Source organism: Pristiophorus japonicus, chromosome 19 (assembly GCF_044704955.1).
Source record: "Pristiophorus japonicus isolate sPriJap1 chromosome 19, sPriJap1.hap1, whole genome shotgun sequence".
In the NCBI taxonomy this organism is placed as follows: domain Eukaryota; kingdom Metazoa; phylum Chordata; class Chondrichthyes; family Pristiophoridae; genus Pristiophorus; species Pristiophorus japonicus.
The window spans coordinates 4,557,273-4,699,580 of record NC_091995.1 but is presented as its reverse complement, the minus strand read 5'-3'; the positions used below and the strand labels follow the sequence as shown (position 1 = coordinate 4,699,580).

General features: G+C 47.4%; 4 protein-coding genes and 1 long non-coding RNA gene across 10 annotated transcripts; 3 read left to right on the top strand and 2 right to left on the bottom strand.

Annotated features, from left to right (window-relative positions):
* Nucleotides 1-4,086: 4,086 nt before the first annotated feature.
* Nucleotides 4,087-17,252, bottom strand: LOC139229649 (protein Hook homolog). 2 transcript variants are annotated; one of them, XR_011587770.1, is made up of 4 exons: nt 16,964-17,252; nt 16,431-16,578; nt 8,865-9,052; nt 4,087-4,472 (listed from the first exon to the last, which is right to left on the bottom strand). XR_011587770.1 is itself a non-coding variant. In XM_070861170.1 (4 exons), the coding sequence occupies exons 1-3, from the start codon at nt 16,909-16,911 to the stop codon at nt 8,956-8,958; spliced, it is 441 nt and encodes a 146-aa protein (XP_070717271.1). In that variant the 5' UTR covers nt 16,912-17,252; the 3' UTR covers nt 4,087-4,472; nt 8,865-8,955. The 2 variants fall into 2 exon arrangements, 1 of the variants encoding a protein (XP_070717271.1); XM_070861170.1 differs by having other exon boundaries at nt 16,716-17,252.
* Nucleotides 17,253-18,788: 1,536 nt separating this feature from the next.
* On the top strand, nt 18,789-42,441 carry LOC139229641 (zinc-binding protein A33-like). Of its 3 annotated transcripts, none has more exons than XM_070861158.1 (7): nt 18,789-20,829; nt 25,168-25,282; nt 37,667-37,762; nt 37,856-38,089; nt 39,776-39,795; nt 39,898-40,013; nt 41,512-42,441. In XM_070861158.1, the coding sequence occupies exons 1-7, from the start codon at nt 20,588-20,590 to the stop codon at nt 42,060-42,062; spliced, it is 1,374 nt and encodes a 457-aa protein (XP_070717259.1). In that variant the 5' UTR covers nt 18,789-20,587; the 3' UTR covers nt 42,063-42,441. The 3 variants fall into 3 exon arrangements, with proteins under 3 accessions (XP_070717259.1, XP_070717258.1, XP_070717260.1); XM_070861157.1 differs by having other exon boundaries at nt 39,776-39,798; XM_070861159.1 differs by lacking the exons at nt 18,789-20,829; nt 25,168-25,282 and adding an exon at nt 36,195-37,594 and having other exon boundaries at nt 39,776-39,798.
* Nucleotides 42,442-49,131: 6,690 nt separating this feature from the next.
* LOC139229650 (nuclear factor 7, ovary-like) lies at nt 49,132-92,981 on the top strand. The gene is made up of 11 exons (XM_070861171.1): nt 49,132-49,477; nt 54,572-54,594; nt 61,214-61,324; nt 68,075-68,272; nt 74,325-74,347; nt 74,446-74,561; nt 80,047-80,194; nt 81,491-82,257; nt 87,216-87,309; nt 87,505-88,755; nt 90,216-92,981. The coding sequence occupies exons 1-3, from the start codon at nt 49,292-49,294 to the stop codon at nt 61,317-61,319; spliced, it is 315 nt and encodes a 104-aa protein (XP_070717272.1). The 5' UTR covers nt 49,132-49,291; the 3' UTR covers nt 61,320-61,324; nt 68,075-68,272; nt 74,325-74,347; nt 74,446-74,561; nt 80,047-80,194; nt 81,491-82,257; nt 87,216-87,309; nt 87,505-88,755; nt 90,216-92,981.
* On the top strand, nt 92,981-122,270 carry LOC139229651 (zinc-binding protein A33-like). Of its 2 annotated transcripts, XM_070861173.1 has the most exons (8): nt 92,981-95,239; nt 108,110-108,249; nt 116,037-116,607; nt 116,698-116,793; nt 116,887-117,120; nt 119,624-119,646; nt 119,733-119,848; nt 121,346-122,270. In XM_070861173.1, the coding sequence occupies exons 3-8, from the start codon at nt 116,197-116,199 to the stop codon at nt 121,891-121,893; spliced, it is 1,428 nt and encodes a 475-aa protein (XP_070717274.1). In that variant the 5' UTR covers nt 92,981-95,239; nt 108,110-108,249; nt 116,037-116,196; the 3' UTR covers nt 121,894-122,270. The 2 variants fall into 2 exon arrangements, 1 of the variants encoding a protein (XP_070717274.1); XR_011587771.1 differs by lacking the exons at nt 116,037-116,607; nt 116,698-116,793; nt 116,887-117,120; ... (1 more) ...; nt 119,733-119,848; nt 121,346-122,270 and adding an exon at nt 111,032-111,928.
* On the bottom strand, nt 99,496-104,086 carry LOC139229653 (uncharacterized). 2 transcript variants are annotated; one of them, XR_011587775.1, is made up of 3 exons: nt 104,027-104,086; nt 102,601-102,740; nt 99,496-99,957 (listed from the first exon to the last, which is right to left on the bottom strand). It is a non-coding gene; the product is annotated as an uncharacterized lncRNA (long non-coding RNA). The 2 variants fall into 2 exon arrangements; XR_011587776.1 differs by lacking the exon at nt 104,027-104,086 and adding an exon at nt 102,951-103,494.
* Nucleotides 122,271-142,308: the final 20,038 nt, after the last annotated feature.

Genomic DNA, 142,308 nt, shown 5'->3' with positions numbered 1-142,308 from the left:
TTAGTGCCCAAAAAAAAACAAAAAACAAAAAAAAAGAAAGAAAAAAAGGGCCTTATAAATGTCTGGTGTGTCATCCAGGTCGGGTGGCACGGATACATGTTTTATGTTTTGCAGGTAGACTCTAAAAGAGTTTCATGCACAAGGAAGCCATCAGCCGGTCCAGGCAGCGGGCGGTCGAGGGGGTCATTCAACCTGACTGCCTGCCTCTCTTCCGCTCTTACATCCGGTTCAGGGTGTCCTTGGAGATGGAGCACGCGGTGTCCACTGGTACGCTCGCGGCCTTCCGCGAGAGGTGGGCACCGGAGGGACTGGAGTGCATCATCACGCCCGGCAACCAAATTTTAATTTGATTTTACGTTTTAAAGTTTAATTTGTTTTAATTGCCGGTGCTTTTAGTGTCCCCCTCCCCTTTTATAGGGGGCACTGGAAAAAATTTGATTTTAGCGCCCCAAAAAAAAACCAAAAAAAGAAAAAAGAAAAGGGGCCTTGTAAATGTCTGCTGTGTCATCCAGGGCGGGTGGCACGGTTTAATGTCTTTTTATGTTCACAGATAAACTCAAAAAGAGTTTCATGCACAAGGAAGCCATCAGCCAGTCCAGGCAGCGGGCGGTCGAGGGGGTCGTTCAACCTGACTGCCTGCCTCTCTTCCACTCTTACATCCGGTCCAGGGTGTCCTTGGAGATGGAGCACGCGGTGTCCACTGGTACGCTCGCGGCCTTCCGCGAGAGGTGGGCACCGGAGGGACTGGAGTGCATCATCACGCCCGGCAACCAAATTTTAATTTGATTTTACGTTTTAAAGTTTAATTTGTTTTAATTGCCGGTGCTTTTAGTGTCCCCCTTCCCTTTTATAGGGGGCACTGGGGAAAAATTGTGATTTTAGTGCCCAAAAAAAAAACCAAAAAAAAGAAAAACACAAAAAAAAAGGAAGAAAAAAAAGGGCCTTGTAAATGTCTGGTGTGTCACCCAGGTCGGGTGGCACGGTTTAATGTTTTGTTTTACAGATAAACTCTAAAAGAGTTTCATGCACAAGGGTGCCATCAGCCGGTCCAGGCAGCGGGCGGTCGAGGGGGTCGTTCAACCTGACTTTCTGCCTCTCTTCCACTCTTACATCCGGTCCAGGGTGTCCTTGGAGATGGAGCACACGGTGTCCACCGGTACGCTTGTGGCCTTCCGCGAGAGGTGGGCACCGGAGGGACTGGAGTGCATCATCACGCCCGGCAACCAAATTTTAATTTGATTTTACGTTTTAAAGTTTAATTTGTTTTAATTGCCGGTGCTTTTAGTGTCCCCCTCCCCTTTTAGTGGGGGCACTTGGAAAAATGTGATTTAGCACCCAAAAAAAAAGAAAAACACAAAAAAAAAACCACAAAAAAGGAAAAAAAAGGGCCTTGAAAATGTCTGCTGTGTCATCCAGGGCGGGTGGCACGGTTTAATGTTTTTTTTTCAGGTAAACTCAAAAGAGTTTCATGCACAAGGAAGCAGTCAGGATGGCCGAGTGGTCCAAGGTGCTGTGTTCAGCTCACAGTCTTCTTTGCAGGCATGGGTTTGAATCCCACTCCGAACATTCATTGTGTTTAATTACAAAATCATTTGTTTACATTTTAAAGTTTAATTTGTTTTAATTGCCGGTGCTTTTAGTGTCCACCTCCCCTTTTATAGGGGGCACTTGGAGAAAAATTCAATTCTGTGCCAAAAAAAAAATGGCATTGTAAATGTTGGTGTTTCCCCCAGATCGGGGGGCACGGTTTAATGTTTTTTCCATTAACTCCCTAAAAGAGTTTCATGCGCAAGGACCCCCAGGTCCCTCTGCACCGCAGCACGTTGTAATTTCTCCCCATTCAAATAATATTCCCTTTTACTGTTTTTTTTCCCCAAGGTGGATGACCTCACACTTTCCGACATTGTATTCCATCTGCAAAACCTTAGCCCATTCGCTTAACCTATCTAAATCTCTTTGCAGCCTCTCTGTGTCCGCTACACAACCCGCTTTCCCACTAATCTTTGTGCCATCTGCAAATTTTGTTACACTACACTTTGTCCCCTCTTCCAGGTCATCTATGTATATTGTAAACAGTTGTTGTCCCAGCACCGATCCCTATGGCACACCACTAACCACCGATTTCCAACCCGAAAAGGACCCATTTATCCTGACTCTCTGCTTTCTGTTCGCCAGCCAATTCTCTATCCACGCTAGTACATTTCCTCTGACTCCGCGAACCTTTATCTTCTGCAGTAACCTTTTGTGTGGCACCTTATCGAATGCCTTTTGGAAATCTAAATACACCACATCCATCGGTACACCTCCATGCTCATTATATCCTCAAAGAATTCCAGAATTCCAATGCCAAGTCTGTTATTAAACTGCACAATAGAAGCGGCAGTTATTTTTTTTTAAACGATTCGAGGAATAATTACGTCCCAGAGTCATGGACTAAACGTATTTTTTAAAATTTGCACCTTGCTCTGGATCCTTATTTTATCCTTCCCTGGAATTTAGAAGTTTAAGACATGATTTGATCGAAGTTTTCAAGATATTAAGGGGAACTGAGAGCAAGTATTTCCACTGCTTGGGGAGTCTAGGACTAGGGTCATCGTCTAAAAATTATAGCCAGGCCTTTCAGGAGTGAAGTTATAAAATACTTCGACACACAAAGGGTGGGAGAAGTTTGGAATTTTCTTCCACAAACCGCAATTGATGCTGGATCAATTGTTAATTTTAAACCTGAGATTGACAGATTTTCATTAACCAAAGGTATTAAGAGATATAGGGCAAAGGCGGGTATATGGAGTTTGGACACAGCTCAGCCATGATCTCATTGAATGGCGGGACAGGCTCCAGGGGTTGAATGGCCTCCTGCTCCTATCCTGAACTAACGGGGCTGATTGTAAGAGCCCCCACCTGGTGTAACCGGAGCGATAGTCGCCTGGAAATGGCACTAAAGTTCACGCTGGCACTTGGGTGGGGTCCTGAGATGGACAGCGGGAACGCCCGCCTGTTTCAGAGGGGAAACCTCGTCAAACCAGGGTCCCGTGACATACAGAGGACCCTGATTGCAATTCTGAGGTACAAATGGGCGGAGTGAGGGAGCGTTGAGTGGCCGAACCAGCTGCTCTTCAAACACCCGCTGGAGGCCGCTCAGAAATCCGTCAGTTTCTTTTATTTTTTTTCTGTCTCTGCTTCTTTCTAAAATCTACAGATTTAAAAACACATTCCTGACATCACTCAACCATTATATTTCTGATTTACTTCATTTTCTTCACAAATATTTTCAAACTTCCCCGTGTTCCACTCCCTTCAAGGCCTTTTCTTAATCTTTTTTCATTGAAGTGCAAAAATTCCATGTTGAAAGTCTCTTCTGTATTTTGTTCATTCATTCCTGGGATGTGGTGGTGCAAGGCCAGCATTTATTGCCCATCCCTCATTGCCCTTGAGAAGGGGGTGGTGAGCCACCTTTTTGAACTGCTGCGGTCTGTGAGGTGAAGGTGCTCCCCCAGTGCTGTTAGGGAGTTCCAGGATTTTGACCCAGCGACAATGAAGGGACGGCTGATATATTTCCAAGTGAAGGTGGTATGTAACTTGGAGGGGAACTTGTAGGTGAGGGTGTTCCCCTGCATCTGCTGCCCTTGTCCCTCTAGGTGGTAGAGGTCATGGGTTTGGGAGTTGCTGCAGAGCAACGTGTAGATGGTACACACTGCAGCCACAGTGTGACGGTGGTGGAAGGAGTGAATGTTTAAGGTGGTGGGTCGGTGCCAATCAAGCGGCTGCTTTGTCCTGGATGGTGTCGAGCTTCTTGAACTTTGCTGGAACTGCACTCAACCAGGAAAGCCGAGAGTATTCCATCACACTTCTGACTTGTGCTTTTTATATGCTTTGGGGAGTCAGGAGGTGATTGAAAGTGATTTGACCAAATCAGTTGTGAATATACTCGTGCATTAATTCTCCAGTTTTAAACCATGAGAGAACCCACTGTAAGAGGTTAATGATTTAAATCACTGCTTGTTTACTAATGAATTAATTATAATGGCTGATTGCTTCTAAAATAGTTGTGATTAGTATTTGATTGTTGTATTATAAATCATGAATCAGACATCACATGCTGCTATTTCATTTATTTTCTTATTTGAAGTGGGTATGGATAATATTTACATTTTTGTACTTGTGTCTGGTATTCTTAAGATGTGCCCACTTATTGAGGATTTGACGGGTTAAGTAAGAAAACAGGAAAGGCCCTCCGTACCAGGGTTGAGAATGTCCATTACATGTCTCCACACTCTATACTGGGTAGCCCTTTAAATGCTCTCAGAGACAGGCTGCCTTCCGCTATGTTTGGCTGATGGTCGTCTTCACTAATGATGTAAATATGAAATATTAAACAGAAAATAAAACCAGCTCTTCAATATGCTACTTTATAATGTTGTTCAGTTATTTTTGGAGAGCGTCTTGAACCTCTGCTACTCTGGTGTACTCTCCTGAAATAGACAGAAACACAAAGGTTAACGCACAGCAGACCGCTGGCAGTGCTCAAACAGACTAAACAAGGCTCGACTTTGCAGCATGAAGGAGCTCGAGAGTCAATAGTAAAGTGCGGAGCAACTCGCTGATCTCAGCTGCCCAAAAACTGAAGGAAAAGGTTTGGGCCTTTGAGAGGAGCGGACGGGAACTAATGCAAGGAAACGATTGGAAAGCTAATTAGCAAAGGCCAGTGGATAGTATTGGACTAATTGAGTCAGAGTTTAGTGAAGTGGATGGGCTGGTACTCATAATTGAGGGCGAGTCACTGGGGAGCTGGGACAGGGATTTTTGCAACAGGTACAGGGTCAGCAAGAAACAGAAATAACTGCTGGAGGAAACCGAGCAAGCAAGAGAATAGAGAATACACTGACAGCAGGAGGAATGATTGTAAAGACACAATGTACAGATATAGGAACAGGAGTAAGCCAGTCAGCCTCTCGAGCCTGTTCCAGCATTCAACTAGATCAATCACTAACTCCTAATGCATTAGGCTAATTCATGAGGAAGAAGCAGTTCAGAAGGTAGAGAACATGGTTAGGACAAAGATGCAGTTGGTGGGATGCAGGGAGATTCTGGCTGTAGGGAGGTGGGTGATGATGAGTGTGGTAATGATGATGAGTTGGTTACCTAGAGATAGGTCTGTGCACGTTGAAGATAAATGACAAAAGGTACTGGAGGATCAGGAAAGGCTAAATGACAATGTAAGAAATCCTGTAAGTCAGGGTGGGCAATTATTTTAGCAAGTTTTGGTGAGCTGCTCCGCCCACCAACATTACACCAATCGCGCGGTCCTGCGCAGGTCGCTCCCCGCTCCTGCCGCTGGGAGATATTGCGCATGCGTGGCTGCATAGTGGCCGGACATGCAGCAAATTTAAAGGGACCGCGCGCAAAAAATAATTTGGGGGAAGATAGCATTCTCATAACCATTGCATAAACAGAAATTCAGAGAGTGGTCAGATACTATATTACATACACAACATGTATTCGACACTGCTTAGAAATGAATCAAAGATAAAAATTGAAAATGTTGTGGTATCTTCTGGTCTCTGTGAATCAGTGCTGTGAAATAGAAGTGTTCCCTCTTTGGAGCCTGTGTCAGCATCAATTTCCCAACTCAGTCATCCTTATGTCCCTCTGAAAAGATGACTAATGCAGTCCCAATTGGTGTCAGAGGAGAACTCCCCTGCCGTCGTACTCGATACCGGGAGAGGAAAGATGTAGCCCCGTCACTTTCTTCGGTAAAAGATTTGCGGAGATGAGCAGCCATGACTCCACTCTAAAATGTATAGGGCATATTCCAGTACGCAGTGCATTCTGGGTATGGACGTCTGCCACAGGGGCCCAAAATTACAGAAAGGAGCGTTTTATGATCGGGCCAGGGAGAATCGCTTTTGCGAATTATTAATTTGAATGAAGTATTAACATGGTTTTTTCTTGGCTGCAGTTCAGGTCTGTCTCTGACCCATGAGGAGTGAAAGTGGATACACGAATGTAGAGCTCGAGCTCCGGCTCGTGTTCTACTTCTGTCCCATCCAGCGGGCCGGATAGAATGACTTGCCGGGCTGGATATCCCCACCACTGCTATAAGGACTCTGAACCACCCCATGCAAGGATGGTCTAGAAAATCAAAGCAATTTCCTTTCTTATACTTCCTGTTTTTGGTGCAAAAGGTATTTGCAAAGGAAATCGCAAATATGAAAATAATTGCCTGTCAATGTGCAGCGAAAATAATACTGGAACTTTGAAAAGTAAATGGCATTTTTCTTGTGACAAAAAAAAAAGAGATGACCAAATAAAACAATGGAACTGGTCAGGAACATTGAAGTAGTTGCAAGAAGCATTGGATAGGAGGGAGAAGGCCAGGAGGAAAGGTGATCCACATGACATTGATTACAGAGTGGAATCTAGACAGCAGGTGGGTGATATACAAGAACCGGGTAACATTAACAAGGGTAAACTAGGGGCCAAAAGATGGGAACATCTACAGTAAGCTGTATAGGCGGGAATGCTGAATGCATTAGGAATCAGCAATTCCAAAACACGAGGCTACTGTAGCACTCGGGAACTACAGTGTTGTGGGAATATTATAAACATGGCTGACTGCAGAGGATGGTGCACAGGGATAGGAGGAGCCTGTTCCACCATTCAGTTAGATCATGACTGATCTGTACCTCAACTGCATTTACCCACTTTTGCTCCATATCCCTTGATGCCCTTAACCAACAAAAATCTACCCATCTCAGTCTTGAAAATGTTGAATTGTTTGATCCTCGCATTCAGTCTTTTGAGGGAGAGAGTTCCAGATTTCCACAACTGTGTGAATGAATTTAAAAATAAGAAACAAGAAAGTATTAAGACAAGCAGAGTTGACAGCAGGGATGTGATGTGGGCCTGGATGTCAGAAAGACATCGAGGAGATTAAAGCGGTGCATCTTGTGAAAGAGCTGTCCAATTTATTTCCACACTCAAGCCTTTCCCCATAACCCTGCAAATTAATCCTCTTCAAGTACATGTCCAATTGCCTTTTGAAAGTCCCTCTGGAATCTGCTTCCACCACCCTTTCAGGTCCCAAATCTTAATAACCCTTTGTGAAAAAATATCTCCACATTTCCCCTCTAGTTCTCTTGCCAATTATGTTAAATCTATGACCTCTGGCTACTGATCCACTTGCCAGAAGAAACAGTTTCTCCCCGTTTGCTCAATCAAAACACCTCAGAATTTTGAATACCTCTATTAGGTGTCCCCTTGACCTTTACTGCTCCAAGGAGAACAATCCCAGCTTCTGCAATCTCTCCACATAACTTAAGTTCCTCATTCCTACGATCATCTGAGTAAAGCTCCTTCTTACCCTCTCCAAGACCTTCACATCCGTCCTCAAGTGTGGTTCACAGAATTCTACACAATACTCCAGCTGAGGCCTAACCAGTGATTTGTAAATATTTAGCATGACTTCCTTGTTTTTGAATTCAATGCCCCTAGTTACAAAGCCAAGTCTCCCACAAGCTTTCTTGTCTGTCTTTATCAACTTGCCCTGCCATATTCAAAGATGTGAACCTGCACCCCAGTTCCTTTCATTCTTGCACAACCCTCAAAATAGTACCATTTCGATTACACTGCCTCTCCATGTTGTTTGCCCCACAGTGCATCACTTCACACCTATCTGCATTGAATTGCATCCACCATGTGTCAGCCCATTTCAGAATGGCAGGCAGTGATTAGTGAGGTACCGCAAGGTTTAGTGCTGGGACCCCAGCTATTTACAATATACATTAATGATTTGGACGAAGGAATTGAATGTAATATCTCGAAGTTTGCAGATGACACTAAGCTGGGTGGCAGTGTGAGCTGTGAGGAGGATGCTAAGAGGCTGCAGGGTGACTTGGACTTGGGCAAATGCATGGCAGATGCAGTATAATGTAGATAAATGTGAGGTTATCCACTTTAGTGGCAAAAACAGGAAGGCAGATTATCTGAATGGTGACAGATTAGGAAAAGGGGAGGTGCAACGAGACCTGGGTATCATGGTACATCAGTCATTGAAAGTTGGCATGCAGATTTTGCAGACAGTGAAGGCGGCAAATGGCATGTTGGCCTTCATAGTGAGAGGATTTGAGTATAGGAGCAGGGAGGTCTTACTGCAGTTGTGCAGGGCCTTGGTGAGGCCATACCTTGAATAATGTGTGCAGTTTTGGTCTCCTAATCTGAGGAAGGACATTCTTGCCATTGAGGGAGTGCAGCGAAGATTCACCAGACTGATTCCCAGGATGGCAGGACTGACATATGAAGAAAGACTGGATCGACTAGGCTTATATTGACTGGAATTTAGAAGAATGCGAGGGGATCTCAGAAACATATAAAATTCTGCGGGATTGGTAAGGTTGGATGCAGGAAGAATGTTCCCGATGTTGGGGAAGTCCAGAACGATGGGTCGCAGTCTAAGGATAAGGGGTAAGCCATTTAGGACCGAGATGAGGAGAAACTTATTCACTCAAGAGTTGTGAGCATGTGGAATTCTCTACCACAGAAAGTTGTTGAGGCCAGTTAGTTAGATATATTCAAAAGGGATTTAGACGTGGCTCTTATGGCTAAAGGGATCAAGGGGTATGAAGAGAAAGCAGGAATGGGGTACTGAAGTTGCATGATTAGCCATGATCATATTGAATGGTGGTGCAGGCTCGAAGGGCTGAATGGCCTACTCCTGCACCTATTTTCTATGTTTCTATATTTCACCAGTCTGTCTATGTCCTCCTGAACTCTGCTGCTATCCTCCTCACTATTCACTACGTTGCCAAGTTTTGTATCATCTACAAACTTCAAAATTGTACTTTCTATACCCAAGTGCAGCTTACTTATAAGCAACAAGGAAAGCTTATTGTGAATGGTCTCGGATTTCTCTCAGATTTGTCTCCATTCTCAATAAAATATCATCCTTTTCCTCATTCAGTTCTTCGACCAAGTTCCGTTCCTTTTCACCCAAAATATTGCGTAATTTAGAAAATTCAGAGTCGATGAGGTTCTGCGATTGATTCGACTGTTCCTATGAATATAAAAAGAGTTTGTTAAAGAAGGAAGCAAAACTATCGCAGGTCACCAGCACATTGATCACAATGCTTAATAAGCACCAAGCTATGCTGCTTAAAATACACAGGGATAGAGTCCTGTTAGCCAGGCATGGGGTGTATAACACACTACCCATACAGGCACAGCCCACATCGGCCCACTGAGAATTCATCTTCATTTTGGAGTTGCTCTCTTGATGCTCAAACTCAAAATATTGAAAAGAGGTTTTCTTGCCCCTCAGAGAAGGTAGGATTGTGTTCATTTTCTCCTGGGATTGAAACACTGAGGTCGGAAGATAATTAGCAAAAAAATTCTACGGAGGAAATGAAGGAAAACATTTTTACACAGCGAGTTATGGTGATCTGGAATGCACTGCCTGAAAGGGCGGTGGAAGATGATTCAATAGTAACTTTCAAAAGGGAATTGGATAAATAGTTGAATAGGAGACATTCACAGGGCTCTGGGGAAAGAGCAGGGAGTGTGAGCAGGGAGGGACAGCTCTTTCAAAGAGCCAGCACAGGTACGATGGGCCGAATGGCCCCCTCCTGTGCTCTGTGTGTCTATGATTCTAGGTGCTGACAACAGAGTCAGCGCTTTGCTAAAATTAGGATTAAATGTGATTTAAAAAAAAAAAATTCTTCACTGGACCAACTGTTTTAACGTCACTTCATAATGGTTGCAGCTGGTGCAAAGCTGAAGTGGAGTCAAACTCTCTCCTGGCCCATGGTCAATGAAAACTATTGATCTTCAGAGTTACTCTGCACATCTCCCCTTACCATCAATCTCAAACTGCTTTGCATCAACACACAGTAAGTGGCATGACTGTCCCAATCTCACTGAGCCGGGAGATACTGAGTTAAGACAAGCAGAATCAGCTGAACTATAAACAGAAGTACTGAGCTTTCTATACTTCAACAACATTCCAGATTCACAGTAAGATTCCCGCCCTCCTCCAGCTCACAAGATATCCTGAAATTTAAATAAAATGCAAAGTTAGGCAACACCAAGTTTCCTATTGGGAAGGAGAGCAGGGGAGTTCGTCCCAGTGTCCTGGGTCAATATTTATCCCTCAACCAACATCACTAAAACAGATCAGCTGGTCATTGCCACATTGCTGTTCGTGGGATCTTACTGTGTGCGAATTGGCTGCTGCGTTTCCTACTTTACATCACCGACTACACTTCAAAAATACTTCATTGGCTGTAAAGCACTTTGGGGCGTCTTGAGCTCATGAAAGGCACGATATAAATGCAAGTCTTTCTTTCTACGGGATTAACACACACCATTATTGCAGCATGACCGGCCCTCTGCTAGAAACGGTCAGACCCAAGTCAGCGACAGTGTGTGACTGAGATAGTCCTGATACAGCATCATTTCCTGCCGTTACTGATTCCATCATTTCTTACCCATACTCCGGCTATGAGCAGATTCTTTATACACATCTAATTTAAGCACATACATACACACCTTACAATAGGTGATAACCCCCTCACACAAAACTGAAGATCCCATACACAGATTGTCTTTAACCCATGACTAAGATTATCCACCATTATATTATGGGGATTATCATCCCACCTCCTCCTCACTCCATCCTCCTTCCTCTCCCCCCCCCCCCCTCCCTAATGTACATTGGGCACATAGTTTCTGGAATTAAGAAGAAAGAGAGGTGTTCTCATTGAAACACAGGATTCTGAGGGGGACTGACAGGGTAGATGCTGAGAGGTTGTTTCCCTTGTCTGGAGAGTCTAGAACTAGGGGACATAGTCTCAGGATAAGCGGTCGGCCATTTAAGACTGAGATGAGGAGGGATGTGAATTTTTGGAGTTCTCTATCCCAAAGGGCTGTGGATACTGAGTCTCTGAGTAAATTTAAGGCTGAGATCGATAGATTTTTGGACTCTGGGGGAAATCAAGGGATATGGTGATCAGGCAGGAAAGTGGAGTTAAGGTCAAAGATCAGCCATGATCTTATTGAATGGCGGAGCAGGCTCAAATGGTGAAAGGGAGGGGGGGGGGCGCGGGGGGCCCTAATAACAAAGGATAATAAATAATTGTTTACCTAATTTCCCCTTAATTGCATCTGTGCGATTCGCCTCGACCACTGCATGTGGTAGTGACTTCCACATTCTCAACACTCTCTGGGTAAAGAAGTAATCCTCATAAAACTGTGTCTTCATATAGTGACAGGAAGGAGATAATTGCACCGAGAACTGCCCTCAACTCCTCCTGTCTATTTTTCTGTATTACCAATTTGTTTTTTTTTTTAAAAAGACTCAATAGTTATGGGTTTAAGTTCTGCTCCAGAACCTTGAGCACAAAATCTAGGCTGACACTCCAATGCAGTGCTGAGGGAGCACTGCACTGTCGGAGATGCCTTCTTTCAGATGAGATCTTAAACCAAGCCCCCTCTACCCTCTCAGGTGGATGTAAAAGATCTCATGACATTATTTTGAAGAACAGCGGAAGTTATCCACAATGCCCTGGCCAATATTTAGCCCTCAGAAAAACATATTATTTAATCGCTAACACATTGCTGCTTGTGGGAGCTTGCCGTTCGTAGAGTGACGGCTACGTTTCCTACATTACAACCACAAATACACTTCAAAAGTACTTCCAGATCACAACAACTCGCTGTGTTTAAAAAATAAAGTAGTGGGGAAAATGTTGTAATCAATCATTAAGGATGAAATAGCAGGGCAGTTGGAAAGCAGTGATAGGATTGGACCAAGTCAGCATGGATTTATGAAAGGGAAATCATGTTTGACGAATCTTCTGGAATTTTTTTGAGGATGTAACTAGCAGAGTGGACAAGGAAGAGCCAGTGGATGTGGTGCATTTGGAATTTCAAAAGGCTTTTGACAAGGTCCCGCACAAGAGATTGGTGTGCAAAATCAAAGCACATGGTATTGGGGGTAATGTACTGACGTGGATAGAGAACTGGTTGGCAGACAAGAAGCAGAGCCAGGATAAACGGGTCCTTTTCAGAATGGCAGGCTGTGACTAGTGGAGTGCCGCAGGGCTCAGTGCTGGGACGCCAGCTCTTCACAATATACATTAACGATTTAGATGAAGGAATTGAGTGTAATATCTCCAAGTTAGCGGATGACACTAAACTGGGTGGCGGTGTGAGCTGTGAGGAGGATGCAAAGAGGCTGCAGGGTGACTTGGACAGGTTAGGTGAGTGGGCAAATGCATGGTAGATGCAGTATAATGTGGATAAATGCGAGGTTATCCACTTTGGGGGCAAAAACACAAAGTCAGAATATTATCTGGATTAGGAAAAGGGGAGGTGCAACGAGACCTGGGTGTCATGGTTCATCAGACACAAAGTGGGCATGCAGGTACAGCAGGCGGTGAAGGCGGCAAATGGTATGTTGGCCTTCATAGCTAGGGGATTTAAGTATAGGAGCAGGGAGGTCTTACTGCAGTTGTACAGGACCTTGGTGAGGCCTCACCTGGAATATTGTGTTCAGTTTTGGTCTCCTAATCTGAGGAAGGACGTTCTTGCTATTGAGGGAATGCAGTGAAGGTACACCAGATTGATTCCAGGGATGGCTGGGCTGTCATATGAGGAGAGACTGGATCAACTGGGCTTTTATTCACAGGAATTTAGAAGGATGAGAGGGGATCTCATAGAAACGTATAAGATTCTGATGGGACTGGACAGGTTAGATGCGGGAAGAATGTTCCCGATGTTGGGGAAGTCCAGAACTAGGGGACATAGTCTTAGGATAAGAGGTGGGTCATTTAGGACTGAGATGAGGAGAAACTTCTTCACTCTTATTGTTAACCTATGGAATTCCCTGCCGCAGAGAGTTGTTGATGCCAGTTCATTGGATATATTCAAGAGGGAGTTAGATATGGCCCTTACGGCTAAGTGGATCAAGGTGTATGAAGAGAAACAGGAAAGGGGTACTGAGGGAATGATCAGCCATGATCTTATTGAATGGCGGTGCAGGCTCGAAGGGCCGAATGGCCGACTCCTGCACCTATTTTCTATGTTTCATGTCGCCCCTGTTTCTTGATCGAATCACCTTAATTCGGTGTCAAACAAAATTTGATACCGAGCCACATGAGGAGATATTAAGACAGGTGACCAGGAGCTAGTCAAAGAAGTAGGCTTTAAGAAGCGGCTCAAAGGAGGAGAGAGGGTTAGAGAAGCTGTCGAGGTTTAGAGAGTGTTTGCTAGTGCTGTTGGGGAGGGTTTAAACTAATATGGCAGGGGGATGTGAATCTATCCAGGGAGGCAGTGGGAAGTAAAAAAGGGGACAGAAGCAAAAGGTAGAAAGGAGAAAAGAGAGAGTGGAAGGCAGAGAAATCAAGGGCAAAAATCAAAAAGGGCCACATTACAACATAATTCTAAAAGGACAAAGAGTGCTAAAAAAAAAACCTGAAGGCTCGGAGTCTCAATGCGAGGAGCATTCGTAATAAGGTGGATGAATTAACTGCGAGGTAGCTGTTAACGGATATGATGTAATTAGGATTATGGATACATGGCTCCAGGGTGACCAAAGCTGGGAACTCCATATCCAGGGGTATTCAATATTCACAAAGGATATACAGAAAGGAAAAGGAGGTGGGGTCGTGTTACTGGTTAAAGAGGAGATTAACGCAATAGTAAGGAAGGACATCAGAGTGACACAGTTAATTCAGAGACTAGGGTCCTGAACTTAAAGAAAGGTAACTTCGATGGTATGAGACATTAATTGGCTCGGATAGACTGGCGAATTATACTTAAAAGGGTTGATGGTGGATAGGCAATGGCAGACATTGAAAGATCACATGGATGAACTACAACAATTGTACATCTCTGTCTGGCGTAAAAAATAAAATGGCGACGGTGGCTCAACCGTGGCTAACAAGGGAAATTAGGGATAGTGTTAAATCCAAGGAAGAGGCATATAAATTGGCCAGAAAAAGCAGCAAACCTGAGGACAGGGAGAAATTTAGATTTCAGCAGAGGGGAAAAATAGAATATGAGTGTAAGCTTGCAGGGAACATAAAAACTGACTGCAAAAGCTTCTATAGATATGTGAAGACTAATGTCAGAATCAGATGAATTCATAATGGAGAACAAGGAAATAGCAGAGCAATTGAACAAATACTTTGGTTCTGTCTTCACTGAGGAAGACACAAATAAATACAATCCCGAAAATACAAGGGGACCGAGAGTTTAGCGAGAAGGAGGAACAGAGGGAACTCATTAGTCAGGAAATGGTGTTAGGGAAATTGATGGGATTGAAGGCCGATAAATCCCCAGGGCCCGATAGTCTGCATCCCAGAGTACTTAAGTGGCCCTAGAAGTAGTAGATGCATTGGTGGTCATTTTCCAACATTCCATGGATCCTGGATCAGTTCCTATGGATTTTTAGGGTAGCTAATATAACCCCACTTTATAAAAAAAGGAGGCAGAGAGAAAACAGGGAATTATAGACCGGTTAGCCTGAATCAGTAATGGGGAAAATGCTGTAATCAATTATTAAAGATTTAACAGCAGCACATTTGGAAAGCAGTGATAGGATCGGTCCAAGTCAGCATGGATTTATGAAAGGGAAGTCATGCTTGACAAATCTTCTAGAATTTTTTGAGGATGTAACTAGTAGAGTGGATAAGGGAGAACCAGTGGATGTGGTGTATTTGGACTTCAAAAGGCTTTTGACAAGGTCCCACACAAGAGATTAGTGTGTAAAATTAAGGCACATGGGATTGGGGATAATATATTGACGTGGATAGAGAACTGGTTGGCAGACAGGAAGCAAAGAGTGGGAAAAAACAGGTCCTTTTCAGAATGGCAGGCAGTGACTAGTGGGGTACCACAAGGTTCAGTTCTGGGACCCCAGCTATTTACACTATTATATTAATGATTTAGACAAAGGAATTGAATGTAATATCTCCAAGTTTGCAGATGACACTAAGCTGGGTGGATGCCAAGAGGCTGCAGGGTGACTTGGACAGGTTAGGTGAGTGGGCAAATGCATGGCAGATGCAGTATAATGTGGATAAATGTGAGGTTATCCACTTTGGTGACAAAAGCAGGAAGACAGAATATTATCTGAATGGTGACAGATTAGGAAAAGAGGAGGTGCAACGAGACCTGAGTGTCATGGTACATCAGTCATTGAAAGTAGGCATGCAGGTACAGCAGGCAGTTAAGAAAGCAAACAGCATGTTGGCCTTCATAGCGAGACGATTTGAGTATAGGAGCAGGGAGGTCTTATTGCAGTTGTACAGGGCCTTGGTGAGACCCACATCTTGAGTATTGTGTGCAGTTTTGGTCTCCTAATCTGAGGAAGGACATTCTTGCTATTGAGGGAGTGCAGCGAAGTCTCACCAGACTGATTACCAGGATGGCAGGACTGACATATTAAAAAAGACTGGATCGACTTGGCTTGTATTCATTGGAATGAATATAAGCCTAGACGCATATAAAATTATACGGGATTGGACAGGTTCGATGCAGGAAGAATGTTCCCAATGTTGGGGGAAGTCCAGAACCAGGGGTCGCAGTCTAAGGATAAGGGGTAAGCCATATAGGATCGCGATGAGGAGAAACTTTTTCACCCAGGGAATTGTGAACTTATGGAATTCTGTACCACAGAAAGTTGTTGAGTCTAGTTCGTTGGATATATTCAAAAGGGAGTTAGATGTGGCCCTTACAGCTAAAGGGATCAGGGGTTATGGAGAGAAGGCAGGAGTGGGGTACTGAAGTTGCATGATCAGCCATGATCATACTGAACGGTGGTGCAGGCTCAAAGCCTGCTCCTGCACCTATTTTCTATGTTCCTATGTTTCTAAGATCATAAGAAATAGGAACAGGAGTAGGCCATACGGCCCTCGAGCCTGCTCCGTCATTCAACAAGATCATGGCTGATCTGATCATGTTCTGAGACTAGAACCCCTAGTTCTGGATTCCTCAGCCACATGAAACATCCTCCCTGCATCACCTTGTCAAGCCCTGTAAGAATTTTGTATGTTTCAATGAGATCACCTCTCATTCTTCTAAATTCTGAAGAATATAGGCCTAGTCTACTCAATCTCTCCTCATAGGACAATCTTCCCCATCCCAGGAATCAGTCTGGTGAACTTTCATTGCACTCCCTCAATGGCAAGTATATCCTTCCTTCGGTGAGGAGACCAAAACTGTACACAAGACTCCAGGTGTGGTCTCACCAGGGCCCGATATAATTGCACTTTACTCATACTCAAAATCCTCTTGTAAATAAAGGCCAACATACCATTTGCTTTCTTAATTGCTTGCACATTGGTTACCTGGGTGAAAAAATACATGCTTCAACACTGAACTTCCCAAAATGTTCATGTGCTTTTGGCACATTTCCAACTCCCCCTGCTGACCTGTTTTCATTCTCCAGTTTGTGCGTGTTCCTGATGGCAGCGTCCAGCACGATCTGGAACTCGGTTAATCGGTCCTTGTGCATCTCCTCTTGCTGTACACGCAGCATCTTGTTCTCCTGCTGCAACCGAATGACCTTCTCCTGGAGCTCTGCAGGAAGAGAATCCAGAGCTTAGGGCCCAGGCAACTGAAGGCACGGCTGCGGTTTGTTCATTTAAAAATGATACGATATATCGTGCCCACTCCCAATAACTGAGATTTGGCAGGTAGGTAATTAGGTGCATTACCTTCCAATGGATTACACATTGGATCTGTACCATCTGCAGCACATCCTGTAGCCACCAGCCAGGACTGTGGCTCACTCACTGGGCAGCAGACCCCGTCATTGTAAACACTATTTAAATGTGTTTCCCCTCCCACAATCCACAACAAAATCCCACACATTATATATAGTACAGACTGGAGCAAACACCTCCCCCCCATCCCCACCGCTCAGCAGGTTCCCGGGGAAGAAGCGACTGTCCAGCTCGCTCACCAAACCCGTTGCCATGACGCCCTGGCTCCCCCCGAGTGAATAATAACAAGAAGAATCCAAAGTGTGAAATAAACCCCGCCCCGAGTATAAAAGCAGGCGGCGGCCGCCGTGAACCGCTCCCACCGGCTCCAACTCGCCGAGACAAGGGCCCACCGCGGCGTCACTAGCGCTCGACCCAAACACACTGCCCAAGTTCCGAGTCCGACTCCCACTGAGGCCCGGGTCTGCTCCGGAAACCCGCCTCCCTCACTCTGAGTGACAGGCGCTCCGGCCAGTCGGCTTCCCCCGGGAGAGCCCCGCCCCGGAAAGCCACCTCCTTCACTATGAGTGCCAGGCGCTCCGGCCAATCCGCTTCCCCACTGTTCTCCCACACCGCTCCGCCACTGGCCAATCAGCGCCGCCGGGAGGCGGGGTTTGCGGCCATGGTTTCGGTTGAAAGAGGCTCGCGCTCGGAACTTGCCGGTTGGGTTTAAATATTTAATGTTTAACGGTCGTCAGTCTTTGCCCCTGTGAGCGGGCGCGGGGTGTGTGCTGTGATTGGCCGGGAGGGGGACAACAACAACAACAACAACAACAACAACAACTTGTGTTTATATAGCACCTTTGACGCAGTAAAAGGTCCCAAGGTCCGTCACAGCAGTGTTATAAGACCAAACAGATAAATTTAACACCAGCCACATAGGAAGAAATTATCGCAAGGGAACGAGGTAGGTTTTAAGGAGCGGGTTGAAGGAGGAAAGTGAGGTGGAGAGGTGGAGAGGTTTAGGGAGGGAGTTCCAGAGCTTGGGGCCCAGGCAGCTGAAGGCACGGCCACCGATGGTGGAGCGACTATTATCAGGGATGGTCAGGAGGGCAGAATTAGAGGAGCGCAGACATCTCGGGGGTTGTGGGGCTGGAGGAGATTACAGAGATAGGGAGGGGCGAGGGCCATGGAGGGATTTGTAAACAAGGATGGGAATTTTGTTTAAACGGGAGCCAATGTCGGTCGGTCGGTGAGCGGGACTTGATGCGAGTTAGGACACGGGCTGCCGAGTTTTGGATCACCTCTAGTTTACGGAGGGTAGAATGTGGGAGGCCAGCCAGCAGTGCGTTAGAATAAACAAGTCTAGAGGCAACAAAGGCGTGGATGAGGGTTTCAGCAGCGGATGAGCTCAGGCAAGGGGTGGAGACGGGCAATGTTACAGAGGTGGTCATAATCTGTAAGTTGCTGGCTCTTTGAAAGAGCTGTCCCATTAGTCTCACTCCCTGCTCTTTCCCCAGAGCCCTATGAATGTCTCCTATTCAACTATTTATCCAATTCCCTTTTGAAAGCTACTATTGAATCTGCTTCCCCCGCCCTTCCGGGCAGTGCGTTCCAGATCACCATAACTCACTGTGCAAGAATGTTTTCTCTCATTTCCCCCTGGATTTTTTGCCAATTAACTTCAGACCTTATTTAATTTAAATTGCAGGTGAAAATAAACGCAATCCTACATTCTCTGAGGCAGAAGAAATCCTCTTTTGACAATTTTGAGTTTAAGCAGTAAGAGAGCATCTCCAAAATGAAGATGAATTCTCAGTGGGCCGTGCCTGTACGGAGAGCGTGTTATGCACCCCATGCCCAGCTAACAGAACTCTATCCCTGTGCATTTTCAGCAGCTTGGCTTGGTGTTTATTAAACACTGGGATTAATGTGCTGGTGACCTGCAATGGTTTTGCTTCCTTCTTTAACAAGCTCTTTTTGTCTTCACAGGAACAGTCGAATCAATCGCAGAACCTCATCGACTCCGAATTTTCTAAATTAGGGAACATTTTGGATGAAAAGGAACAGAGCTTGGTCGAAGAACTGAATGAAGAAAAGGATGATATTTTACTCAGAATGGAGACACATCTGTGATAAATCCGAGACCATTCACGATAAGCTTTCCTTGATGTAGATAAGTAACCTGAACTTGGGTATTGAAAGTACAATTTTGAAGTTTGCAGATGACACAAAACTTGGCAACATAGTGAGCAGGATAGTAGCAGACTTCAGGAGGACATAGACAGGCTGGAGAAATGGGCAGACACATGGCAGATACAATTTCATGTGGATGAGTGTGAGGTGATGCACTTTAGGAGGAACAACATGGAGAGGCAGTATAATCTAAATGGTTCTATTTTGAGGGTTGTGCAAGAACAGAAGTATGGTGTATGTAGCACACAAATCACTGACTCCACACGGTCTGGTGTAAGTCTAACTGCTGTGACCTTCGTCCTTTATTGTTCAGCTCCAGAGTGCCTCCCAGATGTGGTGGTCAGCCTTATATAGCCCTTGTTACAGGTACTACCAGGGTTTCCCACCGCAGCGCCCTCTGTGGTGTGGTATAGTACTTACAATACATTTAAGGTACTGGGACGATACACACATCATTACATAACATCACCTTCCCCCCCACCGCCCCCGGACCTGGACGCAGGACAACGATACACACATCATTACATAACATCACACTTGTCCAACGGAAGGCAGGTGGGCATAGACAGTGCGTTAGTATGGTACATTTTATCTGGTACATTAACTGGTTATTGACTGGTAGCGGAAACTTGATTTCCTTGTTAGCTGTTATCATTAATTGTACTTCATCCATTATTTTACACAAATATGCCATTCAGCATAAAAAAAGTAATTCTTATTATAAATTCACTATCTCACATTAACATAGCTCATTTTAGACTCGCTCTGCCAAACAGAAGTCCTTTGTGGGGACCACCTCTTTGTAAGGCCCTTTTAAGACTCCTGGGTGCATTTCCTCTTTAAGGCGCCATCTTTGATGCAGGAGGATTCCACGAGGCTTCTCCTTGGGCGCCGCCATCTTTGATGCTCTGCAGCTCCGACACGATGCCGCCGCCATTTTCTTCTCCGCCGCCGCTCCGAATGCCCTCCGCCGTCACAGCCTCCGCTCCCACCCGCTGCCACCTGACTTGCCGCCTCTCCTGCGGCCGCCGTGGCCTCTCCAGCGGCTGCACTTGTCACGTCCCCCGCGGCCTCCGTAGCGGCCTCCCCTGCGGCTGCCATGGCCGCCGACCCCCAGCTGCTGCCGCCGCCCGACGCTACCAGCTCCTCGGCGGGGCCCGCCAAACGGCCTCTTCCTCTGCGGGGCCCTTCCGAACCACCGGCCCCTGGATCCCTCAGCACCCCGCCCGCAGCGCCCCGCCAGCTCACTACCCCCCCCCCCCCACTAGGCCCCTCTGTTCAGGGCTGCTTGCCTGTGGGGGCTGGGGCTGCAGAGTCTCTGTGTGAGGTCCGGGCCTGGGACTTGCCTGTGGGGGCTGGGGCTGCAGGGTCTCTGTGTGAGATCCGGGCCTGGGACTTGCCTGTGGGGGGATTGAGGCTGCAGCTCCAGCTTGGTCGGCGCTGCTCTCTGAGGACCCGGGGCATGGCAGCACCCCGGGGAGCAGCAGCCTGTGGAGGAATGAAGTCTTCCCAGCTCCCACGGACCTTCCCTATCCACCTCCGGCCAAGGAGTGTCGGCCCATCGCCTGCAACGACCCACAAAGGTCTCGTGTCTCTCGTCCCCGTGTGTCTCGTCCCCGCGGGATACCTGCACCATCGCTCAGCCGAGAACAGGTATTAGTTCCCTGGTGTAGGTACGCAGCTTCGCCATGACCGGGACCAGCTTGGGTCGTGCAGCTGGGTTAATCCACAGTTTATCAAAAGTTCCCCGACTCATCAACGACGGACCCGAGCCCGTGTCCACTTCCATACTCACTGGGACTCCGTTGATTTTTACTTCACTTATCACTGGGGGCGAATCGTCGGTGCACGTATACAGTCCCAACACCTCATCTTCTTCTACCTGCTCCTCGCTGAACAGTGGATCATCCCCCATCTCCTCAGCCACATGGTGAGTCCGATTTCTTTTACACATACGCTGAAGGTGGCCTTTAACGTGGCAGGTATTGCACGTATACTCCGCAAACCTGCACCGGTGAGCCCCATGGCTTCCTCCACAGCGCCAGCATGGTGCTGCTTGATTGGCCCCCCTCGGCGGACTCTGAGCTCCAGGATCCCGAGGTCCGTGCTCTCTGCCCCGGGCAGAGTCACGTTCTGCAGTTTTGTCCGTGGTGGGCGCTATCCTGTGGACAGTGCCTGCTGGGTTCGAGACTGTGGATTATTTTCTTGGTGCTGCAAGTAGAGGTCATATATGCCCGGCTGATGGCGATGGTCTTTGTCAGAGTGACTGTGGGTTCCGTGGCCAGCAGCTTGTGAAGGAGGCCGTCGTGGCCAATCCCCATAATGAAAACGTCCCGCAAAGCCTCGTCAAGGTGTGCCCCAAAATCACACGGCGCCGCGAGTCTCCTGAGGTCCGCAGCATATTTGGTGATATCCTGGCCCTCGGGTCTGCAGTGATGGTAAAATTTGTATCTGGCCGTGAGGATGCTCTCCTTCGGTTTCAACTGGTCACGAATGAGTTCAGTCAGCTCCTCGTATGACTTGTCCCTGGCGCTCCCGGGTGCCAGCAAATTCCTGATGAGACAGTAAACCTCATCTCCACAACTGGAGAGTAATATCGCCTTGCGCTTCTCTCTCATTGCGTATGTGTCCTCCGTCAGGTCATTTGCTGACCTGAAGTAGTACTCGAGCCTTTCCGTAAAGGCCTCCCAATCATTGCCCACGGTAAAATCCTTTAGCGAGGCCAGAGTAGCCATGGTTGCGTGGAGTTCGTCCACTTCCTCGTTGCCAAAGTGGTGTATGTAGCACACAAATCACTGACTCCACACGGTCTGGTGTAAGTCTAGCTGCTGTGACCTTCGTCCTTTATTGTTCAGCTCGAGAGTGCCTCCCAGGTGTGGTGGTCAGCCTTATATAGCCCTTGTTACAGGTACTACCAGGGTTTCCCACCGCAGCGCCCTCTGTGGTGTGGCATAGTACTTACAATACATTTAAGGTACTGGGACGATACACACATCATTACATAACAAGAAGGAACTGGGGTAAATGTTTACAAATCTTTGAAGGTGGCAGGGCAAGTTGATAAGACAGTCAAGAAAACTTGTGGGATACTTGGCTTTGTAAATGGGGGCATTGAATTCAAAATCAAGCAAGTCATGGTAAACCTTTACAAATCACTGGTTAGGCCTCTGCTGGAGTATTGTGTAGAATTCTGTGAACCACACTTAAGGAAGGATATCAACGTTTTGGAGAGGGTAAGGGGGTTTACTTGGATGATAGTAGGAATGAGGAACTTCAGTTATGTGGAGAGATTGCAGAAGCTGGGATTGTTCTCCTTGGAGCAGAAAAGGTCAAGGGGATACCTAATAGAGGTATTCAAAATTCTGAGAGATTTGATTGAGCAAACGGGGAAAACCTTTCTTCTGGCAAGTGGATCGGTAGCTAGAGGTCACAAATTTAAAATAATTGGCAAGAGAACTAGAGGAGAAATGTGGAGATATTTTTTCACAAAGGGTTATTTAGATTTGGAACCTGAAAGGGTGGTGGAAGCAGATTCCAGAGGAACTTTCAAAAGGCAATTGGACATGTACTTGAAGAGGATTAATTTGCAGGGTTATGGGGAAAAGGCTTGAGTGTGTGAATAAATTGGACAGCTCTTTCACAGGATGAACAGCTTTAATCTCCTAAGTGTCTTTGGTACATCACATTCTTGCTGTCTGCTCTACCTCAATACTTTTTTTTTGTTAATTCATTCACAGGGTTGTGGAAATCTGGAAAATCCCCTCCATGCCTTTCAGTTCTGCGCAGAGGGGTTTCCTGTACGGGCTGCTCCTGCACACTCTCAACCTTGCCATCGTTGTCTGCCGTCCGGACACGCCATGGCGCACCATCTTGCCGTCCGGAGGAGGCGGGAGTCCTCCCACTGTTTATCGGGGACTTGGCCTGGAGGGTGGTGCATGGAGCAGTTCCAATGCAACAAATTTTTAAGTCGGTTCATGGGCTCCCAGGCCGCCTGCAATTTCTGCGGTTTGGAAGAGTCCGTGTTCCATGTTTTTACCGAATGTGCTAGGTTGCAGCCCCTCTTCAACTATTTAAAGGGGCTGCTCATGAAATTCTGGCTGTACTTCAGTCCCACACTCCTGATCTTTGGGCACCCTGTGCGGGGGGGAGCGGGTAGGTCTGAGGGCCTCCTCGTTGGACTGCTCCTGGGCACGGCCAAGGGTGCCATCAGCCGGTCCAGGCAGCGGGCGGTCGAGGGGGTCGTTCAGCCTGACTGCCTGCCTCTCTTCCGTGTGTACATCCGAGCCAGGGTGTTCTTGGAGATGGAGCACGCAGTGTCCACCGGTACGCTCGCGGCCTTCCATGAGAGGTGGGTGCTGGAGGGACTGGAGTGCATCATTACCCCCGGCAACCAAATTTTAATTTAATTTTATATGTTTTAAAGTTTAATTTGTTTTATTGCCGGTTGTAGTGTCCCCCTCCCCTTTTATAGGGGGCACTTGTATATATTCACGTTTTAACTGCCCAAAAAAACCCCACAAAAAAACCCACAAAAGAAGGGCATTGATAAGTGATTGGAGTGTCCCCTCAGATTAGGGGGCACTTGATTTAATGTTTAATTATGTTTTTCGACAAAAGAATTGTGGAAATCTGGAACTCTTTCCCTCAAAAGACTGAATACGAGGATCAAACAATTCAACATTTTCAAGACTGAGATGGGTAGATTTCTGTTGGTTCAGGGCATCAAGGGATATGGAGCAAAAACGGGCAAATGCAGTTGAGGTACAGATCAGCCATGATCTAACTGAACGGTGGAACAGGCTCCTCCTGTCCCTGTGCACAATCCTCTGCAGTCAGCCATGTTTATAATATTCCCACAACACTGTAGTTCCCGAGTGGTACAGTAGCCTCGTGTTTTGTAATTGCTGATTCCTAATGCATTCAGCGTTCACGTCTATACAGCTTACTGTAGATGTTCCCACCTTTTGGCCCCTAGTTTACCCTTGTTAATGTTACCTGGTTCTTGTATATCACACACCTCCTGTCTAGATTCCACTCTGTAATCAATGTCATGTGGATCACCTTTCCTCCTGGCCTTCTCCCTCCTATCCAATGTAAATGCTTCTTGCAGCTACTTCAATGTTCCTGACCAGTTCCATTGTTTTTATTTGGTCATCACTCTCCCATTTTGTGTCACAAGATCAACTCCATTTACTTTTCAAAGTCCTGGTATTATTTTAGCAGCAAGTTGACTGGCAGTTACTCATGTTTTACAAACCTCTTTCACCCAGAACAGGAAGTATGTCAAAGGAAATTGCCTTGATTTTCTTGGCCATCCTTGCATGGGAGGGTTCAGAGCCCTTACAGGATTTCTTACGTTGTCATTTAGCCCTTCCTGCTCCTCCAGTACCTTTTGTCATTTATCTTCAATGTGCACAGACCTATCTCTAGGTAACCAACTCATCATCATTACCACACTCATCACCACCCACCTCCCTACAGCCAGAATCTCTCTGCACCTCACCAACTGCATCTTTGCCCTAACCATGTTCTCTGACTTCTGAAATACTACTTCCGCCATGACTTGGTCTTCTCCATTAGGAGTTGGGGCTTGATCTAATTGAATGGTGGAACAGGCTTGTGGAGCTGAATGACCTATTCCTGTCTTCACAAAGTTGTGGCTTTCTCAGTGTTTTTACAAGCGTCCTTCCTACTGTCAGTACATCCTCTATAATCTTCTATGCTCGGTTTCCTCCAGCAGTTATTTCTGTTTCTTGCTGCCCCTGCACCTGTTGCAAAAATCCATGTCACAGCTCCCCAGTGACTTGCCCTCAATATTGAGTACCAGCCCATCCACTTCACTAAACTCTGACTCAATTAGTTCAAAATTGTCCACTCGCCTTTGCTAATTAGCTTTACAAACGTTTCCTTCCATTAGTTCTCGTCCGCTCCTCTCAAAGGCCCAAACCTTTTCCTTCAGGCTTTGGGCAGCTGAGATCAGCGAGTTGCTCCACACTTTACTATTGACTCTTGAGCTCTTTCATGCTGCAAAGTCGAGCCTTGTTTAGTCTGTTTGAGCACTGCCAGTGGTCTGCTGTGCGTTAACATGTCTACTTCAGGAGAGTCTGCCCGAGGAGCAGAGGTACGACACACTCACCAAAAATAACTGAACAACATTATAAAGTAGCATATTGAAGAGCTGGTTTTATTTTCTGTAATATTTCATATTTACATTGTTAGTGAAGACGACCATCTCTTTCTCATTTCTCCTGTACTTGCTCCTGTACAGCCTCCTCAATTCGATTCCAGGGACGGTGGTTTTTCAGGACGACATCCTCATTACGGGTTATGATACTGAAGAACACCTCCACAACCTGGAGGAGGTGCTACGCAGACTGGACCGGGTAGGTCTGCGACTGAAAAAGGCGAAGTGCGTCTTCCTAGCTCCAGGGGTAGAATTCCTGGGGATGAGGGTAGCAGCAGACGGGATCAGCCCTACTGCATCCAAGACGGAAGCGATTCAGAGAGCACCCAGACCCCGTAACACGACGGAGCTGCGTTCGTTCCTGGGGCTCCTGAACTATTTTGGTAACTTTCTTCCCAAATTGAGCACGCTACAGATGCTCCTACGCAAAGGTCGCGAAGGGGTCTGGGGGGACAGCCAGGAAAGGGCTTTTAATAGAGCACGCAATTTGTTATGTTCCAATAATCTGTTAACGCTATATAACCCACGTAAGAAACTTGTGTTAACGTGCGATGTGTCGTCCTATGGTGTCGGGTGTGTGTTGCAGCATGTCAATGCCAAGGGTCAGTTACAGCCGGTAGCTTATGCCTCCAGGAGTCTGTCCCAGGCAGAAAGGGGCTACGGGATGGTCGAAAAGGAGGCGCTCGCATGTGTATATGCTGTAAAGAAAATGCACCAGTACCTGTTTGGCAGGAAATTTGAGCTGGAGACAGATCACAAACCCCTAATGTCCCTTTTGGCCGACAAGAAGGCCATAAATGCAAACGCATCGGCCCGCATACAGAGGTGGGCACTCGCGTTAGCTGCCTATGACTACACAATTCGGCACCGACCGGGCACCGAAAACTGCGCCGATGCACTCAGCAGACTCCCACTAGCCACCACTGAGGGGGCTACCGAGCATGCTGCTGAGATGGTCATGGCTGTTGAAGCTTTCGGAAGCGAAGGCTCACCCGTGACAGCCCGTCAGATTAAAGTCTGGACAAATAGAGACCTGCTATTGTCTCTAGTCAAGAAATGTGTCCTGAATGGGGACTGGGCAGCCACGTACAGGGCATGCCCTGAGAAATTTAAACCATTTCACAGGCTCAAGGATGAACTCTCGATTCAGGCCGATTGCCGACTGTGGGGAAACCGTGTAGTCATGCCCCAGATGGGCAGAGAGGTGTTCATCAGAGAACTCCACAATGGGCACCCGGGCATTGTCACGATGAAGGCAATTGCCAGGTCACACGTTTGGTGGCCAGGGATAGACGCAGATCTGGAACTTTGTGTTCGCAGGTGCAACATGTGTGCCCAGCTGGGCAATGCGCCCAGGGAAGCCCCCCTTAGCCCCTGGCCATGGCCCGCCAACCTTGGTCACGCATCCATGTGGACTACGCAGGTCCTTTCATGGGGAAAATGTTTTTGGTTGTAGTAGACGCCTACTCCAAATGGATCGAGTGTGACATTTTAAATTCAAGCACATCCTCTGCCACGGTAGAAAGTCTATGGGCACTGTTCGCCGCCCACGGTCTACCGGACATCTTGATCAGCGACAATGGCCCGTGCTTCACAAGCCCTGAATTCCAGGACTTCATGGCAGGCAATGGAATTAACCATGTTAGAACGGCACCGTTCAAGCCGGCCTCAAACGGCCAGGCAGAACGAGCAGTGCAGATAATCAAACAGGGGATGCTCAGATTCCAAGGGGGTTCCCTACAAACCCGCTTATCACGCCTCCTGTTGGCCTATAGATCCCGACCACACTCGCTCACAGGGGTTCCACCCGCAGAGCTGCTAATGAAAAGGACGTTCAAAACACGATTATCCATTATACACCCCACCATGAAAGAAATTGTCGAGAGCAGGCGCCAGTCACAATATCACTACCATGACAGGAATGCGAGGGTGCGATGTATTGATGTAAATGATCCTGTTTTTGTCCTCAACTACGCTGCAGGGCCCAAATGGCTAGCAGGCACTGTGGTTGCCAAAGAGGGAAATAGGATTCTGGTAGTTAAACTTACCAATGGACAAATCTGCCGCAAACATGTGGATCAAACAAAAAGGAGGTTCAGCAACCCCATAGAAGAAGCAGAGGAAGAACACGATGTAGAGTTCACTCCACAACAGGTGACCGAACACCGGAACCAAAGGGAGGAGAGCCCAGTCACTGTGGTCAGTCCGGACAGGCCTGAGGCACCGCAAACTGCAGACACTCAGGCCAGCGCCCAACAACCGGAGCCCCAACTCAGGCGCTCTACAAGAGAGCGTAAACCACCAGAGAGACTCAACCTGTGATCCCAATAAGACTTTGGGGGGGGGGGGGGGGGAGGTGATGTCATGTATTCAACCAGCATTGTAACCCATGTATAAACTGACCTAATTTGTACACTGTGAGAACACTGACCACTAGGTGGGAGACACTCCTAACCTGGACCTTCAGGTATGAAAGGGGAAGCTCCACCCACCTTCATCACTTGAGTGCTAAGGAATAAAGGACAGGTCACAGACTGACCTCTCAAGCATGGGCCTCGTGTGCATTTATACTGTGTAGTAAGGACGTATCAGCACGCATCCCTAATTTCCTGTTTGATGCCATCCCCAACCTCACTACTACTGTTTGGTGGTCTGTACACAACTCCACTAACGTTTTCTGCTCTTTGGTGTTTTGCAGCTGTACCCATATAGATTCCACATCATCCAAGTTAATGTCCTTCCTTACTATTGCGTTAATCTCTTTAACCAGTAATGCTACCCCACCTCGTTTTCCTTTCTGTCTATCCTTCCTGAATATTGAATACCCCTGGATATTGAGTTCCCAGCTTTGGTCACCCTGGAGCCATGTCTCCGTAATCCTAATTACGTCATATCCATTAACAGCTATCTGTGCAGTTAATTCATCCACCTTATTACGAATGCTCTTTGCATTGAGACTCTGAGCCTTCAGGTTTGTTTTTTTAGCACTCTATCCTTTTAGAATTATGTAATAATGTGGCCCTTTTTGATTTTCGCCCTTGATTTCTCTGCCTTCCACTCTTTCTTTTCTCCTTCGTATCTTTTGCTTCTGTCCCCTTTTTTACTTCCCTCTGCCTCCCTGCATAGATTCCCATCCCCCTGCCATATTAGTTTAAACCCTCCCCAACAGCACTAGCAAACACTCCCTAAACCTCTACAGCCTCTCTACCCCTCTCTCCTCCTTTGAGCCGCTTCTTAAAACTTACCTCTTTGATGAGCTTTTGGTCACCTGTCTTAATATCTCCTCACGTGGCTCGGTGTCTTTGACACCGATTTAAGGTGATTCGATAAAGAACCAGGGGTGACATGAAACTTTTATTTTTTTAACAGTGAATTGTTGTGATCTGGAAGTACTTTTGACGTGCACTTGTGGTTGTAATGTAGGAAACGTGGCCATCAATCTGCGCACGGCAAGCTCCCACAAGCAGCAGTGTGTTAGTGACTAAATAATATTTTTCTCAGGGCAAGATATTGGCCAGGGCATTGTGGATAACTTCCGCTGCTCTTCAAAATAATGTCGAGAGATCTGTTACATCCATCTGAGAGGGTAGAGGGGGCTCGGTTTAAGATCTCAACTGAAAGAAGGCATCTTCGACAGTGCAGTGCTCCCTCAGCACTGCATTGGAGTGTCAGCCTAGATTTTGTGCTCAAGGTTCTGGAGCAGGACTTAAACCCATAACGATTGAGTCTAAAAAAAAACAAATTGGTAACACAGAAAAAATACACAGGAGGAGTTGAGGGCAGTTCTCAGTGCAATTATCTCCCTCCTGTCACTATATGAAGGCACAGTTTTAAGAGGATTACTTCTATATCCAGAGAGTGCTGAGAATGTGGAAGTCACTACTGCATGCAGTGGTTGTGGTGAATAGCACAGATGCAATTAAGGGGAAACTGGGTAAACATTCTTTATTATCAGGGACACCCCCCCCCCCCGCCCCTCCCTCCCACCCTTCACAATTTGAGCTTGCTCCGCCATTCAATAAGATCATGGCTGATCTTCGACCTTAACTCCACTTTCCTGTCTGATCACCATATCCCTTGATTCCCTCAGAGTCCAAAAATCTATCGATTGGAGCCTTAAATATACTCAGAGACTCAGCATCCACAGCCCTTCGGGATAGAGAATTCCAAAGATTCACATCCCTCCTCATCTCAGCCTTAAATGGCCGGCCACTTATCCTGAGGCTATGTTCCCTAGTTCTAGACTCTCCAGACAGGGGAAACAACCTCTCAGCATCTACCCTGTCCGTCCCCCTCAGAATCCTGTGTTTCAATGAGAACACCTCTCTTTCTTCTTAATTCCAGAAAGTATGGGCCCAATGTACATTGGGGAGGGGGTAGAGGAAGGGGGTGAGGAGGGGAATGGGGTGAGGAGGAGGATAGGGTGAGGGTGAGGAGGAGGTGGGATGCAAATAATCCCCATAATATAAGGGGTAATCCTAGTCATGGGTTAAAGACAATCTGTGCATGGGATCTTCTGTTTTGTGTGAGGGGGCTGTCATCTATTGTAAGGTGTGTATGTGTGTGCTTAAATTAGACTTGTGTAAAGAATTTGCTTATAGCCGGAGTATGGGTAAAAAATGATGGAATTAGCAAGGGCAGGAAATGATGCTGTATCAGGACTATCTCAGTCACATACTGTCACTGGCTTGTGTCTGACAGTTTCTAGCAGAGGGCATGTCATGCTGCAATAATGGTGTGTGTTAGTCCCGTAGAAAGAAAGACTTGCATTTATATCGTGCCTTTCACGAGCTCAAGACGTCCCAAAGTGCTTTACAGCCAATGAAGTACTTTTGAAGTGTAGTCAGTGATGTAAAGTAGGAAACGCAGCAGCCAATTTGCACACAAGTTCCCACAAACAGCAATGTGGCAATGACCAGCTCAACTGTTTTAGTGATGTTTATTGAGGGATAACTATTGGCCCAGGACACTGGGGAGAACTCCCCTGCTCTCCTTCCCAATAGGAAACTTGGTGTTGCCTGACTTTGCATTTTATTTAAATTTCAGGATATCTTGTGAGCTGGAGGAGGGCGGGAATCTTACTGTGAATCTGTAATGTTGTTGAAGTATAGAAAGCTCAGTACTTCTGCTTATAGTTCAGCTGATTCTATATGTCTTAACTCAGTATGTCCCAGCTCAGTGTGATTGGGACAGTCATGCCACTTACTGTGTTTGATGCAAAGCAGTTTGAGATTGATGGCGAGGGGAGATGTGCAGAGTAACTCTGAAGATCAATAGTTTTCATTGAGGGCCAGGAGAGAGTTTGACTCCACTTCAGCTTTGCACCAGATGCAACCATTTATGAAGTGAAGTTAAAACAGTTGGTCCAGCTAAGAATTAATCCTAATTTTAGCAAAGCGCTGACTCTGTTGTCAGCACCTAGAAACATAGACACACACAGCACAGAAGAAGCCATTCTGCCCATCGTGCCTGTGCTGGCTCTTTGAAAGAGCTGTCCCATTAGTCTCACTTCCTGCTCTTTCCCCAGAGCCTTGTGAATGTCTCCTACTCAACTATTTATCCAATTCCCATTTGAAAGTTACTATTGAATCTGCTTCCACCGCCCTTTCAGGCAGTGCGTTCCAGATCACCATAACTCGCTGTGTATAAATGTTTTCCCTCATTTCCTCCCTGGAATTTTTTTACCAATTATCTTCCGACCTCAGTGTTTCAATCCCAGGAGAAAATGAACACAATCCTACATTCTCTGAGGGAGAAGTAAACCTCTTTTCAATATCTTGAGTTTGAGCAGGAAGAGAGCATCTCCGAAATGAAGGTGAATTCTCAGTGGGCCGATGTGGGCTGTGCCTGTACAGGTAGTGTGTTATACACCCCATGTCTGGCTAACAGAACTCTATCCCTGTGCATTTCCAGCAGCATAGCTTGGCTTTTATTAAGCATTGTGATCAATGTGCTGGTGACCTGCGATAGTTTTGCTTCCTTCTTTAACAAACTCTTTTTATATTCATAGGAACAGTCGATTCAATCACAGAACCTCATCGACTCTGAATTTTCTAAATTGTGCAATATTTTGGGTGAAGAGGAAGGGAACTTGGTCGAAGAACTGAATGAGGAAAAGGATGATATTTTATTCAGAATGGAGACACATCTGTGAGAAATCTGAGACCATTCACGATAAGCTTTCCTTGTATATAAATAACCTGCACTTGGGTATAGAAAGTACAATTTTGAAGTTTGCAGATGATACAAAACTTGGCAAAGTAGTGAATAGTGAGGAGGATAGCAGCAGAATTCACGAGGACATTGACAGACTGGTGAAATATAGAAACATAGAAAATAGGTGCAGGAGTAGGCTATTCAGCCCTTTGAGCCTGCACCACCATTCAAAATGATCATGGCTGATCATGCAACTTCAGTACCCCATTCCTGCTTTCTCGCCATACCACTTGATCCCTTTAGCCGTAAAAGCCACATCTAATGAACTGGCCTCAACAACTTTGTGGTAGAGAATTCTACATGCTCACAACTCTGAGTGAATAAGTTTCTTCTCATCTCGGTCCTAAATGGCTTACCCTTATCCTCAGACTGTGACCCCTGGGTCTGGACTTCCCCAACGTCGGGAACATTCTTGCTGCATCCAACTAGTCCAAACCGTCAGAATGTTAAATGTTTCCATGAAATCCCCTCGCATTCTTCTAAGTTCCAGTGAATATAAGCCTAGTCGATCTAGTCTGTCTTCATGTCAGTCCTGCCATCCCAGGAATCAGTCTGGTGAACCTTCGCTGCACTCCCTCAATAACAAGAATATCCGTCCTCAGATTAGGAGACCAAAACTGTACACAGTATTCAAGGTGTGGCCTCACCAAGGCCCTGTACAAGGGCAGTAAGACCTATACTCAGATCCTCTCGCTATGAAGGCCAACATGCGAGTTGCCGCCTTCACTGCCTGCTGTACCTGCACACCAACTTTCAATGATTGATGTACTATGACACCCAGGTCTTGTTGTACCTCTCCTTTTCCTAATCTGTCACCATTCAGATAATATTCTGCCTCCCTGTTTTTGCCACCAAAGTGGATAACCTCACATTTATCTACATTATACTGCATCTGCCATGCATTTGCCCACTCAGCTAACCTGTCCCAGTCACCCTGCAGCCTCTTGGCATCCTCCTCACAGCTCTCACTGCCACCCAGCTTAGTGTCATCTGCAAACTTGGAGATATTGCATTCAATTCCTTCGTCCAAATCATTAATGTATATTGTAAATAGCTGAGCTCCCAGCACTGAACCATGCGGTACCCCACTAATCACTGCCTGTCATTCTGAAATGGGCTGACACATGGCAGATGCAATTCAATGCAAATAAGTGTCAAGTGATGCACTATGGGACAAACATGGAGAGGCAGTGTAATCTAAATGGTACTATTTTGAGGGTTGTGCAAGAATGAAAGGAACTGGGGTGCAGGTTCACATCTTTGAATATGGCAGGGCAAGTTGATAAAGACAGACAAGAAAGCTTGTGAGATACTTGGCTTTGTAACTGGGGGCATTGAATTCAAAAATAAGGAAGTCATGCTAAACGTTTACAAATCACTGGTTAGGCCTGAGCTGGAGTATTGTGTAGAATTCTGTGAACCACACTTGAGGACGGATGTCAAGTCTTGGAGAGGGTAAGAAGGAGGTTTATTAGGATGATAGTAGGAATGAAGGACTTCAGTTATGTGGCGAAATTGCAGAAGCTGGGATTGTTCTCCTTGGATAGTAAAGGTCAAGGGGACACCTAATAGAGGTATTCCAAATTCTGAGGTGTTTTGATTGAGCAAACGGGGAGAAACTCCTTCTTCTGGCAAGTGGATCAGCAGCCAGAGATCATAGATTTAAAATAATTGGCAAGAGAACTAGAGGGGAAATGTGGAGATATTTTTTCACAAAGGGTTATTTAGATTTGGGACCTGAAAGGGTGGTGGAATCAGATTCCAGAGGGACTTTCAAAAGGCAATTGGACATGTACTTGAAGAGGACTAATTTGCAGGGTTATGGGGAAAGGCTTGGGTGTGGGAATAAATTGGACAGCTCTTTCACAGGATGAACAGCTTTAATCTCCTCGGTGTCTTGGACATCCAGGCCCACATCACAACATTGCTGTCTACTCTGCTCTGCCTTAATACTTTCTTGTTTTTTAAAAAATTCATTCACAGGGTTGTGGAAATCTGGAACTCTCTCCCTCAAAAGACTGAATGCGAGATTCAAACAATTCAACATTTTCAAGACTGAGATGGGTAGATTTTTGTTGGTTAAGGGCATCAAGGGATATGGAGCAAAAACGGGTAAATGCAGTTGAGGTACAGATCAGCCATGATCTAACTGAATGGTGGAACAGGCTCCTCCTGTCCCTGTGCACCATCCTCTGCAGTCAGCCATGTTTATAATATTCCCACAACACTGTAGTTCCCGAGTGCTACAGTAGCCTCGTGTTTTGGAATTGTTGATCCTTAATGCATTCAGCATTCCCGTCTATACAGCTTACTGTAGATGTTCCCATCTTTTGGTCCCTAGTTTACCCTTGTTAATGTTACCCAGTTCTTGTATATCACCCACCTGCTGTCTAGATTCCACTTTGTAATCAATGTCATGTGGATCACCTTTCCTTCTGGCATCTCCCTCCTATCGAATGTAAATGCTTCTTGCAGCTGCTTCAATGTGCCTGACCAGTTCCATTGTTTTATTTGATCATCTCTCTCCTTTTTTTTTGTCACAAGAAAAATGCCAGTTACTTTTCAAAGTCCCAGTATTATTTTCGCTGCACATTGACAGGCAATTATTTTCATATTTGTGATTTTCTTTGCAAACACCTTTTGCACCAAAAACAGGAAGTATAAAAAAGGAAATTGCATTGATTTTCTAGATCTAGATCTAGGGTGAAATTATGGGATGGGCCTGTTGACCTTTAACCCCACAGATGGTCAGCGGAGTTTTTCCCGTCATTCTGTCCCGGGAAGAAGATGGGAAAGATTCTCTCAGTGAAAGTGTGGGTGAAAGTGTGGAGATGGGACATGTTGTCCGCATTGTAAAATGACACCTGTCCGCCCTCATCGTCCAGGTACACCCCGATCTTCCGGGGCTCCACACTCGGGGTGAGGGGGATCAGTGAGGGGGAGGTACGGCCAAAATAGACACTTTCGGGGGACAGCCCCACTATCCAGTATCCGGTCTCTGGGCTCAGGTGTGAATCTCCCTTTCCTCTCGGGCCACTCCCATAAACCACTCAGTCTTGTCCTCCACCTCCACCTCCCAGTAGTGTTTCCCTGATGTGTATCCCTCCGATCCCAGGACACAGGACCAGCGATCAAACCTCTCCGGGATGTCAGGGAGCGGCTGCAGTCTGTCTCCGAGTCTCACACTGGTCCGGTCCTCAGACAGGATGAGCCGGTGATTCGCTGTGTTCGGATCCAGAGTCAGAGAGGCTGGAGCTGGGGGAAAGTTAAAATAATACAGTCAGTTATTGCTGTGATTTATTCAAACTCTTTCCTGTTTAAAGAGCCCACTCGGGCTCTGGGTTGTGATCCTGGAATTTGCTGCCGCTCCAGGGTTTACGTCCCGGGGGTCGATTTACGTCGATTTCGGGCCCGACTCAGCGCAGTCAGTGCCCAGAGATAAAGACCCGAAAACCACTGGAGACAGCAGGGTGGGGGTGGGGAGAGAGAGCAGGGGATGGGGAGAGATGGTGGGGGGTGACTGGGGTTTAAGCAGCTGTTTCCAAAGGCCACAGGAAAGTAGTGCTGCGAATAAAATATTTCACAGGTAAGACAGAGTCCAGTATAAGGAATGCGATGGAAATAAACACACTGCAATTACATCTGGAGGAGCAACTTACATTTCTAATGTTCCTGAGAAATGCCTCAAAGCACTTCCCACAATGTATTACTTCCCATACCCTCCGCATAAAGTAGTTGGGAGTGATTTACGTCTCACAATCGCCCGGATTACACCGTAAACGGAGCAGTAACGAGACAAAAACCACCCGCAATGCTTCCCACCAAGGCCCGCCGGGAAAGTATGCCGCAGTCGCGAAATAGGAATCCAGCGCTCCCGCACTAAACATGGGGGAAGCCTCATTAGTTTATGCAAACCGGATCCCATAATGCACATGTGACCCCAATGCAATCTTGGTCTTCCATTGGACAGTGCGTGAGCTGTGCAAGTCCCACCCAGTGGAACAGTCTGTAGAATGGCCCAACCTGTGGTCCTTAAAGGGACCGCTGGAACCCCCACAGGGAATGATGCAAGGAGTTAGTTCCCTCCGGTGTCCTGGGCAATATTTATCCATCAACCAACATCATGAAAACAGGTTATCTGGTCATTATCACGTTGCTGTGCATAAACTGGTTGTGGCTTTTCCCACATTACAACAGTGACTACACTTTAAAAACTCTTCATTGGCTTTAAAGAGCTTTGGGACGTCCTGAGGTCGTGAAAGGTCGGATATAAAAACACGTTCTTTCTATTTATTCTCTGTGTAACAGTTTCTCTGTGGCCGGGAGGTGCATGAATTGTCCTGCCCGCTGCTGGCCGCTCCTCGGCTTTGCCCCTCCGCTCAACAAACCCCCACCATCCTACCTCCTCCCCCCGGATATATTTTTCTGCCATTCTCTGAGTTTGAGACTATCACTACTTTGTTGTAGACTCTGTGACTGTGTTAAACCTCTGGATGTTTATCTTCTCTCTGCAGTTTAGGATCTTGAATACTTCAGTAAGGTCACCCCAAGCCCCCCCTTATCCAGTGCAATGACTCCTGACTTCCAGACTAGACACGGACATCAGTGATCATTTAATCCAGGGTCTGGGAGCCGGTTTAGGCCCTTCTCATCTGGATTTAATAATCATGAAAAGGAATATAGGAGATTTACCGGGGTTAATGGCGTCTATCATGTCTCTCCACGTTGTGTACTGTAAAGGGCCGTTGAACTTTCCGATAGACAGGGTGCCATCTGCTACTGACTGCACGGGATAGTCCTCACTAAGCCTGTAAATATTACACAGTTAATGTTATAAATTGACCATAAACACTTCACCAAACTGTGCAGAGATTCTGTAAAGAGCATGTCCTACTTCCTCTTCCGACAAGCTTCCTCCTGAAATAAATAAAACACAAACAGTGAGGACAGTAAAAGACTTTCACAAATCTTGGAGAAGTGAGTGGGGATTTTATTATCAATGGCTTGTGATGATCTGGAATGCACTGACTGACAGGGTTGAGGAAGCAGATTTAACAGTAATTGTCAAAAGCGAATTGGAAATACACTTGATAGATCCAAGTATAAGAATACATAAGAATCAGAGTGTGATACAGCACAGAAGGAGGCCATTCGGCCCATCGTCCCTGTGAACCTTCAGAGACAGTCGCCACTTCTTGGGCCATTTTAATGGGGAAATCTTTCCTGCAGAACTGACATCCTGCCAGCAGGTGGCAGCGGTGCACCGTGTAACACTGAAAGACTTGCGATCAGACAGTGTCTCAGGGACTGGGAGGGCAGCACTTGCAGTGTTCAAGTACAACAGTGCCTACATTTCTTCAAAAGTACTTCGAGCATTTTAAAACGCTTTGGGACGTCCCGGGGTCTTCTGTGTACCTGTCACCGGATATCACTCCCTGACATTTAGGGCACTTTGTGTTTTAGGGTGAGCGGCTGCAATCATTAACACAATTCAGTTTATGAATCTCTATCTCACACCGTGTGTCACCAGAGGGTTTATGGTCGGCAGTGAGTTCCGTCTGGAGCAAAGTGCACTGGAATCTGGATCCCCGCCCATCCCCGCCTCCTCCCTCCCTCTCTCTCCCTCCTCCCAATGCCAACACCCTAGGGACCGTTACCCTCCCGGACAGGGCTCAATTATTCTCCTCGGCTCTCTAACCCTGTTTGTCCTTCAAACTGCTCTAGGTTTTGTCTCCCTGTGTAAAAGTCGACGGGACATACACTAGTGTATAATAATAATTCCCCGAATATTGCAGTGAATTCATCGGGAAATCGCTGAACTGAATTCAAGGCAACAACATCGAAACTGAAAGCGGATTGAACCAGGAAGTGCTGAAACTCAATCCTGGCTTCTAATCAGCGGGCCCAGAGTTTTGCTGAGGAATAAAATTGTCCCATTTGTCTGGATTTCTTCACCGATCCGGTTTCACTGGAGTGTGGGCACAACTTCTGCCGCTCCTGTATCACACAGTGTTGGGAAAAGAAGGAGACAAACTCCTGCCCGGAATGTAGAGAGGAGTTTCCGGAAATAAACCTCAGGATAAATCGGATGGCAGCGAATCTGGCCGAGAAAGCTCGAAAATTAAACCTAACTCCGAAAGAGAAGGAAAGTAAACTTCATTGTGAGGAACATCAGGAAGAACTGAAGCTGTTTTGTGAAACTGACAAGAAACTGATCTGTTACACTTGTAGAGATGCACGGGAACACAGAGAGCACCGCTTCATGCCCATTAAAGAAGCTGTTCGAATCTACAAGGTAAAAGGGAACAGATTGGATCACCTGATTATTGTATCACTTTAATTCTGTGATTTTCTCTTCCAATCCCAGGATCGGCTGAAATCTTCCTTAGATTCTCTCAAAGAGAAGAAATCGGCGGCTCGAGAAACGGAATTAAAACAGAAACAGCAGATTTCCGGAGTTAGGGTAAGGTCTCCCTGAGCTGATTTTCTGGGATCTCGGTTAATTTTGTTCCCTCTATCGCGGTACATTAATCATGTTTCACATTTCATTTGGTAGGAACAGTCGAGCAGTCTGCAGACCCGCATCACATCCGAGTTCGCTAAAATGCACCAGATTCTCACTAAGAAAGAGCAGCGTTTAATCCGAGATCTCAGGGAACAAGAGGGGAAGATTCTGGAAACAATGAAGAAAACCCTTCGAGAAATTCAAGAGAATTTAAATTCTATTCAGGAGGAGCTCTCAAAGTTGCAGAAACAGATGGAGCAAAAAGACGGACTGATATTTCTGAAGGTGAGGATTATATTGTGGGTCAGTTCAGTGAAACTTCACACAGTCACAAAACAACCGATCAGAACTGAAATAAATGCAGCATTTGCTGAATAATTCGAAACTGATTTAAACCGATTGTTTTGTCTATTCCGGGGCGGTTCTGTTGTTGTCACTGAAATAACCGGCTCCCACTGTGTCCGCACATTCCCGGGAATACCTGCAACCTCCCGGGAATGAGTTGTTGTGTGTGGGTGTGTGTGGCACTGTGGGTGTGACAGTCACTGTGTCTGTGAGTGACACTGATACGAACATACAAACAATGACGGACAGGTAAAGACCATCTGGGCCATCGAGCCTGTCCCAGGTTGCGATACCTTGTGTATCACAACATATACAAGTCCATCTTGTGATCTCCTGGGAGAGGCAAAAAAACAGATAAAAAACCCAGGCCAATTCAGGGGAAAAATCTGGGAAATTCCTCTCTGACCCATCTAGTCAATCGAAACGAGTCCAGATCATCACTCTGGCCATTAAACTCCCTGCAGTACCTACCTTCTGTTAGAGTTAATCTCCGCCACAGCCAGAAACAAATCCAGCTTTTGCTTGAAGGAATTCAGTGAATCTGCATCCACCACATGAGAGGGCAGCTTGTTCCAGAGGTCTACTATTCTCTGTGTAAAGAACCACCTCCTGACATCTAACCTCGATCTAGCCTTATACAACTTAACTTTGTCCCCCTGGTCCTGCCTAACCCATTGAAATAAACGGTCAGCTGGAACACTGTCGATTCCATTCATTATCATAAACCTCAATCATATCCCCCTTAAGTCTACGCTGCTCTAAGGTAAAGAGTCCTAACTCTTTTAACCTATCTTGATAAATAAGATGATGTAGATTGGAATTAGTCCAGTAGCCCTCTTCTGCACCCAGTCCAGAGCCTCAATATCACCCACCATATAAGGAGACCAAAACTGGACATAGTATTACAAGTACGGCCTGACTAAGGTCTTATACAAGGACAAAACAGTATGCCTCGTCTTATACTCAATTGTCCTATGGATACACCCCAACACCCCATTTTCTCTAACTATTCCTGCATGGCATTGTTCGTGTACCTTTAAGGATGTATGCACTAGAATGCCCAAATCTGTTTCTATCTCCACCATCTTTAATGCTGCTCCTGGAGGATGTATGAATATTGAGTTCCAGTATCTGACACACAAATCAGAATGTTCAACTACTTACAACCATAGAATCCTACACCACAAAAGGCCCATTGTGCCTGTGCTGTCTCTTTGAAAGAGATATCCCAATAGTCCCACTCTCCCTGCTCTTTCCCCATAGCCCTGCAATTTTTTTCCCTTTCAAGTGTATTTCCAATTCACTTTTGACAATTACTGTTAAATCTGCTTCCTGCACCCTGTCAGTCAGTGCATTCCAGATCATCACAAGTCATTGGTCAAAAAATCCCGACTCACTTCTCCAAGATTTGTGAATGTGATCCCCAGGTCTCTCTGTTCCTGCACCCCATTTAAAATTGTACCATTTAGTTTACAATGCCTTTCCTCATTCTTCCTTCCAAAATGCCTCACTTCACACTTCTCTGTGTTAAATTGTATCCGCCCTGTGTCTGCTCATTTCACCAGCCTGTCTGTGTCCTGCTGAAGTCTTCGACTGTCCTCACTGTTTGTGTTTTATTTATTTCAGGAGGAAGCTTGTCGGAAGAGGTGGTAGGACATGCTCTTTACTGAAACTCTGCACAGTTTGTTAAAATAACTCAGAAAATTGTTTATGGTCAATTTATAACATCAACTGTGTAATATTTACAGGCTTAGTGAGGACTATCCCGTGCTGTCAGTAGCAGATGGCGCCCTGTCTGTCGGAACGTTCAACGGCCCTTTACAGTACACAGCGTGGAGAGAAATGTTAGGCGCCATTAACCCCGGTAAATCACCTATATTCCTTTTCATGATTTATAACTTCAGATGAGAAGGGCCTAAACCGGCTCCCAGACCCTGGATTAAATGATCACCGATGTCAGTGTCTAGTCTGGAAGTCAGGAGTCTTTGCACTGGATAAGGGAGGGCTTGGGGTGATCTTACTGAAGTATTCAAGATCCTAAACCGCAGAGAGAAGATAAACATCCAGAGGTTTAACACAGTCACAGAGTCGGCAACAAAGTAGTGATAGTCTCAAACTCAGAGAATGACAGGAAAATATATCCGGGGGGAAGGGGGGGAGGAGGTAGGATGGTGGGGGTTGTGGGGCGGAGGGGCAAAGCCGAGGAGCAGCCAGCAGCGGGCAGGACAATTCATGCACCTCCCGGCCACAGAGAAACTGTTACACAGAGAATAAATAGAAAGAAGTGTTTTTATATCCGACCTTTCACGACCTCAGGACGTCCCAAAGCTCTTTACAGACAATGAAGAGTTTTTAATGTGTAGTCACTGTTGTAATGTAGGAAACGCCACAACCAGTTTATGCACAGCAAGCTCCCACAAGCAGCAACGTGATAATGACATAACCTGTTTTCATGATGTTGGTTGATGAATAAATATTGCCCAGGACACCTGACGGAGCTAACTCCTTGCATCAATCCCTGTGGGGGTTCCAGTGGTCCCTTTAAGGACCACAGGTTGGGCCATTCTACAGACTGTTGCACTGGGTGGGACTTGCACAGCTCACGCACTGTCCAATGGAAGACCAAGATTGAATTGGGGTCACATGTACATTATGGGATCCGGTTTGCATAAACTAATGAGGCTTCCCCCATGTTTAGTGCGGGAGCGCTGGATTCCTATTTCGCGGCTGCGGCATAATTTCCCGGCGGGCCTTGGTGGGAACCAGGTGGGAAGCACTGCGGGTGGTTTTTGTCTCGTTACTGCTCCGTTTACGGTGTAAATCCGGGCGATTGTGAGACGTAAATCACTCCCAAATACTTTATGCGGAGGGTATGGGAAGTAATACATTGTGGGAAGTGCTTTGAGGCATTTGTCAGGAACATTAGAAATGTAAGTTTCTCCTTCAGATGTAATTGCAGTGTGTTTATTTCCATCGCATTCCTTATACTGGACTCTGTCTTACCTGTGAAATATTTTATTCACAACACTACTTTCCTTGTGGTCTTTGGAAACAGCTGCTTTAACCCCAGTCACCCGCCTCCCCGCTCTCTTCCGCGCCCTCCACCACCTCTCTCTCTCTCCCCTCCCCGCTCTCTCTCTCCCCTCCCCCCGCTGTCTCCAGTGGTTTTCGGGTCTTTATCTCTGGGCGCTGACTCTGGCCCGAAATCGACGGAAATCGCCCCCGGGACGTAAACCCTGGAGCGGCAGCAGATTCCAGGATCACAACCCAGAGCCCGAGTGGGCTCTTTAAACAGGAAAGTGTTTGAATAAATCACAGCAAGAAACTAAATCACTGACTGTGTTACTTTAACTTTCCCCCAGCTCCAGCCTCTCTGACTCTGGATCCGAACACAGCCCATCCCCGGCTCATCCTGTCTGAGGACCGGACCCGTGTGAGACTCGGGGACAAACAGCAGCCGCTCCCTGACACCCCGAAGAGGTTTGATGTCTGGTCCTGTGTCCTGGGATCGGAGGGATTCACATCAGGGAGACACTACTGGGAGGTGGAGGTGGGGGACAGGACTCGGTGGGAGATCGGAGTGACCCGAGAGTCTGCCGGGAGGAAAGGGCCAATCACCCCGAGCCCAGAGACCGGATACTGGATTGTGTGGCTGTATCGCGGAAGTGTCTATTTTGCCCGCACCTCCCCCTCACTGACCCGCCTCACCCCGAGTGTGAAGCCCCGGAAGATCGGGGTGTACCTGGACTATGAGGGCGGACAGGTGTCATTTTACAATGCGGACAACATGTCCCATCTCCACACTTTCACCCACACTTTCACTGGGAGAATCTTTCCCTTCTTCTGTCCGCGATGGATCATCTACAGGAAAAACTCCGCCCCGCTGACAATCTGTGGGGTTAAATGTCACTAACAGGCCCATCCCATAACTCTTTTCGGAGGGGGGGGGGGGGAAATAAACATTAGATCGAGTGCCCCCCGATCTGGGGGACACTTCAGACACTTTTAACTGGCCTTTTTTTTAATTTTTGTTTTTTTCTGATTTTTTGGGGGGAGGCATTAAAACCATATAATTTACAAGTGCCCCCTATAAAAGGGGAGGGGGACACTAAAACCCGGCAATAAAAACAAATTAAACTTTAAAACATATAAAATCAAATTAAAATGTGGTTGCCGGGGGTGATGATGCTCTCCAGTCCCTCCGGCGCCCACCTCTCGCGGACCGGTGGAAGGCCCATCCCATAATTTCACCCTGCCTCCTGCAAACTGATGGGCGTCGGTCTCAGTCACAGCGGGGGGGGGGGGGGGGGGGGGGGGGAGAGAGAGCGAGGGGTGGGGTGGGGAGAAGAAACAAATGGATGGTGAATTGTGGAGGGGAACTCACTGGGTGGAATGAGCTGTGAACTGCAGGAACCCGGTGACCTTCCTGCCTGTAATGTTGCTCCACAGGCAGAAGGTGGCGCTACATGGCGGTGTTTGAGATCAATCAGCAACACCTCTGCTGCCAAGCCTGTTATTAAACTGTGCAGTAGAAGCTGCATTTATTTTTCTAGGCGGTTTGGGGAATAATTACGACTAAATGTTTTTTGTTTAATTTGCACCTTGCTCTGGATCCTTATTTGACCCATCCCTGGAATTTAGAAGTTTCAGACGTGATTTGATCGAAGTTTTCAAGAGATTAAGGGGAACTGAGAGCGTATTTCCACTGCTTGGGGAGTCGAGGACTCGGGACATGGTCTAAAAATTATAGCCAGGCCTTTCAGGAGTGAAGTTAGAAAATACTTCTACACACAAAGGGTGGGAGAAGTTTGGAATTTTCTTCTTCAAACCGCAATTGACGCTGGATCAATTGTTAATTTTAAACCTGAGATTGATAGATTTTCGTTAACCAAAGATATTAAGGGATATGGGCCAAAAGCGGGTATATGGAGTTAGGACACAGCTCAGCCATGATCTCACTGAATGGCGGGACAGGCTCCAGGGGCTGAATGGCCTCCTCCTGCTCCTATCCTGAACTAACGGGGCTGATTTTAAGAGCCCCCGCCTGGTGTAACTGGAGTGATAGTCACCTGGAAATGGCACTAAAGTTTACGCTGGCACTTCAGCCATCATCACCTTGGGTGGGGTCCTGAGATGGGCAGCGGGAACGCCCGCCTGTTTCAGGGGGGAAACCTCGTCAAACCAGGGTCCCGTGACATACAGAGGACCCTGATTGCAATCCTGAGGTACAAATGGGCGGAGTGAGGGCGCGTTGAGCGGCCGAACCAGCTGCTCTTCAAACACCCGCTGGAGGCCGCTCAGAAATCCGGCAAAGTTTCTTTTATTTTTTTCTGTCTCTTCTTTCTAAAATCTACAGATTTAAAAAAACATTCCTGACATCACTTAACCATTATATTTCAGATTTACTTAATTTCATTCTCAAATATTTTCAACCTTCCCCGTGTTCCACTCCCTTCAAGGTCGTTTCTTAATCTTTTTTCAGAGAAGTGCAAAAATTCCATGTTGAAAGTCACTTCTGTATTTTGTTCATTCATTCCTGGGATGTGGTGGTGCAAGGCCAGCATTTATTGCCCATCCCTCATTGCCCTTGAGAAGGGGGTGGTGAGCTGCCTTTTTGAACTGCTGCGGTCTGTGAGGTGAAGGTGCTCTCACAGTGCTGTTAGGGAGGGAGTTCCAGGATTTTCACCCAGCGACAATGAAGGAATGGCTGATATATTTCCAAGTGAGGATGGTGTGTAACTTGGAGGGGAACTTGTAGTTGAGGGTGTTCCCGTGCACCTGCTGCCCTTGTCCCTCCAGGTGGTAGAGTTCATGGGTTTGGGAGTTGCTGCAGTGCAACGTGTAGATGGTACACAGTGCGACGGTGGTGGAGGGAGTGAATGTTTAAGGTGGTGGGTGGGTGATAATCAAGCAGGCTGCTTTGTCCTGGATGGTGTCAATCTTCTTGAATTTTGTTGGAACTGCACTCACCCAGGAAAGTGGAGAGTATTCCATCACACTCCTGACTTGTGCTTTTTATATGCAGAACGGGTTTTGGGGAGTCAGGAGGTGATTGAAAGTAATTTGACCAAATCAGTTGTGAATATTCTCGTGCATTAATTCTTCACTTTTAAACATTGAAAGAACCTACTGTAACAGGTTAATGATTTAAATCACTGTTTTGGTTTGATAATGAATGAATTATAATGGCTGATTGCTTCAAAAATAGTCTGTTATTATTTGATTGTTGCATTATAAATCATGAATCACACATTACGTGCTGCCATTTCATTTATTTTCGTATTTGAAGTGGGTATGGATAATATTTCCATTCTTGTACTCGTGTCTGGTATTCTTAAGATGTGCCCCTTATTGAGGGTTTTACTGGTTAATTAAGAAAACAGGAAAGGCCCTCAGTACCAGGGTTGACACTGTCCATTACATGTCTCCACACTATACTGAGTGGGCCCTTAGTGTTGAGACAGGCTGCCTTCCGCTATGTTTGGCTGATGGTTGTCTTCACTAATAATGTAAATATGAAATATTAAACAGAAAATAAAACCAGCTCTTCAATATGCTACTGTATAATGTTGTTCAGTTACTTTTGGAGAGCGTGTCGCACCTCTGCTCCTCGGGTGGACTCTCCTGAAATAGACAGAAACACAAATGTTAACGCACAGCAGACCGCTGGCAGTGCTCAAACAGACAAAACAAGGCTCGACTTTGCAGCATGAAAGAGCTCGAGAGTCAATAGTACAGTGTGTAGCAACTCGCTGATCTCAGCTGCCCAAAACCTGAATGAAAATGTCTGGGTCTTTCAGAGGAGCGGAAGGGAACTAATCAAAGGAAACGATTGGAAAGCTAATTAGTAAAGACCAGGGGATAGTATTGGACTAATTGAGTCAGAGTTTAGTGAAGTGGATGGGCTCGTACTCAATATTGAGGGCGAGTCACTGGGAACCTGTGACAGGAATTTTTGCAACAGGTACAAGGGTAGCAAGAAACAGAAATAAGTGCTGGAGGAAACCGAGGACATAAGATAATAGATAATACACCAACGGCAGGAAGAATGCTTGTAAAGACACAATGTAGAGATATAGGAACATAGGAACAGGAGTAGGCCATTCAGCCCCTCTAGCCTGTTCCAGCATTCAATTAGATCAAGCACTAACTCGTAATGCAGAAGAACAAGTCATGGAGGAAGAAGCAGTTCAGAAGCCAGAGAACATTGTTAGGACAAAGATGCAGTTGGTGGGATGCAGGGAGATTCTGGCTGTAGGGAGGTGGTTGGTGATGAGTGTGGTAATGATGATGAGATAGGTCTGTGCACATTGAAGATAAACGACAAAAAGTACTGGAGGAGCAGGAAGGGCTAAATGACAATGTAAGAAATCCTGTAAGGCAGGGTGGGCAATTATTTTAGCTGGAGGGCCATTTAGCAAGTTTTGGTGAGCTAGTGAGGGCCGCCCACCAATGTTACACCAATCGCACGGACCTGTGCAGGCTGCTCCTGCTGCTGGAAGAGATATTGCGCATGTGTGGCTGCAAATTTAAAAGAACCGCGCGCAAAAAATAATTTTGGGTAAGATTGCTTGAACATAGAAACATAGAAAATAGGTGCAGGAGCAGGCCATTCAGCCCTTCGAGCCTGCACCGCCATTCAATGAGTTCATGGCTGAACATGAAACTTCAGTACCCCCTTCCTGCTTTCTCGCCATACCCCTTGATCCCCCGAGTAGCAAGGACTTCATCTAACTCCCTTTTGAATATATTTAGTGAATTGGCCTCAACTACTTTCTGTGGTAGAGAATTGCACAGGTTCACCACTCTCTGGGTGAAGAAGTTTCTCCTCATCTCGGTCCTAAATGGCTTACCCCTTATCCTCAGACTGTGACCCCTGGTTCTGGACTTCCCCAACATTGGGAACATTCTTCCTGCATCTAACCTGTCTAAACCCGTCAGAATTTTAAACGTTTGAGGTCCCCTCTCATTCTTCTGAACTCCAGTGAATACATAACCATTGCATAAACAGACATTCAGAGAGTAGTGACATGCTATCTTACATACACAATGTGTGTTCGACACTGCTTAGAAATTAATCTAAGATAAAATTTGAAAATCAGCAATTCCAAAACACGAGGCTACTGTAGCACTCGGGAACTACAGTGTTGTGGGAATATTATAAACATGGCTGACTGCAGAGGATGGTGCACAGGGACAGGAGGAGCCTGTTCCACGTTTCAGTTAGATCATGGCTGATTTGTACCTCAACTGCATTTACCCACTTTTGCTCCATATCCCTTGATGCCCTTAACTAACAACAATCTACCCATCCATCTCAGTCTGGAAAATGTTGAATTGTTTGATCCTCACATTCAGTCTTTTGAGGGAGTGTTCCAGATTTCCACAACCCTATGAATTAATAAACAAAAAGTAGTATTTAGTAGACAGAAAGGATGTGATGTGGGCCTGAATGTAAAGACAGAGGAGATTAAAGCTGTTCATCTCATGAAAGAGCTGTCCAATGTATTGCCACACACAAGCCTTTTCCCAATAACCCTGCAAATTAATCCTCTTCAAGTAAATGTCCAATTGCCTTTTGAAAGTCCCCATCGAATCTTCTTCCACCACCCTTTCCGGTTCCAAATATTAACAGCCCTTTGTGAAAAAAATATCTCCACATTTCCCCTCTAGTTCTCTTGCCAATTATTTTAAATCTATGACCGCTGGCTACCGATTCTCTTGCCAGAAGAAACAGTTTCTCCCCATTTGCTTAATCAAACCCCCTTAGAATGGTCAATACCTCTATTAGGTGTCCCCCTTGACCTTGTCTGCTCCAAGGAGAACAATCCCAGCTTCTCCAATCTCTCCACATATCTGAAGTTCCTCATTCCTACTACTTTCTATGATCCTAGTAAACCCCTTTCTTACCCTCTCCAAGACAACATCCTTCCGTAAGTGTGGTTTCCAGAATTCTACACAATACTTAGGCCTAACCAGTGATTTGTAAAGGTTCAGCATGACTTCCTTGTTTTTGAATTCAATGCCCCCATTTGCAAAGCCAAGTATCCTACAAGCTTTCTTAATCGTCTTATCAACTTGCCCTGCCACTTTCAAAGATTTGTGAACCTGCACCCCAGCTCCTTCGGTTTTTGCACAACCCTCAAAATAGAACCATTTAGATTATACTGCCTCTCCATGTTGTTCCCCCGCAAAGTGCATCACTTCACACTCATCCGCATTAAATTGCATCTGCCATGTGTCTGCCCATTTCACCTGTCTATGTCATCCTGAAGTCTGCTACTATCCTGCTCACTATTCACGAGGTTGCCAAGTTTTGTATCACCTACAAACTTCAAAATTGTACTTTCTATCCCCAAGTTCAGGACATTTATCTACAAGAAAAGCTTATCGTGAATTCTCTTGGATTTCTCACAGATGTGTCTCCTTTCTGAATAAAATATCATCCTTTTCCTCATTCAGTTCTTTGACCAAGTTCCGTTCCTTTCCATCCAAAATATTGCACAATTTAGAAAATTGAGAGTCGATGAGGTTCTGCGATTGATTCGACTGTTCCTCAGAAGACAAAAAGTTTGTTAAATAAGGAAACAAAACTATCGCAGGTCACAAGCACATCGATCACAATGCTGAATAAACACCAAGCCACGCTGCTGAAAATGCACAGGGATAGAGTTCTGTTCGCCAGACATGGGGTGTATAACACATCGGCCCGCTGAGAATTCACATTCATTTCAGAGATGCTCTCTTACTGCTTAAAATCAAAATATTGGAGAGGTTTTCTTCTCCCTTAGAAAAAACGGGGGAAATGAGGGGACTGCCCTGCCTGAAAGGGCGGTGGAAGCAGATTCAATATAGTAACTTGCAAAAGGGATTTGGATAAATAGTTGAGTAGGAGACATTCACAGGGCCCTGGGGAAAGAGCAGGGAGTGAGACTAATGGGACAGCTCTTTCCAAGAACCAGCACAGGCACAATGGGCCGAATGGCCCCCTCCTGTGCTGTGTGTCTATGATTCTAGGTGCTGACAATAGAGACATGGTGACCCCCCCTCATCCTCCTTACCCTCCCACCCCCCAGTCACCCTCTTCCGCAACCCCCTTACCCCAGCCACCGCTCAGCAGGTTCCCGGGGAAGAGGCGAATGTCCAGCTCGCTCACCAAACCCGTTGCCATGACGCCCTGGCTCCCCCCGAGTGAATAATAACAAGAAGAATCCAAAGTGTGAAATAAACCCCGCCCCGAGTATAAAAGCAGGCGGCGGCCGCCGTGAGCCGCTCCCACCGGCTCCAACTCGCCGAGATAAGGGCCCAGCGCGGCGTGACTGACGCTCGGCCCAAACACACTGCCCGAGCTCCGAGTCCGACTCCCACTGAGGCCCAGGCCCGCCCCGGAAACCCGCCTCCCTCACTCTGAGTGACAGGCGCTCCGACCAATCCGCTTACCCCAGCAGTGCCGCGTCCCGGAAACCCGCCTCCCTCACTCTGAGTGACAGGCGCTCCGACCAATCCGCTTACCCCAGCAGTGCCGCGTCCCGGAAACCCGCCTCCCTCACTCTGAGTGACAGGCGCTCCGACCAATCCGCTTACCCCGGCAGTGCCCCGCCCCAGAAACCCGCCTCCCTCACTCTGCGTGACAGGCACTCTGACTGATCCGCTTACCCCACCAGTGCCGCGACCCGGAAAACCGCCTCCCTCACACTGAGTGACAGGCGCTCCGGCCAATCCGCTTCCGCGAGAGCTCCTAACAGGCCGCCACTGGCCAATCAGCACCGCCGGGAGGCGGGGTTAGCGGCCATGATTCCGGTTGAAAGAGGCTCGCGCTCGGAACTTGCCGGTTGGGTTTAAATATTTAATGTTTAACGGCCGACAATCGAACACTTTAATTCTGTGATTTTCTCCCAATCCCAGGACCGGCTGAAATCTTCCTTAGATTCTCTCACAGAGAAGGAATCGGCGGCTCTAGAGACGGAATTAAAACAGAAACAGCAGATTTCCGGAGTTCGGGGAAGGTCTCCCTGAGCTGATTTTCTGGGATCTCGGTTAGTTTTGTTCCCTCTATCGCGGTACATTAATTATGTTTCACATTTCATTTGGTCGGAACAGTCGAGCAGTCTGCAGACCCGCATCACATCCCAGTTCACTAAAATGCACCAGATTCTCACTGAGAAAGAGCAGCGTTTAATCCGAGATCTCAGGGAACAAGAGGGGAAGATTGTAGAAACAATGGAGAAAAACCTTCGAGAAATTCAAGAGAATTTAAAGTCTATTCAGGAGGAGCTCTCAAAGTTACAGAAACAGATGGAGCAAAGAGACGGACTGATATTTCTGAAGGTGAGGATTATATTGTGGGTCAGTTCAGTGAAACTTCACACAGTCACAAAATAACCGATGAGAACTGAAATAAATGCAGCATTTGCTGAACATTTGGAAGCTGATTTAAACCGATTGTTTTGTCTATTCCGGGGCGGTTCTGTTGTTGTCACTGAACTAACCGGCTCCCACATTGCTACCTCCCGGGAATGAGTTGCCGTGTGTGGGTGTGACAGTCCCTGTGTCTGTGTAACACTGATGTTCACTTCCAGTATCTGACACAAATCATAATAAGAACATAAGAACATAAGAATTCGGAACAGGAGTAGGCCATCTGGCCCCTCGAGCCTGCTCCACCATTCAACAAGATCATGGCTGATCTGGCCGTGGACTCAGCTCCACTTACCCGCCCGCTGCCCGTAACCCTTAATTCCCTTATTGGTTAAAAATCTATCTATCTGTGACTTGAATACATTCAATGAGCTAGCCTCAACTGCTTCCTTGGCAGAGAATTCCACAGATTCACAACCCTCTGGGAGAAGAAATTCCTTCTCAACTCAGTTTTAAATTGGCTCCCCCGTATTTTGAGGCTGTGACCCCTAGTTCTAGACTCCCTGACCAGTGGAAACAACCTCTCTGCCTCTATCTTGTCTATCCCTTTCATTATTTTAAATGTTTCTATAAGATCACTCCTCATCCTTCTGAACTCCAACGAATAAAGACCCAGTCTACTCAATCTTATCATCATTATCATCAACCCCCTCATCTCCAGAATCAGCCTAGTGAATCGTCTCTGTACCCCCTCCAAAGCTAGTATATCCTTCCTTAAGTAAGGTGAACAAAACTGCACGCAGTACTCCAGGTGCGGCCTTACCAATACCCTATACAGTTGCAGAAGGACCTCCCTGCTTTTGTACTCCATCCCTCTCGCAATGAAGGCCAACATTCCATTCGCCTTCCTGATTACCTGCTGCACCTGCAAACTAACTTTGGGATTCATGCACAAGGACCCCCAGGTCCCTTTGCACCGCAGCATGTTGTAATTTCTCCCCATTCAAATAATATTCCCTTTTACTGTTTTTTTTCCCAAGGTGGATGACCTCACACTTTCCGACATTGTATTCCATCTGCCAATCCTTAGCCCATTCGCTTCACCTATCTAAATCTCTTTGCAGCTTCTCTGTGTTCTCTACACAACCCGCTTTCCCACTAATATTTGTATCATCTGCAAATTTTGTTACGCTACACTCTGTCCCCTCTTCCAGGTCATCTATGTATATTGTAAACAGTTGTGGTCCCAGCACCGATCCCTGTGGCACACCACTAACCACCGATTTCCAACCCGAAAAGGACCCATTTATCCCAAATCTCTGCTTTCTGTTAGCCAGCCAATTCTCTTTCCATGCTAATACATTTCCTCTGACTCCGCGTACCTTTATCTTCTGCAGTAACCTTTTGTGTGGCACCTTATCGAATGCCTTTTGGAAATCTAAATACACCACATCCATCGGTACACCTCCATCCACCATGCTCGTTATATCCTCAAAGCATTCCAGTAAATTAGTTAAACATGATTTCCCCTTCATGAATACATGCTGCGTCTGCTTGATTGAACTATTCCTATCGAGATGTCCCGCTATTTCTTCCTTAATGATAGTTTCAAGCATTTTCCCCACAACAGATGTTAAACTAACCGGCCTATAGTTACCTGCCTTTTGTCTGCCCCCTTTTTTAAACAGAGGAGTTACATTAGCTGCTTTCCAATCTGCTGGTACCGCCCCAGAGTCCAGAGAATTTTGGTAGATTATAACGAATGCATCTGCTATAACTTCCGCCATCTCTTTTAATACCCTGGGATGCATTTCATCAGGACCAGGGGACTTGTCAACCTTGAGTCCCATTAGCCTGTCCAGCACCACCCCCGGAGTGATAGCGACTGTCTCAAGGTCCTCCCTTCCCACATTCCTGTGACCAGCAATTTTTGGCATGGTTTTTGTGTCTTCCACTGTGAAGACCGAAGCAAAATAATTGTTTAAGGTCTCAGCCATTTCCACATTTCCCATTATTAAATCCCCCTTCTCATCTTCTAAGGGACCAACATTTACTTTAGTCACTCTTTTCTGTTTTATATATCTGCAAAAGCTTTTACCATCCGTTTTTATGTTTTGCGCAAGTTTACCTTCGTAATCTATCTTTCCTTTCTTTATTGCTTTCTTAGTGATTCTTTGCTGTCGTTTAAAATTTTCCCAATCTTCTATTTTCCCACTAACCTTGGCCACCTTATACGCATTGGTTTTTAATTTGATACTCTCCTTTATTTCCTTGGTTATCCACAGCTGGTTATCCCTTCTCTTACCGCCCTTCTTTTTCACTGGAATATATTTTTGTTCAGCACTATGAAAGAGCTCCTTAAAAGTACTCCACTGTTCCTCAATTGTGCCACCGTTTAGTCTGTGTTTCCAGTCTACTTTAGCCAACTCTGCCCTCAGCCCACTGTAGTCCCCTTTGTTTAAGCATAGTACGCTCGTTTGAGACACTACTTCCTCACCCTCAATCTGTATTACGAATTGAACCATACTGTGATCGCTCATTCCGAGAGGATCTTTTACTAGGAGATCGTTTATTATTCCTGTCTCATTACACAGGACCAGATCTAAGATAGGTTGCTCCCTTGTAGGTTCTGTAACATACTGTTCTAAGAAACAATCCCGTATGCATTCTATGAATTCCTCCTCCAGGCTATCCCGTGCGATTTGATTTGACCAATCGATATTTAGGTTAAAATCCCCCATGGTTACTGCCGTTCCTTTTTCACATGCCTCCATTATTCCCTTGATTATTGCCCGCCCCACTGTGAAGTTATTATTTGGGGGCCTATAAACTACGCCCACCAGTGACTTTTTCCCCTTACTATCTCTAATCTCCACCCACAATGATTCAACATTTTGTTCATTAGAGCCAATATCGTCTCTCACAACTGCCCTGATATCATCCTTTATTAACAGAGCTACCCCACCTCCTTTCCCTTCTTGTCTATCTTTCCGAATCGTCAGATACCCCTGTATGTTTAATTCCCAGTCTTGGCCACCCTGCAACCACGTTTCTGTAATGGCCACCAAATCATACCCATTTGTAATGATTTGTGCCATCAACTCATTTACTTTATTTCGAATGCTGCGTGCGTTTAGGAAGAGTGTTTTAATACTAGTTTTTAAACCATGATTTTTAGTTTTGACACATCCTGCAGCCCCTTTATATTCAGTGGCCCTTTTTGTTTTTTGCCTTGGGTTTCTCTGCCCTCCACTTTTACTCATCTCCTTTCTGTCTTTTGCTTTTGTCTCCTTTTTGTTTCTCTCTGCCTCCCTGCATTGGTTCCCATCCCCCTGCCATATTAGTTTAACTCCTCCCCAACAGCAGTAGCAAACACTCCCCCAAGGACATTGGTTCCGGTCCTGCCTAGGTGCAGACCATCCGGTTTGTACTGGTCCCACCTCCCCCAAAACCGGTTCCAGTGCCCCAGGAATTTGAATCCCTCCCTGCTGCAGCACTGCTCAAGCCACGTATTCATCTGCGCTATCCTGCGATTCCTACTCTGACTAGCACGTGGCACTGGTAGCAATCCTGAGATTACTACTTTTAATTTAGCTCCTAGCTCCTTAAATTCGTCTCGTGGGACTTCATCCCTTTTTTTTACCTATATCGTTGGTACCAATGTGCACCATGACAACTGGCTGTTCACCCTCCCTTTTCAGAATGTCCTGCACCCGCTCCGAGACATCCTTGACCCTTGCACCAAGGAGGCAACATACCATCCTGGAGTCTCGGTTGCGGCCGCAGAAACGCCTATCTATTCCCCTTACAATTGAATCCCCTATCACTATCGCTCTCCCACTCTTTTTCCTGCCCTCCTGTGCAGCAGGGCCAGCCACGGTGCCATGAGCTTGGCTGCTGCTGCCCTCCCCTGATGAGTCATCCCCCTCAACAGTACTCAAAACGGTGTATCTGTTTTGCAGGGGAATGACCGCAGGGGACCCCTGCACTACCTTCCTTGCACTGCTCTTCTTGCTGGTCTTCCCTTCCCTAGCTGGCTGTGGACCCTTCACCTGCGGTAAGACCAACTCGCTACACGTGCTACTCACGTCATTCTCAGCATCATGGATGCTCCAGAGTGAATCCACCCTCAGCTCCAATTCCGCAACGTGGTCTGTCAGGAGCTGGAGGCGGATACACTTTCCGCACACGTAGTCCTCAGTTCCCACATGGTGCAGGAGGTGCATATCACGTGACCGAGCTCTCCTGCCATGATTTAACCCTTAGATACACTTAAATTGGCAACAACAATGCTAAAGTTTACTCACTGATACAGAAGAGAAAAAAGAAAAACTACTCACCAATCACCAGCCAATCACTTACCCTCTTGGCTGTGACGTCACCTTTCTGTTACTTTCTACTTCTTTTTTGCCTTCTCCCTGTAGCTGCACCGGCAGCCTCTCCACGCACCTCCTCACGCTGCTCCCGACTCAACGACGCACCTCCTCCCGCTGCTCCCGACTATCGCCGCGTTGGGCCTTTTTCGGCCTCTCGCCGACCCCGGAACTCGCGCCTCAGCGACGCACCTCCTCACGCTTTTCGATTACTTACAATCACAGAATTCTGCAGCACAAAAGACCCAGTGTGCCCGGGATGGCTCTTTGAAAGAGTTATGCAATTGGTCCCACTCCCGCTGCTCTTTCCCCTTATCCTTGCATTGTTTTTCCTTTTCAAGTCGATTTCTAATTCCCTTTTGAAAATTACTGTTCGATCTGCGTCCTCCACCCTTTCACACACTTAATTCCAGTTCATCACAAGTCATTGTTTAAATAAAACACTTTCTTTTTTTGCCAGTTATCTTAAAGATTTGTGAATGTGATCCCCCAGGTCTCTCTGTTCCTGCACCCCATTTAACATTGTATCATTTTGTTTACATTGGTTCCCCTCATTCTTCATTCCAAAATGCATCACTTCACAGTTCTCTGTTTAAAGTTTATCTGCCCTCTGTCTGCTCATTTTACCAGCCTGTCTGTATCCTGCTCAAGTCTTTTACTGTCCTCACTGTTTGTGTTTTATTTATTTCAGGAGGAAGCTTGTCGGAAGCAGAGGTAGGACATGCACTTTACAGAATCTCTGCACCATTTGGTAAAATAAAAGTTTTTCTTTATTCGTTCAAGGGTTGTGGGCATCGCTGTCAAGGCCAGTATTTATTGCCCATCCCTAAATGCCCTTGAGAAGATGTTGGTTAGCCACATTCTTGAACCTTTTTTTTCCAGAGATATACTTTATTCATTTAAAATGTTCACAATACATTGGAAAATAGCTCAGTACTTTGCAGTCAGCAATTCCATACAATTCATTTGGATGCTGACAGCAGTTCCATACAATGCACTAGCGTGCATTTAATTTCAAGGTGCAGTTTAGTACAATCTGTAAATCACACTACATGTAATACTCTGCAAATGAGGGTATTACATGGAGCAGATGAGAACAGGTTTACATTCGATTTCAGGATACATTTCAATACCAATCACGAATCACATTACATGTAGCACTATGCAGATGAATGCATTACACGGACCGGATGGGGATACATTTACATTTTTTTACAAGTTACTAAACAGTGCAGAGACTTTAATTATACATGGCACAACACAGATGTTTTTCAGTACATGGTGCTCTATGTATACAAGCAGATTAATAAGTACAGCCCAAGGGGGGTCTGATTCCATCCCCTGGGTTTACCATGGCAGAAGGGCCTGAAACTGTGGCTCTTCCCCATCGTGCCTTTGCCGCAACTGCACCAATCTTTAGTGCGTCCCTCAGCACGTACTCCTGGATATGGATTGCGCCAGTCTGCAACACTCGACCGTGGATATCTCCTTGCTCTGGAAGACCAGCAAGTTTCGGGAAAACCAAAGAGCGTCTTTCACCGAGGTGATGGCTCTCCAGCAGCAGATGATGTCTGTCTCGGTGTGTGTCCCTGGGAACAGTCCGCAGAGCACAGAGTCCTGTGTTACAGAGCTGCTTGTGATGAACCTCGACAGCAACCACTGCATCTCCTTCCAGACCTGCCTTGCAAAGGGGCAGTCCCAAAGGAGATGGATGACAGTCTCGTCCGCACCACAGCCAACTCGGGGGCAGAGTGCCGTGTCTCTGAAACCCCGGCTGTGCATGAAGGATCTGACGGGTAGGGCCCTTCTCACCGCCAACCAAGCTACGTCTTGGTGCTTGTGTGAAAGTTCTGGCGATGAGACATTCTGCCAAATGAGTTCGACAGTCTGCTCGGGGAACCGTCCGACAGGATCCATCATCTCCTTTTGTAGGGCGTCCAGGATCTTGCGTGTCAACCACTGCTTTATGGTCTTGTGGTCAAAGGTGGTTTTCTTGAAAAACTTTTCCACGAAGGACAGGTGCTGATGCATGGTCCAACTGGTTGGAGCGTTCCACGACAGCCTAGCCAGACCCATCCTTCGCAACACCGGGGACAGATAGAATCTCAGCACAGATTGATGCAGCCGTACACAAAGGTGGCCATCAGGATGAGGGCCACGTTCGGAGCGTCCTTTTTCCCTCTTGTCCAGAGATTTGTACATCGTGTCTCTGCGGACACGGTCCATTTCCGATCTCCAGATGAAATGGAAGACCGCTCGGGTGACTACCACGGCACAGGAGTGGGGTATGGGCCAGACCTGCGCCATCGAGAGTACCTCACTCCTGGTGACCAGGTTCTTTCCTGCAATGGAGAGTGAGCGCAGCTGCCACCATCCCAGTTTATGTTTCGCTTTAGCGATATGCTCCTTTCAGTTTTTGACACACACCCCATCCGCTCTGAACCATGTTCCCAAAACCTTCAGGTAATCTGACATCACGGCGAAGGGAATAAAGGATCCATCGGACCAGCTTCCAAAGAGCATGGCCTCGCTTTTGCTGCAATTTACCTTCGCTCCCGAGGCCAGTTCAAACTGGCCACAGATTGTGAGCAATCTGCGGACCGACTGCGGATCCGAGCAAAAGACGGTGACGTCGTCCATGTACAGGGAGGTCTTGACCTGAGCACCTCCACTGCCTGGGATTGTCACCCCCCTAATGCCCGCATCCTTCCTGATGGACTCGGCAAAGGGCTCGATACAACAAGACAGAGGAGAGGGGTCAGCCTTGCCTGGCTCCAGACCTGATCGGAAAGCTTTCAGTTTCCCACCCGTTGATTAGAACTGACCTAGTGATGTCTGTGTAGAGCAGTTGGATCCAATTGCAGATATCCTCCCCAAATCCCATTTTGGAGAGCACGTCCATCAGGTATGTGTGCGATATCCTGTCAAAGGCCTTCTCCTGGTCCAAGCTGGACTGCGCTGGTCACATTGGCGTTTTGCCTTTTCTGCTGGTGGAAGTGGGGGCTTTTGCCTCGCCCTTTGTCATCGGAAGAGCTGCAGCCACTGCTGTCCGTCGTGGACGGTAGCCGTCTTTTGCCTCTCGTTTCTGCAGGAGGCCTCTTTTCCTTTGACTTGCGGGCCGCCGCCTTCCTGGTGACACGCTGCTATTCCTGTTCCTCTTCTGCTTCTGCTCCCTCCTCTTCCATGGACTCGGTGTCTCGGGGGGGGGAGTTTCACTGCTGGGTGTTAGTTTCTGGCGTTTTGCTGTGGCAGACTCCCCTTCCTCCTCTCGGTCAGTGTCGACTAGGGCGGTGGTTTCTTCGCACGGTGTCTTGGAGGGGAGGGAGGTGTAGATCTCCTCTGGGGCGTTGCGTCCTCAACTTTCTCCTCACATGTCACCATGTTCTTTGCCGCCTGCGCATAGCTGAAATTACACTTGGGACAGGCCTTATACAGATGTCCAGCCTGACCACAATGGTTGCAGCATTTGCTCTCTTTACAGACCTTTGTCTGGTGTCCTTCCTTCTTGCACTTGCGGCAAATGATTGCTTTGCAGCTTGCCGCCAAGTGGCCTGCTTTCCCGCAGGTTTGGCACACATTGGGTTGTCCGGCGTACACCATGTAGCCCCGACTTCCTCCGATGGCGAAGCTCGATGGGGGGTGCAGGATGGTTCCGCTGGCGTCCACTTTCAAGGTGACCTGGATTTGGCGCTTGCTGGTCCAAATCCCATGGAAATCCTTCAGGTCGATGCTGTTTCCTGCCCCATCAACATACCTGGCGAGGAATGTCAGCACATCAATGACCGGGATGTGGGGGTTGTACATGTTCACTGTGTTAGTGTGTTTCCTCTGCGATGGGAGGGTGAACAGTGATTCCCAAGTCAACATTGATCATCGTGGTTCACTCGCCTCCTTCAATCACTTCAGGAATTTCAGGCATTGGGTGACGTTTCTGAAGGTTACATCAAAGTAACCTCTCTTCGGGATGTCCTGCAAGGCGAAGACATCCGTGATTTTCATGCCACAGGTTTCAAGCAGAATTTTCTTCACGAAGATGTCCCGGTGCATCGGCATCTGTCCTTCCACTTTCTTTGCAGTCACTCGGATGGTGTTTCGGACTCCCTGGTTCGCCGCTCGGTTGGCCGGCATCCGGTTTGCAGATTCCTCCTTTCGGCTTGTGTTTTGGCCGAAGCCTTGAACCGCTGCAGGTGATAGTACTCCCACAGTGCTGTTCGGGAGGGAGTTCCAGGATTGTGACCCAGCGACGATGAAGGGATGTCGATATGCTTCCAAATCAGGATGGTTTGTGACTTTGAGGGGAACATGGAGGTGGTGGTGTTCCCATGTGCTTGTTGCCCTTGTCCTTCTAGCTGGTAGAGGTCACGTGTTTGGGAGGTGCTGCTGAAGAAGCCTTGGCGAGTTCCTGCAGTACATCTTGTAGACGGTACACACTGCAGCCACGGTATGCCGGTGGTGGAGGGAGTGAATGTTTAAGGTGTTGGATGGGGTGCTAATCCAGCGGGCTGCTTTGTCCTGGATGGTGTCTAGCTTCTTGAGTGTTGTTGAAGCTGCACTCATCCAGGCAACTGGAGAGTATTCTAGCACACTCCTGACTTGTGCCTTGTAGATGGTGGAAAGGCTTTGGGGAGTCAGGAGATGAGACACTTGCAGCAGAATACCCAGCCTTTTACCTGCTCTTGTTGCCACAGTATTTATGTGGCTGGTCCAGTTAAGTTTCTGGTCAATGATGACCTCCAGGATGTTGGTAGGGGATTTGGTGATGGTAAAGTCATTGAATGTTAAGGGGCGGTGGTTAGACTCTCGCTTGTTGGAGATAATCATTGCCTGGTACTTGTGTGCCGCGAATGCTACTTGCCACTTATCAGCCCAAGCCTAAATGTTATCCAGACCTTGCTGTGTGCAGGCATGGACTGCTCCATTATCTGAGGAGTTGTGAATGGAACTGAACAGCGAACATCGCCACTTCTGACATTATGATGGAAGGAAGATCATTGATGAAGCAACTGAAGGTGGTTGGGCCGAGGACACTGCCCTGAGGAATTCCTGCAGTGATGTCCTGGGGCTGTGATGAGTGACTTCCAACCACCACTACCATCTTCCTTTGTGCTAGGTATAACTCCACCCAGTGGAGAGTTTTCCCCCTGATTCCCATTGACTTCAGTTTTACTAGGGCTCCTTGATGCCACATTCGGTCAAATGCTGCCTTGATTTTGAGAGCAGTCACTCTCATCTCACCTCTGGAATTCAGCTCTTTGGACCAAGGCTGGAATGAGGCCTGGAACCGAGTCGTCCTTGTGGATCAGCGAGCAGGTTATCAGTGAGTAAGTGCTGCTTGAGAGCACTGTTGTTGACATCTTTGCTAATGATTAAGAGTAGACTGATGGGCCGGTAATTGGCCGGATTGGATTTGTCCTGCTTTTTGTGGACAGGACATACCTGGGCAGTTTTCTACATTGTGGGATAGATGCCAGTGTTGTAGCTGTACTGGGACATGTTGGCTAGAGGCACGGCTAGTTCTGGAGCACAAGTCTTCAGCACAACAGCCAGGATGTTGTCAGGGCCAATAACCTTTGCTGTATCCAGTGTGTTCAGCCGTTTCTTGATATCACGTGGAGTGAATTGAATTGGCTGAAGACTGGCTTCTGTGAGGGGACCTCAGGAGGAGGCCGATATGGATCATCCACTCGGCACTTCTGGCTGAAGATGATTGTAAACACTTCAGCCTTTTCTTTTGCAGTCATGTGCCGGGCTCCGCCATCATTGAGGATGGGGATATTCATAGAGCTTCCTACTCCCGCTAATTGTTTAATGCTCCACCACCATCCACCACTGGATGTGGCAGGATTACATCTGATCCGTTGGTTTTGGGATCACTTAATGTTGTGTACAGCATGCTGCTTCTGCTTTTTAGCGTGCATGTAGTCCTGTGTTGCAGCTTCCCCAGGTTGGCACCTCATTTTCAGGTATGCATGGTACTGCTACTGGCATGTTCTTCTACACTCCTCATTGAACCAGGGTTGGTCCCCAGGCTTGATGGTAATGGTAGAGTAAGGGATATGCCGGGCCATGAGGTTACAGATTGTGGTGGAATTCAATTCTGCTGCTGATGGCTCGCAGCACCTCATTGATGCCCAGTTTTGAGCTGCTAGGTCTGTTCTTTTAGCATTGTGGTAGTGCCACACATGATGGATGGTGACCTCTGTGTGAAGACGGGACTTCATCTTCACAATGACTGTGCGGTGGTCGCTGCGACCAATGCTGTCGTGGACAGATGCATCTGCGACAGGTAGATGCGTGAGGATGAGATCAAGTAGGATTTCCCTCGTGTTGGTTCTTTCATCACTTGCTGCAGGCCCAGTCTGACAGCTATGTCCTTCAGGGCTCGGTCAGTAGGGACTTCAATGTCCATCATCAAGAGAGGCATTCTTGATGATGGACATTGAAGTCCCCTACCTAAAGTACATTCTGTGCCCTTGCTACATTCAGTGCTTCTTCCAAGTGGTGTTCAACATGGAGGAGTACTGATTCTCAGCTGATGGAGGGCGATAGGTGGTAATCAGGGGTTTCCTTGCCCAAGCTTGACCTGAAGCCATGAGACTTCATGGTGTCCAGAATTAATGTTGAGGATCCCAAGGCCTCTCCCTCCCGACTGTATATCACTGTTTCGCCATACCTGGTGGGTCTGTCCTGCCGGTGGGACAGAATATATCCAGGGATGGTGATGGAGGAGTCTGGGACATTGGCTGAAAGGTATGCCTCTGCAAATATCACTATGTCAGGCTGTTGCTTGACTAGCCTGTGGGACAGCTCTCCCAATTTAGGCAGCTGTCCCCAGGTGGTGAGAATGACTTTGCAGGCTCGATTGGGCTGGATGTACCGTTGTCATGTCTGTAGCTGGTGTCGAGGTCGATGGCGGGTGGTTCGTCCGGTTTTATTCTTATTATTGTTTTTCGTAGCAGTTGTGTACAACTGAGTGACTTGCTAGGCCATTTCAGAGGGCAGTTAAGAGTCAACCACATTGCTGCGGGTCTGGAGTCATACATCGGCCAGGCCGGGTAAGGATGGCAGATTTCTTTCCCTGAAGGACATTAGTGAACCAGATAGGTTTTTATGACAATCCGACAGTTTCATGGTCACCATTACTGACAATAGCTTTTTATTCCAGATTTATTTAATTAACTGTATTTAAATTCCCCAGCTGCTGTGGTGGGATTTGTACTCGTGTCTCTGGATCATTTGTCCAGGCATCTGGATTACTAGTCCGGTGATGTTACCACTATGCTACCGTTCCCCGTTTGTGGGCAATTTATAACATCAACTTTAATATTTACAGGATTGGTGACGACGGTAAAGTACTGTCAGTAGCAGATGGCGCCTTGTCTCTTGGAAAGTTCAACTTTACAGTACACAGCGTGGAGAGAAATGACGGAAGCCATTAACCCCAGTAAATATCTCATATTCCTTTTCTTGATTTAGTAATCTAGATGAGGAGGGCCTAAACCGCCTTTCAGACCCCAGATTAAATGATCACTGATGTCCGTGTATAATCTGGAAGTCAGGAGTCTTTGCACTGGATAAGGGAGGGCTTGAGGTGATCTTACTGAAGTATTCATGATCCGAAACCGGAGCGAGAAGTTAATCATCCAGAGGTTTGACGCAGTCAGAGTCTACAACAACGTAGTGATAGGGAGGGAGGAACTTAATACAATCACCCTCACTAAAGAAGTAGTACTCGGTAAAATAATGGGGCTAAAGGCGGACAAGTCCCCTGGACCTGATGGCTTGCATTCTAGGGTCTTAAAAGAAGTGGCTGCAGAGACAGTGGATGCATTGGTTGTAATTATCAAAATTCCCTGAATTCTGGGGAGTTCCCAGCGGATTGGAAAATCGCAAACGTAACGCCCCTATTTAAAAAAGGAGGCAGACAGAAAGCAGGAATCTATAGACCAGTTAGCATAGCATCTGTGGTTGGGAAAATGCTGGAGTCTATTATTAAGGAAGCAGTAGCGGGACATTTGGAAAAGCATAATTCAATCAAGCAGAGTCAACATGGTTTTATGAAAGGGAAATCATGTTTGACAAATTTTCTGGAGTTCTTTGAGGATGTAATGAGCAGGGTGGATAAGGGGGAACCAGTGGATGTGGTGTATTTGGATTTCCAGAAGGCATTCGATAAGGTGCCACATAAAAGGTTACTGCACAAGATAAAAGTTCACTGGGTAGGGGGCAATATATTAGCATGAATAGAGGATTGTCGAGCTAACAGAAAACAGAGAGTCCGGATAAATGGGCCATTTTCCGGTTGACAAACAGTAACTCGTGGGGTGCCGCAGGGATCGGTGCTGGGGAGTCAACTATTTACAATCTGTATTAATGACTTGGATGAAGGGACCGAGTGTAATGTAGCCAAGTTTGCTGATGATACAAAGATGGGTGCGAGAGCAAATTGCGAGGAGGGCACAAGAAATATGCAGAGGGATATAGACCGGTTAAGTGAGTGGGCAATAATTTGGCAGATGGAGTATAATGTGGGAATATGTGAGGTTATCCACTTTGGCAAAGAAAAAATGAAAAGCAAATTATAATTTAAATGGAGAAAAATTGCAATCTGTTGCAGTACAGAGCGATCTGGGGGTCCTTGTGTATGAAACACACAGTTAGTATGCAGGTACAGACAGTAATCAGGAAGGCAAATGGAATGTTGGCCTTTATTGCAAGGGGAATGGAGTTTAAAAGCAGAGAAGCCCTGCTACAACAGTACAGGGTATTGGTGAGGCCACACCTAGAGTACTGTTTTGGTCTCCGTATTTAAGGAAGGATATACTTGCATTGGAGTCTGTTCAGAGAAGGTTCACTAGGTTGATTCTGGAAATGAGGGGGTTGAATTATGAAGATGGGTTGAGTATTTGTGCCTATACTCATTGGAGTTCATAAGAATGAGAGGTGATCTTATCAAAACATAAGATAATGAGGGGGCTCAACAAGCTGCATGCAGAGAGGATATTTCCACTCATCGGGAAAACTGAAACGAGGGGACATAGTCTCAGAATAAGGGGCCGCCGATTTAAAACTGAGATGAGGAGGAATTTTTTCTGAGGGTTGTAAATCTGTGTAATTCTCTGCCTTGGAGAGTTGTGGAGGCTGGGTCATTGAATATATTTAAGGCGGAGATCAACAGATTTTTGAATGATAAGGGAATAAAGGGTTATGGGGAGCGGGTAGTGAAGTGGAGCTGAGTCCATGATCAGATCAGCCACGATCTTATTAAACGGCGGAGCAGGCTCGAGGGGCAAAATGGCCTACTCCTGCTCCTATTTCTGATGTTCTTATGTTCAAACTGAAAAAATGGCAGGAAAATGCAGGCGGGGGGGGGGGGGGCGGGGTGTGGGTGTGGCAATGGGCAATGCCGAGGAGCGGGCAGGATAATTCATGCACCTCCCGCCACAGAGAAACTGTTCCAAAGGGGAGCAAATAGAAAGAACTTGTTTTTATATCAGACCTTTCACGACCTCCGTCAACTCTTTACAGCCAACGAAGAGTTTTTAAAGTGTAGCCACTATTGTAATGTAGTAAATGCCACAAGCAGTTTGTGCACAACAAGCTCCCACAAGCAGCAACGTGATAATGACCAGATAACCTGTTTTCATGATGTTGGTTGATGGATAAATATTGCCCAGGACACCACAGAGGGAACTAACTCCTTGCATCATTCCCTGTGGGGGTTCCAGCGGTCTCTTTAAGGACCACAGGTTGGGCCATTCTACAGACTGTTCCACTGGGTGGGACTTGCACAGCTCACGCACCGTCCAATGAAAGACCAAGATTGCATTGCAGTCCCATGTATATTATGGGATCGGATTTGCATATACTAATGAGGCTTCCCCCATGTTTAGTGCGGGAGCGCTGGATTCCTATTTCACGGCTGTCACATAATTGTCAGGCGGGCCTTAGTGTGAACCAGTTGGTAAGCACTGCGGGTGATTTTTGACTCCTTACTGCTCCGTTTACGGTATAAATCCGGGCGATTGTGAGACGTAAATCACACCCAACTACTTTATGCGGAGAGTATGGGAAGTAAGGGAGGCTTAGTTGGTTGAGGGTATCAGCAGCTTCAAGAGAGTGTTTGATAAGAGAACTGGCAAAAACTGTAAATCCAAATAGGACTGAGCTGCCTGGCCTTGGAGAGTGGAATTGTGAGGGCTGGGGAGAGGGGAAGTCTAATTTGGACGCGCTGCCCTATTGGACACCCTGCCCTGTATCACAGCAGGAAATGCACTTCAAAAGTAATACATTACGTGAAGCACTTTGAGACATTTGAAAGGAACATTAGAAATGTAAGTTTCTCCTTCGGATGGAATTGCTGTGTATCTATTTCCAACGCATCGTTTGTGGTGGGCTCTGTCATTCTTGCACAATATTTTATTCACAGCAGTATGTTCCCTGTGGTCTTTGGAAACAGCTGCTAAAACATAATTTCCAACCAATCTCTCCCCCTCCGCCCCCCCGTTCTCTGCCCCCTATCCCCCGCTCTCTCTGTCCCCGTCCTCCCACTCTCTGCCCCACCCTCCCCTTGCTCTCTCTGACCCCCTCCCTCTGCCCTCTCCGGCCCCCAGCTCTCCCTGCTGCCCCACTCTCTGTGCCCCCCTCAGCCCCCTGTTTTGGGGCCTGTAGACCACTTGTGACTTCTTTCCCTTATTATTTCTTGCCTCTATCCAAACTGATTCTACATCTTGATGTTCTGAACCAATATAATTTCTCACTACTGCACTGACCTCATCCCTTATTAACAGAGCTACCCCGCCTCCTTTTCCTTTCTGCCTATCCTTATGAAATGGCAGATACCCCTGAATATTCAGTTCCCAGTCTTTGTCACCTTGCAACCACGTCTCTGTAATGACTATCAGAACATACTCATTTATTTCTATTTGTGCTGTCAACTCATCTATCTTATTACGAATGTTTCGTGCATTCAGATATAGAGCTTTTAATTTTATCTTATGTGTATACGCTCTGTCCCTTCCTGTCTCACTCTGGTTATCATTACCCCTGTCGCTACCCTGCACTTTGCCTTCTCCTTTCCCTTTGACGTTTTACATTTCCGCGCACTGTATCCCTCCCCCTGCCACTATTTAGTTTAAGGCCTTATCTGCAGCCCTGGTTATTCAATTCACCAGGACACTGGCCCCAGCCTGGTTCAAATGAAATCCGTCCTGACGGAACAGCTGCCTCCTATCCCAGCACTGGTGCCAGTGCGCCATGAATTGAAACCCATTCCTCCCACACCAGTCTTTGAGCCACTCATTCATTTCTCTGATCCTATTTACCCTCTGCAAATTTTCTCGTGACTCAGGTAGTAATCCAGAGACTATTAGCTTTGTGATTCTGCTTTTTAATTTAGTCCCTAGCTGCTCATACTCCCTCAGCAGAGCCTCTTTCTTTCTCCTATCTATGTCATTGGTTCTGACTCCTTCCTCTCCAGCCCAGAGGAGATGTCCTTAACCCTGGCACCGGATATAGCTTTCGGGACTCGAGCTCTCACCTGCAGAGAACAATATATATCCCCCTAACTATACTGTCCCCTACCACTACCATGTTTCTTTTTACTCCCCCAACTTGAATAGCCCCCTGTTCCATGGTGCTGTGGTCAGTTTAATCATCCTCCCTGCAGTCCCTGCTCTCGTTCACACAGCGAGTAAGAGCCCCGAACCTGTTGGACAAGAGCAAGGGCTGAGGCTCCTCAATCACTGCATCCTGGATTCCCATACCTGCCTCACTCACAGTCACACCCTCCTGTCCCTGACCACGGACCAAATTTGAATTATTTAACTTAACGGGTGTGACTCTCTGCTGGAAAAAGTGTCCAGGTAACTCTCCTCCTCCCTGATGTGTCACAGTGTTTGAAGCCCGGACTCCAGCTCATCAATACGGAGCCAAAGTTCCTCGAGCAGCCATCACTTATTGCAGATGTGGTCACCGTGGACCTCAATGGTGTCCACCAGCTAATGTTTCTTTAAATGGCAGAGTCTGGGGCAGCGCAGATTCACCAGAATGATTTGGCTCTGGACACAGCCCACCTATTTTCCCACCCTTTGGATTTCCTGCCACACACAGACAGGCTGATTGAAATGATATTCAAAGGACAGAAGTACATCACCAGATATATTTACAGTCATTTGTCCCACAGCAACACTAGGTGCAAGTGGCACCCGTTGATCTCTGAAATCCGGTGTTGCTGTGAGTGGTGCGGGGGACATTTAACATTGTGTGCAGAGTGATTGTTTCAAAAACACATGAAATTGTATCTGAAATTTACACTGGCGGAACTGAGGCTTCCCAGAGCTGGTGCAGCCATTCTCGATTCCTCCTTCCCCTCCCACCCATTCCCACACACATTCCAGGGGGACTCCCGGGTTGAGACTGGCAAAGTGGCACAAATGACTCTGAAGCTGGAACAGCAGCCGGAGTCAGAGGCGCCTCTGTGTGGGAGGGAGCAGTCCCACCATGCTGGTGATGGGGGAGAGTGGGGGAAGATCAATCCCAATATGATGTCGATTCACCCCCTCCCATTTCCCACTGGTCTGTCCCACAGTACCACCTCCACACCCTGTGATGTACTTCCTCTTTATCAGGGACTGGGAGGGCAGCACTGCCTGAGATGTGAATCCACAGACCCCCAAATCCACAATACACCGTTTGAGTATCTCTAGATTTCTTCTACTTCTAAAAATGATCGAGATTTACTCAAACACATAAAAACAAGCTCTAAGTACATTCTGTACGGTATAATTTGGAATTCAAGCCTCCCTTTCAATGCAGCAATGCTCTGTCCCTCAACCACTCCTTGTGGCAGCAAGTTCCACATTCTCGACAGAAAGTCCACTGCATCTTCTCTCCAGACTTCCTCTGCAAACAAACACTCTAGAAGCAGGTGGGTAACCGCCTCTGCCCCAGGGGTAGGTGTCAGTTGTGGCTCAGGGGCAGCGCTCTCACCTCTGGATCAGAAGGTCGTCGGATCGAGTCTCACCTCAAATATTTGTGCACATAATCCCAGTGCATTAGTGAGGGGGCACTGCACTGTCAGACCTTAAACTGCCGCCCAGTCTGCCATCGCACTATTCCAACAAGAGCAGGGATTTCTCCCCAGTGTCCTGGTTCATATTTATCCCTCAACCAACACTTCAAATAGATGCTCCTGTTATTTATTTCATTGCTGTGTAGGAGCTTGCTGTGCTCAATTGGCTGATGTGCTTCCCTACATCACAACAGTGACAACACTTCAAAAGTAATTCAAGCGCTTTGTATAAATGCAAGTTATTTCTTTCTAGCAGATCCAATGGAAGCTCACAGATACAATCCCTCTAAAACTCTGCTCTGTACCTGTCACCTGATATCACTCCTCGACATTTAGGGCTCTTTGTGTTTTAGGGTGAACGGCTGCAATCATTAACACGATTCAGTTTATGGATCTCTATCTCACACCGTGTGTCACCAGAGGGTTTGTGGTCGGCAGTGAGTTCGATCTGGAGCAAAATGCACTGGAATCTGGATCCCCGCCCATCCCCACCTCCTCCCTCCCTCTCTCCCTCCTCCCACTGCCAACACCCCATGGACCTTCACCCTCCCAGCCAGGATTCAATTATTCCCCTCCATGATCTAACCTCGTTTGTCCTTCATACTATTCTAGGATTTATCTCTCTGTGTAAAAATCCACTGGACATAGACGAGTGTATAATAATAATTCCTCGAGTATTACAGTGAACCTCAGAGGGAAATCACTGAACTGAAGGTGTTCGGCAGCTCAGTAACATCCATAGTGACAGTGGATTGAATCAGCAAGTGCTGAGAGTGAACATGGCTTCCATGCAGCAAGGCAAGGGTCGCTTCAGGCCCATTAAAGAAGCTGTTGGAAGCGACAAGGTAAAAGAGAACAGATTGGATCACCGGATTATTTTAGCACATTTTCATGGTCTAACATGTTAATTCTGTGATTTTCTCCCAATCCCAGGATCGGCTGAAATCTTCCTTAGATTCTCTCACAATGAAAACATCAGCGGCTCAAGAAATGGAATTAAAACAGAAACAGCAGATTTCCGGAGTTCGGGGAAGGTCTCCCTGAGCTGATTTTCTGGGATCTCGGTTAGTTTTGTTCCCTCTATCGCGGGACATTAATTATGTTTCACATTTCATTTGGTAGGAACAGTTGAGCAGTCTGCAGACCCGCATAACATCCGAGTTCACTAAAATGCACCAGATTCTCACTGAGCCAGAGCAGCGTTTAATCCGAGATCTCAGGGAACAAGAGGGGAAGATTGTAGAAACAATGGAGAAAAACCTTCGAAAAATTCAAGAGAATGTAAATTCTATTGAGGAGGAACTCTCAAAGTTGCAGAATGTAAGTTAAATGTACTTCCACCACCCGTTCAGTGAGGGTATTCCAGATGATCACAACTTATTGTTAAAAAAAACCTCCCTTTTTTTAACCAATTATCTGAATACCAAGTCCTTTGGTGTGGACCCACCTGCCACTAGAAACATTTTCTCCTTATTTACGCTATTCTATGTTTGTAATTTTGACCAACTCTATTAAATCTTCCATAAAGCGTCTCTGCTCGAGGGAGAACAATCCCAGCTTCTCCAGTTTCTCTGCATAAGTTAAGTTTCTCATTCCTGGTACCATTCAGCTAACCTGTTCTGCAGCCTCTCCAAATCCTGTACATCCTTCCTATCGCGTGGTGCCTGGAATTGGACACAATAGTCCAGCTGAGTCCTAACAGTGATTTTTTTAAAGTTTTGGCATAACTTCCTTGCATTTTACTCTATATTATTTACAAAGCTCATCTTCCATTATGGCGTTATAACATGCGCTGCCACCTTGACAGATGTGTGTGTGTGTGATCCCCAGGTCTCTCTGTTCCTGCACCCCATTTAAAACTACCAGTCGATTTATATTGCCTCCTTATTCTTCCTTCCAAAATGCATCGCTTCACACTTCTCTGTGCTAAGTTCCATAGATATGTGTCCTCCCATTTCACCAGTCTGTCACTGCCCTCCCAGAGTCTGCTACAATCCTCCTCACTGTTTACTACATTTTCAAATTTTGTGTCACATTTCATTGGAGCTCCCTGAACCCAAGTCTAGGTCATTGATATATAATGAAAAGGGCAGTTCTATTCTTTTTAAACCTGTGTATCTGCAGCAGTGGGAATTTGGATTATCCACCCCTCTGGGGCCTCCGCGATGCTGAGGCTGCCGTGAATAGCATGCTTCGTGAGTTGGTCTTACCACAGGTAAGGGTTACACAGACAGATAGGGAATGGATGACCAACAGGAAGAGCAGTGGAAGGAAGGTAGTGCAGAAGTCCCCTGCGGCCATCCCACTCCAAAACAGATACACCACTTTGAGTACTGTTGGGCGGGATGACTCATCAGGGCAGCTGCAGCCAAGTCCATGGTACCATGGGTGGTTCTGCTGCACAGGAGGGCAGGAAAAAGAGTGGGAGAGCTATAGTGGTAGGGGATTCTATTGTAAGGGGAACAGATAGACGTTTCTGCGGCCGCAATCGAGACTCCAGGATGGTATGTTGCCTCCCTGGTGCAAGGGTCAAGGATGTCTCGGAGCGGTTGCAGGACATTTTGAAGGGGGAGGGTGAACAGCCAGTTGTCGTGGTGCATATACGTACCAACGATATAGTTAAAAAACGGGACGAGGTCCTACAAACTGAATTTAGGGAGCTAGGAGTTAAATTAAAAAGTAGGATCTCAAAGATAGTAATCTCAGGATTGCTACCAGTGCCGCGTGCGAGTCACAGTAGGAATCGCAGGATAGCTCCGATGAATATGTGGCTTGAGGAGTGGTGCAGAAGGGAGGGATTCAAATTCCTGGGATATTGGATCTGGTTCTGGGGGAGGTGGGACCAGTACAAACCGGACGGTCTTCACCTGGGCAGGACCGGAACCAATGTCCTATGGGGAGTGTTTGCTAGTGCTGTTGGGGAGGAGTTAAACTAATATGGCAGGAGGATGGGAACCTATGCAGGGAGACAGAGGGAAGTAGAATGGGGGCAGAAGCAAAAGATAGAAAGAAGAAAAGTAAAAGTGGAGGGCAGAGAAACCCAAGGCAAAAATCAAAAAGGGCCACTTTGCAGCAAAATTCTAAATGGGCAAAGTATGTTAAAAAGACAAGCCTGAAGGCGCTGTGTCTCAATGCGAGGAGTATTCGTAATAAGGTGGAAGAATTAACTGCACAGGCAGCAATTAACGAATATGATATAATTGGCATCACAGAGACATGGGTCCAGGGTGACCAAGGCTGGGAACTCAACATCCAGGGGTATTCAACATTCAGGAAGGATAGACAGGAGGGAAAAGGAGGTGGGGTAGCGCTGCTGGTTAAGGAGGAAATTAACGCAATAGTAAGGAAGGACATTAGCCTGGATGATGTGGAATCTGTATGGGTGGAGCTGCGGAATACCAAAGTGGAAGTTGTGTACAGACCACCAAACAGTAGTAGTGAGGTTGGGGACAGCATCAAACAAGAAATTAGAGATGCGTGTAATAAATGTACAATAGTTATCATGGGCGACTTTAATCTACATATAGATTGGGCTAACCAAACTGGTAGCAATAAGGTGGAGGAGGATTTCCTGGAGTGTATTAGGGATGGTTTTCTGGACCACTATGTTGAGGAACCAACTAGAAGGCTGGCCATCCTAGACTGGGTGATGTGTAATGAGAAAGGACTAATTAGCAATCTTGTTGTGCGAGGCCCCTTGGGGAAGAGTGACCATAATATGGTAGAATTCTTTATTAAGATGGAGAGTGACACAGTTAATTCAGAGACTAGGGTCCTGAACTTAAGGAAAGGTAACTTCGATGGTATGAGACGTGAATTGGCTAGAATAGACTGGCAAAAGATACTTAAAGGGTTGACGGTGGATAGGCAATGGCAAATATTTAAAGATCACATGGTTGAACTTCAACAATTGTACATCCTTGTCTGGAGTAAAAATAAAACGGGGAAGGTGGCTCAACCATGGCTAAAAAGGGAAATTAAGGATAGTGTTAAATCCAAGGAAGAGGCATATGAATTAGCCAGAAAAAGCAGCAAACCTGAGGACTGGGAGAAATTTAGAATTCAGCAGAGGAGGACAAAGAGTTTAATTAGGAGGGGGGAAATAGAGTATGAGAAGAAGCTTGCTGGGAACATAAAAACTGACTGCAAAAGCTTCTATAGCTATGTGAAGAGAAAAAGATTAGTGAAGACAAACATAGGTCCCTTGCAGTCAGATTCCGGTGAATTTAGAATGGGGAACAAAGAAATGGCAGACCAGTTGAATACATACTTTGGTTCTGACTTCACTAAGGAAGATACAAGTAACCTTCCAGAAGTACTAGGGGGCCGAGGGTCTAGTGAGAAGGAGGAACTGAAGGATATCCTTATTAGGCAGGAAATTGTATTAGGGAAATTGATCGGATTGAAGGCCGATAAATCCCCGGGACTTGATAGTCTGCATCTGTAAGGGGAGCTTGGGGCGTGGGTTCGAATCCACACTCCCCTGAGGTTCTGTACGTGCGATTTATGAGGATGGGTGAGTAACGAGGCACCAGACACAGTGGGTAAGAGTGCAAAATGGCTAATGTTGTTTATTTAGAATAGTAAACACAAAGATAGAGGGCATAAGAAGAGGTCGTAAATAGTAGTAATAGCACAATCTCACTCAACAACACGAAAAATTCTCGCAACAGGGAAGGGGAAGTAAGAGGTTGAAACATTCCATCCACACACAACCCCACCTCCCACTTCCACCCTTCTTACCGATTCCTATCCTAAATTGAGTTTGTGAGGGTGTTTGGGCTATATTCACAATCCTATCAACTCCCGGGTTCTGGGGGGCACTTATTTCAGCTCCGGGTCCCTCTGGGGTGGGTTTTACATTGTTGGTCGGTTTGGTTTTCCTCCTCAATGTTGCGTCGGTTTCTTCTATTTGCCTCACGGTTGGCTCCTAAGCAAAAAGCTGCTGGAGTTAAGCACACCTTCCCCAGAGCGAGGGCCCTGTGAAGAGCTGACTCAACTCCTCTTTAACTCAACTCAACCACAACGAAAACCGACTCCCACCTTCTTAACTCAACTCTACAACTCAGTGCAAAAAGATGACTCCAACCTCCAACTTACAACTCCCAACCTCCAACCCCTCCAACCTCCTTGTGTGTTTTTGCAGCTTTTCTGATAGTCCGTTCATCTTCGCGCCAAAACTGCATGCCATTGTCCTGGGTCTTCCTTGAATAAAATGTGGTGTGAATGGCAGTTCGATGTGTATCGATCTGTCTGGAATGGGAGATTAGCCACACCTCCTGTATCCTGTTGCTCGCTGATGGGGTGAATGAAGATGATTGTTCACTATCTCGACAGAGGTGCCACTCTGTCTGGGCTGGCCAAAATGATTGCATCAGACCTGTGGGCCTTTGTTTAATTATTCAAACTGATACCCTTTGTGTTGCCTTGTGTATTACTGAGGAGATTTTGCCTGGACATGTTGCCTCTTCTGTGAGGGTTTTACACGAAAAGCTGGAGAAATGTCCTTTTAAAAATATAAAGTTGCCTTGTATCCATTTTCCTGGAAGAACCGAATGTACACTCTTCCCCCTTGCGGTAGCTGGCTCATCCTCCGTCCGGTTCCGTGCACCTGCAACACTATCTGTTACTGTTCAGGGTGGCCAGAATCCCTTCATCCTCCGCGGTTTACAGGCTGTTGGCTGCAGTTGGTCATTTTAAACATGGCATCTTCCCATTCTCCCTGCCACATGTCTCCATGGTTGGTTTTGCAGAACCTTACAGCATCTCATAGTACTTAGGGAAGTGGCCCTAGAAATAGTGGATGCATTGGTGATCATTTTCCAACAGTCTCTCGACTCATCAGTTCCTATGGACTGGAGGGTAGCTATTGTGACACCACTTTTTAAAAAAGGAGGGAGAGAGAAAACGGGTAACTATAGACTGGTTAGCCTGACCTCAGTAGTGGGGAAAATATTGGAATCAATTATTAAAGATGAAATAGCAGCGCATTTGGAAAGCAGGGACAGGATCGGTCCAAGTCAGCATGGATTTATGAAAGGGAAATCATGCTTGACAAACCTTCTGGAATTTTTTGAGGGTATAACTAGTAGAGTGGGCAAGGGAGAACCAGTGGATGTGATGTATTTGGACTTTCAAAAGGCTTTTGACAAGGTCCCACACAAGAGATTGGTGTGCAAAATTAAAGCACATGGTATTGGGGGTAATGTACTGACGTGGATAGAGAACTGGTTGGCAGACAGGAAGCAGAGAGTCAGGATAAACGGGTCCTTTTCAGAATGGCAGGCAGTGACTAGTGGGATGTTGCAGGGCTCAGTGCTGGGACCCCAGCTATTTACAATATACATTAATGATTTGGATGAAGGAATTGAGTGTAATATCTCCAAGTTTGCAGATGACACTAAACTGGGTGGCGGTGTGAGCTGTGAGGTGGTCGCTAAGAGGCTACAGAGTGACTTGGACAGGTTAGGTGAATGGGCAAATGCATGGCAGATGCAGTATAATGTGGATAAATGTGAAGTTATCCACTTTGGGGGCAGAATATTATCTGAATGGCGGCAGATTAGAAAAAGGGGAGGTGCAACGAGACCTGGGTGTCATTGAAAGTTTGCATGCGGGTACAGCAGGCGGTGAAGAAGGCAAATGGTATGTTGGCCTACATAGCTAGGGGGTTTGAGTATAGGAGCAGGGAGGTCTTACTGCAGTTGTACAGGGCCTTGGTGAGGCTTCACCTGGAATATTGTGTTCAGTTTTGGTCTCCTAATCTGTGGAAGGACGTTCTTGCTATTGAGGGAGTGCAGTGAAGGTTCACCAGACTGATTCCTGGGATGGCAGGACTGACATATGAGGAGAGACAGGATCAACTGGGTCTGTATTCATTGGAGTTTAGAAGGATGAGAGTGGATCTCATAGAAACATATAAAATTCTGACGGGACTGTACAGGTTAGATGCAGGAAGAATGTTCCCGATGTTGGGGAAGACAAGAACCAGGGGACACAGTCTAAGGATAAGGGGTAAGCCATTTAGGACTGAGATGAAGAGAAACTTCTTCACTCAGAGAATTATTAACCTGTGACATTCCCTACCGCAGAGAGTTGTTGGCGCCAGTTCATTGGATCTATTTAAGAGGGAGTTAGATATGGCCCTTACGGCTAAGGGGATCAAGGGGTATGGAGAGAAAGCAGGAAAGGGGTACTGAGGTCAATTATCAGCCATGATCTTATTGAATGGTGGTGCAGGCTCGAAGGACCGAATGGCCTACTGCTGCAGCTATTTTCTATGTTTCTATGTCACAATCTGGGTATAATTTCTGCTGTCCGGATATAGACGGTCAGGCTCTGTCAACTCAGATTTGTGTTTTATTTATTTCAGGAGAAACCTCGACGGAAGAGGAGGTAGGACATGCTCTTTACTGAAACTCTGCACAGTTTGTGAAAATAACTCAAAAAGTATTTTTGGTCAAATTATAACATCAAATGTTTAATATTTATAGGATTAGTGATGAAGATAACAAGCTGTCAGTAGCATTTGGCGACCTGTCTATCGGAGACTTCAATGGCCCTTGACAGTACATAACATGGAGAGAAATGATAGACGCCATTAACCCCGGTAAATCTGTTATATTCCTTTCCTGATTTATAAATCCAGATGAGAAGTGGCTAAATGCCTCCCAGACCCGAGATTAAATGATCACCCCTGTTGGTTGTTAATCCCCGGGAGTCTCAACATTTTCATATTTTGCTTTCTTGTGGGTCCCTCTGGATAAGTGTCTAACGCCATCAGCACTGTGAGCCAGAGCAGTAAAGGGGTGTGTATAACCAGAGGGATAGAGCACGGGTCTCAGGATCTGTGTAACCAGAGGGATAGAGCACGGGTCTCAGGATCTGTGTAACCAGAGGGATAGAGCACGGGTCTCAGGATTTATGTAACCAGAGGGATAGAGCACGTGTCTCAGGATCTGTGTAACCAGAGGGATAGAGCACGGGTCTCAGGATCTGTGTAACCAGAGGGATAGAGCACGGTTCTCAGGATCTGTGTAACCAGAGGGATAGAGCACGGGTCTCAGGATCTGTGTAACCAGAGGGATAGAGCATGGGTCTCAGGATCTGTGTAACCAGAGGGATAGAGCACGGGTCTCAGGATCTGTGTAACCAGAGGGATAGAGGCACGGGTCTCAGGATCTGTGCAACCAGAGGGATAGAGCACGTGTCTCAGGATCTGTGTAACCAGAGGGATAGAGCACGGGTCTCAGGATCTGTGCAGGATAGCGCAGATGAATACGTGGCTTGAGCAGTGGTGCAGCAGGGAGGGATTCAAATTCCTGGGGCATTGGGACCGGTTCTGGGGGAGGTGGGACCAGTACAAACCGGACGGTCTGCACCTGGGCAGGACTGGAACCAATGTCCTAGGGGGAGTGTTTGCTAGTGCTGTTGGGGAGGATTTAAACTAATATGGCAGGGGGATGGGAACCAATGCAGGGAGACAGAGGGAAACAAAAAGGAGACAAAAGCAAAAGACAGAAAGGAGATGAGGAAAAGTGGAGGGCAGAGAAACCCAAGGCAAAAAACAAAAAGGGCCACTGTACAGCAAAATTCTAAAAGGACAAAGGGTGTTAATAAAACAAGCCTGAAGGCTTTGTGTCTTAATGCAAGGAGTATCCGCAATAAGGTGGATGAATTAATTGTGCAAATAGATGTTAACAAATATGATGTGATTGGGATTACGGAGACGTGGCTCCAGGATGATCAGGGCTGGGAACTCAACATTCAGGGGTATTCAACATTCAGGAAGGATAGAATAAAAGGAAAAGGAGGTGGGGTAGCATTGCTGGTTAAAGAGGAGATTAATGCAATAGTTAGGAAAGACATTAGCTTGGATGATATGGAATCTATATGGGTAGAGCTGCAGAACACCAAAGGGCAAAAAACGTTAGTAGGAGTTGTGTACAGACCTCCAAACAGTAATAGGGATGTTGGGGAGGGCATCAAACAGGAAATTAGGGGTGCATGCAATAAAGGTGTAGCAGTTATAATGGGTGACTTTAATATGCACATAGATTGGGCTAGCCAAACTGGAAGCAATACGGTGGAGGAGGATTTCCTGGAGTGCATAAGGGATGGTTTTCTAGACCAATATGTTGAGGAACCAACTAGCGGGGAGGCCATCTTAGACTGGGTGTTGTGTAATGAGAGAGGATTAATTAGCAATCTCATTGTGCGAGGCCCCTTGGGGAAGAGTGACCATAATATGGTGGAATTCTGCATTAGGATGGAGAATGAAACAGTAATTTCAGAGACCATGGTCCAGAACTTAAAGAAGGGTAACTTTGAAGGTATGAGGCGTGAATTGGCTAGGATAGATTGGCGAATGATACTTAGGGGGTTGACTGTGGATGGGCAATGGCAGACATTTAGAGACCGCATGGATGAAGTACAACAATTGTACATTCCTGTCTGGCGTAAAAATAAAAAGGGGAAGGTGGCTCAACCGTGGCTATCTAGGGAAATCAGGGATAGTATTAAAGCCAAGGAAGTGGCATACAAATTGGCCAGAAATAGCAGCGAACCTGGGGGCTGGGAGAAATTTAGAACTCAGCAGAGGAGGACAAAGGGTTTGATTAGGACAGGGAAAATGGAGTACGAGAAGAAGCTTGCAGGGAACATTAAGGCGGATTGCAAAAGTTTCTATAGGTATGTAAAGAGAAAAAGGTTGGTGAAGACAAACGTAGGTCCCCTGCAGTCAGAATCAGGGGAAGTCATAACGGGGAACAAAGAAATGGCGGACCAATTGAACAAGTACTTTGGTTCGGTATTCACTAAGGAGGATACAAACAACCTTCCGGATATAAAAGGGGTCAGAGGGTCTAGTAAGGAGGGGGAACTGAGGGAAATCTTTATTAGTCGGGAAATTGTGTTGGGGAAATTGATGGGATTGAAGGCCGATAAATCCCCAGGGCCTGATGGACTGCATCCTAGAGTACTTAAGGAGGTGGCCTTGGAAATAGCGGATGCATTGACAGTCATTTTCCAACATTCCATTGACTCTGGATCAGTTCCTATGGAGTGGAGGGTAGCCAATGTAACCCCACTTTTTAAAAAAGGAGGGAGAGAGAAAACAGGGAATTATAGACCGGTCAGCCTGACCTCAGTAGTGGGTAAAATGATGGAATCAATTATTAAGGATGTCATAGCAGTGCATCTGGAAAATGGTGACATGATAGGTCCAAGTCAGCATGGATTTGTGAAAGGGAAATCATGCTTGACAAATCTTCTGGAATTTTTTGAGGATGTTTCCAGTAAAGTGGACAAAGGAGAACCAGTTGATGTGGTATATTTGGACTTTCAGAAGGCTTTCGACAAGGTCCCACACAAGAGATTAATGTGCAAAGTTAAAGCACATGGGATTGGGGGTAGTGTGCTGACGTGGATTGAGAACTGGTTGTCAGACAGGAAGCAAAGAGTAGGAATAAACGGGTACTTTTCAGAATGGCAGGCAGTGACTAGTGGGGTGCCGCAAGGTTCTGTGCTGGGGCCCCAGCTGTTTACATTGTACATTAATGATTTAGACGAGGGGATTAAATGCAGTATCTCCAAATTTGCGGATGATACTAAGTTGGGTGGCAGTGTGAGCTGCGAGGAGGATGCTATTAGGCTGCAGAGTGACTTGGATAGGTTAGGTGAGTGGGCAAATGCATGGCAGATGAAGTATAATGTGGATAAATGTGAGGTTATCCACTTTGGTGGTAAAAACAGAGAGACAGACTATTATCTGAATGGTGACAGATTAGGAAAAGGGAAGGTGCAACGAGACCTGGGTGTCATGGTACATCAGTCATTGAAGGTTGGCATGCAGGTACAGCAGGCGGTTAAGAAAGCAAATGGCATGTTGGCCTTCATAGCGAGGGGATTTGAATACAGGGGCAGGGAGGTGTTGCTACAGTTGTACAGGGCCTTGGTGAGGCCACACCTGGAGTATTGTGTACAGTTTTGGTCTCCTAACTTGAGGAAGGACATTCTTGCTATTGAGGGAGTGCAGCGAAGGTTCACCAGACTGATTCCCGGGATGGCGGGACTGACCTATCAAGAAAGATTGGATCAACTGGGCTTGTATTCACTGGAGTTCAGAAGAATGAGAGGGGACCTCATAGAAACGTTTAAAATTCTGACGGGTTTAGACAGGTTAGATGCAGGAAGAATGTTCCCAATGTTGGGGAAGTCCAGAACCAGGGGTCACAGTCTGAGGATAAGGGGTAAGCCATTTAGGACCGAGATGAGGAGAAACTTCTTCACCCAGAGAGTGGTGAACCTGTGGAATTCTCTACCACAGAAAGTAGTTGAGGCCAATTCACTAAATATATTCAAAAGGGAGTTAGATGAAGTCCTTACTACTCGGGGGATCAAGGGTTATGGCGAGAAAGCAGGAAGGGGGTACTGAAGTTTCATGTTCAGCCATGAACTCATTGAATGGCGGTGCAGGCTAGAAGGGCTGAATGGCCTGCTCCTGCACCTATTTTCTATGTTTCTATGTTTCTATGTAACCAGAGGGAGGGAGCACGGGTCTCAGGATGCGAGACTGAATTTGTAGAGACCAGCAGTTTGGCCCCATCTGAAGTTCTGGGTAACATTTTGATCAACATATTATCAGGAAGACATGCAGGCATTGGAGAGCATGTGTTAAAGGCCAATTAATCCAATAGGTGGAAATGGGCACCTTAGTCAAGAGAAGAGGCTGCAGAATCAGGGAGCCTTTGCCCTGGATAAGGGAGGGGTGGGGTGATCTTACTGAAGTTTAAAGATTCGAAACATTATAGAGAGTAAACATCCACAGGCTTAACACAGTCACAGAGTCTACAACAAGTTAGGGATAGCCTCAAGAAGGTTAGGGCAGGTTTAATGGTGGTATTAAAATTGAGAGGTTTTAATGGAGGAGATGAGGAGAAACAGTTTCCTCGGGCAAGTGTTCTCTAACCAGAGGTCATAGATTGAAAATAATTGGCAAAAGAACGAGAGGGGAACTGAGAATCAATTGTTTCCCACAGAGGGTTGTTATGATCTGGAATGCACTCCCCGAAAGGGCGGTGGAAGCAGATTCACAGGAACGTTCCTCAGGCAATTGGACATGTTCTTCAAGGGAACTAAAGGCTGGAGTGTGGGACAGAATGGGACAGCTTTTTCCCAGACCCGGCACAGGCACTGCGGGCCGAATGGTCTCCTCCTGTGATGTGAGATTCGATGATTGTAGTTGAAACAGTAATTGGGTTGGATCACATTTCAGGCATCGGGGGCAGCCGCATCACTGGCTCTCCTCGGGTTGACTCTCTCTCCCCCACCCCCGCTCTCTGTCCCCCCCCCCCCACTCTCTGTCCTCCCCCCCCCACTCTCTGTCTCCCCCCCCCCCACTCTCTGTCTCCCCCCTCCCCCTCCACCGCTCTCTGTCTCCCCCCCCGCTCTCTGTCTCCCCCCTCAATCCCCCCCGCTCTCTGTCTCCCCCCCTCCCCCTGCGCGCTCTCTCTCCCCCTACCGCCCCGCTCTCTCTCACCCTCCCCCCCCCGCCCTGCGCTGTCTCTCTCTCACCCCCCCCCTCCCCCCGCTCTCTCACTCTCACCCCCCCGCTCTCTCTCTCTCTCACCCCCCCACTCTCTTCTTGTTATTATTCACTCGGGGGGAGCCAGGGCGTCATGGCAACGGGTTTGGTGAGTGAGCTGGACAGTCGCTTCTTCCCCGGGAACCTGCTGAGCGGTGGCTGGGGTAAGGGGGGGATGGGGGGATGTGTTTGCTCCAGTCTGTACTATATATAATGTGGGGAATTTTGTTGTGGATTGTTACACAGAGGGGAAACACATTTAAATAGTGTTTACAATGACAGGGTCTGCTGCCCAGTGAGTGAGCCACAGTCCTGGCTGGTGGCTACAGGATGTACTGCAGATGGTACAGATCCAATGTGTAATCCATTGGAAGGTAATGCACCTAGTTACCTACCTGCCAAGTCTCAGTTATTTGCAGCGGGCACGATATATAGTATCATTTTTAAATGAACAAACCACAGCCGTGCCTTCAGCTGCCTGGGCCCTAAGCTCTGGATTCTCTTCCTGCAGAGCTCCAGGAGAAGGTCATTCGGTTGCAGCAGGAGAACAAGATGCTGCGTGTACAGCAAGAGGAGACGCACAAGGACCGATTAACCGAGTTCCAGATCGTGCTGGACGCTGCCAACAGGAACACGCACAAACTGGAGAATGAAAACAGGTCAGCAGGGAGAGTGGGAAATGTGCCAAAAGCACATGAACATTTTGGGAAGCTCAGTGTTGAAGGATGTATTTTTTTTTACCCAGGTAACCAATGTGCAAGCAATTAAGAAAGCAAATGGTATGTTGGCCTTTATTTACAAGAGGATTTGAGGATGAGTAAAGATGTTTTACTGCAATTATATCGGGCCCTGGTGAGACCACACCTGGAGTCTTGTGTACAGTTTTGGTCTCCTCACCTAAAGAAGGATATACTTGCCATTGAGGGAGTGCAATGAAAGTTCACCAGACTGATTCCTGGGATGGGGGGATTGTCCTATGAGGAGAGATTGAGTAGACGAGGCCGATATTCTCTAGAGTTTGGAAGAATGAGAGGTGATCTCATTGAAGCATACACAATTCTTACAGGGCTTGACAAGTTGATGCAGGAAGGATGTTTCATCTGGCTGAGGAATCTAGAACCAGGGGCTATAGTCTCAGAATGTGATCAGATCAGCCATGATCTTATTGAATGGCAGAGCAGTCTCGAGGGGCCATATGGCCTACTCCTGTTCCTATTATGTTCTTAGCAACACAGAAAATAGATGCAGGACCAGGCTATTCGGCCCTTCGAGCCTGCATCACCATTCAATATGATCATGGCTGATCATGCAACTTCAGTAATCCACTCCTGCCTTCTCTCCATACCCCGAATCCCTTTAGCTCCAAGGGCCACATTTAACTTCCTTTTGAATATATCCAACAATTTTCTGTGGTAGAGAATTCCATAGATTCACAATTCTCTGGGTGAAACAGTTTTTCCTCATCTCAGTCCTTTCTGGCTTACCCCTTATCCTTAGACTGTGACCCCTGGTTCTGGACTTCTCCAACATCGGGAACATTCTTCCTGCATCTAATCTGTCCAGTCCTGTCAGAATTTTATATGCTTCTATGAGATCCCCTCTCATTCATCTAAATTCCAGTGAATATAAGCCTAGTCGATCCAGTCTTTCTTCATATGTCAGTCCTGCCATCCCGGGAATCAGTCTGGTGAACCTTTGCTGCACTCCCTCAATAGCAAGAATGTCCTTCCTCCAATTAGGAGACCACAATACTCAAGGTGTGGTCTCACCAAGGCTCTGTACAACTGCAGTAAGACCTCCCTGCTCCTATACTCAAATCCTCTCGCTATGAAGGCCAACATGCCATTTGCTTTCTTAACTGCCTCCTGTACCTGCATGCCTATTTTCAATGACTGATGTTCTGTGACACCCAGGACTCGTTGCACCTCCGCTTTTACTAATCTGTCACCATTCAGATAAACCAGCGGCTAAATGGGATAGATTCAGAACAGATCCAACAGCTCAAAACTGGGCATCCATGAGGTGCTGTGGGCCATCAGCAGCAGCAGAATTGTACTCCATCACAATCGATAACCTCATGGCCCGGCATATCCATCACTCTACCATTACCATCAAGCCAGGCAACCAACCCTGGTTTAACGAGGAGTGCAGAAGAGCATGCCAGGAGCAGCATCAGGCAAACCTAAAAATGATGTGCCAACCTGGGAAAGCTGCAACACAGGACTACATGCATGCTAAACAGTGAAAGCAACATGCTATTGACAGAACTAAACAATCCCACAAGCAACAGATCAGATCAAAGCTCTGCAGTCCTGCCACATCCAGTCGTGATTGGTGGTGGACAATTAAACAACTAACAGGAGGAGGAGGCTCCATGAATACCTCCACCCTCAATGATGGCAAAGCCCAGGATGCGAGTGCAAAAGACAAGGCTGAAGCATTTGCAATCATTTTCAGCCAAAAGTGCCGAGTGGATGATCTATCTCGGCCTCCTCCCGAGGTCCCCACCATCACAGAAGCCAGTCTTCAGCCAATTTGATTCACTCCATATGATATCAAGAAACGGTTAAGTGGATTGGATACAGCGAAGGCTACGGGCCCTGACAACATCTAGGCTGTCGTGCTGAAGACTTATGTTCCAGAACTAGCCGTGCCTCGAGCCATGCTGTTCCAGTACACCTACAACACTGGCATCTACCCAACAATGTGGAAAACTGTCCAGGTATGTCCAGACCACAAAAAGCAGGACAAATTAGAGTTAGAGTTAGATGTAGTCCTTACTACTAGGGGGATCAAAGGGTATGGCGAGAAAGCAGGAATGGGGACCTGAAGTTGCATGTTCAGCCATGAACTCATTGAATGGCCTACTCCTGCACCTATTTTCTATGTTTCTATCTGCCTTCCTGTTTTTGCCACCAAAGTGCATAACCTCACACTTAACCACATTATACTGCATTTGCCATGTATTTGCCCACTCACCTAACCTGTCCAAGTCACCCTGCAGCCTCTTGGCATCCTCCTCACAACTCGCACCCAGCTTAGTGTCATCTGCAAACTTGGAGATATTACATTCAATTCTTTTGTTTAAATCATTTATATATATTGTAAATAGCTGGGGTCCCAGCACTGAACCTTGCGGTACCCCACTAGTCAGTGCCTGCCATTCTGAAAAGGATCCGTTTATTCCCACTCTTGGCTTCCTGTCTGCTAACCAGTTCTCTATCCACATCAATACATTACCCCCAATACAATGTGCCTTAATTTTGCACACTAATCTCTTGTGTGGGACCTTGTCAAAAGCCTTTTGAAAGTCCAAATACACCACATCCACTGGTTCTCCCTTATCCACTCTACTAATTACATCCTCAAAAAATTCTAGAAGATTTGTCAACCATGATTTCCCTTCCATAAATCCATGCTGACTTGGACCGATCCTGTCACTGATTTCCAAATGCGTTGCTATTACATCCTTAATAATTGATTCAGCATTTTGCCCACTACTGATGTTGGGCTAACCGGTCTATAATTCCCTGTTTTCTCTCCTTTTTTAAAAAGTGGAGTTACATTAGCAACCCTCCAGTCCATAGGAACTGATCTAGAGTCCATGGAATGTTGGAAAATGACCATCAATGCATCTACTATTTCTAGGGCCACTTCCTTATGTACTCTGGGATGCAGATTATCAGGCCCTGGTAATTTATTGGCCTTCAATCCCATCAATTACCCTAACACCATTTCCTGACTAATAAGGATTTCCCTCAGTTCCTCCTTCTCGCTAGACCCTCGGTCCTCTCGTATTTTCGGGAGGTTATTTGTGTCTTCCTTAGTGAAGACAGAACCAAAGTATTTGTTCAATTGGTCTGCCATTTCCTTGTTTCCCATTATAAATTCACCTGATTCTGACTGCAAGCGACCTATGTTTGTCTTCACTAATCTTTTTCTCTTCACATATCTATAGAAGCTTTTTAGTCAGTTTTTATGTTCCCTGCAGCTTACTCTCATACTCTATTTCCCCCCTACTAATTAAACCCTTTGTCTTCCTGTGCTGAATTCTAAATTTCTCCCAGTCCTCAGGTTTGTTACTTTGTCTGGCCAATTTATATGACTCTTCCTTGGACACTATCCCTAATTTTCCTTGTTAGCCACGGTTGAGCCACCTTCCCCGTTTTATTTTTACGCCAGACAGGGATGTACAATTGTTGTAGTTCATCCATGTGATCTTTAAATGTCTGCCATTGCCTATCTACCGTCAACTCTTTAAGTATCATTCGCCAGTCTATCCTAGCCAATTCACGTCTCATACCATCGAAGTTACCTTTCCTTAAGTTCAGGACCCTAGTCTCTGAATTAACTGTGTCACTCTCCATCTTAATAAAGAATTCTACCATATTATGGTCACTCTTCCCCAAGTGCCTCGCACAACAAAATTGCTAATTAATCCTCTCTCATTACACAAGACCCAGTCCTAGGTTGGCCTGCTCTCTAGTTGGTTCCTCAACATATTGATCTCGAAAACCATCCCTTATTATACTCCAGGAAATCCTGCTCTGCAGTATTGCTACCAGTTTGTTTAGCCCAATCTATATTTAGATTAAAGTCACCCATGATAACTGCTGTACCTTTATTGCACGCATCTAATTTCCTGTTTGATGCAATCCCCAACCTCACCACGACTGTTTGGTGGTCTGTACACAACTCCCACTAACATTCTTTGCCCTTTGGTGTTTCACAGCTTTACCCATATAGATTCCACATCATCCAAGCTAATGTCTTTCCTTACTATTGCGCTAATCTCCTCTTTAACCAGTAATGCTACCCCACCTCCTTTTCCTTTCTGTCTATCCCTCCTGAATATTGAATACCCCTGGATGTTGAGTTCCCAGCCTTGGTCACCCGGGAGCCATGTCTCCGTAATCCCAATATGCACTAACAGCTATCTGTGCAGTTAATTCATCCACCTTATTACGAATCCCCCTCACATTGAGACTCAGAGCCTTCAGGCTTGTTTTTTCAGCATTCTTTGTCCTTTTAGAATTATGTTGTAATGTGTCCCTTTTTGATTTTTGCCCTTGATTTCTCTGCCTTCCACTCTTACTTTTCTCCTTCCTATCTTTTGCTTCTGCCCCCTTTTTACTTCCCTCTGCCTGCCTGAATAGATTCCCATCCCCCTACCATGTTAGTTTAAACCCTCCCCAACAGCACCAGCAAACACTCACTAAACCTGTACAGCCTCTCTCCTCCTTTAAGCCGCTTCTTAAAACCTACCTCTTTGACTAGCTTTTGGTCACCTGTCTTAATATCGCTTCACGTGGCTCAGTGTCAATTGTTTGACACCGATTTAAGGTGATTCGATAAAGAACCAGGGGCACCATGAATCATTTTTTTAACACAGCGAGTTGTTGTGATCTGGAAGTACTTTTGAAGTGTACTTGTGTTGTAATGTAGGAAACATGGCCATCAAACTGCAGACGGCAAGCTTCCACAAGCAGCTATGTGTTAGCGACCAAATAATGTTTTTTGAGGTCTAAATATTGGCCATGGCATTGTGGGTATGCTCTTCAAAATAGTGTCATGAAATCTTTTACATCCACCTGAGAGGGTAGAGGGGGCTCGGTTTAAGATCTCATCTGAAAGAAGGCACCTCCGACAGTGCAGTGCTCCCTCAGCACTGCATTGGAGTGTCAGCCTAGATTTTGTGCTCAAGATTCTGGAGCAGGACTTAAACCCATAACCTTCTGAGCCTTAAAAAACCCAAACTGGTAATACAGAAAAAAAGATAGGAGGAGTTGGGGGCAGTTCTCGGTGCAATTAGCTCCCTTCTGTCACTATATGAAGGCGCAGTTTTAAGAGGAATACTTCTTTACCCAGAGAGTGCTGAGAATGTGGAATTCACTATCGCATGCAGTGGTTGAGGCGAATAGCACAGATGCAATTAAGGGGAAATTAGGTAAACATTCTTTATTATCCTTTGCTGTCATCCTTTATTATCAGGGCCAACACCCGCCCACCCCTTACCATTCGAGTCTGCTACGCCATTCAATAAGATTATAGCTGATCTTTGACCATAACTCCACTTTCCTGCCTGATCACCAGAACCCTTGATTCCGCCAGATTTCAAAAATCTATCGATTTCAGCCTTAAATATACTCAGAGACTCAGCATCCACAGCCCTTTGGGATAGAGAATTCCAAAGATTCACATCCCTCTCAGCAAAGAAATTCCTCATCTCAGTCTTCAATGGCCGACTGCTTATCCTGAGACTATGTCCCCTAGTTCTAGACTCTCCAGACAAGGGAAACAACCTCTCAGCATCTACCCTGTCAGTCCCCCTCAGAATCTTGTGTTTCAATGAGAACACCTCTCTTTCTTCTTAATTCCAGAGAGTATGGGCCCAATGCACATTGGGGAGGGGGGAGAGGAAGGGGGTGAGGTGAGGAGGAGGTGGGATACAAATAATCCCCATCATATAATGGGTAATCTTAGTCATGGGTGAAAGACAATCTGTGCATGGGATCTTCTGTTTTGTGTGAGGGGGCTGTCGTCTATTGTAAGGTGTGTATGTATGTGCTTAAATTAGACTTGTGTAAAGAATCTGCTGATAGCCGGAGTATAGGCAAGAAATGATACTGTATCAGGACTATTTCAGTCACACACTGTCGCTGACTCGTGTCTGACAGTTTCTAGCAGAGGGCATGTCATGCTGCAATAATGGTGTGTGTTAGTCCCTTAGAAAGAAAGACTTGCATTTATATCGCGCCTTTCACAAGCTCAGGACGTCCCAAAGTGCTTTACAGCCAATGAAGTACTTTTGAAGTGTAATCAATATTGTAAAGTAGAAAACGCAGCAGCCAATTTGCACACAGCAAGATCCCACGAACAGCAATGTGGCAATGACCAGCTCATCTGTTTGTGATGTTGTTTGAGGGATAAATATTGGCCCAGGACACTCGGGAGAACTCCCCTGCTCTCCTTCCAAATAGGAAACTTGGTGTTGCCTGACTTTGCATTTTATTTACATTTCAGGATATCTTGTGAGCTGGAGGGGGGCGGGAATCTTAGTGTGAATCTGTAATGTTGTTGAAGTATAGAAAGCTCAGTTCTTCTGTTTATAGTTCAGCTGATTCTGCATGTCGTAACTCAGTATGTCCCGGCTCAGTGTGATTGGGACAGTCATGCCACTTACTGTGTGTTGATGCAAAGCAGTTTGAGATTGATGGCGAGGGGAGATGTGCAGAGTAACTCTGAAGATCAATAGTTTCCATTGACTGTGGGCCAGGAGAGAGTTTGACTCCACTTCAGCTTTGCAACAACTGCAACCATTATGGAGTGCAGTTAAAACAGTTATTCGAGCTAAGAATTTTTTTTAATTCACTTTTTTAATCTAATTTTAGCAAAGCCCTGACTCTGTTGTCAGTGCCTAGAATCATAGACACACACAGCACAGGAGGAGGCCATTCTGCCCATCGTGCCTGTGCTGGCTCTTTGAAAGAGCTGTCCCATTAGTCTCACTCCCTGCTCTTTCCCCAGAGCCCTGTGAATGTCTCCTACTCAACTATTTATCCAATTCTCTTTTGAAAGTTACTATATTGAATCTGCTTCCCCTGCCCTTTCAGGCAGTGCATTCCCCTCATTTCCCCCCTGTTTTTTTTTGCTTCAGACCTTATTTAATTTAAATTTCAGGTGAAAATGAACACAATCCTACATTCTCTGAGGCAGAAGAAAACCCCTTGACGATTTTGAGCTTAAACAGTAAGAGAACATCTCCGAAATGAAGGTGAGTTCTCAGTGGGCCGATGTGGTCTGTGCCTCTATGGGTAGCGTGTTATGCACCCCATGCCTGGCGAACAGAACTCTATCCCTATGCATTTTCAGCAGTGTGGCTTGGTGTTTATTAAGCATTGTGATCAATGTACTGGTGACCTGCGATAGTTTTGCTTCCTCCTTTAACAAACTCTTTTTGTCTTCACAGGAGCAGTCGAATCAATCGCAGAACCTCATCGCCTCTGAATTTTCTACATTGCGCAATATTTTTGATGAAGAGGAATGGAACTTGGTCGAAGAACTGAATGAAGAAAAGGATGATATTTTATTCAGAATGGAGACAAATCTGCGAGAAATCCGAGACCATTCATGATAAGCTTTCCTTGTAGATAAATAACCTGCACTTGGGGATAGAAAATACAATTTTGAAATTATCAGATGATACAAAACTTGGCAATGTAGGGAATAGTGAGCAGGATAGTAGCAGACTTGAGGAGGACAGACTGGAGAAATGGGCAGACACATGGCAGATACAATTTAATGTGGATGAGTGTGAAGTGATGCATTGTGGGGCAAACAACATGGAGAGGCAGTATAATCTTCATGGTGCTATTTTGAGGATTGTGCAAGAACAGAAGGATCTGGGGTAAATGTTCACAAATCTTTGAAGGTGTCAGGGCAAGTTAATAAGACAGCCGAGAAAGCTTGTGGGATACTTGGCTTTGTAAATAGGGGCACTGAATTCAAAAACAAGGAAGTCATACTAAACCTTTGCAAATCACTGGTTAGGCCTCAGCTGGAGTATTGTGTAGAATTCTGGGAACCCCACTTGAGGAAGGATGTCAAGGTCCTGGAGAGGGTAAGAAGGAGGTTTACTCGGATGACAATAGGAATGAGGGACTTGAGTTAAATGGAGAGATTGCAGAATCTGGAATTGCTCTCCTTGGAGCAGAGAAGGTCACGGGGGACACCTAATAGAGGTATTCAAAATTCTGAGGGGTTTGATTGAGCAAACGGGGAGAAACCGTTTCTTCTGGCAAGTGGATCAGTAGCCAGAGGTCATAGATTTAAAATAATTGGCAAGAGAACTCGAGGGGAAATGTGGAGATATTTTTTCACAAAGTGTTATTTAGATTTGGAAACTGAAAGGGTGTTGGAAGTAGATTCCAGAGGGACTTTCAAAAGGCAATTGGACATGTACTTGAAGAGGATTAATTTGCAAGGTTATGGGGAAAGACTTGGGTGTGGGAATAAATTGGAGAGCTCTTTCACAGGATGAACTGCTTTAATCTCCTCACTGTCTTTGACATCCAGGCCCACATCACATCCTTGCTGTCCACTCTGCTCTGCCTTAATACTTTTTTCTTTTTTTTTAGGGAGTTGTGGAAATCTAGAACACTCTCGCTCTAAAGACTGAATGCGAGGATCAAACATTTCAACATTTCCAAGACTGAGATGGGTAGATTATTGTTGGTTAAGGGCATCAAGGGATATGGAGCAAAAGTGGGTAAATGCAGTTGAGGTACAGATCAGCCATGATCTAACTGAATGGTGGAACAGGCTCCTCCTGTCCCTGTGCACCATCCTCTGCAGTCAGCCATGTTTATAATATTCCCACAACACTGTAGTTCCCGAGTGCTACAGTAGCCTCATGTTTTGGAATTGCTGATCCCTAATGCATTCCGCATTCACGTCTATACAGCTTACTGTAGATGTTCCCATCTTTTGGCCCCCAGTTTCCCTTGTTAATGTTACCTGGTGCTTGTATATCACCCACCTGCTGTCTAGATTCCACTCTGTAATCAATGTCATGTGGATCACCTTTCCTCCTGGCCTTCTCCCTCCTATCCAATGTAAATGCTTCCTGCAGCTACTTCAATGTTCCTGACCAGTTCCATTGTTTTTATTTAGTCATCTCTCTCCCACTTTTTGTCACAAGAACAATACCATTTACTTTTCAAAGTCCCATATTATTTTAGCAGCAAGTTGACTGGCAGTTATTAATATTTACGAGTTGTTTTGCAAAGATCTTTATCACCCAGAACAGGAAGTATGTCAAAGGGAATTGCCTTGATTTTCTAGGCCATCCTTGCATGGGAGGGTTCAGAGTCCTTACAGGATTTCTTACATTGTCATTTAGGCCTCCCTGCTCCTCCAGTATCTTTTGTCATTTATCTTCAATGCGCACAGACCTATCTCTAGGTAACCAACTCATCATCATTACCACACTCATCACCACCCACCTCCCTACAGCCAGAATCTCCCTGCATCTCATAACTGCATCTTTGTCCTAACCATGTTCTCTGGCTTCTGAACTACTTCTTCCTCTATGACTTGGTCTTCTGCATTCGGAGTTAGTCCTTGATCTAATTGAATGGTGGAACAGGCTCGAGGTGTTGAATGGCCTACTCCTGTTCCTATGTTCCTATATCTCACATTGTTGTGGCTTTCTCAGCGTCTTTACAGGAGATTGTCCTGCCGTCAGTGTATTCTCTATTATCTTTTGTGCTCGATTTCTTTCTTCTTTCTGTTTCTTGCTGACCCTGTTGGGGTACTGAAGTTGCATGTTCAGCCATGAACTCATTGAATGACGGTGCAGGCTAGAAGGGCCGAATGGCCTACTCCTGCACCTATTTTCTATGTTTCTATGTTTCTATGTTGCAAAAATCTCTGTCACAGGTCCCCAGTGACTCGCCCTCAATATTGAGTACCAGCCCATCTACTTCACTAAAGTCTGACTCAATTCGTCCAATACTATCCATTCGCCGTTTATCATTAGATTTTCAGATCAGCGAGTTGCTCCACACTTTACTGTTGACTCTCGGGCTCTTTCGTGCTGCAAAGTCAGTCTTGTTTAGTCTGTTTGGGCACTGCTATCGGTCTGCTGTGCGTTAACATTTGTGTTTCTGTCTATTTCAGGAGAGTACGCCCGAGGAGCCATAGCAGGAGAAAACAGGAAGAAAACACATTTAAAAGTTCTTTATCTGAATGTACGCAGCGTTCATAACAAAGTAGATGAGATGTTGGCACAAATAGTTACAAATGGGTATGATCTGGTAGCCATAACAGAGATGTGGTTGCAAGGTGACCAGGACTGGGAACTAAACATTCAGGGGTACTTGACAATTCAGAAGGACAGACAAAGAAAAGGAGGTGGGGTAGATCTGTTGATGAAGGATGGAATCACTGCAACAGTGAGAAACGATATTGGCTCAAATGATCAGGATGTTGAAACATTTTGGGTGCAGATAAGGAATAATGAGGGGAAAAAGTCACTGTGGGCATAGTCTATAGGCCCCCAACAATAGCAACTCTGTTGATCGGAGTATTAACCAAGAAATAGTGGGTGTTGTAAAAAGAGAACAGCAATAATCATGGGTGATTTTAACCTCCATATTGATTGGACAAATCAAATTGGTCAAGGTAGCCTTGAGGAAGAGTTCATAGAGTGCATAGGAACTGGTTCCTTGATCAGTATGTAACGGAACCAACCAGGGGGCAGGCTATCTTCGATCTGGTCCTGTATAATGAAATTGTTTATTAATCCTATCGGCTTGTAAAGGATCCCCTTGAAATGAGTGATCATAGTATGGTTGAATTTCAAATTCAGATGGAGGGCGAGAAAGTTGGATCTCAAACCAGCGTACCAAGCTTAAATGAAGGAGACTACAAAGGTATGAGGGCAGAGTTGGCCAAAGTGGACTGGGAAAATAGATTAAAGTGTAGGACAGTTGATGAACAGTGGCGTACATTTCAGAAGATATTTCATAACTCTCAAGAAAAATATATTCCAGTGAGGAGGAAATGGTGTAAAAGAAAATATAGCTATCCGTGGCTAACTAAAGAAATAAAGGACAGTATCCAATTAAAAACAATGGCATACAAAGTGGCCAAAACTAGTGGGAGGACAGAAGATTGGGAAGCTTTTAAAAGCCAGCAAAGAGCGAATAAAAAAATGATTAGGAAAGTAAACTAGCAGGAAATATAAAAACAGATAGCAAAAGTTTCTACAGATATATAAAAAGGAAAAGAGTGGCTAAAGTAAATGTTGATCACTTAGAGGATGAGAATGGGGAATTAGTAATGGGGAGCATGGAGATGGCAGAAACTCTGAACAAATATTTTGTATCAGTCCTTACGGTAGAGGACACTAAAAAATATCCCAACAGTGGTAATCAAGGGGCTAAAGAGGGGAAGGAACTTAACACAATCACAATCACTAAGGAGGTGGTACTCAGTATGATAAAGGGACTGAAGGCGGATAAATCCCCTGGACCTGATGGATTGAATCCTAGGGTCTTAAGGGAAGTAGCGGCAGTGATGATGGATGCATTTGTTGTAATTTACGAAAATCCACTGGATTCTGGAGAGGTCCCAGCAGATTGGAAAACTGTAAATGTAATGCCCCTATTTAAAAAAACTTGGCAGACAAAAAGCAGGAACCTATAAACCAGTTAGCATGACATCTGTGGTTGGGAAAATGTTGGAATGCATTACTAAAGAAGCAGCAGTAGGACATTTGGGAAAGCATAATTCAGTCAGGCAGAGTCAGCATGGATTTATGAAGGGAAAGTCATGTTTGACAAACTTGCTGGAATTCTGAGAGGATATAACTAACAGGGTGGATAACGGGGAACCAGTGGATGTGGTGTATTTGGACTTCCAGAAGGCATTTGACAAGGTGCCACATAAAATGTTATTGCACAAGATAAAAGTTCACGAGGTTGGGGGTAATATTAGCATGGATAGCGGATTGGCTAACTAACAGAAAACTGAGAGTTGGGATGAAATGGTTCATTCTCGGGTTGGCAATCAGTAACCAGTGGGGTGCCACAGGGATCAGTGCTGAGACCCCAACTATTTACAATCTATATTAATGACTTGGATAACTTTGTAACGTAGCCAAGTTTGCTGACGATACAAAGATGGGAGGAAAAGCAATGAGAGAGGACACAACATCTGGAAAAAGTGAGTGGACAAAAATTTGGTAGCTGGAGTATAATGTTGGAAAGTGTGAGGTTATGCACTTTGGCAGAAAAGAATCAAAGAGCAAGTTACTTTTTTAAACAGTGAAAAATTGCAAAGTGCTGCAGTATCGCAGGACCTGGGGGTCCTGGTGAACGAACACAAGGTTAGTATGCAGGTACAACAAGTGATCAGGAAGGCCAGTGGAATCTTGGCCTTTATTGCAAAGGGGATGGAGTATAAAAGCAGGGAAGTCTTGCTATCGTTATACAAGGTATTGGTGAGGCCGTACCTAGAAAACTGCGTGCAGTTTTGGTTTCCATATTTAAGATACTTGCTTTGGAGACAGTTCAGAGAAGGTTCACTAGGTTGATTCCGGAGATGAGGGGGTTGACTTATGAGGAAAGGTTGGGCCTCTACTCATTGGAATTCAGAAGAATGAGAGGTGATCTTGTCGAAATGTATAAGATTATGAGGGGGCTTGACAAGGTGGAAGCAGAGAAGATGTTTCCACTGACAGGGGAGACTGGAACTAGGGGGCATAATCTAAGAATAAGGGGCCACCCATTTAAAACTGAGATGAGGAGGAATTTTTTCTCTGAGGATTGTAAATCTGTGCAATTTTCTGCCTCAGAGCTGTGGAAGCCGGGTGATTTAATTAAATTTAAGACAGATAGACAGTTTCTTAACCGATAAGGGAATAAGGGGTTATAGGTTATGGGGAGCGGGCAGGGAAGTGGACATGAGTCCATGATCAGATCAGCCATGATCGTATTAAATAACGAAACAGGCTCGAGGAGCCAAATGGCCTACTCGTGCTCTTATTTCTTATGTTATGTTTCTTATTATTCATATGTGCGATTCTCTTTGCAAAATACTTTTTCACCAAAAACAGGACGTATAACAAAGGAAAATTGCCTTGATTTTTTTTTAGGCCATCCTTGCATGGGAGAGTTCAGTGCTCTTGCAGCATTTCTTACATTGTCATTTAGCCCTTCCTGTTCCTCCAGTACCGTTTTGTCATTTATCTTCAATGTGTACAGACAAAGGGACCCGGGAGTGCATGTCCACAGAACTCTCCGTGAAGGTAGCAGACCAGGTGGATAAGGTGATGAAGAAGGCATGCCTTTTTAGCCGAGGCATAGAATATAAGAGCAGGTGGGTTATGCTTAAACTGTATAAAACACTGGTTAGGCCACAGCTGCAGTACTGTGTGCAGTTCTGGGCACCGCATTACAGGAAGGATGTGATTGCACTGGAGAGGGTACAGAGGAGATTTACGAGGATGTTGCTGGGATTGGAGAATCTTAGCTATGAGGACAGATTGGATAGGCTGGGTTTGTTTTCCTTGGAACAGAGGAGGCTGAGGGGTGACCTCATTGACGTGTATAAAATTATGAGGGGCCTAGGTATAGTGGATAGAAAGGGCCTATTTCCCTTAGCAGAGGGGTCAACAACCAGGGGACATAAATTTCAAATAATTGGTGGAATGTTTAGAGGGGATTTGAAGGGAAATATTTTCATGCAGAGGGTTGTGGGGGTCTGGAACTCACTGTGTGAAAGGGTAGTAGAGGCAGAAACCCTCACCACATTTAAAAAGTACTTGGATGTGCACTTGTGCTGTAACCTGCAGGGTTACAGACCTAGACCACGAAAATGGGATTAGGCTGGATCGCCTCTTGTTGGCTGGTGTGGACACGATGGGCCGAAATGGCCTCCTTCCGTGCTGTAAACTTCTATGATTCTATCCCTAGGTAACCAACTCGTGATCATTTCCACAATCATCACCATCCACCTTCCTACAACCAGAATCTCCCTGCACCTCCCCAACTGCATCTTTGTCCTCACCATGTTCTCTGGCTTCTGAACTACTTCCTCCATGACTTGGTCTTCTGAATAAAGGAGTTAGTGCTTGATCTAATTGAATGATGGAATGGCTGACTCCTGTTCCTATGTTCCTGTATCTGCAAATTGTTGTGGCTTTCTCAGTGTCTTTACAAGCATTCTTCCTGCTGAGAGTGCATTCTCTGTTATGTGCTCAGTTTCCTCCAGCACTTATTTCTGTTTCTTGCTGCCCCTGTACCTGTTGCAAAAATCCCTGTCACAGGTGCCCAGTGACTCGCTCTCAATATTGAGTACCAGCCCATCCACTTCACTAAACTCTGACTCAATTAGTCCAATACTATCCACTGGCCTTTGCTAATGAGCTTTACAATCGTTTCCTTCCATTAGTTCCCGTCCGCTCCTCTCAAAGACCCAAACCTTTTCCTTCAGGTTTTGGGCAGCTGAGATCAGCGAGTTGCTCCAAACTTTACTATTGACTCTCGAGCTCTTTCATGCTGCAAAGTCGAGCCTTGTTTAGTCTGTTTGAGCACTGCCAGCGGTCTGCTGTGCGTTAACATTTGTGTTTGTCTATTTCAGGAGAGTCCGCCCGAGGAGCAGAGGTATGACACGCTCTCCAAAAATAACGGAACAACATTATAAAACAGGATATTGAAGAGCTGGTTTTATTTTCTGTTTAATATTTCATATTTACATTATTAGTGAAGACGACCATCTCTTTCTCCTTTCTCCTGTACTTTCTCCTGTACATCTATATCCTTTTTCTAATATCCTCTTCCTATATTTGTGTGTCCGCAGCATTGAGAGTTTTGAATTATCAGCAGCTTGTCACAATCTGGGAATCATTTGTATTGTCTGGATTTAGACAGTCAGTCGATCAACTCAGATTTGTGTTTTATTTATTTCAGGAGGAAACCCATCAGAAGCGGAGGAAGGACATGTTCTTTAATGCATAATTTGGTAAAATAACTCAGAAAAGTGTTTATGTTCAATTTGTAACCAATTGTTTGATATTTGCAGGATCAGTGATGACGGTAATGTCCTGACATTAGCAGATGCCGCCCTGTCGATCGAAAAATTCGACGGTCCTTTACTGTTCACAGTGTGGAGAGAAATAATGGACACCATTAACCCCGGTAAAACGCATATATGTTCCTTTGTCCTGATTTATAACCTCATAATTTGATTCGTTATACATAAAAATACAATAGAAAGCATCTTTTAGTTCTAAGTAGTTGCAGAAGAACGTGCGTAAAAGTGACTAGAATGGAATTCATGAGTTATTCAAGCACCAAATCCACCTTCTAAAAAGCATCACCTTCAACTGGTCAGCTGCAAATGTCAGCTCCCCGAATATGACCAACACAGGGACCGTCAGATCAACCACAGCCTCCAGAACCCAGCGATAATTTGCATACTTCAGCAAGAGGAACCCCCGCCCTTCCCAGCTGCACCTTTCCTCCTCTACAATACTCACCCTCCAGGCTGTCTGCCTGTTGGGGGAGGAGGAGTGGTGAGGGGTATGCAGTCACTGTGGGCATGGGCAACAAGCGGATTGCAATCCACTTCCTGAAAGTGTCACCGAGGCTTTATTCACTCAATTGTCTTGAGGAAACATTCCACTCGCCCTCGACAAATGTATTTTCTGCATCCATGGAGAGTATCAGGGTAGAGGTATGACAGTGGTGCATCACGATGAATAACCACAGGGGTTTTGTCACCAGGTGCTGCCCAGGTTGTTTGTTTGCATGGACCAGGCCAGAAATATCTGGAGGGTAAGATCTTGTCCAATATTTTCTCGTCAGCATTTAGGTGGGATTTAGTTTCCTGCAATGAGCAGTGGTGGTGACCTTTCTTTTCATGTGCATTAACATGATTGTGACTAAGTCTGTGTCCTTGTCTCCAGCACATGGTGTAGGGGTTTCAGTAGGAGCAGAATAAGCACCATAATTAGGGTCTTGTAAAACTCGGTATGGGTGCGATTGGTTGGTGTGGAACCAGGTCACTACTTTCCCCCAGATTGCTCCGTCTGCTTGTCCTGTTTCCCTGTGTATGCTGGGAGCTTGTCCCGTTGGGAGTGAAGAGCACAGTTTAGGTCTCCACCCATGGTCACTGTGCTGTCCATACGTGGGGCGAGTGTGAAGATTGCTGATGTGGGGAATGTCCTCATTCAGGACACAGGACTGAAGCGGCCTCCTTCTCCAAGAAAGTATATCTCCAGAGCAATGGGAAGGTTCCTGTTGATTTTCTGTCCCCTCCACAAATTCCATTCCCTAGCTATTGACTCCATCCCTCTCCCCAGTTCTGTCTGAGGCTGCACCAGAATATTCGCAACCTTGGTGTCATACTTGTCCCTGAAATAAACTTTCGACCACATATCCGCAGCGTGCATAAGACCGCCTATTTCTACTTCCGTAACATTGCCCGTCTCAGCTCTTTCCTCAGCTCATCTGTTGCTGAAACTCTCATCCATGCCTTTGTTACTTCTAGACTTGACTATGCCAATGCACTCCTGGCTGGCCTCCCACTTTCTACCCTATGTAAACTAGAGGTCATCGAAAACTCGGCAGACCTACATTGGCTCCCGGTTAAGCAATGCCTCGATTTCAAATTCTCATCCTTCATTCTGTTGTGGAGTATTAAAACGATAACACTCACACGAAAGGTCTTTTATAGAGAAAATAGTTGTTTATTAAAACCTGATTAATCAAGGGAGATCCGGCCTCATCAGTACCGTTACTGAGTGGTCTCAATGCCAATTTCATGGGACAAGCTACGCAGTTATATTCTTATACAGTCCAAATACACTCAAAATGGTGGAACTATGCAGAGAAGTGTTCCATTGGTTATTTGCCATCAGTCCCCGCCCACCTGCTACTAATATATTGGTTAATACAGGTTACAGGCAATATCATTGGGTGCTAGTTACATTAATTTTATTGGTTACAGTCATTTCTAATGATTCCATTGATACATTCAGTACTGACGACTGTTGCGAGGGAATAGCCCCCTACAGGTTATATGTTACATTTCTGGGAATGTCTTCCCAGGCTAATTCTCATACTAATGTCCTTGGCAGACATATGGCTACCCTCTGCTTAAAAAAGGCATTGTCCCTGTTATCTCATGTGGCTGGAACATCGTGGCCTCCTCTTATTATTTCTGTGAGCTGTCTATATAAATCTTGTGGGTATTCTTATCTCCTAAGAGAATTTCTCTGACCTTAATATTTTTGCCTAATTCAGCTATTCTACCATGAGCGCATTTTAAATCTTACTCTGTCTTTCTTACTTTATTTTAATTACATTGAATTAGTTTACCTGATTAAGGTTTTTCGCTCTTACATTTCCAAATCTCTCCATGGCCTCGCCCCTCCCCATCTCTTTAATCTCCTTCAGCCGCACAACATACTGAGATATCTGCGCTCCTCAAATTCTGCCTTCTTGAGCATCCCTGATTATAATTGCTGAATCATCAATGGCTGTGCCTTGAGCTGCCTGGGCCCCAAGCTCTGGAACTCCCTCCCTAAACCTCTCCGCCTCTTTCCTCTTTCAAGGTGCTGCTGAAAACCTATCTCTTTTTGACCAAGCTTTTGGTCATTTCGTCTTATGTGGCTTGGTGTCAAATCTTTATCTTATAACAATCCCGTGTAGCATCTTGCTACTACGTTAAAGGTGTTCTACGAATGCAAGTTGTTGTTGTTGCTGAGTATGGAAGGTGTTTAACCCCCAGGTATTTTAACCCCAATTTGTGGTGCATTAAACTGGAAACAATATTTAGTTGTACATTGAGGCTCCAGTTCCAGATTTTGTTCATTTTATTTTTTACATTACCACAAAACACCAAAGTGCTGAGGCGAGTGGGTGTAATGTTTTATATTTTCAGAAGCAGTGACCTCCCTCCGTGGAAGTCCCGGTGTTTTCTGCTCCGTTCCCCAGCGAGTCTCTCCCCCGATCCCGAGCGAGTCTCTCCCCCCGATCTCCAGCGAGTCTCTCCCCCGACCCCGAAAGGGAGTGGGGAGGGGGGTAAAGGGGGAGACAAAGTGGGGAGGAACAGAGCGGGGGGGATGGAGAGAGAGAGAGCGGTGGGGTTGGGTCAGGAGGGGGAGAGAGAGAACGGGGGTGGTGGTTGGGGAGAGGGGATAGAGAGTTGGGGGTGGGGGGGGGTGTGGGGAGAGAAGAAACAAATGGATGGTGAATTGTGGAGGGGAACTCACTGGGTGGAATGAGCTGTGAACTGCAGGAACCCGGTGACCTTCCTGCCTGTAATGTTGCTCCACAGGCAGAAGGTGGCGCTACATGGCGGTGTTTGAGATGAATCAGTGCAACACCTCTGCTGCCAAGCCTGTTATTAAACTGCACAATAGAAGCGGTCCTTAGTAAACAGCTCAGCATGCTCAAGGGGTTAAATGGCCTCCTCCTGTCCCTCTCCTGAACTAATGGGACTGATTTTAAGAGCCACTGCCTGGTGTAACCGGAGTGATAGTCTCCTGGAAATGTCACTAAAGTTTATGCTGGCGCTTCAGCCATCGCCACCTTGGGTGGGGTCCTGAGATGGGCAGCGGGAACGCCCGCCTGTTTCAGGGGGGGGGAACCTCGTCAAACTGGGGTCCCGTGACGTACCCTGATTGCAATTCTGAGGTACAAATGGGTGGTGTGCGAGCCTGTTAAAAGTAATTTTTGTTTGAAAACAGCTCTCTCTCCTATAAACAAACACATTCCTGACATCACAACCATTATATTTCTGATTACATTTTGTTTACAAATATTTTAAACCTTCCCCGTGTTCTGCTCCCTTCAAGGCCGTTCTTTCATCTTTTTTTCATGGATGTGCGAACATTTCATGTTGAAAGTCTCTTCTGTATTTTGTTCATTCATTCCTGGGATGTGGTGGTGCAAGGCCAGCATTTATTGCCCATCCCTCATTGCCCTTGAGAAGGGGATGGTGAGCCACCTTTTTGAACTGCTGCAGTCTGTGAGGTGAAGGTGCTCCCACAGTGCTGTTAGGGAGGGAGTTCCAGGGTTTTGACCCAGCCACGATGAAGAAACGGCTGATATATTTCCAAGTGAGGAAGGTGTGTAACTTGGAGGGGAACTTGTAGGTGAGGGTGTTCCCCTGCACCTGTCCCTCTAGGTGGTAGAGGTCATGGGTTTGGGAAGTTGCTGCAGTGCAATGTGTAGATAGTACACACTGCAGCCACAGTGCGACGGTGCTGGAGGGAGTGAATGGTTAAGGTGATGGGTCGGGTGCCAATCAAGCGGCTGCTTTGTCCTGGATGATGTTGAGCTTCTGAAACTTTGTTGGAACTGCACTCATCCAGGAAAGTGGAGAGTATTCCACCACATTCCTGACTTGTGCCTTTTATATGGGGGAAAGGGTTTGGGGAGTCAGGCGGTGATTGAAAGTGATTTGACCAAATCAGTTGTGAATATACTCATGTATTAATTTTCCAGTTTTAAACCATGAAAGAACCCACCGTACCAGGTTAATGATCTAGATCACTGTTTCTTACTAATGAATGAATTATAATGGCCAATTGCTCCTAAAATAGTTGTGATTATTATTTGATTGCTGCATTATAAATCATGAATCAGACATCAAATGCTGCCATTTCATTTATTTTCTTATTTGAAGTGGGTATGGATAATATTTCCATTCTTGTATTCGTGTCTGGTATTCTTAAGATGTGCCCACTTATTGAGCATTTGACGGGTTAAGTAAGAAAACAGGAAAGGCCCTCCGTACCAGGGTTGAGAATGTCCATTACATGTCTCCGCACTCTATGCTGGGTGGCCCTTTAAATGCTCCCAGAGACAGGCTGCCTTCCGCTATGTTTGGCTGATGGTCGGCTTCACTAATAATATAAATATGAAATATTAAACAGCAGAAAATAAAACCAGCTCTTCAATATGCTACTTTATAATGTTGTTCAGTTATTTTTGGAGAGCATGTCGTACCTCTGCTCCTCGGGCAGACTCTCCTGAAATAGACATGTTAACGCACAGCAGACCACTGGCAGTGCTCAAACAGACTAAACAAGGCTCGACTTTGCAGCATGAAAGAGCTCGAGAGTCAATAGTAAAGTGTGGAGCAACTCGCTGATCTCAGCTGCCCAAAACCTGAAGGAAAAGGTTTGGGCCTTTGAGAGGTGCGGACGAGAACTAATTGAAGGAAACGATTGTAAAGCTCATTAGCAAAGGCCAGTGGATAGTATTGGACTAATTGAGTCAGAGTTTAGTGAAGTGGTTGGGCTGGTACTCAATATTGAGGGAAGTCACTAGGGAGCTGTGACAGGGATTTTTGCAACAGGTACAGGGGCAGCAAGAAACAGAAATAAGTGCTGGAGGAAAGCGAGCATATAAGATTATAGAGGATGTACTGACAGCAGGAAGGACGCTTGTAAAGACACTGAGAAAGCCACAACTATGTGAAGACATAATAACAGGAGTAAGCCTTACAGCCCTTCAAGCCCATTCCACCATTCAATTAGATCAAGCCCTAAATCCTAATGCAGAAGACCAAGTCATGGAGGAAGAAGTATTTCAGAAGGCAGAGAACATGGTTAGGACAAAGATGCAGTTGGTGGGATGCAGGGAGATTCTGGCTGTAGGGAGGTGGGTGGTGATGAGTGTGGTAATAATGATGAGTTGGTTACCTAGAGATAGGTCTGTGCACATTGAAGATAAATGACAAAAGGTACTGGAGGAGCAGGAAGAGCTAAATGACAATGTAAGAAATCCTGTAAGGGCTCTGAACCCCAGCATGCAAGGATGGCCAAGATAATCAAGGCAATTTCCTTTGACATACTTCCTGTTCTGGGTGAAAAAGAGGTTTGTAAAACAACCCGCAAATATGAATAACTGCCAGTCAACTTGCTGCTAAAATACTGGGACTTTGAAAAGTAAATGGAGTTGATCTTGTGACAAAAAATGGGAGAGTGATGACCAAATAAAAACAATGGAACTGGCCAGCAACATTTGAAGTAGCTGCAAGAAACATTTACATTGGATAGGAGGGAGAAGGCCAGGAGGAAAGGTGATCCCACATGACTTTGATTACAGAGTGGAATCTAGACAGCAGGTGGATGATATACAAGCACCAGGTAACATTAACAAGGGTAACCTGGGGGCCAAAAGATGGGAACATCTACAGTAAGCTGTATAGACGGGAATGCTGAATGCATTAGGAATCAGCAATTCCAAAACACGAGGCTACTGTAGCACTCGGGAACTACAGTGTTGTGGGAATATTATAAACATGGCTGACTGCAGAGGATGGTGCACAGGGACAGGAGGAGCCTGTTCCACCATTCAGTTAGATCATGGCTGATCTGTACCTCAACTGCATTTACCCATTTTTGCTCCATATCCCTTGATGCCCTTAACCAACAATAATCTACCCATCTCAGTCTTGAAAATGTTGAATTGTTTGATCCTCGCATTCAGTCTTTTGAGGGAGAGAGTTCCAGATTTCCACAATTCTGTGAATTAATTAACAAAAGGCAGAGCAGACAGCAAGAATGTGATGTACCAAAGACACCGAGGAGATTAAAGCGGTTCATCCTGTGAAAGAGCTGTCCAATTTATTCCCACATGCAAGACTTTTCCACAAAACCCTGCAAATTAGTTCTCTTCAAGTGCATGTCCAATTGCCTTTTGAAAGTCCCTATGGAATCTGCTTCCACCGCCCTTTCAGGTTCCAAATCTAAACAACCCTTTGTGAAAAAATATCTCCACATTTCCCCTCTAGTTTTCTTGCCAATTATTTTAAATCTATGACCTCTGGCTACCGATCCACTTGCCAGAAGAAACAGTTTCTCCCCGTTTGCTCAATCAAAAACACCTCAGAATTTGGAATACCTCTATTAGGTGTCCCTTTGACCTTTTCTGCTCCAAGGAGAACAATCCCAGTTTCTGCAATCTCTCCACATAACTGAAGTCCCTCATTCCTACGATCATCCTAGTAAACCCCCTTACCCTCTCCAAGACCTTGACATCCTTCCTTAAGTGTGGTTCACAGAATTTTACACAATACTCCAGCTGAGGCCTAACCAGTGATTTGTAAAGGTTTAGCATAACTTCCTTGTTTTTGAATTCAATGCCCCCATTTACAAAGCCAAGTATCCCACAAGTTTTCTTGACTGTCTTATCAACTTGCCCTGCCACCTTCAAAGATTTGTGAACATTTACCCCAGTTCCTTCTGTTCTTGCACAACCCTCAAAAAAGAACCGTTTAGATTATACTGCCTCTCCATGTTGTTCCTCCCCAAAGTGCATCACCTCACACTCATCCACATTCAATTGTATCTGCCATGTGTCTGCCCATTTCACCAGTCTCTCCATGTCCTCCTGAAGTCTGCTACTATCCTGCTCACTATTCACAACGTTGCTAAGTTTTGTATCACCTGCAAACTTTAAAATTGTACTTTCGATACCCAAATTCAAATTATTTATCTACAACAAGGAAAGCTTATCGTGAATGGGCTCGGATTTCTCACAGATGTGTCTCCATTCTGAGTAAAATATCATCCTTTTTCTCATTCAGTTCTTCGACCAAGTTCCATTCCTTTTCATCCAAAATGTTGCACAATTTAGAAAATTCGGAGTCGATGAGGTTCTGCGATTGATTCAACTGTTCCTGTGAAGACAAAAAGAGTTTGTTAAAGAAGGAAGCAAAACCATTGCAAGTCACCAGCATATTAATCCCAGTGCTTAATAAACACCAAGCCAAGCTGCTGAAAGTGCACAGGGATAGAGTTCTGTTAGCCGGGCATGGGGTGCATAACACGCTACCCGTAAAGGCACGGCCCACTGAGAATTCATCTTCATTTCAGAGATGCTCGCTTACTGCTTAAACTCAAAATCGTCAAAAGAGGTTTTCTTCTGCCTCAGAGAATGTAGGATTGTGTTCATTTTCACCTGCAATTTAAACTAAATAAGGTCTGAAGTTAATTGGCAAAAAATCCAGGGGGAAATGAGAGAAAACATTCTTACACAGTGAGTTATGGTGATCTGGAACGCACTGCCCGGAAGGGCGGGGGAAGCAGATTCAATAGTAACTTTCAAAAGGGAATTAGATAAATAGTTGAGTAGGAGACATTCACAGGGCTCTGGGGAAAGAGCAGGGAGTGAGACTAATGGGACATCTCTTTCAAAGAGCCAGTGGCTTACAGATTATGACCACCTCTGTAACATCGCCCGTCTCCACCCCTTGCCTCAGCTCATCTGCTGCTCAAGCCCTCATCCATGCCTTTGTTGCCTCTCGACTTGTCTATTCTAACGCACTCCTGGCTGGCCTCCCACATTCTACCCTCCGTAAACCAGAGATGATCCAAAACTCGGCAGCCCGTGTCCTAACTCGCACCAAGTCCCGCTCACCCATCACCCCCTGTGCTCGCTGACCTTCATTGGCTCCCGGTTAAACAACGTCTCGATTTCAAAATTCTCCCCCTTGTTTAGAAATCCCTCCATGGCCCTCGCCCCTCCCTATCTCTGTAATCTCCTCCAGCCCCACAACCCCCGGAGATGTCTGCGCTCCTCTAATTCTGCCCTCCTGACCATCCCTGATTATAATCGCTCCACCATCGGTGGCCGTGCCTTCAGCTGCCTGGGCCCCAAGCTCTGGAACTCCCTCCCTAAACCTCTCCGCCTCTCCACTTCACTTTCCTCCTTCAATCCGCTCCTTAAAACCTCCCGCTTTCCCTTGCGATAATTTCTTCCTGTGTGGCTAGTGTTAAATTTATCTGTTTGGTCTTATAACACTGCTGTTACGCATCTGGGGACCTTTTACTGCATTAAAGGCGCTATATAAACACAAGTTGTTGTTGTTGTTGTCCCCCTCCCGGCCAATCACAGCACACACCCCGCGCCCGCTCACAGGGGCAAAGATTGCCGACCGTTAAACATTAAATATTTAAACCCAACCAGCAAGTTCCGAGCGCGAGCCTCTTTCAACCCAAATCATGGCCGCAAACCCCGCTTCCCGGCGGCGCTGATTGGCCAGTGGCGGTGCGGTGTGGATCACAGCGGGGGGGAAGAGGATTGGCCGGAGTGCCTGTCACTCAGTGTGAGAGGTGGGTTTCCGGGGTGGGCCCAGGCCTCAGTGGGAGTCGGACTCGGAGTTTGGGCGGAGTGCCAGTGACACCGTGCTGGGCCCTTGTCTCGGCGAGTTGGAGCCGGTGGGAGCGGCTCACGGCCGCCTGCTTTTATACTCGGGGCGGGGTTTATTTCACATTTTGGATTCTTCTTGTTATTACTCGGGGGTGGGGGAGCCAGGGCGTCATGGCGTCATGGCAACGGGTTTGGTGAGCGAGCTGGACAGTCGCTTCTTCCCCGGGAATTCTAAATTTCTCCCAGTCCTCAGGTTTGCTGTTTTTCTGGCCAATTTATATGCCTCCTCATTGGATTTAACACTGTCCCTAATTTCCCTTGATAGACACGGTTGAGCCACCTTCCCCGTTTTATTTTTACGCCAGACACGGATGTACAATTGTTATAGTTCATCCATGTGATCTTTAAATGTCTGCCATTGCCTATCCACCGTCAACCCTTTAAGTATCATTCGCCAGTCTATCCTAGCCAATTCACGTCTCACACTGTCAAAGTTACCTTTCTTTAAGTTCAGGACCCTAGTCTTTGAATTAACTGAGTCACTCTCTCCATCTTAATGAATAATTCTACCATATTATGGTCACTCTTCCCAAAGGGGCCTCGCATGACAAGATTGCTAATTAATCCCCTCTCATTACACAAGACCCAGTCTAGGATGGCCTGCTCTCTCGTTGGTTCCTCGACATATTGGTCTAGAAAACCATTCCTTATACACTCCACAAAATCCTCCTCCACAGTATTGCTACCAGTTTGGTTAGCCCAATCTATATGTAGATCAAAGTCACCCATAATAACCGCTGTACCTTTATTACACACATCCCTAATTTCCTGTTTGATGCCATCCCCAACCTCACTACTACTGTTTGGTGGTCTGTACACAACTCCACTAATGTTTTCTGCTCTTTGGTGTTTTGCTGTAAAGTGGCCCTTTTTGTTTTTTGCCTTGGGTTTCTCTGCCCTCCACTTTTACTCATCGCCTTTCTGTCTTTTGCTTCTTACTTCATTTTGTTTCCTTCTGCCTCCCTGCATAGATTCCCATCCCCCTGCCATATTAGTTTAAACCCTCCCCAACAGCACTAGCAAACACTCCCTAAACCTCTACAGCCTCTCTACCCCTCTCTCCTCCTTTGAGCCGCTTCTTAAAACCTACCTCTTTGATGAGCTTTTGGTCACCTGTCTTAATATCTCCTCACGTGGCTCGGTGTCTTTGACACCGATTTAAGGTGATTTGATAAAGAACCAAGGGTGACATGAAACTTTTATTTTTTAACACAGTGAATTGTTGTGATCTGGAAGTACTTTTGACGTGCACTTGTGGTTGTAATGTAGGAAACATGGCCATCAATCTGCGCACGGCAAGCTCCCACAAGCAGCAATGTGTTAGTGACCAAATAATATTTTTCTGAGAGCTAGATATTGGCCAGGGCATTGTGGATAACTTCCGCTGCTCTTCAAAATAATGTCGAGAGATCTTTTACATCCATCTGAGAGGGTAGAGGGGGCTCGGTTTAAGATCTCAACTGAAAGAAGGCACCTTCGACAGTACAGTGCTCCCTCAGCACTGCATTGGAGTGTCAGCCTAGATTTTGTGCTCAAGGTTCTGGAGCAGGACTTAAACCTTTGAGTCTAAAAAAAACCAAATTGTTAACACAGAAAAAATAGACAGGAGGAGTTGAGGGCAGTTCTCGGTGCAATTATCTTCCTCCTGTCACTATACGAAGCCACAGTTTTAAGAGGATTACTTTTTTACCCAGAGAGTGCTGAGAATGTGGAAGTCACTACTGCATGCAGTGGTTGTGGTGAATAGCACAGATGCAATTAAGGGGAAACTGGGTAAACATTCTTTATTATCAGGGACACCCCCCCCCCCCTTCACAATTTGAGCCTGCTCCGCCATTCAATAAGATCATGGCTGATCTTCGACCTTAACTCCACTTTCATGCCTGATCACCATATCCCTTGATTCCCTCAGAGTCCAAAAATCTATCGATTTCAGCCTTAAATATACTCAGAGACTCAGCATCCACAGCCCTTTGGGATAGAGAATTCCAAAGATTTACATCCCTCCTCATCTCAGTCTTAAATGGCCGACCGCTTATCCTGAGACTATGTTCCCTAGTTCTAGACTCTCCAGACAGGGGAAACAACCTCTCAGCATCTACCCTGTCAGTCCCCCTCAGAATCTTGTGTTTCAATGAGAACACCTCTCTCTTTCTTCTTAATTCCAGAGAGTATGGGCCCAATGTACATTGGGGAGGGAGGAGGGGGATGGGGTGAGGCGGAGGATGGGGTGAGGAGGAGGTGGGTGAATGGTGAGGCGGAGGAGGGATGCAAATCATCCCCATAATATAATGGTGGGTAATCTTAGTCATGGGTTAAAGACAATCTGTGTATGGGATCTTCTGTTTTGTGTGAGGGGGCTGTACTCTATTGTAAGGATTGTATGTGTGTGTTTAAATTAGACTTGTGTAAAGAATCTGCTGATAGCCGGAGTATGGGTAAGAAATGATGGAATCAGCAAGGGCAGGAAATGATGTTGTGTCAGGACTATCTCAGTCACACACTGTCGCTGACTTGTGTCTGACAGTTTCTAGCAGAGGGCATGCCATGCTGCAATAATGGTGTGTGTTAGTCCCGTAAAAAGAAAGACTTGCATTTATATCATGCCTTTCACGAGCTCAAGACGTCCCAAAATGCTTTACAGCCAATGAAGTACTTTTGAAGTGTCGTCAGTGTTGTAAAGTAGGAAACGCAGCAGCCAATTTGCACAGAGCAAGATCCCACGAACAGCAATGTGGCAATGACCAGCTGATCTGTTTTAGTGATGTTGTTTGAGGGATAAATATTGACCCAGGACACTAGGGAGAACTCCCCTGCTCGCCTTCCCAATAGGAAACTTGGTGTTGCCTGACTTTGCATTTTCTTTAAATTTCAGGATATCTTGTGAGCTGGAGGAGGGTGGGAATCTTAGTGTGAATCTGTAATGTTGTTGAAGTATAGAAAGCTCAGTACTTCTGCTTATAGTTCAGCTGGTTCTGTATGTCTTAACTCGGTATGTCCTGGCTCAGTGTGATTGGGACAGTCATGCCACTTACTGTGTTTGATGCAAAGCAGTATGAGATTGATGGCGAGGGGAGATGTGCAGAGTAACTCTGAAGATCAATAGTTTTCATTGAGGGCCAGGAGAGAGTTTGACTCCACTTCAGCTTTGCACCAGATGCAACCATTTATGAAGTGAAGTTAAAACAGTTGGTCCAGCTAAGAATTAATCCTAATTTTAGCAAAGCGCTGACTCTGTTGTCAGCACCTAGAAACATAGACACACACAGCACAGGAGAAGCCTTTCTGCCCATCGTGCCTGTGCTGGCTCTTTGAAAGAGCTGTCCCATTAGTCTCACTTCCTGCTCTTTCCCCAGAGCCTCGTGAATGTCTCCTACTCAACTATTTATCCAATTCCCATTTGAAAGTTACTATTGAATCTGCTTCCACCGCCCTTTCAGGCAGTGCGTTCCAGATCACCATAACTCGCTGTGTATGAATGTTTTCCCTCATTTCCTCCCTGGAATTTTTTTACCAATTATCTTCCGACCTCAGTGTTTCAATCCCAGGAGAAAATGAACACAATCCTACATTCTCTGAGGGAGAAGTAAACCTCTTCAATATCTTGAGTTTGAGCAGCAAGAGAGCATCTCCGAAATGAAGGTGAATTCTCAGTCGGCCGATGTGGGCTGTGCCTGTACGGGTAGCGTGTTATACACCTCATGTCTGGCTAACAGAACTCTATCCCTGTGCATTTCCAGCAGCATAGCTTGGCTTTTATTAAGCATTGTGATCAATGTGCTGGTGACCTGCGATAGTTTTGCTTCCTTCTTTAACAAACTCTTTTTATATTCATAGGAACAGTCGATTCAATCACAGAACCTCATCGACTCTGAATTTTCTAAATTACGCAATATTTTGGGTGAAAAGGAACGGAACTTGGTCGAAAAACTGAATGAGGAAAAGGATGATATTTTATTCAGAATGGAGACAAATCTGTGAGAAATCTGAGACCATTCACGATAAGCTTTCCTTGTATATAAATAACCTGCACTTGGGTATAGAAAGTACAATTTTGAAGTTTGCAGATGATACAAAACTTGGCAACGTAGTGAATAGTGAGGAGGATAGCAGCAGAATTCACGAGGACATCGACAGACTGGTGAAATATAGAAACATAGAAAATAGGTGCAGGAGTAGGCCATTCCGCCCTTTGAGCCTGCACCACCATTCAAAATGATCATGGCTGATCATGCAACTTCAGTACCCCATTCCTGCTTTCTCTCCATACCCCTTGATCCCTTTAGCCGTAAGGGCCACATCTAAATCCCTTTTGAACATATCTAACGAACTGGCCTCAACAACTTTGTGGTAGAGAATTCCACATGCTCACAACTCTGAGTGAATAAGTTTCTTCTCATCTCGGTCCTAAATGGCTTACCCTTATCCTCAGACTGTGACCCCTGGGTCTGGACTTCCCCAACGTTGGGAACATTCTTGCTGCATCCAACTAGTCCAAACCGTTAGAATGTTAAATGTTTCTACGAGATCCCCTCGCATTCTTCTAAATTCCAGTGAATATAAGCCGAGTCGATCTAGTCTGTCTTCATATGTCAGTCCTGCCATCCCAGGAATCAGTCTGGTGAACCTTTGCTGCACTCCCTCAATAACAAGAATGTCCGTCCTCAGATTAGGAGACCAAAACTGTACACAGTATTCAAGGTGTGGCCTCACCAAGGCCCTGTACAACTGCAGTAAGACCTCGCTGCTCCTATACTCAAATCATCTCGCTATGAAGGCCAACATGTGAGTTGCCGCCTGCTGTACCTGCACGCCAACTTTCAATGATTGATGTACTATGACACCCAGGTCTTGTTACACCTCCCCTTTTCCTAATCTGTCACCATTCAGATAATATTCTGCCTCCCTGTTTTTGCCACCAAAGTGGATAACCTCACATTTATCTACATTATACTGCATCTGCCATGCATTTGCCCACTCACCTAACCTGTCCCAGTCACCATGCAGCCTCTTGGCATCCTCCTCACAGCTCACACTGCCACCCAGCTTAGTGTCATCTGCAAACTTGGAGATATTGCATTCAATTCCTTCGTCCAAATCATTAATGTATATTGTAAATAGCTGAGCTCCCAGCACTGAACCTTGCGGTACCCCACTAATCACTGCCTGCCATTCTGAAATGGGCTGACACATGGCAGATGCAATTCAATGCAAGATCAGTGTGAAGTGATGCACTGTGGGGCAAACAACATGGAGAGGCAGTGTAATCTAAATGGTACTATTTTGAGGGTTGTGCAAGAATGAAAGGAACTGGGGTGCAGGTTCACATCTTTGAATATGGCAGGGCAAGTTGATAAAGACAGACAAGAAAGCTTGTGGGATACTTGGCTTTGTAACGGGGCATTGAATTCAAAAATAAGGAAGTCATGCTAAACGTTTACAAATCACTGGTTAGGCCTGAGCTGGAGTATTGTGTAGAATTCTGTGAACCACACTTGAGGACGGATGTCAAGTCTTGGAGAGGGTAAGAAGGAGCTTTACTCAGATGACCGTAGGAATGAGGAATTTCAGTTATGTGGAGAGATTGCAGAAGCTGGGATTGTTCTCCTTGGAGCAGAAAAGGTCAAGGGGACACCTAATAGAGGTATTCGAAATTCTGAGGTGTTTTGATTGAGCAAACGGAGAGAAACCGTTTCTTCTGGCAAGTGGATCAGTAGCCAGAGGTCATAGATTTAAAATAATTGGCAAGAGACCTAGAGGGGAAATGTGGAGATATTTTTTCACAAAGGGTTATTTAGATTTGGAACGTGAAAGGGTGGTGGAAGCAGATTCCAGAGGGACTTTCAAAAGGCAATTGGACATGTACTTGAAGAGGATTCATTTGCAGGGTTATGGGGAAAGGCTTGTGTGTGGGTGTAAATTGGACAGCTCTTTCACAGGATGAACCACTTTAATCTCCTCGGTGTCTTTGACATCCAGGCCCACATCACATCCTTGCTGTCTACTCTGCTCTGCCTTAATACATTCTTCTTTTTAAAAAAAAATTCATTCACAGAGTTGTGGAAATCTGAAACACTCTCCCTCAAAAGATTGAATGCAAGAATCAAACAATTCAACATTTTCAAGACTGAGATGGGTAGATTTTTGTTGGTTAAGGGCATCGAGGGATATGGAGCAAAAGTGGGTAAATGCAGTTGAGGTACAGATCAGCCATGATCTAACTGAATGGTGGAACAGGCTCCTCCTGTCCCTGTGCACCATCCTCTGCAGTCAGCCATGTTTATAATATTCCCACAACACTGTAGTTCCCGAGTGCTACAGTAGCCTCGTGTTTTGGAATTGCTTATTCCTTAATGCATTCAGCATTCACGTCTATACAGCTTACTGTAGATGTTCCCATCTTTTGGTCCCTAGTTTACCCTTGTTAATGTTACCCGGTTCTTGTATATCACCCACCTGCTGTCTAGATTCCACTCTGTAATCAATGTCATGTGGATCACCTTTCCTCCTGGCCTTCTCCCTCCTATCCAATGTAAATGCTCCTTGCAGCTACTTCAATGTTCCTGACCAGTTCCATTGTTTTATTTGATCATCTCTCTTTTTTTGTCACAAGAAAAATGCCAGTTACTTTTCAAAGTCCCAGTATTATTTTCGCTGCACATTGACAGGCAATTATTTTCATATTTGTGATTTTCTTTGCAAACACCTTTTGCACCAAAAACAGGAAGTATAAAAAAGGAAATTGCCTTGATTTTCTAGATCATCCTTGCATGGAGGGTTCAGAGCCCTTACAGAATTTGTGGAGATATCCGACCCAGCAAGTCATTCTATCCGGCCCGCTGGATGGCACAGAAGTAGAACGCGAGCCGGAGCTCGAACTGTACATTCGTCTATCCACTTTCACTCCTCATGGGTCAGAGACAGACCTGAACTGCAGCCAAGAAAAAAACCACAGTAATACTTCATTCAAATTAATAATTCTCTAAAGCGATCCTTCCTGACTCCCCAAAGCCTTTCCCCCATATAAAAGGCACAAGTCAGGAGTGTGATGGAATACTCTCCACTTTCCTGGATGACTGCAGTTCCAACAAAGTTCACGAACATCGACACCATCCAGGACAAACAGCCCGCTTGATCAGCACCCACCCACCACCTTAAACATTCACTCCCTCCACCACCGTCGCACTGTGGCTGCAGTGCGTACCATCTACACGTTGCACTACAACAACTCGCAAACCCACGACCTCTACCACCTAGAGGGACAAGGGCAGCAGGTGCAGGGGAACACCCTCACCGACAAGTTCCCCTCCAAGTTACACACCTTCCTCACTTGGAAATATATCAGCCGTTCCTTCATTGTCGCTGGGTCAAAATCCTGGAACTCCCTCCCTAACAGCACTGTGGGAGCACCTTCACCTCACAGACTGCAGCAGTTCAAAAAGGTGGCTCACCACCCCTTTCTCAAGGGCAATGAGGGATGGGCAATAAATGCTGGCCTTGCACCACCACATCCGAGGAATGAATAAACAAAATACAGAAGAGACTTTCAACATGGAATTTTCGCACTTCCCTGAAAAAAGATTAAGAAACGGCCTTGAAGGAAGTGGAACACGGGGAAGGTTGAAAATATTTTTGAACAACATGAAATAAATCAGAAATATAATGGTTAAGTGATGTCAGGAATATTTTTAAATCTGTACATTTTAGAAAGAAGCAGAGACAGAAAAAAATAAAAGAAACTTTGCGGGATTTCTGAGCGGCCTCCAGCGGGTGTTTGAAGAGCAGCTGGTTCGGCCGCTCAACGCGCCCTCACTCCGCCCATTTGCACCTCAGGATTGCAATCAGGGTCCTCTGTACATCACGGGACCCTGGTTTGACGAGGTTCCCCCTCTGAAACAGGCGGGCGTTCCCGCTGCCCATCTCAGGACCCCACCCAAGGTGGTGATGGCTGAAGTGCCAGCATAAACTTTAGTGCTATTTCCAGGCGACTATCACTCCGGTTACACCAGGCAGGGGCTCTTAAAATCAGCCCCATTAGTTCAGGATAGGAGCAGGAGGAGACCATTCAACCCCTGGAGCCTGTCCCGCCATTCAATGAGATCATGGCTGAGCTGTGTCCTAACTCCATATACCCGCCTTTGGCCCATATCCCTTAATACCTTTGGTTAATGAAAATCTATGAACCTCAGGTTTAAAATTAACAATTGATCCAGCGTCAATTGCGGTTTGCAGAAGAAAATTCCAAACTTCCCCTATCCTTTGTGTGTAGAAGTATTTTCTAACTTCACTCCTGAAAGGCCTGGCTATAATTTTTAGACAATGTCATTAGTCCTCGACTCCCCAAGCAGCGGAAATACTTGCTCTCAGTTCCCCTTAATATCTTGAAAACTTCGATCAAATCACGTCTTAAACTTCTAAATTCCAGGGATGGGTAAAATAAGGATCCAGAGCAAGTTGCAAATTTTTTTTTATATACATTTAGTCCATGACTCTGGGACGTAATTATTCCCCAAATGGCCTAAAAAAAAAACGCCGCTTCTGTTGTGCAGTTTAATAACAGGCTTGGCAGCAGAGGTGTTGCTGATTCATCTTAAACACCGCCATGTAGCGCCACCTTCTGCCTGTGGAGCAACATTACAGGCAGGAAGGTCACCGGGTTCCTGCAGTTCACAGCTCATTCCACCCACTGAGTTCCCCTCCACAATTCACCATCCATTTCTTTCTTCTCTCTCCCCCCGCTCTCTCTCTCTCCGTCCCCCGTGACTGAGACCGACGCCCATTAGTTTGCAGCTGGCAGGAGGCAGGGTGAAATTATGGGGTGGGCCTGTTAGTGACCTTTAACTCCACAGATTGTCAGCGGAGTTTTTCCCGTCATTCTGTCCCGGGTAGAAGATGGGAAAGATTCTCTCAGTGAAAGTGTGGAGATGGGACATTGTAAAATGACACCTGTCCGCCCTCATAGTCCAGGTACACCCCGATCTTCCGGGGTGAGGGGGGTCTGTGAGGGGGAGGTACGGCCAAAATAGACACTTTCGGGGGACAGCCCCACAATCCAGTATCCGGTCTCTATGCTCAGGGTGAATCCCCCTTTCCTCTCGGCAGACTCTCGGGCCACTCAGTCTTGTCCTCCACCTCCACCTCCCAGTAGTGTCTCTGATGTGTATCCCTCCGATCCCAGGACACAGGACCAGCGATCAAACCTCTCCGGGGTGTCAGGGAGCGGCTGCAGTCTGTCTCCGAGTCTCACACTGGTCCGACCCTCAGACAGGATGAGCCGGGGATGGGCTGTGTTCGGATCCAGAGTCAGAGAGGCTGGAGCTGGGGGAAAGTTAAAGTAACACAGTCAGTGATTTAGTTTCTTGCTGTGATTTATTCAAACTCTTTCCTGTTTAAAGAGCCCACTCGGGCTCTGGGTTGTGATCATGGAATCGGCTGCCGCTCCAATGTTTACGTCCCGGGGGTCGATTTCGGGCCCGACTCAGCGCAGTCAGTGCCCAGAGATAAAGACCCGAAAACCACTGGAGACAGCAGGGTGGGGGTGGGGAGAGAGAGCGGGGGATGGCGGGGGTGACTGGGGTTTAAGCAGCTGTTTCCAAAGGCCACAGGAAAGTAGTGCTGTGAATAAAATATTTCACAGGTAAGACAGAGTCCAGTATAAGGAATGCGATGGAAATAAACACACTGCAATTACATCTGAAGGAGCAACTTACATTTCTAATGTTCCTGACAAATGCCTCAAAGCACTTCCCACAATGTATTACTTCCCATACCCTCCGCATAAAGTAGTTGGGAGTGATTTACGTCTCACAATCGCCCGGGTTTACACCGTAAACGGAGCAGTAACGAGACAAAAACCACCCGCAGTGCTTCCCACCAAGGCCCGCCGGGAAAGTATGCCGCAGCCGTGAAATAGGAATCCAGCGCTCCCGCACTAAACATGGGGGAAGCCTCATTAGTTTATACAAACCGGATCCCATAATGTACATGGGACCCCAATGCAATCTTGGTCTTCCATTGGACGGTGCGTGAGCTGTGCAAGTCCAACAGTCTGTAGAATGGCCCAACCTGTGGTCCTTAAAGGGACCGCTGGAACCCCCACAGGGAATGATGCAAGGAGTTAGTTCCCTCCGGTGTCCTGGACAATATTTATTCATCAAGCAACATCATGAAAACAGGTTATCTGGTCATTATCACGTTGCTGCTTGTGGGAGCTTGCTGTGCATAAACTGGTTGTGGCGTTTCCTACATTACAACAGTGACTACACTTTAAAAACTCTTCATTGGCTTTAAAGAGCTTTGGGACGTCCTGAGGTCGTGAAAGGTCGGATATAAAAACACGTTCTTTCTATTTATTCTCTGTGTAACAGTTTCTCTGTGGCCGGGAGGTGCATGAATTGTCCTGCCCGCTGCTGGCTGCTCCTCGGCTTTGCCCCTCCGCTCCACAACCCCCCACCATCCTACCTCCTCCCCCCGGATATATTTTTCTGCCATTCTCTGAGTTTGAGACTATCGCTACTTTGTTGTAGACTCTGTGACTGTGTTAAACCTCTGGATGTTTATCTTCTCTCTGCAGTTTAGGATCTTGAATACTTCAGTAAGGTCACCCCAAGCCCTCCCTTATCCAGTGCAAAGACTCCTGACTTCCAGACTAGACACAGACATCGGTGATCATTTAATCCAGGGTCTGGGAGCCAGTTTAGGCCCTTCTCATCTGGATTTAATAATCATGAAAATGAATATAGGAGATTTACCGGGGTTAATGGCGTCTATCATGTCTCTCCACGTTGTGTACTATAAAGGGCCGTTGAACTTTCCGATAGACAGGGCGCCATCTGTTACTGACAGCACGGGATAGTCCTCACTAAGCCTGTAAATATTACACAGTTAATGTTATAAATTGACCATAAACACTTTACCAAACTGTGCAGAGATTCTGTAAAGAGCATGTCCTACTTCCTCTTCCGACAAGCTTCCTCCTGAAATAAATAAAACACAAACAGTGAGGACAGTAAAAGACTTTCACAAATCTTGGAGAAGTGAGTAGGGATTTTATTATCAATGGCTTGTGATGATCTGGAATGCACTGACTGACAGGGTTGAGGAAGCAGATTTAATAGTAATTGTCAAAAGCGAATTGGAAATACACTTGATAGATCCAAGTATAAGAATACATAAGAATCAGAGTGTGATACAGCACAGAAGGAGGCCATTCGGCCCATCGTGCCTGTGAACCTTCAGAGACAGTCGCCACTTCTCGGGCCATTTTAATGGGGAAATCTTTCCTGCAGCACTGATATCCTGCCAGCAGGTGGCAGCGGTGCACCGTGTAACACTGAAAGACTTGCGATCAGACAGTGTCTCAGGAGGGCAACACTTGCAGTGTTCAAATACAACTGTGCCTACATTTCTTCAAAAGTACTTCGAGCACTTTAAAGCGCTTTGGGACGTCCTGGGGTCTTCTGTGTACCTGTCACCGGATATCACTCCCTGACATTAAGGGCACTTTGTGTTTTAGGGTGAGCGGCTGCAATCATTAACACAATTCAGTTTATGAATCTCTATCTCACCAGAGGGTTTGTGGTCGGCAGTGAGTTCCGTCTGGAGCAAAGTGCACTGGAATCTGGATCCCCGCCCATCCCCGCCTCCTCCCTCCCTCTCTCTCCCTCCTCCCACTGCCAACACCCCAGGGACTGTTACCCTCCCGGCCAGGGCTCAATTATTCCTCTCGGCTCTCTAACCCTGTTTGTCCTTCAAACTGCTCGAGGTTTTGTCTCCCTGTGTAAAAGTCGACGGGACATACACTAGTGTATAATAATAATTCCCCGAATATTGCAGTGAATTCATCGGGAAATCGCTGAACTGAATTCAGCGCAACAACATCGAAACTGACAGCGGATTGAACCAGGAAGTGCTGAAACTCAATCATGGATTCTAATCAGCGGGCCCAGAGTTTTGCTGAGGAATTAAATTGTCCCATTTGTCTGGATTTCTTCACCGATCCGGTTTCACTGGAGTGTGGGCACAACTTCTGCCGCTCCTGCATCACACAATATTGGGAAAAGAAGGAGACATACTTCTGCCCGGAATGTAGAGAGGAGTTTTCGGAAATAAACCTCAGGATAAATCGGATGGCAGCGAATCTGGCCGAGAAAGCTCGAAAATTAAACCTAACTCCGAAAGAGAAGAAAAGTAAACTTCACTGTGAGGAACATCAGGAAGAACTGAAGCTGTTTTGTGAAACTGACAAGAAACTGATCTGTTACACTTGTAGAGATGCACGGGAACATAGAGAGCACCACTTCATGCCCATTAAAGAAGCTGTTGGAATCTACAAGGTAAAAGGGAACAGATTGGATCACCTGATTATTGTATCACATTTTCATGGTCTAACACTTTAATTCTGTGATTTTCTCTCCCAATCCCAGGATCGGCTGAAATCTTCCTTAGATTCTCTCACAGAGAAGAAATCGGCGGCTCGAGAAACGGAATTAAAACAGAAACAGCAGATTTCCGGAGTTAGGGTAAGGTCTCCCTGAGCTGATTTTCTGGGATCTCGGTTAATTTTATTCCCTCTATCGCGGTACATTAATTATGTTTCACATTTCATTTGGTAGGAACAGTCGAGCAGTCTGCAGACCCGCATCACATCCGAGTTCACTAAAATGCACCAGATTCTCACTGAGAAAGAGCAGCGTTTAATCCGCGATCTCAGGGAACAAGAGGGGAAGATTCTGGAAACAATGGAGAAAAACCTTCGAGAAATTCAAGAGAATTTAAATTCTATTCAGGAGGAGCTCTCAAAGTTGCAGAAACAGATGGAGCAAAAAGACGGACTGATATTTCTGAAGGTGAGGATTATATTGTGGGTCAGTTCAGTGAAACTTCACACAGTCACAAAATAACCGATCAGAACTGAAATAAATGCAGAATTTGCTGAATAATTCGAAATAATGTGAGGTTATCCACTTTGGTGGTAAAAACAGAGAGACAGACTATTATCTGAATGGTGACAGATTAGGAAAAGGGAAGGTGCAACGAGACCTGGGTGTCATGGTACATCAGTCATTGAAGGTTGGCATGCAGGTACAGCAGGCGGTTAAGAAAGCAAATGGCATGTTGGCCTTCATAGCTAGGGGATTTGAGTACAGGGGCAGGGAGGTGTTGCTACAGTTGTACAGGGCCTTGGTGACGCCACACCTGGAGTATTGTGTACAGTTTTGGTCTCCTAACTTGAGGAAGGACATACTTGCTATTGAGGGAGTGCAGCGAAGATTCACCAGACTGATTCCCGGGATGGTGGGACTGACCTATCAAGAAAGACTGGATCAACTGGGCTTGTATTCACTGGAGTTCAGAAGAGTGAGAGGGGACCTCATAGAAACGTTTAAAATTCTGACGGGTTTGGACAGGTTGGATGCAGGAAGAATGTTCCCAATGTTGGGGAAGTCCAGAACCAGGGGTCACAGTCTAAGGATAAGGGGTAAGCCATTTAGGACCGAGATAAGGAGAAACTTCTTCACCCAGAGAGTGGTGAACCTGTGGAATTCTCTACCACAGGAAGTAGTTGAGGCCAATTCACTAAATATATTCAAAAGGGAGTTAGATGAAGTCCTTACTACTCGGGAGATCAAGGGGTATGGCGTGAAAGCAGGAAGTGGGTACTGAAGTATCATGTTCAGCCATGAACTCATTGAATGGCGGTGCAGGCTAGAAGGGCTGAATGGCCTGCTCCTGCACCTATTTTCTATGTTTCTATGAAACTGATTTAAACCGATTGTTTTGTCTATTCCGGGGCGGTTCTGTTGTTGTCACTGAAATAACCGGCTCCCACTATCCGCACATTCCCGGGAATACCTGCAACCTCCCGGGAATGAGTTGTTGTGTGTGGGTGTGTGTGGTACTGTGGGTGTGACAGTCACTGTGTCTGTGAGTGGCACTGATACGAACATACAAACAATGACGGACAGGTAAAGACCATCTGGGCCATCGAGCCTGTCCCAGGTTGCGATACCTTGTGTATCACAACATATACAAGTCCACCCCTCCTGAAATCTTGTGATCTCCTGGGAGAGGCAAAAAAACAGATAAAAAACCCAGGCCAATTCAGGGGAAAAATCTGGGAAATTCCTCTCTGACCCATCTAGTCAATCGAAACGAGTCCAGATCATCACTCTGGCCATTAAATTCCCTGAAGTACCTACCTTCTGTTAGAGTTAATTTCCGCCACAGCCAGAAACAAATCCAGCTTTTGCTTGAAGGAATTTAGTGAGTCTGCATCCACCACATGAGAGGGCAGCTTGTTCCAGAGGTCTACTATTCTCTGTGTAAAGAACCACCTCCTGACATCTAACCTAGATCTAGCCTTATACAACTTAACTTTGTCCCCCTGGTCCTGCCTAACCCATTGAAATAAATGGTCAGCTGCAACACTGTCGATTCCATTCATTATCATAAACCTCAATCATATCCCCCTTAAGTCTACGCTGCTCTAAGGTAAAGAGTCCTAACTCTTTTAACCTATCTTGATAACTAAGATGATGTAGATTGGAATTAGTCTAGTAGCCCTCTTCTGCACCCAGTCCAGAGCCTCAATATCACCCACCATATAAGGAGACCAAAACTGGACATAGTATTACAAGTACGGCCTGACTAAGGTCTTATACAAGGACAAAACAGTATGCCTCGTCTTATACTCAATTGTCCTATGGATACACCCCAACACCCCATTTGCTCTAACTATTCCTGCATGGCATTGTTCGTGTACCTTTAAGGATGTATGCACTAGAATGCCCAAATCTGTTTCTATCTCCACCATCTTTAATGCCGTTCCTGGAGGATGTATGAATATTGAGTTCCAGTATCTGACACACAACTCAGAATGTTCAACTACTTACAACCATAGAATCCTACACCACAAAAGGCCCATTGTGCCTGTGCTGTCTAAGAGCGATCCCAATAGTCCCACTCCCCCTGCTCTTTCCCCACAGCCCTGCAATTTTTTTCCCCTTTCAAGTTTATTTCCAATTCACTTTTGACAATTACTGTTAAATCTGCTTCCTCCACCCTGTCAGTCAGTGCATTCCAGATCATCACAAGTCATTGGTAAAAAAATCCCTACTCACTTCTCCAAGATTTGTGAATGTGATCCCCAGGTCTCTCTGTTCCTGCACCTCATTTAAAATTGTACCATTTAGTTTACAATGCCTCTCCTCATTCTTCCTTCCAAAATGCCTCACTTCACACTTCTCTGTGTTAAATTGTACCTGCCCTGTGTCTGCTCATTTCACCAGCCTGTCTGTGTCCTCCTGAAGTCTTTTACTGTCCTCACTGTTGGTGTTTTATTTATTTCAGGAGGAAGCTTGTCAGAAGAGGAGGTAGGACATGCTCTTTACAGAATCTCTGCACAGTTTGGTAAAGTGTTTATGGTCAATTTATAACATTAACTGTGTAATATTTACAGGCTTAGTGAGGACTATCCCGTGCTGTCAGTAGCAGATGGCGCCCTGTCTATCGGAAAGTTCAACGGCCCTTTACAGTACACAGCGTGGAGAGAAATGATAGACGCCATTAACCCCGGTAAATCTCCTTTATTCCTTTTCATGATTTATAACTCCAGATGAGAGGGGCCTAAACCGGCTCCCAGACCCAGGATTAAATGATCACCGATGTCCGTGTCTAGTCTGCAAGTCAGGAGTCTTTGCACTGGATAAGGGAGGGCTTGGGGTGATCTTACTGAAGTATTCAAGATCCTAAACCGCAGAGAGAAGATAAACATCCAGAGGTTTAACACAGTCACAGAGTCTACAACAAAGTAGCGATAGTCTCAAACTCAGAGAATGTTGGGAAAATATAACCGGGGGGGAGGGGGGGAGGAGGTAGGATGGTGGGGGTTGTGGGGCGGAGGGGCAAAGCCGAGGAGCAGCCAGCAGCGGGCAGGACAATTCATGCACCTCCCGGCCACAGAGAAACTGTTACACAGAGAATAAATAGAAAGAATGTGTTTTTATATCCGACCTTTCACGACCTCAGGACAGCTCAAAGCTCTTTACAGACAATGAAGAGTTTTTAAAGTGTAGTCACTGTTGTAATGTGGGAAACACCACAACCAGTTAATGCACAGCAAGCTCCCACAAGCAGCAACGTGATAATGACCAGATAACCTGTTTTCATGATGTTGGTTGAGGGATAAATACCGTCCAGGACACCGAACTAACTCCTTGCATCATTACCTGTGAGGGTACCAACGGTCCCTTTAAGGACCACAGGTTGGGCCATTCTACAGACTGTTCCACTGGGTGGGACTTGCACAGCTCACGCACCGTCCAATGGAAGACCAAGATTGCATTGGGGTCCCATGTGCATTATGGGATCCGGTTTGTATAAACTAATGAGGCTTCCCCCATGTTTAGTGCGGGAGCGCTGGATTCCTATTTCACGGCTGCGGCATAATTTCTCGGCGGGCCTTGGTGGGAACCAGGTGGGAAGCACTGCGGGTGGTTTTTGTCTCGTTACTGCTCCGTTTACGGTGTAAATCCGGGCGATTGTGAGACGTAAATCACTCCCAAATACTTTATGCGGAGGGTATGGGAAGTAATGCATTGTGGGAAGTGCTTTGAGGTATTTGTCAGGAACATTAGAAATGTAAGTTTCTCCTTCAGATGTAATAGCAGTCTTTTTATTTCCATCGCATTCCTTATACTGGACTCTGTCTTACCTGTGAAATATTTTATTCACAACACTACTTTCCTTGTGGCCTTTGGAAACAGTTGCTTAAACCCCAGTCTCCCCTCCACCATCTCTTCCGTGCACCCCCCAGCCCCCGCCCACCCACACTCTCTCTCTCCCCTCCCCCGCTGTTTCCAGTGGTTTTCGGGTCTTTATCTCTGGGCACTGACTGCGCTGATTCTGGCCCGAAATCGACGTAAATCGACCCCCGGGACGTAAACCCTGGAGCGGCAGCCGATTCCAGGATCACAACCCAGAGCCCGAGTGGGCTCTTTAAAAAGGGAAGAGTTTGAATAAATCACAGCAAGGAACGAAATCACTGACTGTGTTACTTTAACTTTCCCCCAGCTCCAGCCTCTCTTACTCTGGATCCGAACACAGCGAATCCCCGGCTCATCCTGTCTGAGGGCCAGACCCGTGTGAGACTCGGAGACAGACTACAGCCGCTCCCTGACACCCCGGAGAGGTTTGATTCCTGGCCCTGTGTCCTGGGATCAGAGGGATTCACATCAGGGAGACACTACTGGGAGGTGGAGGTGGGGGACAGGACCTGGTGGGGTCTGGGAGTGGCCCGAGAGTCTGGCGGGAGGAAAGGGGCATTCCCCCTGAGCCCAGAGACCGGATACTGGATTGTGAGACTGAATGTCGGAAGTGACTATGTTGCCAGCACCTCCCCCTCACAGACCCCCCTCACCCCGAGTGTGAAGCCCCGGAAGATCGGGGTGTACCTGGACTATGAGGGCGGACAGGTGTCATTTTACAATGCGGACAACATGTCCCATCTCCACACTTTCACCCACACTTTCACTGAGAGAATCTTTCCCTTCTTCGATCCGGGACAGAATGACGGGAAAAACTCCGCCCCGCTGACAATCTGTGGGGTTAAAGGTCACTAACAGGCCCATCCCATAACTTTTTTTGGCGGGGGGGGAACAAAATAAACATGAGATCGAGTGCCCCCCGATCTGGGGGACACTGCAGACACTTTTAACTGCCCTCTTTTTAAAAAAAAATTTTTGTGGGTTTTTTTTTGTGATTTTTTTTTGGGGGGCATTAAAACCATATAATTTACAAGTGCCCCCTATAAAAGGGGAGGGGGACACTAAAACCCAGCAATAAAAACAAATTAAAGTTTAAAACATATAAAATCAAATTAAAATGTGGTTGCCGGGGGTGATGATGCTCTCCAGTCCCTCCGGCGCCCAGCTCTCGCGGACCGGTGGAAGGCCCATCCCATAATTTCACCCTGCCTCCTACCAGCTGCAAACTGATGGGCGTCGGTCTCAGTCACAGCGGGAGGGGAGGGGGGGGGGGAGAAAGCGGGGCGGGAGAAAGCGGGGGGGGTGGTGGGAGAGAAGAAACAAATGGATGGTGAGTTGTGGAGGGGAACTCACTGGGTGGAATGAGCTGTGAACTGCAGGAACCCGGTGACCTTCCTGCCTGTAATGTTGCTCCACAGGCAGAAGGTGGCGCTACATGACGGTGTTTGAGATCAATCAGCAACACCTCTGCTGCCAAGCCTGTTATTAAACTGCACAATAGAAGCGGAGTTTATTTGTTTTAAGCGATTTGGGGAATAATTACGTCCCAGAGTCATGGACTAAATGCATTTTTTTTTAATTTGCACCTTGCTCTGGATCCTTATTTTACCCATCCCTGGAATTTAGAAGTTTAAGACGTGATTTGATCGAAGTTTTCAAGAGATTAAGGGGAACTGAGAGCAAGTATTTCCGCTGCTTGGGGAGTCTAGGACTCGGGACATGGTCTAAAAATTATAACCAGGCCTTTCAGGAGTGAAGTTAGAAAATACTTCTACACACAAAGGGTGGGATCAGTTTGGAATTTTCTTCTGCATACCGCAATTGACGCTGGATCAATTGTTAATTATAAACCTGAGGTTGATAGATTTTCATGAATCAAAGGTATTAAGGGATATGGGCCAAAGGCGGGTATATGGAGTTAGGACACAGCTCAGCCATGATCTCATTGAATGGCAGGACAGGCTCCAGGGGCTGAATGGCCTCCTCCTGCTCCTATCCTGAACTAACGGGGCTGATTTTAAGAGCCCCGGCCTGGTGTAACCGGAGTGATAGTCGCCTGGAAATAGCACTAAAGTTTACGCTGGTGCTTCAGCCATCGCCACCTTGGGTGGGGTCCTGAGATGGGCAGCGGGAACGCCCGCCTGTTTCAGGGGGGAAACCTCGTCAAACCAGGGTCCCGTGACATACAGAGGACCCTGATTGCAATCCTGAGGTACAAATGGGCGGAGTGAGGGCGCGTTGAGCGGCCGAACCAGCTGCTCTTCAAACACCCGCTGAAGACCACTCAGAAACCAGCAGTTTCTTTTATTTTTTTCTGTCTCTGCTTCTTTCTAAAATGTACAGATTTAAAAACATTCCTGACATCACTTAACCATTATATTTCTTATTTATTTCATTTTGTTCACAAATATTTTCAACCTTCCCGTGTTCAACTCCTTTCAAGGCCGTTTGTTAATCTTTTTTCAGAGAAGTGCAAAAATTCCATGTTGAAAGTCTCTTCTGTATTTTGTTCATTCATTCCTGGGATATGGTGGTGCAAGGCTCGCATTTATTGCCCATCCCTCATTGCCCTTGAGAAGGAGGTGGTGAGCCGCCTTTTTGAACTGCTGCAGTCTGTGAGGTGAAGGTGCTCCCACAGTGCTGTTAGGGAGGGAGTTCCAGGATTTTGACCCTGCGACAATGAAGGAACGGCTGATATATTTCCAAGTGTGGATGGTGTGTAACTTGGAGGGGAACTTGCAGCTGAGGGTGTTCCCCTGCGCCTGCTGCCCTTGTCCCTCTCGGTGGTAGAGGTCGTGGGTTTGGGAATTGTTGTAGTGCAACGTGTAGATGGTACACACTGCAGCCACGTGCGACGGTGGTGGAGGGAGTCAATGTTTAAGGTGGTGGGTGGGTGCCAATCAAGCAGCTGCATTGTCCTGGATGGTGTCAATCTTCTTGAATTTTGTTGGAACTGCACTCACCCAGGAAAGTGGAGAGTATTCCATCACACTCCTGACTTGTGCTTTTTATATGGAGAACGGGTTTTGGGGAGTCAGGAGGTGATTGAAAGTAATTTGACCAAATCAGTTGTGAATATTCTCGTGCATTAATTCTCCACTTTTAAACATTGAAAGAACCTACTGTAACAGGTTAATGATTTAAATCACTGTTTTGGTTTGATAATGAATGAATTATAATGGCTGATTGCTTCTAAAATAGTCTATTATTATTTGATTGTTGCATTATAAATCATGAATCACACATTACGTGCTGCCATTTCATTTATTTTCATATTTGAAGTGGGTATGGATAATATTTCCATTCTTGTACTCGTGTCTGGTATTCTTAAGATGTGCCCACTTATTGAGGGTTTTACTGGTTAAGTAAGAAAACAGGAAAGGCCCTCAGTACCACGGTTGACAATGTCCATTACATGTCTCCACACGAAATTGAGTGGGCCCTTTGTGTTCAGAGACAGGCTGCCTTCCGCTATGTTTGGCTGATGGTTGTCTTCACTAATAATGTAAATATGAAATATTAAACAGAAAATAAAACCAGCTCTTCAATATGCTACTGTATAATGTTGTTCAGTTATTTTTGGAGAGCGTGTCGTACCTCTGCTCGTCGGGTGGACTCTCCTGAAATAGACAGAAACACAAATGTTAACGCACAGCAGACCGCTGGCAGTGCTCAAACAGACTAAACAAGGCTCGACTTTGCAGCATGAAAGAGCTCGAGAGTCAATAGTACAGTGTGGAGCAACTCACTGATCTCAGCTGCCCAAAACCTGAAGGGAAATGTCTGGGTCTTTCAGAGGAGCGGAAGGGAACTAATCAAAGGAAACGATTGGAAAGCTAATTAGTAAAGACCAGTGGATAGTATTGGACTAATTGAGTCAGAGTTTAGTGAATGGATGGGCTCGTACTCAATATTGAGCGCGAGTCACTGGGAACCTGTGACAGGAATTTTTGCAACAGGTACAGGGGTAGCAAGAAACAGAAATAAGTGCTGGAGGAAACCGAGGACATAAGATAATAGAGAATACAGTGACGGCAGGAAGAATGCTTGTAAAGACACAATGTCGAGATATAGGAACATAGGAACAAGAGTCGGCCATTCAGCCCCTCTAGCCTGTTCCAGCATTCAATTAGATCAAGCACTAACTCGTAATGCAGAAGAACAAGTCATGGAGGAAGAAGCAGTTCAGAAGCCAGAGAACATTGTTAGGACAAAGATGCAGTTGGTGGGATGCAGGGAGATTCTGGCTGTAGGGAGGTGGTTGGTGATGAGTGTGGTAATGATGATGAGATAGGTCTGTGCACATTGAAGATAAATGACAAAAGGTACTGGAGGAGCAGGAAGGGCTAAATGACAATGTAAGAAATCCTGTAAGGCAGGGTGGGCAATTATTTTAGCTGGAGGGCCATTTCGCAAGTTTTGGTGAGCTATTGAGGGCCGCCCACCAATGTTACACCAATCGCACAGACCTGTGCAGACTGCTCCCTGCTCCTGGAAGAGATATTGCGCATGTGTGGCTGCAAATTTAAAGGAACCGTGCGCAAAAAATAATTTTGGGTAAGATTGCTTGAACATAACCATTGCATAAACAGAAATTCAGAGAGTAGTGACATGCTATCTTACATACACAATATGTATTCAACACTGCTTAGAAATTAATCTAAGATAAAAGTTGAAAATGTTGTGGTATCTTCTCGTCTCTGTAAATCAGTGCTGTGAAATAGAACTGTTCCCTCTTTAGAGCCTGTGTCAGCATCAATTCTCCAGCTTCAGCATCCTCATGTCCCACTGCAAAGATGACTAAAGCCATCACAATTGGTGTCAGATGAGAACTCCCCTGCTATCGTACTCGAGATACCGGGAGAGGAAAGATGCAGCCCCGTCACTTTCTTCGGTAAGAGTTGTGGAGATGAGCAGCCATTACTCCACTCTAAAATGGATAGGGCATATTCCAGTACGCAGTGCATTCTGGGTACGGACATCCACCACAGGGGCCCAAAATTACAGAATGGATCCTTTCATGATTGAGCCAGGGAGCTTTAGCGAATTATTAATTTGAATTAAGTATTACTGTGGTTTTCCTTGGCTGCAGTTCAGGTCTATCTCTGACCCATGAGGAGTGAAAGTGGATAGACGAATGTGCAGCTCGAGCTCCGGCTCGTGTTCTACTTCTGTCCCATCTGGCGGGCCGGATAGAATGACTTGCCAAGCTGGATATGCCCACCACTGCTGTAAGGGCTCTGAACCCTCCCATGCAAGGATGGTCTAGAAAATCAAGGCAATTTCCTTTCTTATACTTCCTATTTTTAGTGCAAAAGTCGTTTGCAGAAAAATCGCAAATATGAATAATTGCCAGTCAATCTGCTACGAAAATAATACTGGGACTTTGAAAAGTAAATGGCGTTTTTCTTGTGATGGAAAAAAAGGAGATGTGGCCAAATAAAAACAATGGAACTGGTCAGGAACGTTGAAGAAGCTGCAAGGAGCATTTACATTGAAAAAGAGGAAGAAGGCCAGGAGGAAAGGTGATCCACATGACATTGATTACAGAGTGGAATCTAGACAGCAGGTGGGTGATATACAAGAACCGGGTAACATTAACAAGGGTAAACTCGGGGCCAAAAGATGGGAACATCTACAGTAAGCTGTATAGACGGGAATGCTGAATGCATTAGGAATCAGCAATTCCAAAACACGAGGCTACTGTAGCACTCGGGAACTACAGTGTTGTGGGAATATTATAAACATGGCTGACTGCAGAGGATGGTGCACAGGGACAGGAGGAGCCTGTTCCACCATTCAGTTAGATCATGGCTGATCTGTACCTCAACTGCATTTACCCACTTTTGCTCCATATCCCTTGATGCCCTTAATCAACAAAAATCTACCCATCTCAGTCTTGAAAATGTTGAATTGTTTGATCCTCACATTCAGTCTTTTGAGGGAGAGTGTTCCAGATTTCCACAATTCTGTGAATTAATTAAAAACAAAAAGTAGTATTAAGACAGTAGACAATCTAACACTTTAATTCTGTGATTTTCTCCCAATCCCAGGACCGGCTGAAATCTTCCTTAGAAATGGAATTAAAACAGAAACAGCAGATTTCCGGAGTTAGGGGAAGGTCTCCCTGAGCTGATTTTCTGGGATGTCGGTTAGTTTTGTTCCCTCTATCGCGGGACATTAATTATGTTTCACATTTCATTTGGTAGGAACAGTCGAGCAGTCTGCAGACCCGCATCACATCCCAGTTCACTAAAATGCACCAGATTCTCACTGAGAAAGAGCAGCGTTTAATCCGAGATCTCAGGGAACAAGAGGGGAAGATTGTAGAAACAATGGAGGAAAACCTTCGGGAAATTCAAGAGAATTTAAATTCTATTCAGGAGGAGCTCTCAAAGTTACAGAAACAGATGGAGCAAAAAGACGGACTGATATTTCTGAAGGTGAGAATTATATTGTGGGTCAGTTCAGTGAAACTTCACACAGTCACAAAATAACCGATGAGAACTGAAATAAATGCAGCATTTGCTGAACATTTGGAAGCTGATTTAAACCGATTGTTTTGTCTATTCTGGGGCGGTTCTGTTGTTGTCACTGAACTAACCGGCTCCAACATTGCTCCCTCCCGGGAATGAGTTGCCGTGTGTGGGTGTGACAGTCCCAGTGTCTGTGTAACCCTGATGTTCACTTCCAGTATCTGACACAAATCATAATAAGAACATAAGAACATAAGAATTAGGAACAGGATTAGGCCATCTAGCCCCTCGAGCCTGCTCCGCCATTCAACAAGATCATGGCTGACTCAGCTCCACTTATCCGCCCGCTGCCCGTAACCCTTAATTCCCTTATTGGTTAAAAATCTATCTATCTGTGACTTGAATACATTCAATGAGCTAGTCTCAACTGCTTCCTTGGGCAGAGAATTCCACAGATTCACAACCCTTTGGGAGAAGAAATTCCTTCTCAACTCGGTTTTAAATTGGCTCCCCCGTATTTTGAGGCTGTGCCCCCTAGTTCTAGACTCCCTGACCAGTGGAAGCAACCTCTCTGCCTCTATCTTGTCTATCCCTTTCATTATTTTAAATGTTTCTAACAGATCACCCCTCATCCTTCTGAACTCCAACGAGTAAAGACCCAGTCTACTCAATCTTATCATCATAAGGTAACCCCCTCATCTCCGGAATCAGCCTAGTGAATCGTCTCTGTACCCCCTCCAAAGCTAGTATATCCTTCCTTAAGTATCCTTCAATTATTAAGGATGTCATAGCAGTGCATTTGGAAAGAGGTGACATGATAGGTCCAAGTCAGCATGGATTTGTGAAAGGGAAATCATGCTTGACAAATCTTCTGGAATTTTTTGAGGATGTTTCCAGTAGAGTGGATAAGGGAGAACCAGTTGATGTGGTATATTTGGACTTTCAGAAGGCGTTCGACAAGGTCCCACACAAGAGATTGATGTGCAAAGTTAGAGCACATGGGATTGGGGGTAGTGTACTGACATGGATTGAGAACTGGTTGTCAGACAGGAAGCAAAGAGTAGGAGTAAATGGGTACTTTTCAGAATGGCAGGCAGTGACTAGTGGGGTACCGCAAGGTTCTGTGCTGGGGCCCCAGCTGTTTACACTGTACATTAATGATTTAGATGAGGGGATTAAATGTAGTATCTCCAAATTTGCGGATGACACTAAGTTGGGTGGCAGTGTGAGCTGCGAGGAGGATGCTGTGAGGCTGCAGAGCGACTTGGATAGGTTAGGTGAGTGGGCAAATGCATGGCAGATGAAGTATAATGTGGATAAATGTGAGGTTATCCACTTTGGTGGTAAAAACAGAGAGACAGACTATTATCTGAATGGTGACAGATTAGGAAAAGGGGAGGTGCAAAGAGACCTGGGTGTCATGGTACATCAGTCATTGAAGGTTGGCATGCAGGTGCAGCAGGCGGTTAAGAAAGCAAATGGCATGTTGGCCTTCATAGCAAGGGGATTTGAGTACAGGGGCAGGGAGGTGTTGCTACAGTTGTACAGGGCATTGGTGAGGCCACACCTGGAGTATTGTGTACAGTTTTGGTCTCCTAACCTGAGGAAGGACATTCTTGCTATTGAGGGAGTGCAGCGAAGGTTCACCAGACTGATTTCCGGGATGGCGGGACTGCCCTATCAAGAAAGACTGGATCGACTGGGCTTGTATTCACTGGAGTTCAGAAGAATGAGAGGGGACCTCATAGAAACATTTAAAATTCTGACGGGGTTAGACAGGTTAGATGCAGGAAGAATGTTCCCAATGTTGGGGAAGTCCAGAACCAGAGGTCACAGTCTAAGGATAAGGGGTAAGCCATTTAGGACCGAGATGCGGAGGAACTTCTTCACCCAGAGAGTGGTGAACCTGTGGAATTCTCTACCACAGAAAGTTGTTGAGGCCAATTCACTAAATATATTCAAAAAGGAGTTAGATGAGGTCCTTACTACTAGGGGGACCAAGGGGTATGGCGAGAAAGCAGGAATGGGGTACTGAAGTTGAATGTTCAGCCATGAACTCATTGAATGGCGGTGCAGGCTAGAAGGGCCGAATGGCCTACTCCTGCACCTATTTTCTATGTTTCTATGTTTCTATGTGACCAAAACTGCACGCAGTACTCCAGGTGCAGCCTCACCAATACCCTGTACAGTTGCAGCAGGACCTCCGTGCTTTTGTACTCCATCCCTCTCGCAATGAAGGCCAACATTCCATTCGCCTTCCTGATTACCTGCTGCACCTGCAAACTAACTTTTTGGGAGTTGATGCACAAGGACCAATGGTGGAGCTTTGGAGGCGTGGCCTATTCAGTTGGCGCCTGGAGCAGTGAGGGAAGGAGCTACCTGTTTTTGCTCCCGTCTGGAAGGCCTTTGAGAGACCTGAGACCAGCCCAGGAAGAGGAGGAAGGGGCATTCTACAATTCTAATCCATCTAAAGGGAGAGGAGGAGAGCTGCAAATTCAACAACTTTATTACTGCTACAGAGAGTTGGCGAGAGAGGGAAAAGAGCAACAACCGGAAAGAAAAAAACACCATCCAGTGTGGAAGGAGGGAGAAACTTCGCAACAACCAAAGGTGGGTGTGTTTTGGTGCATTCCCCTAAAAGACTTTGTTGTATTGGTGGAGGGAGGAAAGAAGACCACTCGAGGGCCGGAACATCGCGGGGGGTGTGTGTGTGGGGGTCTTGCTTACAGCTAGGCCCCACACACCACTGAAGCACCCCTCCCCCATTGCCTAGCCTGGGATAGCTGGAGCTACCTGGCTGAAGAGTATTTAAGTACCCTATTTAACATCGTTGGGAGTGTGTGCCTGGGTGGCTCCAGCTACCCCAGGTGAAGACATCTTCTCCCCGCACCCGAAGACCATCCGCAAAGACTGTGTTTGCTTTTTTTCCATCATCTGGGGAGTGCACCCCAAGAAAAACACCCACCCATCGCTGTGAGGGGAGACCTGCCCTCGCAGCCTCTCTCTTTCCCACCCCCCTCTCTCTTTCTCTCTCTGCCTCTTCCCTCTCTCTCTGAGAGCCCCTTTCCTCCTTAAAATTAAATTAAGACAACTGAGCAGAGGGAGCAAGGCCCCTCCCCATTCGTTATTTAGGGGAGAGGTGTGCCCCATTAAGAGCTCCCTCTGCTCAAAACGCCAACGAGGCCAATTAAAGAACATTAAGGCCTGTAACTTTGGGGTGGGTGTGGCCCTTAAAGGGACCCCGTGATGCCGACTCCATCCACGCCGGTGGCAGGGTCAGCAAAGACATATGCGCAGGCGGCGTCGACATCCACGGCGCGTCCTGCGACTCCTGCTGCCCTGCCACCTTTCAGATTGATTACAAAAAAACACGGGGTCAAGAGCTACACTCACCCCACAATGAGCATCGAGGAGTGCGTGCGGGCGATGGCTGGGGTAGTCGGCCCCTCGGCCATTGTCGCAGCCTCCAAGATGTCTGGGAAGGCTGTGTTCTTCCTGGGGTCGGAGCGGGCGGTGTCCCTGGCCCTTGAAAAGGGGCTCACGGTGGGCGGGACGTTCCTGCCGGTGGACCCTCTCGAGGCCACCGCGCAGAGGGTCATCATTTCTAACGTCCCGCCCTTTGTTCCCGCTGAGCTCCTCCTCCCTCACCTACACCAACTGGGGGAGGTAAGGTTGGGGATCAAATCCATACCGCTCGGCCTCAGGGAGAGCAGCCTGCGCCATGTGTTCTCCTTCCACCGCCAGCTCTTTGTCCGGCTGGCGCGGGAGTAGACGACGGAAGGTCATTTTAATGTGGTGCACGAGGGGACTGCCTACCGCGTCTTCTGGACGTCGGACGGCGTGCGGTGCCATGCCTGTAGGGAGGTGGGGCATGTTCGTAAGAATTGCCCCGCCTCCAAGGCCGCCAAACCACCGAGGGTGGCCAAGGCTGGCGCCGCCGCTACCCCTCCCCCTAGTAGCGTCCGCGTGCCGGGAGCTGTGGGTGCGCGGGCATTGTCGGGGGCCTGTGTTTTCACGGCCTCCGGCGGGGGGAAGAGAGAGCGTCCAATCGGAAGGAAGGCGCGGAAGAAGGCAAAACATCTGGAGGCGGCTCCCCTCGGTGCGCCAGACAATTTGTTTATCGCGCTCAGCCCAACCCCGTCACCGGCGAGCGCGGGGTGCCCTGAGCCCGTGCCCGAGCCCTCGACCAATACCGCAGAGGGGTTTGGGCGCGGGCAAGATAAGGAAAAGGGGGGAGTGGAGCGGGAGGCCTCGGCAGACATGGAGGTCTCCCTGCCTCCGCGCACCCCCAGGAACAAAAGGAGGCACCGCTCCAATGAGGCGGAGGGGGAACAACATCCCTCCGCGGAGGAGTCGGTGCCCGCCGCGTGTCCCGCGTCCCCCACCGGCACCCCCAAACTGCGCCGTAGGCGGGAGGAATCTGTCCCCGGGGAGGGTGAGGCAGTCGAGGCTGCCCAGCCTCTGCCTCCCGGGGATGGCGTGAAAGATCTGCCTGTCGTGGGGGGCGTGGGGCCAGCGGAGGAATGCGTAGCCGCCGGGTCGAGCGTCCCGGGGACTGAGGCGGGCGGGGCCGAACCTGAGCCCGCCCAGCTATTAACTAACTTCCCCCGGGAGTCGCTCGGCCCGGAAGAAACTGAAAATACGATTAATTTTAACGATACTGTACACGCTGGGCCGGGGGGTGGCGACGGGGAAGGGGAAGAACAACAACCCTCGCCCCCTACTTTGGGGCTGGGGGACTTGGTGGACCTGGAGAATTTCCGAGACCAGGTCTCTCCTTGTTCCCCGGCTCCTGGGGCGGGGGAGGACCCCCTTCCGCTGTCGCTTCCCGACCCAGCACCACTTTTAAAAGAGCCCAGTGGGGACTCCTCTGCCGATGATCCTGGGGGTGGGATCGGGGCAGAGCCAGGGCCAGAAGGAGCGGCCGGTTCATTTGCCGTACCCCGTGCGGTCGATGGGCTGGCTGCTGGCGGCGACCTCCCGGGGGAGGACGGGGACTCGGTGGGGGACGCGGGAGAAGATCTAGAGTCCACCGCCAGTGAGGCGGTGGATCTGCTCGCGTCCACCGCTGAGGCCCTCATTCCTGCAAAGGAACTCCGGGACTTTTTGGTCCAGAGCCAGGGTCGCCGCGACCGAGCCCATCTGGCCCTGGAAAGATGATCCGAGCCAGTGGTGATCATCGCGTCCGTCCGCGCCGCCGCTAAAACCTTGGCCGCGGGCGGGCCCTTGACAATGGCGCAAGACCTTGAGCTGCGCCGGCTCAGGGGGTTCCTCGCTGGGCTGCGGAGGGAGTGGAGGTCAAAAAAGCGACTCCGCTCCCCCCCTCCACAATAGGTTAGGTAGAGGTTGCACTATGCTCTTGTCATGAAGATAACCATAGCCAGCCTCAACATCAACGACGGCAGAGAGGCACGCCGTAGATTTAACAATTTTTCACTCCTGTGGGAGGGGAAATATGCAGCGTGCTTCCTGCAAGAAACCCACACCGTTCCGGGAGACGAAGCCACATGGCTCCTGGAATGGCAAGGAGAGTTCCGCATGAGCCACCTCACCGCCACTTCTAGTGGGGTGGCCATCTTGCTGGCCCCGCATTTTCAGCCAGAGATCTTGGGGGTCGAGGAGCCCGTGCCAGGCAGCTTGCTGCACGTAACGGTTCACCTGGGGGACGTGCCGCTCCATCTCGTGAACGTGTACGCCCCTCAGCCCGGCCCGCAGCAAGCGCGCTTCTTCGAAGAAGTGACCGCTCTTCTTGGCTCCGTCGACGTCGGCGACTGCATTGTCCTCGGGAAAGATTTTAACTGCACCCTCGAGGCGAGGGACTGCTCCGGTGCCCCGCAGAGCATGACAGCGATGGAGAAGTTGAGGGACCGGGTCGGGTCCTTCGACTTGGTGGATGTCTGGCGGAATTTCCATCCCGACTCCAGCGCCTTTACTTGGGTGAGGCCTGGAGTAGGATGGTCTAGAGTCGACCGCCTTCACATGTCTCGGGCGTACGTTTTCTGCGTCCTGGCGGCCTCCGTGCGGCCGGTGCCGTGTTCGGACCACCACCTGGTGTGGGTGGAGCTCGCTTCGCTCCGCACGAGGACGGGGTCCACGTACTGGCACTTTAACAACCGGCTGCTGGAGGACGAGCGGTTCCAGGACTCGTTCCGTCGATTCTGGTCCAACTGGAGAAGGAAGCAGGGGGGCTTCCCCTCCTTGAGGCTATGGTGGGACGTGGGCAAGGCTCACGTCCGCGTCTTCTGTCAGGAGTACGCGAGGGGGTCGACCAAGAGGCGGGCGGCCAGGGTCGGGCGCCTAGAAAGAGAGGTGCTCGACCTGGAATCCCGTCTTGGTCAAGTCGTCGAGGACCCGGCCCTGCGGACGGTGTACGATGCGAAGAAGGCCGCGCTGAAGGACCTGCAGCTCGTCGGGTCCCGAGGCGCGTTCGTGACGTCGCGGATCCGGTTCCTGCGGGATCTGGACCGCGGCTCCCCCTTCTTCTACTCGCTGGAAAAAAGACAGAGTGTCCGTAAGCAGCTCTTGACGCTGCTGGCCGACGACGGCTCTCTCGTCTCTGATCCGGAGGGCGTCAACAACAGGGCCCGTGAATATTACAGGGCTCTGTACTTTCCGGATCCGTCCAGCGAGGAAGCGCGTGGAGTCTTGTGGGAGGACCTGCCGAAAGTCAGCCCGGAGGGCGGTGAAAATTTGGAAGCTCCGCTAAGCCTGGCGGAGCTGACCGGTGCCCTCGACCGGCTCTCGAGGGGAAAAACCCTGGGGCTGGACGGGCTGACCGTGGAGTTCCACAGGGCGTTCTGGGATGTCCTGGGGAGCGACTACGCGCGGGTCCTGGGGGAAAGTCTGGCGACCGGGGAGATGCCCCTCTCTTGGCGCAGGGCAGTCATCGTCCTGCTGCCTAAGAAGGGCGATCTCCGCCTCCTTAAGAACTGGCGCCCGGTCTCCCTCCTCAGCATGGACTACAAAATCTTCGCCAGCGCGATGTCTGCTCGCCTCGGCGCCGTGCTGGACCACATGATCCACCCTGACCAGTCCTACACGGTCCCGGGCCGGAAAATCCACAACAACATCCATCTGGTCCGGGACCTCATCCATCATTCCCAGGAGGCTGGTCTGTTGGTCGCCTTCCTATTTCTCGACCAAGAGAAGGCGTTCGACAGGGTGGATCACGACTATCTGCTCGGAACTCTGCGCGCTTTTGGGTTCGGGATGCATTTCGTCGCCCGGATCCGACTTTTGTACGCCGCCGCGGAGTGTCTGATTAAGGTTAACGGTTCCTTGACGGCGCCCCTTCGCTTTAGGAGAGGGGTGCGCCAGGGATGCCCCATGTCCGGCCAGTTATATGCCATCTGCGTGGAGCCTTTCCTGCGCCTCCTGCGGACGAGGTTGACGGGACTGGCTCTGCAAGGGCCGGGCATGGAGGTCATCCTCTCGGCTTAAGCCGATGACGTGCTCCTCGCGGTAGAGGATCCCGCTGACCTGCGGAGGATGTGTGAGTGCCAGGAGATTTACTCGGCCGCGTCCTTCGCCAGGATCAACTGGGAGAAATGTTCCGGACTCCTGGTGGGTCAGTGGCGGGTGGACTCCCTGCCAGAGGAGCTCAGGCCTTTTGCCTGGAGCACGACCCATCTCCTCTATCTGGGAGTCTACCTTAGCCCCAACGAGGAAGCCTGGCCGGCGAACTGGTAGGAGCTGGAGGCCAAGGTCGCCGCTCGCCGAGGGCACTGGACAGGACTGCTCCGAGTGCTGTCCTACAGGGGTCGAGCGCTAGTCATAAACCAGCTGGTGGCCGCAATGTTGTGGTACCGGCTGGTCACTTTGACCCCTCCCCCTGCGTTTGTCGCCAAGATACAGAAGAAGCTGGTGGACTTCTTCTGGAACAACAGGAAGCACTGGGTCTCTGCCGCGTTCTTGAGTCTCCCGCTTGAGGAGGGCGATCAGTCGTTGGTGTGCGTCAGCGCCCAGCTCGCGACTTTCCGTCTTCAGACCCTGCAGAGATACCTTTACGTCGAGCCACCTCCTAGGTGGTGTGCTCTGGCGACGTATTTCTTCCGCCAGCAGCGCGACCTTAATTACGACACGCAGCTCCTGTTTGTGAACTTGGGGGTGTCTGGACCGCCCTCCAGGAGCTGCCTGTCTTTTACAAGGAGCTCATCAGGGTCTGGAACAAAGTCTCCACCAAGCGCAGCTCTCCGCCGGCTGGAGTGGCGGCTGTCCTGCAGGAGCCGCTGTTCGGGAATCCGTACCTCCACGACCGAGGGTTTATGTGGCGGTCGGAAGAGAGGGCTGTGGCTGGTGAGGTGACCAGGGTCAGGGACCTGCTCGATGGCGGAGGAGCGTGCTGGAAGGCGCCAGACACGCTGGCGCGGCGCCTAAATTCTGCCAACGTCCGCCACGCGGCTGAAGCCATCGAGTCGCTAAAAAGAGCTCTGGGCCCCGACTCCGTTAGGTGCATCGAGGAGGCTCAAGCACGTGGGGAGATCCCGTCCGAACTGACCCCCGTCCGGACGGAATTCCTCATCGGCGCCAAACCCCGGAACCTCCCTCGGGGGCCGGCGCCTCACAACTTGAGCCACCTCGGGGAAATCCCCTCCGTGCCATTCAGTTCCGCGTGGAGGGGTTTCCTGTACGGGCTGCTCCTGCACACTCTCAACTTTGCCATCCTCGCCGGCCGTCCGGACACGCCATGGCATACCAGCTTGCAGTCCGGAGGAGGCGGGGGTCCCCGATGGAGGGCACTCTATGCGGGAGTCCTCCCACTATTTATCGGGGACTTGGCCTGGTGGGTGGTGCACGGAGCAGTGCCGTGTAACAAATTTTTAAGCCGGTTCACGGACTCCCAGGCCGCCTGCAATTTCTGCGGTCTGGAGGAGTCCGTGTTCCATGTTTTTATTGAGTGCACGAGGTTGCAGCCCCTGTTTTATTATTTAAAGGGGCTGCTCCTGAAATTCTGGCTGCACTTCAGTCCCACTCTGCTGATCTTTGGGCACCCTGAGCGGAGGGGAGCGGGTAGGTCCGAGGGCCTCCTCGTAGGACTGTTCCTGGTCAGGCCAAGGGTGCCATCAGCCGGTCCAGGCAGCGGGCGGTCGAGGGGGATCGTTCAACCTGACTGCCTGCCTCTCTTCCGCTCTTACATCCGGTCCAAGGTGTCCTTGGAGATGGAGCACGCGGTGTCCACCGGTACGCTCGCGGCCTTCCGCGAGAGGTGGGCACCGGAGGGACTGGAGTGCATCATCACGCCCGGCAACCAAATTTTAATTTGATATTACGTTTTAAAGTTTAATTTGTTTTAATTGCCGGTGCTTTTAGTGTCCCCCTCCCCTTTTATAGGGGGCACTGGAAAAAAAAATGTATGATATTAGTGCCCCCAAAAAAAGAAAAACACAAAAAAAAACAAAAAAAAAGGAGAAAAGGGCCTTGTAAATGTCTGGTGTGTCATCCAGGTCGGGGGGCACGGATTAATGTTTATGTTTTTCAGGTAAACTCCAAAAGAGTTTCATGCACAAGGACCAATGGTAGAGCAGTGGAGGCGTGGCCTATACAGTTGGAGCTGAGCTGCAGAGAGAGAAGGAGCTAGCTGCTTTGCTCCTGTCTCGAAGGCCTGGAGTGAGCCCTGAGACCAGCCCAGGAATAGGAGGGAAGGGCTGGCTTTCTACCCATTCAACATCCGGAGGGAGAGGTGGAGCACAGAAAAATTTATTATTTACTACCAACTACAGAGAGTTGGAGAGAGGGGGAAAGAACAACCTGAGAAAACACCATCCAGTGTGGAAGGAGGGAGAGTCGTTTCTACAATCTTTGACAGGTGGGTGTGTTTTGGTGCATTACCCAAAAGACTTTGTTGTATCGGTGGGGGGAGGAAAGAAGACTTTTCGAGGGCCGGAACATCGCAGGGGGTGTGTGTGTGTGGAAGTGTGTGTGGGGGTCTTGCTTACAACTAGGCCCCACACACCACTAAAGCACCCCTCCCCCATTGCCTAGCCTGGGATAGCTGGAGCTACCTGGCTGAAGAATCATTAATCACCCTATTGAACATCGTTGGGAGTGTGTGCCTGGGTGGCTCCAGCTACCCCAGGTGAAGACATCTTCTCCCCCCACCCGAAGACCACTCTACAAATACTTTTTTTTTGCCATCTGGGGAGTGCACCCCAAGAAACACCCACCCACCGCTGTGAGGGGAGACCTGCCCTCGCAGCCTCCCTCTTTCCCACACCCCCTCACTCTATCTCTCTCTCTCTGTCTCTCCCCTCTCTCTCTGAGAGCCCTTCCTCCTAATTTTTTAATTAAAAAAAACAATTAAAACACCTGAGCAGAGGGAGCAAGGCCCCTCCACAATTGCCAACTAGGGGAGAGGTGTGCCTCTTTCAGAGCTCCCTCTGTTCATACATTCAAACAAAGCCACTTAAGACCATTAAGGCCTGTGACTTTGGGGTGGGTGTGGCCCTTAAAGGGACCCCGTGATGGCGACCCCATCTACGCTGGTGGCAGGGCCAGCTAGGACATATGCGCAGGTGGCATCCACATCCACGGCACCTCCTGTGCCACCTGCTGCCCTGCCACCATTCAGACTCATCACAAAGAAAAACGGGGTCAAGAGCTACACTCACCCTACAATGAGCATTGAGGAGTGCGTGCGGGCGATGGCTGGGGTAGTCGGCCCCTCGTCCATTGTCGCAGCCTCCAAGATGTCTGGGAAGGCCGTGTTCTTCCTGGGGTCGGAGCGGGCGGTGTCCCTGGCCATTGAAAAGGGGCTCACGGTGGGCGGGGTGTTCCTGCCGGTGGACCCTCTCGAGGCCACCGCGCAGAGGGTCATTCTATCAAATGTCCCGCCCTTTGTTCCTGCTGAGATCCTCCTCCCTCACCTACACCAACTGGGGGAGGTAAGGTCGGGGATCAACTCTATACCGCTCGGCCTCAGGGAGAACAGCCTGCGCCATGTGTTCTCCTTCCGCCGCCAGCTCTTTGTCCGGCTGGCGCGGGAGGAGACGACGGAGGGCAATTTTAATGTGGTGCACGAGGGGACTGCCTACCGCGTCTTTTGGACATGCGGTGCCATGCCTGCAGGGAGGTGGGGCACGTTCGCAAGAACTGCCCCACCTCCAAAGCTGCCAAACCACCGAGGGCAGCCAAGGCTGGCGCCGCCGCCACCCCTCCCCCTAGTAGCGTCCGCGTGCCGGGAGCTGTGGGTGCGTGGGCATCGTCGGGGGCCTTTGTTTTCACGGCCTCCGGCGGGGGGGAGGGAATGCGTCCGGTCGGAAAGAAGGTGCGGAAGAAGACGAAAAACCTAGAGGCGGGTCCCCTCGGTGCGCCAGACAAGCTGTTTACCGCGCTCTGCCCAACCCCGCCACCGCCTAGCGTGGGGTGCCCTGAGCCCGTGCCCGAGCCCTTGACTAGTATCACAGAGGGGCTCGGGCGCGGGCAAGATAAGAAAAAGGGGGGGGGTGGAGCGGGAGGCCTCGGCAGACATGGAGGTCTCCCTGCCTCCGCGCACCCCCAGGAACAAAAGGAGGCGCCACTCCAATGAGGCGGAGGGGGAACAACATCCCTCCGCGGAGGAGTCGGTGCCCGCCGCGTGACCCGCGTCCCCCACAGGCACCCCCAAACCGTGCCGTAGGCGCAAGGAATCTGTCCCGTGGAGGGTGAGGCAGTCGAGGCTGCCCAGCCGCTGCCTCCCGGGGATGGCGTGAAAGATCTGCCTGTCATGAGGGGCGTGGGGCCAGCGGAGGAATGCGTTGCTGCCGGGTCGAGCATCCTGGGGACTGAGGCGGGCGGGGCCGAAAAGGCCGAACCCGAGCCTGCCCAGCCAATATCCAACTTCACCCGGGACTTGCTCGACCTGGCAGAAATACACAACATTAGCAATTTTAAGGAATCTGTACACGCTGGGCCGGGGGGTGGCGGCGGGGAAGGGGTAGAACAACAACCCTCGCCCCCTACTTTGGGGCTGGGGGACTTGGAGGACCTGGTACATTTCTTTGACCAGGTCTCTCCGTGTTCCACGGTCCCTGGGGCGGAGGAGGAACCCCTTCCGCTGTCGCTTCCCGACCCAGCACCAATTCTAAAAGAGCCCAGTGGGGACTCCTCTGCCAACGATGCTGGGGGTGGGATCGGGGCAGAGCCAGGACCGGATGGAGCGGCCGGGCCGTTTGCCGTACCTCGTGCGGTCGACGGGCCGGCTGCTACCGGCGACCTCCCGGAGGAGGACGGGGACTCGGTGGAGGACGCGGGTGAAGATCTCGAATCCATCACCAGTGAGGCGGTGGATCTCCTCGTGCCCGCCGCTGAGTCCCCCCTCATTCCCGTAGAGGATCTCCGGGACTTTTTGGTCGAGAGCCAGGGTCGCCGCAACCGAGCCCATCTGTCCCGGGAAAGATGGTCCGAGCTGGGGCTGCTCATCGCTTCCGTCCGCGCCGCCGCTAAAACCATGGCCGCAGGCGGGCCTTTATCAAAAGCGCAAGGCCTTGAGCTGCGCCGGCTCAAAAAGTTCCTCGGCTGCTGAAGGAGTGGAGGTCAACAAACGACTCCACTCCCCCCCCACAATAGGTTAAGGTAGAGGTTGCACTATGCTTTTGCCATGAAGATAACCATAGCCAGCCTCAACATCAACGGCAGCAGAGGGGTACGCCGTAGATTTGACAATTTTTCGCTCCTGCGGGAGGGGAAATATGCGGTGTGTTTCCTGCAAGAAACCCACACCGTTCCGGGAGACGAAGCCACGTGGCTCCTGGAATGGCAAGGAGAGGTCCGCATGAGCCACCTCACCGCCACTTCTAGTGGGGTGGCCATCTTGCTGGGCCCGCATTTTCAGCCGGAGATCTTGGGGGTCGAGGAGCCCGTGCCAGGCCGCTTGCTGCACGTCACGGTTCACCTGGGGGATGTGCCGCTCCATCTCGTGAACGTGTACACCCCTCAGCCCGGCCCGCAGCAAGCGCGCTTCTTCGAAGAAGTGTCCGCTCTTCTTGGCTCCGTCGACGTCGGCGACTGCATTGTCCTCGGGGGGGATTTTAACTGTACCCTCGAGGCAAGGGACCGCTCCGGTGCCCCGCAGAGCATGACGGCGATGGAGAAGTTGAGGGACCTTGTCGGGTCCTTCGACTTGGTGGACGTCTGGCGAAATCTCCACCCCGACTCCAGCGCCTTTACTTGGGTGAGTCCTGGAGTAGGATGGTCCAGAGTCGACCACCTTTATGTGTCTCGGGCGTACATATCCTGCGTCCCGGCGGCCTCCATGCAGCCGGTGCCGTGTTCAGACCACCACCTGGTGTGGGCAGAGCTCGCTTCGCTCCGCGCGAGGACGGGGTCCACGTACTGGCACTTTAACAACCGGCTGCTGGAGGATGAGCGGTTCCAGGACTCGTTCCTTCGATTCTGGGCCGACTGGAGAAGGAAGCAGGGGGGCTTCCCCTCCTTGAGGCTATGGTGGGACGTGGGCAAGGCTCATGTCCGCGTCTTCTGTCAAGAGTACGCGAGGGGGTCGACCAAGAGGCGGGCGGCCAGGGTCGGGCACCTAGAAAAAGAGGTGCTCAACCTGGAATCCCGTCTCGGTCAAATCGTCGAGGACCCGGCCCTGCGGACGGTGTACGAAGCTAAGAAGGCCGCGCTGAAGGACCTGCAGCTCGTCGGGTCCCGAGGCGCGTTCGTGAGGTCGCAGATCCGGTTCCTGCGGGATCTGGACCGCGGCTCCCCCTTCTACTACTCACTGGAAAAAAGGCAGAGTGTCCGTAAGCAGCTCTTGACGCTGCTGGCCGACGACGGCTCTCTCGTCTCGGATCCGGAGGGCATCAACAACAGGGCCCGTGAATATTACGGGGCTCTGTTCTCTCCGGATCCGTCCAGCGAGGAAGCGCGTGGAGTTTTGTGGGAGGACCTGCCGAAAGTCAGCCCGGAGGGCGGTGAAAATTTGAAAGCTCCGCTAAGTCTGGCGGAGCTGACCGGTGCCCTCGACCGGCTCTCGAGGGGAAAAACCCCGGGGCTGGACGGGCTGACCGTGGAGTGCCACAGGGCGTTCTGGGACGTCCTGGGGAGCGACTACGCGCGGGTCCTGGGGGAAATTCTGGTGACCGGGGAGATGCCCCTCTCTTGGCGCAGGGCAGTCATCGTCCTGCTGCCTAAGAAGGGCGATCTCCACCTCCTTAAGAACTAGCGCCCGGTCTCCCTCCTCAGCACGGACTACAAAATCTTCACCAGGGCGATGTCTGCTCGCCTCGGCGCCGTGCTGGACCACATGATCCACCCCGACCAGTCCTACACGGTCCCGGGCCGGACAATCCACGACAACATCCATCTGGTCCGGGATCTCATCCATCATTCCCAGGAGGCTGGTCTGTCGGTCGCCTTCCTATCTCTCGACCAAGAGAAGGCGTTCGACAGGGTGGATCACGACTATCTGCTCGGAACTCTGCGCGCTTTCAGGTTCGGGACGCATTTCATCGCCAGGATCCGACTTTTGTACGCCGCCGCGGAGTGTCTGATTAAAGTTGACAGGTCCTTGACGGCACCCCTTCGCTTTAGGAGAGGGGTGCGCCAGGGATGCCCCATGTCCGGCCAGTTATATGCCATCTGCTTGGAGCCTTTCCTGCGCCTCCTGCGGATGAGGTTGATGGGACTGGCTCTGCAAGGGCTGGGCGTGGAGGTCGTCCTCTCAGCTTAAGCCGATGACGTGCTCCTCGCGGTAGAGGATCCCGCTGACCTGCGGAGGATGCGTGAGTGCCAGGAGATTTGCTCGGCCGCGTCCTCCGCCATGATCAAAGAGGAGAAATGTTCCGGACTCCTGGTAGGTCAGTGGCGGGTGGAC

Excerpts from the sequence above, each read along its gene's own strand:
- LOC139229649 (XM_070861170.1), bottom strand. The coding sequence starts at position 16,911 with ATGGGGGGGAGGTGTTTGCTCCAGTCTGTACTATATATAATGTGTGGG. Across the intron at positions 16,579-16,715 it reads AATGTGTAATCCATTGGAAG|AGCTCCAGGAGAAGGTCATT; the intron begins GTAATGCACCTA and ends CTCTTCCTGCAG. Across the intron at positions 9,053-16,430 it reads AAACTGGAGAATGAAAACAG|GAACAGTCGAATCAATCGCA; the intron begins GTCAGCAGGGGG and ends TTATATTCATAG.
- LOC139229641 (XM_070861157.1), top strand. The coding sequence starts at position 20,588 with ATGACCGGGACCAGCTTGGGTCGTGCAGCTGGGTTAATCCACAGTTTA. Across the intron at positions 38,090-39,775 it reads ACGGACTGATATTTCTGAAG|GAGGAAGCTTGTCGGAAGAG; the intron begins GTGAGGATTATA and ends TATTTATTTCAG. Across the intron at positions 39,799-39,897 it reads GAAGCTTGTCGGAAGAGGTG|GCTTAGTGAGGACTATCCCG; the intron begins GTAGGACATGCT and ends TAATATTTACAG.
- LOC139229650 (XM_070861171.1), top strand. The coding sequence starts at position 49,292 with ATGCACCAGATTCTCACTGAGAAAGAGCAGCGTTTAATCCGAGATCTC. Across the intron at positions 49,478-54,571 it reads ACGGACTGATATTTCTGAAG|GAGGAAGCTTGTCGGAAGCA; the intron begins GTGAGGATTATA and ends TATTTATTTCAG. Across the intron at positions 54,595-61,213 it reads GAAGCTTGTCGGAAGCAGAG|GATTGGTGACGACGGTAAAG; the intron begins GTAGGACATGCA and ends TAATATTTACAG.
- LOC139229651 (XM_070861173.1), top strand. The coding sequence starts at position 116,197 with ATGGATTCTAATCAGCGGGCCCAGAGTTTTGCTGAGGAATTAAATTGT. Across the intron at positions 116,608-116,697 it reads AAGCTGTTGGAATCTACAAG|GATCGGCTGAAATCTTCCTT; the intron begins GTAAAAGGGAAC and ends TCCCAATCCCAG. Across the intron at positions 119,647-119,732 it reads GAAGCTTGTCAGAAGAGGAG|GCTTAGTGAGGACTATCCCG; the intron begins GTAGGACATGCT and ends TAATATTTACAG.